This window comes from Mytilus trossulus, chromosome 2 (genome assembly GCF_036588685.1).
Source record: "Mytilus trossulus isolate FHL-02 chromosome 2, PNRI_Mtr1.1.1.hap1, whole genome shotgun sequence".
Taxonomy (NCBI): domain Eukaryota; kingdom Metazoa; phylum Mollusca; class Bivalvia; order Mytilida; family Mytilidae; genus Mytilus; species Mytilus trossulus.
In genome coordinates, this window is record NC_086374.1 from 78,041,830 (window position 1) to 78,186,008 (window position 144,179).

At 32.3% G+C, this 144,179-nt stretch overlaps 3 protein-coding genes across 7 annotated transcripts; 2 read left to right on the plus strand and 1 right to left on the minus strand.

Annotated features, from left to right (window-relative positions):
• Window positions 1-17,658: 17,658 nt before the first annotated feature.
• Window positions 17,659-89,549, plus strand: LOC134708045 (condensin-2 complex subunit G2-like). Of its 2 annotated transcripts, none has more exons than XM_063568305.1 (29): window positions 17,659-17,715; window positions 26,254-26,342; window positions 27,828-27,977; window positions 29,747-29,864; window positions 32,245-32,399; window positions 34,779-34,913; window positions 35,676-35,770; window positions 35,986-36,055; window positions 41,116-41,196; window positions 41,625-41,717; window positions 45,350-45,475; window positions 51,077-51,256; window positions 53,688-53,840; window positions 54,604-54,826; window positions 55,722-55,843; window positions 59,031-59,138; window positions 61,764-61,841; window positions 64,127-64,197; window positions 65,093-65,270; window positions 65,975-66,148; window positions 68,527-68,646; window positions 70,199-70,489; window positions 74,563-74,662; window positions 77,544-77,728; window positions 78,274-78,417; window positions 80,022-80,116; window positions 85,379-85,479; window positions 86,493-86,598; window positions 89,379-89,549. In XM_063568305.1, exons 2-29 carry the CDS (start codon window positions 26,265-26,267, stop codon window positions 89,440-89,442), a joined length of 3,594 nt encoding a protein of 1,197 aa, XP_063424375.1. In that variant the 5' UTR covers window positions 17,659-17,715; window positions 26,254-26,264; the 3' UTR covers window positions 89,443-89,549. The 2 variants fall into 2 exon arrangements, with proteins under 2 accessions (XP_063424375.1, XP_063424374.1); XM_063568304.1 differs by having other exon boundaries at window positions 17,660-17,802.
• Window positions 89,550-95,115: 5,566 nt separating this feature from the next.
• On the minus strand, window positions 95,116-120,947 carry LOC134708051 (early growth response factor homolog 1-like). 4 transcript variants are annotated; one of them, XM_063568325.1, is made up of 4 exons: window positions 120,858-120,947; window positions 106,028-106,256; window positions 103,702-105,180; window positions 95,116-98,381 (listed from the first exon to the last, which is right to left on the minus strand). In XM_063568325.1, exons 2-4 carry the CDS (start codon window positions 106,164-106,166, stop codon window positions 98,011-98,013), a joined length of 1,989 nt encoding a protein of 662 aa, XP_063424395.1. In that variant the 5' UTR covers window positions 106,167-106,256; window positions 120,858-120,947; the 3' UTR covers window positions 95,116-98,010. The 4 variants fall into 4 exon arrangements, with proteins under 4 accessions (XP_063424395.1, XP_063424396.1, XP_063424394.1 ...); XM_063568326.1 differs by lacking the exon at window positions 120,858-120,947 and adding an exon at window positions 119,374-119,398; XM_063568324.1 differs by lacking the exon at window positions 120,858-120,947 and adding an exon at window positions 115,326-115,451.
• On the plus strand, window positions 119,199-125,840 carry LOC134708052 (heme transporter hrg1-B-like). The gene is made up of 3 exons (XM_063568327.1): window positions 119,199-119,346; window positions 121,098-121,265; window positions 125,491-125,840. The coding sequence occupies exons 1-3, from the start codon at window positions 119,199-119,201 to the stop codon at window positions 125,631-125,633; spliced, it is 459 nt and encodes a 152-aa protein (XP_063424397.1). The 3' UTR covers window positions 125,634-125,840.
• Window positions 125,841-144,179: the final 18,339 nt, after the last annotated feature.

Genomic DNA, 144,179 nt, shown 5'->3' on the forward strand with positions numbered 1-144,179 from the left:
AAAGGTATTGACCCAGGCTATTCCCCACTTAAATATTTTTCTGGGATCCGGGCCCGTCTAGCCACCACAGAGGTTCAAAGTTGCCCATTTACGTATTTTCCATACCAAACACACACTCGGTACATTTCGGCATATCCCTACGGCAAAGTTCCGAACCGGACCTAGTTCATTTTAAAGGTATTGAACCAGGCTATTCCCCACTTAAATATTTTTCTGGGATCCGGGCCCGTCTAGCCACCACAGAGGTTCAAAGTTGTCCATTTACGTATTTTTCATATCACCTACACATTCGGTACTCTTCGGCATATCCCTACGGCAAAGTTCCGAACCGGACCTTGCTCATTTTAAAGGTATTAACCCAAGCTATTTCCCACTGAAATATTTTTCTGGGATCCGGGCCCGTCTAGCCAGCACAGAGGTTCAAAGTTGCCCATTTACGTATTTTCCATACCAAACACACATTCGGTACTTTTCGGCATATACCTACGGCAAAGTTCCGAACCGGACCTAGCTCATTTTAAAGGTATTGACCCAGGCTATTCCCCACTTAAATATTTTTCTGGGATCCGGGCCCGTCTAGCCACCACAGAGGTTCAAAGTTGCCCATTTACGTATTTTCCATACCAAACACACACTCGGTACATTTCGGCATATCCCTACGGCAAAGTTCCGAACCGGACCTAGTTCATTTTAAAGGTATTGAACCAGGCTATTCCCCACTTAAATATTTTTCTGGGATCCGGGCCCGTCTAGCCACCACAGAGGTTCAAAGTTGTCCATTTACGTATTTTTCATATCACCTACACATTCGGTACTCTTCGGCATATCCCTACGGCAAAGTTCCGAACCGGACCTTGCTCATTTTAAAGGTATTAACCCAAGCTATTTCCCACTGAAATATTTTTCTGGGATCCGGGCCCGTCTAGCCAGCACAGAGGTTCAAAGTTGCCCATTTACGTATTTTCCATACCAAACACACATTCGGTACTTTTCGGCATATACCTACGGCAAAGTTCCGAACCGGACCTAGCTCATTTTAAAGGTATTGACCCAGGCTATTCCCCACTTAAATATTTTTCTGGGATCCGGGCCCGTCTAGCCACCACAGAGGTTCAAAGTTGCCCATTTACGTATTTTCCATACCAAACACACACTCGGTACATTTCGGCATATCCCTACGGCAAAGTTCCGAACCGGACCTAGTTCATTTTAAAGGTATTGAACCAGGCTATTCCCCACTTAAATATTTTTCTGGGATCCGGGCCCGTCTAGCCACCACAGAGGTTCAAAGTTGTCCATTTACGTATTTTTCATATCACCTACACATTCGGTACTCTTCGGCATATCCCTACGGCAAAGTTCCGAACCGGACCTTGCTCATTTTAAAGGTATTAACCCAAGCTATTTCCCACTGAAATATTTTTCTGGGATCCGGGCCCGTCTAGCCAGCACAGAGGTTCAAAGTTGCCCATTTACGTATTTTCCATACCAAACACACATTCGGTACTTTTCGGCATATACCTACGGCAAAGTTCCGAACCGGACCTAGCTCATTTTAAAGGTATTGACCCAGGCTATTCCCCACTTAAATATTTTTCTGGGATCCGGGCCCGTCTAGCCACCACAGAGGTTCAAAGTTGCCCATTTACGTATTTTCCATACCAAACACACACTCGGTACATTTCGGCATATCCCTACGGCAAAGTTCCGAACCGGACCTAGTTCATTTTAAAGGTATTGAACCAGGCTATTCCCCACTTAAATATTTTTCTGGGATCCGGGCCCGTCTAGCCACCACAGAGATTCAAAATCGCCCGGGTTTAACCTCATTTAAGCATTCCTCGGTACAATGTAGGTTTTCACTATACATTTCTGTTTTTGTATTTTTGGCTTTCCATACATATTTTATTTTTTTCATTTTTAAATATTTCTGGAGTGATGGTTTTTGTTTTTGTTTGTTATATAATATATCAAATTACATCATTGGTGTCGATTTATTAGTAAAAATCTATATAAAATAAAGACAAATATGAAACTTATATAATGGTTTATATTCGAGGACAACGAAAATTTACGACAGCTTGAAGGGGTCATAAAACGATTTCCGGCGTAGACTTTCCTCATGCTTTTTAATGATTTTCAACTAGCAGCCGGTTGGATATTGAATGCCAATGATCGAACAACAAATAACGAACAGACCGCTAGCTTCACATACATATTTTAAACGTAATGAAATGCTTTTAGAACCAGTACAAGCCGTGAAATTGTCGATTTCCGGTGTTAGATTGCATTTAACTATTTTTTAGCGATTTTTGGAACGTTTGAGTCTCATTCAGTTTTTTGGTTTTTAGACATATCACCAAAATTGGCTGCTGGAAAAAAGTGGCTGCTATCTTGATTGGCCGATAAAAGTGGCTGCCAGCTTGAGTCTAGTTGCAATGTAGGTATTTCGAACTATTGTGAGTTAAAATTAGCGAGAAATTAAAGATTCTAGCAGAAACCGCCCAAGTCCCCTCTGTCAACAATCTACAATCACTAGTGACTGACTAACGGATGGACGGACAGATGTAAACAATATATATGTATATATATTAATGTTCCTGTTCCGCGTAGAACTTCAAGTTATGATGACAAGGTATCCTACAAATTAGAAAAATCTACAACAATCTTCTCACACCCCTTACTTACGCACTAAGATATTCATATTGCATACTATGAGTTTATAAAGCTACAGTTATTAAGCTGGAGTCCTAAAAACAGAATCTGAATACCATGCGAGCATTTTATTTTGATTCTGTGTTCCTATGCAAACCAATCTACAATCAAGACGAGTGCCTGCGAAAGTTTTAATGAGACTGATAACTTGTCTAGTTGATAAAATAAAAATCAAATCAAACACACCTCAAAACCAAACCAACCCTACAATGATATTCACTTTTCCCGTTAAATTCAACAAAAACTAATAAACAACGAAACCAAACAACAAAGTTAATCACAAGGCTTTGAAAAGTACAAAATGAACAATAAATATGCTTGAAAACGACTTCAATCTCAAAAAATTGCTGGAAAAAAAAGTTAGAATACTTATATTTGAATACTTGATAAAAAAAAATCCTGGTAAAAACATTTTTTATTTTGAATTTTGAGTGTAACACGGATCGTTCGAATGCATTTAATATGACATCATATATTGAAAGTGTTTAAATTCAAATTAAGGAATAACAGTACTGTAGTTGAAGAGTTGCCACCGTCAATTGTAGATTTGACGGTCGCAAATGCAGTTTTACTGGCGACGCGTAGCGGAGACAGTAAAACGGAGATTTGCGACCGTCAAATCAAAATTGACGGTGGCAACTCTTCAACTACAGTACTGTTATTCCGATTCTAATGCATTTCAAACAGAAAAAATACGATAAAACTTGAAAATAGACTTAATTTGTCAAATAAAAAAAAAATCCGCGAAACTTTATGAATGATTTTGGCACAAAGACGTCATGGCTAAACGTGACGTCATACAAATGAAAACTTACAAACTGGAGGTTATTACGTTACCTGTACGCTTCAAATTCGGATAAAATTACATTAAAACGGCAAATTCGAGGTAGGTGTTGTTTTATTTTCGATTATATAGTAGTAATCGAACATTTGTTGATTCATCAATTCAAAATGGCGGGTCTCTCCTTAGTTACGCCTGGTCAACTGTAGATTTGACGGCAACTTTTAGCCAATGAAAAAAATGGTTACATCCAAATTGCATTAGAATTATAATTTGATTTCAAATCGGGCACTTGCTGACCAAAATCCTCCTCTGTTACGTAACATGATTGTTCTGTTGATTTACGACATTAGCAACTGCGAGAAACTTACAACAGTACTACGACAACGTTGGAGAATACAAATTACGACATATCGTATGCATGTCGTATATTTACGATAAATAATTACGACACGACATGTTGTATCGTATCTTTAGTGAATACGGGGCCAGTGTCGTAATTTTGTATGTAGTATATCTTCCATCCTGTTTTCAATGAAATAATATTTAGGTACCAAAAATGAAATATCGTTTCTCCGGATGGTGTTTTTGAATTTGGAGATGATTGTATGGATCTAATATCTAATGGTAATAAATTCCATGAACGAACTGAAGAAGGGAAAAGATTTAGAAAATATGTCCAATCTACGTCTCGGTACTCTATAGTGAAAACGGTTTCTAGAATTATAATAGTTATCATCTGTATAATTCGAGATACAATCCATAAAATGTTCTAAAACATTATTGCTGTGTATTTTATGAAATAAACATAATTTACGTCTAATTCTTCTAGAACTCAAAATTTCCCATCAGGTTTCAAAAAGTAGGGATTCTATACTTGCAAATTGCGGAAGCCCAGTAATAATGATGGCTGCCTCAAACTGCAAGCGCTCATTTTTTTCAGAATCTCTAACACAACATCCATCCCATAGCTCGCATGCATATTCTAAAAGTGGAAGTATATATGCAAGATCTATCTTATTAAGATTGTTTCTGTTAAGAATATATTTCAATTTTCGCAAATGGGGCGCATAAACTTATAGTGCGATAGTTTTGTGCATAAGTCATCCGGTTAGTAAAAATTAGAATTTGCCAAAGGGTTATAATCGGAAAAAATATGTTCATTCCAAAGTAATAAATAAAATAGTCGAGCTATGAAATAATTATTCAAATAGAAGCTGTAGATATATACTTTCAACTGGCTTCTTTTATTCACAGTCAGTTATTTCAATTTAAAAGCAAACACAAATTCAGCAACAATCTTTAAATTTGATGACCCGGCAGTCAGCGGTCTAAGGTTCATGTATTGCTTTTCTTTTTTTAAAGAAAGCAACTTGTTTGTTCTTCCATCGCCGGGATTCGAACCCATGCTACTGAGATATCGTGACACCAAATCGCCTGTACTGTAGCCGTCCCGCTAGACCACACGACCACCTGGGCTTCACAAAAATAAAGCCTCGGTGGCCGTGTGTTACCTTTCCTCGTCAGTTTTAATCTAGCGGCGTACTACAGTACATGATATATAAGGCATGGAGATGTTATTGTTACCAATCAGCTCAATTATCTAAAGTAAAGGATCCTATATATATCCTATTTTGACACTTTTAAAATTCAAGAGCAGTCGATCTAAAATTGAGGTACATTAAATGGCCTTCCAGATACTTTTCGATCCCTAACATCACTGAAGAGACATTAATTGTCGAAATTCGAATATGGTGTAAAAAATATCGCACCTCATGTTGTGGTTTACCATCTTTGCCGCAAGTTAATTGTTTTCTACTTGTTATCAAATTTATATAAAGATTATTTTGTCTTGTGATCAAATTATTTGGCATTCGTCAATGGCAGTCAGCCGGTTTAGGGTTTAAGAACATTAGTTGTCCGTCCTGTTAGTCAAATGCGTTTTGTTAATATATATTTTTTCACTCTTTCGGTCTTTTGGAAAATGTAGTTTTTGTCCATTCGTTTGGTGTGTTTTGTCATTGGATTTTGCCTTTTAATAAGGGACTTTTTGTTTTGAATTTGCTTCGGAGTTCAGTATTTTCGTGATTTTTGTATTGTATGCAAATAAGCAGTTTTAGACAATTGCTTAAATTCAAATTATTTTTGGTAGCATCTTTCAAATTTGTTTTGGAAGCAAAACTAATCAAATAAAAGTTTTATAAACAATGGTAACTTCCGGTTTATTCAAGGTCACTTCCGGTTGACATATTCAAGGTCATAGGTCAATTAACAGTTTGCAAAAGCTATGGCTTTAGCATGTAGCAAGCGGGAGTAATAATCAATTGTCCGCAAATTAAATCATTTCAGCTACTCCTATAAAATTTCATTGGATTGTTTAAGACCAAACGATCTTATCTTAATCATATTAAATAAAATTGAGAATGAAAATGGCGAATGTATCAAAGAGGCAACAACCCGATCATACAAAAAACAACAGCAAAAGGTCACCAAAAGGTCTTCAATGTCTTCAATGTAACGAGAAATTCCCGCACCCGGAGACATCCTTCACCTGGCACCTAAACAAATATATACTAGTTCAGTGATAATGAACGCCATACTAATTTCCAAGTTGTACACAAGAAACTAAAATTAAAATAATGCAAGACTAACAAAGACCAGAGGCTCCTGACTTGGGACAGGCGCACAAATGCGGCGGGGTTAAACATGTTTATGAGATCTCAACCCTCCCCCTATACCTCTAGCCAATGTAGAAAAGTAAACGCATGAAAATACGTACATTTAAAATTCAATTCAAGAGAAGTCCGAGTCCGATGTCAAAAGATGTAACAAAAGAAAATAAATAAAATGACAATAATACATAAATAACAACAGACTACTAGCAGTTAACTGACATGCCAGCTCCAGACCTCAATTAAACTGATTGAAAGATGATGTCTTCATCATATGAAGCTTACTGTTTGTGTCATATATGGGCATATGTATGTAATCTGAATCTTCCATAGATTTTATATCCAGTATATAAAATGGTAAAATATAATTTCTTTTGTGTGTATCCATGGCAACAATCTGCATTTAATTGTTATAAAATATGTAACCAAAGAAAATAAACAAAATGACAATTATACATAAATAAACGCAGACTACTAGCAGTTAACTGACTCCAGCTCCAATTAAACGGATTGAAAGATTATGATTTCATCATATGAATATGAGGCACAATCCTTCCCGTTAGGGGTTTAGTATCATACCATCATAACATATATGAGAAGAACATCACCCGTGTCATGCCAACAACTGTTTTTTTTAATAAATGTGTTTAGTTCCGATGCAAAGACCCTATAAGTGAATCAATATTAACGCCAATATATGCAATCTTTAATGACCTGACAAAGCAAACATTTTGCACTCATTCTTTCAGATGTATCTTTAAAAGTGACAGAGGAAATCATGGAACAAGGAAAAGTCAAACTTAAGAATATGACCTTGACCTTTGACCTTGGTCTTAATTTCATTCAAATGAACCAAAGACATCAAATCAATATATCTTTAATAGGTCTATTTCACATTCAGGCTTTACATTTTATATATATTTCTTATGTCAAATTCAGAAAGGGAAATAACTGTCATATATGGAGTTAACGTATCGCTTCCGTCAAAATTGGACAAAAAATCATGAGAATATAGCGAGCAATTTGATGAAATAAATTTGTTGGTTTTTTGCAGTTACGGAGGAGATCTCAGAACAAAGAAAACAGTGTTTAGGGAGATAACTCTAACAATAAAAGTCTTCGACTAAGCAGTGTCAAAAGCGCAATAACTGTTCGATATCATATACAAAAAATGTAAGCGACATCTTGCGAAACGACAAAACATGTTTAAAAATTTGGCAGAAGAAAAAAAATTAATCAGAACAATTACAATAGGTCTTTTCACAGAAAAGTGGAAAAACCTAATTAGTGTGGTAGTCTCAGGCCATCCAGAAAGTGTAATGACGATTTGTTGATTAGTAACTTTATAAATAAACGATGTTCTCTCTCTTCATTGCGTTATGTTTAACGTACATTGATGTAATATGTATAATATCGTATACCATGACATCACCATCATACAACTTAACAAACAAAATCTAGAGACATACGCCGATTGCACATTTACTATAGAGGCTCAAATGGGTTGAAAGTTTTCAACTGACTGATTTTTATAGTTTTTATGTGGTGCTGTTGTACCACTTTTTTTGTGTTTTTGTTTTTAGGGGGGAGGGGCGCTTGTAAACACGTTCAACCCTGCCATTATGTGTTTGCCAGTACCGAATCGTGGAGCTTGTTAATCGGTAGTTGTATTTTGTTGCTTTGTATCATATTTGTTTTTCGTTTTTCATTTTAGACATAAATCAGGTCGTTAATATAGTTTTTTTATATTTTCACTTCGGGGCCTTGTTCAGCTTGTTATAACGTATGTGGCGTTTCTCATTGTTGTATGCCATACGGTGACCCATTTTTTTTAATTTTCGCGGTATTTGGTCTCAGTTGAAGGACAGTTATCTTATTGTCATTTTTGCGGGTTAAATTGAATAGGTTGTTCTAAATAAGACGAAGATATTGGGACGTTATGATGTTGCAAATCAACTTTTATTTATCAAAGTACCGAGTGACTATTTGTCCGACTGGCATTGCAATGTGCATGCCATTTTATGTTCCGCGGAACCAAGTGGCTCGCCTACTTTTACTGTTAGTGGCAGGCTCAACAAGAAAGGGGGGTATAAGAAATTTATCTAGATACTATAAACTATATATTTGGTTGTAAGAAGATTCTGTCTAAGTTGTTAAAATTCAGGATGGTTAATTAATCTAATAATTTTATAAAAAGCTTTAACTGCATACTGACAGAAAAACTAAGTACATTAGAAAGTAATATACGGAAAAACAGGAAATCTTTTTCTACAAAATTTCCTCCTAGATTCAAGCTTTTGATCGTAAATAAGCTTCTGTCCAAGTTTGATAGAAAATCAAGATTACCGAATAATACAAAACCACTTTTAAGGATAAACAAAAGAATAACACACAGTACGTGTAACACAAATATGTCGTTTAAGTTTTAAGTTGAATAGGCGCTAATTGAAATGACTAAAGGAATTAATTATTCTTTACGTAAGAAAACTAAGAATTATGCTAAGCTGTGACTTTATCTATTATTTACAAAAAGAATTATCTTGAAATTTCCGATTAGATTGATTTTAACCTTATTTCACCATCGAAATTTCTTTTCTGGTCTAATTCATTAATTTTGCAGTTATTGTTGCTATATCGGCGTATAGTACATTTTTAATATAAAAAAATGTATATTTAGCATATTCATAATTCTTACATTTCCAAACATAAGGCCTCCGTGTTGAAGGCCGTACTTTAACCTATAATGGTTTAATTTTTTAATTGTTATTTGGATGGAGAGTTGTCTCATTGGCACTCACACCACATCTTCCTATATCTATATAAGATATACTAGCTTACAATAGATATCATTAATGTGACATAACACGTTGGTAAAACATGACTTCATTATTATTTATTTAATTTAACTATTTATTAATTATTAATTTGCATTGAGTATGTATATCAATATGAACGAGAGTGATTTTCTACATATAAGAGTTTAGAATATGTTGTCGACCTTATCCCTCGTAAACCTAGTAACATATTGACCATTATTTGAGTGATTTGTAGTTTCAACTAGTTACTGAAATGCAATGTGGCTGGATCGAGTCTGAGCAAGTATGGCATACATAACCTTATCCATCATATAAATATTTACAGATAACTGTTTAAGTGAATTGTGTTGTTGAAATATTTTACATCCATGTATATTTATCCTTCATTCAATTTCTATAGAAAATAATCAGACCACATTTTTAGCTGATCTCTAACTGAAAAAATTACAAAATTAATATTACACACAAGAAAGGCAACATAATTTTCAATATAACAAATGAATTTTATGAACTGTTATGATCATTGATTTCAGAATTTCCCACTTAAAACATTGTAAACTTTCCTCGCTAAATCGTCAAAAGAGTTTTTAGAAGACTTTGTCCACTTTCTTCCGTATTTACTCCATGAGTTGCCGGTGACCACACCTTTGACTGGCCTTATATCCGCCTGATTAGAACATCGCACACCACTTATGTTAGACAGCCTATCAACAAGTGACTGGATATCTTTGGATTTCATTTTTTTGTCTCCAGTGAATTTTGCTTTAGCTGGCATCAAACTTTGTTCTTTGCAAACATGATCATGTGCAGTCGGACCTCTGATTGTATACCCGGTTTCTACTTCTGGTTTAGAGAGTCTGTCACACGATTCCATTATCTCAAAATGAGACATTGTTTTCGATGAGTGACGTGTTCTGTTTTTGTACCCTACCTTAACATGTTTTCGGTGTTCCTGTTCTCCTTTCTCGGAAAAGGTATTCGAATGTGTTAGTCCTGTTTCCATGTTCTGCATTTGACATAAATAATTTCTATAAACAATTATGTTCTTCTGTGTTAATTGCCTAAATATCAACAGACAAATTTCAGCTATATATTATTGTAAATCTATTTCTAATAAATGAATATACAATTCTTTTTAAAGTCTATTGTTTGTGCATAACTATGATCGCTAAAATCGATTTAAAATGAATATTTGACAATGATACTACATACAGAGTATTTATGAAATATTTATGCTTGAATTTAATTGGATTATTAAACAATAATCAATTGCTAGCAGGCAATGCCTTTAAAATAATATGTGTATTTCTGTTTACATTAAAGATATTAAATGACAAATATTGATATGGTTTTTTGAAAGAATGACACAAAATGTCAGAATTATTAAAGAAGTCAAATGGTAGATCATCTTTAAAAAGATAAACTGTCACGAGTTATGATATGTATACCGAGATTAACAAGCAATATACCTTGTCTTTACGACAAAACCAAATCAGCTTGATTTGTTTTTGTTTTAAGATGACATTCACAGAAATTATTCCCTCTGTAATAAAATCAACGGTACCAATTTTGTTGCACCAGATGCGCATTTCGACAATACATGTCTCTTCAGTGATGCTCGTGGCCAAAATATTTGAAATCCAAAGCATATATAAAAGATGAAGAGCTATAATCCAAAAGGTTCAAAAAGTATAACCAAATTCGTGAAAGGAATCAGAGCTTTGCATGAGGGAGATACATTCCTTAATTTATAATAATTTCTAATATTTTGTAACAGCAAATTTTAATAACACAAAAACATCCGTATTTTCATGCCAGTACCGAAGTACTGGATACTGGGCTGGTGATACCCTCGGGGACTAATAGTCCACCAGCAGAGGCATCGACCCAGTGGTAGTAATAAAATCAACGGTACCAATTTTGTTGCACCAGATGCGCATTTCGACAATACATGTCTCTTCAGTGATGCTCGTGGCCATAATTTTCACCTGAATGCTTGTAATGTTATTTTTTTTAAAACTTAAATGTTTCATTGGCCTCCTGCAAATTTACTAGGAATTAATTTTGTAATGCTATTGACTAGATGTCCCAAACTTATGCATAATATATACATAATCCGTAATATATGTGTAATTCAGGTCTCAGACAGGGTATATACTGTGACATTCCCGGCTTAGGGCTTATATATAAATCCCCTTCGCCTTCGGCTCAGGGGACATAAACTCTAAGCCAGGAATGTCACGGTATATACCCTGTCTGAGACCAGAATAACATATCATCTTTAAAAAGATAAACTGTCACGAATAACATATCATATATATCATATATATCTCAAATATATATATATAATAATGGCCGAAACGTATGGGAATTTGTTTTATAGTTTTAATTATATATATATATATATATATATATAAACGAGTCTAAATTGAAAACTACGTTCAAACCTATGACTGCGTTGGATAAAAACCGCAATTTTTATACGTGTGCATGTCAAACAAATTTCGTTGTAGAAGGGTCTAAAAACAGCACAAACAACATTTTCCAAAAGACCAAAAGAGTGAAAAAGTATATTTAAACAAAACGCATTTGACTAACAGGTCGAACAACTGATGTTCTTTAACCCTGATGACTGCCATTGGCGATTGCCAAATAAAATTGATCACAGGTTGTAACAAAATGGATCTTATTATAAATTTAATACGTCACAGAAAATTTTTTTTTTTTTTGTTAACTTGTGGACAGGATGTTGTGCCACAAACATTCGGTGTTATATATATATATATATCACTGCTGATGATCAGATGGATAAATCTGTTGTAGAGTTGTCATTGGTTCAGACGTACTTATAAATATAATTATTTCTGTGACTGTATCTTACATTAATTTGTAGGATCCTTTACTATAGATAATTTAGCTGATCTGTAAAAAATACCATCTTTATGCCTTATATGTCATGTACTGTAGTACGACGATAGATTAAAACTGACGTGGAAAGGTAACACCCGGTCACCAAAAGCTTCATTTTAATGAAGCCCAGGTGGTCGTATGGTCTACCGCGCAGGCGATTTGGTGTCACGATTTCTCAGTAGCATTGGTTCGAATCCCGGCGAAGGAAGAATATATATATGTCTAAGCGTCAATAACTTCCGATTAAGTGAAAGTAGGCATATGAGGCTTAAAAATCCTACACAGGCAAATTTAATTCACACCAATTTCACTTGAATTTAAATTCCTGTGAATCTCACGTGAAATTCGATTAGTTTATTTGAGTTTTACATGAATCTCATGTGATACTCATGTGAATTTCATGAAATTCGCATGAATTTTGTTCACGTGAACTTCACATATATTTTTAAACTAAATTAATTCAAACAACATCTAAATTTTCAAATTTAATTATAATCATGAAAAATACCATCTTTTTGCTGAAATTTGCTGAAATTTAAATGTTTTGGGAGCAAAAATGATAGATGCTAGCGTTGTTTAATCGAGACACGTGAAGTTCTCTCTGCAGAGGCGGATTAAGGCCCCCCTTTTTGGGGAAAAAATGGTTGCTTATATAGGGAATCACTGAAGCGTGACTGGAGTGGGCCCCCTCATAGGCAGTCAGTGGGACCCCACTTATGAAAATTTCTGGATCCGCCACTGCTCTGTCACTAAGAAGTAGAACCCCATCCATTGCGACTACCTCATCCATGGTTATACCCTTCTTCGTGTTGACCAAGGAAAATTTTAGGCCTTAATACATCAAAACTTGTCTTGGGAAACCCACACCGATGAGATGATGTCACCAGGAAGGCAAACAACACCCTGACTTTCCTAAGAAACATCAGACATTGCCCATCAAAATAAGTTTCATGTATAAGCTCATTTGAGGGAATATCTTTTTCACGTGATTTTCATGTGAGATTCATGTGAAATTCACGTGAGCAAATGTTACCCGTGTGTAGACAAGAGGCTAACGCGTTTGGATTAAGCTTATTGCCTGAAATTTGTTGAAGATTATTTAACACTTTTATATACCAAATACATGTATATTGATGGAAAAAAATTTAGTATAGGGGCATTCATTCACAAAATCTTCAATTTTTCGTATTCAAAGCAGAAATTACTCGTATTTCTCTTTAGTATTGCAAAATCAAATAAGTCATTGTTTCTATTGGAAAAGGGGGAATTGAAGATTCTATCTGAATTTAAAGTTACGTTAAGAAAATTCTCTCTTCACTAATCGAGCCAGTTTGAGCTGGTCACAAATAGACGTTGTAGAAATGACTTTCTTTTGCCAGTCAGATTGTTCTTTCCATCAGTTTTATCGAATATATGAATTTTTTTTAAATACCCATCTATAAAATGTTTTGAGCACCTTAACCTTATGAAATAAATCGATTTCAGGTTAAAAATTAAGTGTCATGCAAGACAATACTTTAAAATTATTTTTTAAACTATCATATTGGGTGAGGTATGAAACCAAAGCAATAGAACTCTACAGTCAAATATGACTTCAAATTGAATTTGCGGATACTTCAGTTTTTTTATAGACTACTCATTGCTTTTGTTTTTTTTCACAATTATTTATACTGCTTCCATAGTATTATCTATTGTTACATGTAATTTACTCTGGTTAATATCTATTACATTGTAGTTTTTGTACCTATAATCCCCCTTTTTGCCCTTGCAACGTACCACAAACTTCAAAAGTATTCCATATGAGAAAAAGAAGATGTGATATGATTGCAAATGAGACAACTCTTCAAATGAGACATAAATTAACAATTATAGGTCCCATACGGGCTTCAAAAATGAGTAAAAGTTATACTGCATAATCTTCAATTTCCGAAATGAATAATGTAAAACAACGAAAATTCTAACGGCCTGATTAATGTTCAAAATAAATAAGAAACAAACAAATATAATATATAGAAACAAACGACAAACACTGCATTACCTTCTCGTGACTTGAAACAGACACATACAGAATGTGGCGGGGTTTACCTTTTTTACGGGCGCGCCAACACTCCCCTAACCTGGGGGCTGGGACCGTGTGTACCAGTGCAACAAGCTACCAAATCAACCTTTATATCCATCTTCTTCATTGTCATCAGCCGTCACAAGACATTTTTTAATATTTCTATACATTTTACTCATGACCACAGGTCTGCACTTGAAAGTTTCTGCTCAAAGCAAACACGTTATTTTGAGTTTTTTTTTACAAGTGCAGACAAGGTATTGTAGGAAGTACGAAGACATGTGTTCCTAAAAAAACACCAGCTTCAAACCATTCCTATCAATTCATCCAAGATTTAACAAATATCTAAAAGGGGGGTTTATGAAGGTGTGATGACAACCATATGCTTGTCTGCAAATTAAAGATGCTGGGGAAACATTATAAAAGACATACACACTATCTTGAATTCGCTCAATTTCATGGTTGGCAACACATTAGATAACGTCGCACTTCACTTTAAGAAGCATAAAATCCATTGGCATTCAAAATTTGAACAGGGTGTTTTGAACTAAACGCATGGTACATTTGTGAAGCCAATTCTAAATGAAAAGGAGCAAAAAGAAAATGGCCACACAAACGATTGACTCAACAATTGATTAGCATTTATGCAATTTCTCTGGTGCCATTTCCTGAGAAAAGTCTTGGCTGTATGCAGTTTTATCGAGTAACCATAAAATGAATTGCAATAAATACGAAGGCATTGACTGAATGGAAGAAGGAAGAAACAATTCATCCGAAGTTGGGTATTCTTCTGTAGAGTCTCGATGTCTTTTCTTAAGTAAATATACTTGCAGCGGAATGAAATATCTGTCCGTTATTTGTATCTATTACAGTTGACGTTGCGATTTTGAGGTCAGTTTTCAATTGACTAGCAGCTGATATGGCATCTCAAACAGTTATTTTGCTACTGAATATTATATGTTATATTTGCCTTGAACTTGTTGAAGTTGTTTGACAGCTATATTTCTATAGAAATCAATGAGTTTCGACTGCATTTTATAAGTAGAATACTTTATATAAGAATCAGCCGGAAGGAAAGATCTATGATATTTATCAAGTAACGGTATCATAAGGAATGACCATTAAATCATTATCAATAGCCAAAATAAAATTAGTAAAAATCGTGATCTGAGATATCTGCTTCCACGGGTTTGGATTTTACTTTCTTTTTTCTTTTTTAGCAAATTATTTGCAATGCAAACAACATGACAGAGTGCTTGAAGTTTAAAAGATGGACGGGAAACTATTTCAACTTTAACTTTGTCTGACACGGATAAAACATTCTTAACACGCTCATCTGATTCAAACTTAAGTAGTTTTTGATCTTTTGAAAATGTTTTGTTCCAACAAAATAAAAGCGCTCCAGTTGAACGACTGCAAATACCCGAAATTAAGGGACAACAGATAATTGTATGTCGTCATTGAATATCAAAGATAAGAAGCTTCTTTGCTCTAAAAAGGGGAACACATATGTTTACTAGTGTAACTTTTGTAGCACGAACGATGATAATCTGCCTTCACGGAGTTCTTCAAATTAACATGTTCACCTCATCCAATCTTTTATCCAATGCAGATACAAAAATCGACTTCCCTATACTGGTAAAGTAACTAAAAATTTCAGTCGATTTTTTTTTTTTTGGGGGGGGGGGGGGCATATTATTTAAGCACTACATAAAATTTAACGACTTATTGTCTTTTCTTTGGACTTAATGGAGCAAGTTGCAACGGACTTGACGTATCACGGAATATTTACTGAAATTATCCGTCAATTATTTTATTTTTACAATAACACTTTTTTTAATGTTTTATAAGAAAAAAATCATAGAATATAAACATATACAAACAACGTATGTGGCATATATCAGTGCACTTTGATAAAGATGTGTGTATATAATAGCGAAAAAGGTAGTAATTTCATATATCAGTTGAGAGCAAATTATTGACTAATACACAAAATGTGACGGACGGCAAGTGATTGAATTCCGTGTTGAAATTAAAGTACTCATTCTTTTTCCATTGATTTCTAAAGTTTTTTTTCATATTTTGTTTCCGAAATTTTGATCACTTATTATTTTTATGAAATACTATATGCTTAAAATATAATGGGATAATCTTTATTACTACTATGAAGAAGAAACTAAAGTTTGTGTCCAAATTTGCAATTAAAATTACCACAATTTTAAACAGTCAAACTTCGCAAATTTTATAGATTAGAAGAAAATAAAGTACTGAATAGAATATTTTGACATATAAATATAGCTTCAGGAAAAACTATTTCAATTAAATGTCGACAAACAGACACAATTTTACATTTTGAAAAAGGGGGGTTGAAACTCTCCAATATACTACTATAGTCATTAAAACGACTTTTTAGAAAAATGTGGCCGTACGAAATTCTGACGACAGGGCAAAAACGAAAGAAGACATATTTGTCTTTAAGTTAAGACCATTTTTAGCCGTGTGTTATTTTGGGAGATTAAACTCGCGATCTAGACGACTTTTTACACTTCTGTCACCGCACTAATCTAGTCTTTTTCAATTCTTAACCTGAATTTAAGTGACTAATTTTTTTTTTTTTATAAAATATTGATACGATTGTTTACCAGTCATAAACGAAAGTCAAATCTCTTTGGCATTATACATCGGAAGCCCTCACAGTCATCGCAATGTAAAAATCAGGTGAAAATTAATTCTCACTGATGGGTATAAATAGAAATAGGCCTCAGAACTTATATAGAACTTCTATCAAATTAAAGGATAGTGAACGTGAACATATGTTTGTCAATAATGTTTAGAAACGCGTGCGGTCTCATTTAATTTCTATAGTATTCATAGTGCAATGCGATATGGAATTTACTCTTCAATGGTATTCAACACATATCATTGATCAGACTTCAACAAATGTTTCACAAAATTACAAACGAAAATATTGCCATTCCTTCACAAAATTAAATTTATTACAGAAGAGTCAGTACGTCACAAGATCCACCAACAAAGATGCTTACAGACAAATCCAATGTAACAGCTACAAATTGTCTTTCTTTTGTCAAACAAGTAAAGACTGGAACAAATTGTCCTCAGTCATAACAAAAAACACCACCACAGAAACCTTCAAGGATGCACTCACGCACGATGTGCTCCTTGATACATATCCACACCTGAAGTAATCAGGCAATCATATGTTTTATCTTAAATTAAAAATAAAAAATAAAAAATGTAATATTTAAAAAAAAATCTAAATAAAAACAAAGAAAAATCTAAAAACAAAGAAAAATTGTAAAAATTAATAATATAACAAATATATATACAAAAATATGGAATACATATATGTTAAACTATATTTATAAATACATAAATTTGAAAAATTATACCAGGCATGCGCCGGAAAGTAAACATCAGTATGAAACTAAGAAGAAGAAAAAGAAGAAGAACTTGACAAATAATCAGTTTTGAAGACAATCTACATGATCTAGTAGATAATTTGCAAAATGCTGACTTTTACAATTAAAAATTAAAAGTATTACCTTATACATTTTCACGCCGCATGGAAAAATATTGGGTACAAGTTGGTTGAGTACTAGAGGCCGAAGCTTCGAGGTACGAGTTAACATGTATCCGATTTTGTCCCTATTTGAGACTGAATTTGGTAATTGGTGAAACCCTACGAGACTGGAAACGAGAGGCGCGTTGTACAAGTTTCTAATTTGTCAACATTGGAAAAAAGTAAACAAAAAAATCTTGTTTTTGTTCTGTGATCTGAATATCTGTCACTGCTCCAAGAATAAAAGTCGTTTATAAATGATCATACAGGTAACTGAGAGTGCATCATAAATCATTTATAATTTAATTTCCATGGCAGTCATAGAGCACAGTATCTTTCTGGGACGCAGGAAGGCTAGCTGCGGAACCGTAGCTCATAGGTCCTTATGTTATTTTTTGACTATTTGCGGACCAGCTGCGGAACCGTAGCTCATAGGTCTTTGACTATTTGCGGACCATCTATGGTCCGCAAATAGTCCAAAATAACATAAGGACCTACATATACAATGTATGAGCTACGGTTCCGCAGCTACAGGAAGGCATCCCAGAAAATAAATAAAATAGACTTGCCAGACGTCATAATTATTTGGACTAAGAGCACAGGTACTTTTTTCTATCCATGGGCATGGGCATGGGAAGACCCACTATCAACTGATCAATGTAAATATACGTTGATAGTGGGTCTTCCCATGGATAGTGACAAGGAATGTAGGACAGAAAGTCACAGGACAAAAAGTCACGGACAAAAAGTCACGGACAAAAAGTCACAGGACAAAAAGTCACAATTTAGTTTTTAGAATATTTTTCTTTAAGCAAGAAAAAATAATTTAAAAAATAAAAGTTTTGTTTTTTTCTTGAAGTGTTAAACTTAAAGCAACTTTGTAATTAAAAAGTATTCAATAAATATCAATAATGATCAAATAATTGTTATGAAAACAAGATGTCATCATGACATGGTACTTAAATGGCTTCATGGTGCCAAGAAATATCATTTTTGAATGATTAAAATTTACTATTTTTTTATTTAACAAAGCTTATGAACAATGTCCTACACTTCAAAATGAATAGATGTAATATAAAGATAATATTTCAAGATCTTTCTTTTATATATTCAAACAATTGTCGAAGGATTAATTGTGACTTTTTGTCCTGTGACTTTTTGTCCTATCTAATTTGTGACTTTATGTCCTGTGACTTTTTGTCCTGTGACTTTCTGTCCGTTTACCGTGACAAGTGCCTGTGTAGGATTAAATAGTGTCCCCCATGAAATTATGTCCCATGAACAAAATTTCACAGACATAATCTATGAAATTTGGTCCAGGACATAATTTTATTATAAAATGTTGTCCACCTCTATGTAAAAGTGTCCCTTCACAGGAGATTTTATTGTGACCTTCCTTCGTTGGACATTTTTTCATAGTGAAATCATGTCCATATTGCTTAAAAGTCTTGTCTAATACCGAAAAATTTATTTAACAAAAAATAATAAGACTAAATTGACATTTGTATATAAATAAGCAATAGGAATCTATGAATTGTTTTAACATCTTTGAATTATCTTTTTTAACAAGATCAATAATATCAGGAATAATATTCATAAATGTTTGATGGCAATTATGATTAAATTACAAGTTGTAATGTTTGCTTTTGTGGTTTTTTTTGTGTCAATATGTATATAATATATTTCATTGTTTTTAATTTGAAACTGCTTTGCCTTCTTTCTAAATGATCTCCTATCCTTATTTTTTAATTCTGGAGGGTATTGACCATCAGACACATAATTATACAGCTGTTTATATTCATCACTTTCCATTTTTGTTCACATCTGTGTTGTCTTTATTTAAATTTCAACTATATATGATTTAACAAATTGATTAAAACATTTCAATGATTTATAAATTATTTCCCTTCTATAGGGACAGAAAAAAATAGCTACACTATGAAATATTGTCCTTTGTGGCATATTTTCATAAACATCCATGAAATTATGTGCAAGTACTAGGGACAATTTTTCACTAAGGGAAACACTATTTTATGGTTTACAAATGTGATATTTTCTCCCATGAAAAAAATGTCACGACTAAACTGTGAAATAATGTTCTAGAGGACACAATTTCATGGGACACTTTTTTGGCTTACACCTGTGGCAAAGAGTCTGTTCGCCCTTGGTTGTTAGCTAGGGTTATGATCACAGATCCCGCTTACTGTTTTGTCACATTTCCGTATCCAGCTCACACTATGTATGTACATGTAAGCATAAAGCAATTATCATTTTTTTTGGTAATTTCCTGTGTCCTGTTGGACTTCATTTCCCCTTTTTTACGGCGCAATAATTTGACTTTCTTGTGTCACGCCTACAGCAATCGGGCTTAGACCCCAATGTTACCCACTGGGTTAATTCTCCCTACTTTTATTTAAAATATTAGTACACAATGTATTGGGTTATTTTAAAAAGTTTAATAAACTAATATTGAATGCTTTTATTTATACAAATTTTTATTAAAAATATTTTCATTATTCTGCAATCCAAAGTATGGAATAATTAAACACTCAAAATAAAAAAAATGTCCTAATGTGGAATTATTCAAGAAACATTGTTATAATAATTTTCTTGAAAATTATGTGCAAGTCAAATAATTTGTTTTCCTTTAACAAAACTTTTTCAAATATTGCCATTTAAATTATTACCATTTGTATATTTGAATAATTGAATTGTGTATATACTAGCATGACTAGTAATATACAGTCTGCACGGTTAGCCACTAGTCCGATGCCCCAGACTAGTAAAATTTCATTCGGACTAGTAATTTTTTGAAAAATTTTGTTTGGCCCAATAAGAAAAATGTCAGAATATTGGTCTTCAGACTTGTAGTTGAAAAAGTTTTTGGTTCAGACTGAATATATATGGACCATAATTTGCTATAGTATTGGGCTCGTTTCCTATAACGATAGAAAATTGATTAAATTGTGTATTACTGTAAGAAAAGTTGTAACTACATCTAAAAATGCCTTTATTTTTATCAACATACAAGTGTATGCTACTCTTCCCTAGAAAAAAAATTGAAATTAACAAATTTCGAAGATTATACAACCGTATTTTTGTGTCGTTTCTAGCGTTACTTTTCGCTTCCGAAGTGCATGAGGCAGATTTTACAATAAGAATGAATTATTGTTTATGTGTATCCATCAAAAAAGCAATTGCTGAAACTGTGAAACAGACTGTGTAATGGAGTAATGCATTATGTTATTGAATAAAATGTGTCTTTCTGAGTAAATAAAAATAAAAATTACTCTGTGTTTGTGTTTTTTGTTGGAATTAGAGGGTTTTCAATTTCAAAATATTGGACATGGAATAGACATCATGACCTACTTTACTGACATCCAGCTTATTTGGAGTGGAATTTTTAAGTATTATTTATAAGTGGAGCCTAATAACATGGACTTATATTTTAATAAAAAGTCTTCTTTTGTGTTTTACTCATAACTTTAAGGCAGATTTTTATTGGTAAAGGCTAAAAAAGGTAATTTAATAATATTGTTGCTAACGTCACGTCTTTTCCGTCCATTGTGGTATGTCACAATCGCAATTTTCTTGTTGGTTCTCAGACAGCCAATTGTAGTTATTTTTATCCCGGGTTTTATAAATAATTGAAAATAACAATCATATTAAATTTGGATGACGTAAGGGGGTCAAAGGACTTGAGGAATCAATATCATTGGCTGTTTTATTTTTTGCAAACGTTACTGCTCTAGGTTTCCGTCCAAATCAGTGTCACGTGAGCAACATATATTTAGATCTGTAACTCTCCTGTATAGGAGTTACGATATCGCCCTTTGCAGAAATAGATTCGGAGTCAGTTCCTTCACATGATGGGGAAGCAAAGAAGGCAAGTTGTATGTAATATCGTTACAAGAGGACCTTAAATGTATTCCGTCCATCAAAAAGACATTCGCAACAAAACGTAATATCATGATAGTAGATGTTGCTAATGTTACTATTACGAATTGGGTTCTTGTGTATTCATTTGATATAAAGTACACCTGCATATGACATTCTGTATATTTAGAAATTCTAAACCAGATTGTACAATTTTATTACTCCAGGCACATATTAAACATCACTGTTTGCATACATTTTAACTTTTAAAGATGTTGTTGCTCATGTGACATGTCCAAATGTCGCTAACGTTACTATTTTTTTGGTTTCTTGTGTATTCATTTGATATAAAGTACACCTGCAAATGACATTCTGTATATTTAGAAATTCTAAACCAGACTGTACAATTTTATTACTCCAGGCACATATTAAACATCACTGTGTGCATACATTTTAACTTTTAAAGATGTTGTTGCTCATGTGACATGTCCAAATGTCGCTAACGTTACTCATTTTTGTCTCCGTCACGTTAGCAACATGAAAGTAGGAGACAGAACACAATACTGTAAAATCTGCCATAACGCTGACTGATTTATAGATACTGGCAAATTCGTAACTTCTGCTTTCAAATAATAATATTTAAATTGTTTTTTGTTGTAAAGTTCTAATCATTTCATGTGACTAACATGTGATCACGCCATGGAAAAATAATTGATGGTTTCCCCTAACCCGACCGGGTCATTTTTTAACCGCCGAGTCATTTAATTTTATTGCAAAAAAAAATAAATATAAAAAAATATAATTTTTTTTTTTTTTTTTTTTTTTTTGGCAGAGACATTCTTAAGTGTTGAAACTATGCAAGTTTATAGTTCCACTATAGAAACAAAACATATAGATATAAAATTATGCATGGTAACAAAAAAAAACAAAAAAAAAAAAAAAAAAACTGCCTGCCGGGTCTTTCAAATTTCCCCATGTTAGGGGAAACCAACAATTAATTTTCCATGGCCTCACACCCTTACCGTATGGAATACTAGGTCTAACATTGTTTATGTTTCCAACGGGATGTTAGCAAACATAATCTGTAGACTTGTTTAGTCTTGTTTAAAAAAGGAAAATACAATTTTTTAAAGAGATCGTGTCGGGGGTTCTAATACTTTTCCTATGTGCATAATGTTACATACGATCTTGAGTGAAAATAAATGCCCAATGACTTGACAAAATCGATTTCAGATTTGACAGACGTTATAGCACACTTTGTGTCCGGATAACGATGTAAAGGATCCTTGGAAAATTCAATGGACATTACGTCTCTTATCATTGTGCTGATGCTCGTTGGATTGATTTTGCTTCAGCAGTAAATATTACTGGATATTTTAGGTGAATAAAGATAATTTAATAAAAAATACATGTTAATATACATGTACAAAGTTGGTATCTTTGTCACAATTTAAAATAATTTTTTTTTTAATCATGTTCTGCAAACACTTTTCAGAAATGCAATACATTTGTCAAATTAGAAGTAAACTTTTACCATTCATGATTTGAAAGGAAGTACTTTATTGATTTTAGCCCACTAAAGTAGGTTAAAATGTGGAAACCATGTACAGGTCACAAATATCACATGGTGCCTATTTTAAAGATTTTAATTCCAAGTTAGAAGTTTTTTTCTTTACTAGATTTAAAGAATTTTACATTGCCAATGATTTGGAATAAATTGTATATAACTGGAATTTCAAAACCAAATATAAATACATTTTTTTGGCTAAAACATCAAGATACAAAGATTATGGTATCCTGTATCAATGAAGAAAATATGGAAATTTCTGAATAAATTGTACTAAATTGTTTTCAAAACAAGCACATATTTAGGAGTTTTTTTTATACTGTTACATTTAAGATGGATTTTAAGAAAAAGTATACTGTTCAGATTATTTTAAGCAGATTTTGCAATAAAATAAAGCTAAAAAAATGCTTTTAGTTTCTTATGGTTTCCTATCGCATTTAAAAAACGTTTTTTAATTTAACATTGAAAATAGATTTTAAATATTAACATGAAGCAAGTAACACTAGCAGGGATCGAATTTAAGCTTTTTAGTGTACTGGCCAGCCGGACCAGTGGACTTAAAATTTACTGGTCCTGCAGATAACCACTAAAAAATATGACAGATGTTTAGTTTTATTTTCCTCAGCTGCTTCCCTCTTCTTTATTCCAGTAGATTTTTGTGCTGTTCTGTTTGTTCATGAGCAAGTACAAAATCTTGCTTAAAATTTGAAGCTCCCTTTATAAAATACATTTCTCCTCTAGGTCTGTCAATGCAAATTGTTCACATGCTTAACAATGCATTACATTACGATCGACTTTACAATTTAACCATCTTTTTCCAAGGTTATTTTATATTTACGTTTCCTTTTGTCAGTTTGAAAAATCTTCCTTTTGAATGTCGCTTAATTAATTTGCTTTTTTTGCCCATCGTTTTAACTCCATCTAAACATTTCCACATTTTGTGTTGTTGTTTAGTGCGCTCACCTGAGATATTAATTAAATACTTTTAAAATAGTACCCTAAATATAATTTCTCAGGTTTATTTTTTTTGTAAACAAACCAAGATAGAGATGTAATCAGTGATTTTAACGAAAAATTTCTACTGCTCCCTGGACCACAAACTGACAACATATACTGGTCCGACACCAATTCTACTGGTCTCGGACCACCGAACCAGCGCCAATTTCGACCCCTGACTAGTAATGGTGTTCATTTATGTCTTTCAAAACCTACATGTATTGTGCAAAATAAAGAAAATAAAGTTTGGTTTCCTGTCACGTAAACGGTGAATCAAAATGTATTAATTTTTTCCTCGAAAAACTCAATTGTTCCATTAATACTATTCTAACACCAACACAACCCACAGAATAAAAGTTAAAGTTTTAGAACTTATAAAAAAGGATGCAAAAAGAAACCAAAGGCCGAATACCAAATTATGGTCCATATTGTAAATTAATATATATTGTTTTTTAATGTATGAATGAATGTTAACTGTATGTATGTATTTTGTTTGAGGGCCTCAATGAAAACTAGACTAGTTCTAATTGAGTTACCCTCTTTAAAATAAGAATTTATTATAACTATTATTATATTCATTGGGTTGTAAAACTTTGACCAAATATTAAAAAAACAAAGTTCAGTTTGTATGAAGCGCGGAAGCACTTCATTCTAAAAATGTATGCACGGTCAAAGCTTTTACATCCCTATGAAATTACTTAAAGAAGCATTCAATGGTATTTGGAATGCAGCTGTATTACCATTGGCACATCTCATTTCTATGGAGATTGATTAGCCTTCAGTCATGGTCCATTGACTTTAATGTTCATCATACATTGTAACAAATTAACAAATATATATGCTGGCCATATTTTCACCTTACAAACTACTCTGTGAACAGACTAAACTGTGTAGTTTGAAAATTTTTTAAGGCCTGACATCCGCTAGATATAAAGTTAAATGTACTTTGTATATCAAAAAGATGAGATCTTTTTTGGAATTAATGTGCATTTTTGTCGAGCCTTCGACTTTAGTCGAAAAAGCGAGACTAAGCGATCCTACTTTGCGTCAGCGTCGTCGTCGGCGGCGTCCACAAATATTCACTCTGCGGTTAAAGTTTTTGAAATTTTAATAACTTTCTTAAACTATAATGGATTTCTATCAAACTTGGTCAGAAGCTTGTTTATGATCATAAGATAGTATCCAGAAGTAAATTTTGTAAAAATAAAATTCTATTTTTTCTGTATTTTACTTATAAATGGACTTAGTTTTTTCTGCGGGGAAACATTACATTCACTCTGAGGTTAAAGTTTTTAGAATTTTAATAACTTTCTTAAACTATCCTTGGTTTGTTCCAAACTTGGACAGAAACTTGCTTATGATCATAAGATAGTATCCAGAAGTAAATTTTGTAAACAAATGAATCCATTTTTTCTGTATTTTACTTTTAAATGGACTTAGTTTTTCTACGGGGAAACATAACATTCACTCTGTGGTAAAAGTTTTTAAAATTTTAATAACTTTCTTAAACTATCCTGGGTTTGTACTAAACTTGGACAAAAGCTTATTTATGATCATTAGATAGTATCCAGAAGTAAATTTTGTAAAAAGACAACTCCATTTTTTCTGTTTTTTTACTTTTAAATGGACTTAGATTTTCTTCCAGTGAACATTACATACAGTCTGCAGTTAAAGTTTTCAAAACATTTATTAGATTCATTAATTATTCTAGATTTTTACCAAACTTGGACAGAAGCTTCTTACAATCATAAGATAGTATCAAGAGGAATATTTTTATTGATTTTTTTCCTCATTTTTGTTTAGCCTGTGATTTACAGCAAAAGTAGGCGAGACACTGGGTTCCGCGGAACCCTTACACATTTTTTCCTAAAGTGTTGCTTGCCTATTGCAGTTTCAACATTTGCATTATCGAAATTACAAGACGTATCTCTGAGATAACAGTTTATTACATGTACATGACATGATCATGATGTATTAACAATTTTCTTTTTCACCTTTCATGATTTATTGTCCATGGTGGATTAATATTGGACCATAGAATATAGCAAAATTCACAAAATCCAGTTCACTGTCAATTTGGCATCTCATTCCTTTTTGTCTGTTATCATGAGAAAGAGAAACTCAAAACAGCAAAAATTATCAGTAACATTTGTTGTAATTAGTAAGACTAGATCAACTTTTTTGCCAACATGGCTGAAATAGTCAGTCATAAAGATTCTGAAAAGTTGTAGGCATGGTCTTTACAAATGCACTTAACTTTATTATCAAATTTTATTTATAGAACTTTTAAACATGCAGAAGGCACGAGAAGAATTGATAAGTGTTGCAGAAAGGGGAGAACTTGATCAGTTTGTCTCTTTCTTGAAATTGGTAAGTACAATGTAAGTGGAATCTGTAATTTAAAGCTGATTCATTATTATATGTTTGAAACTGTCTTTGTTAGTGTTGGTTTATCATGAATTTAAGTAATCAGCACTTTTTGGCTTTTATGCAGAATTTGCAAAACATGAATTTAATATAAATATCCACAATTAAAAATATGATTTTACCTAACAATCCATGAAAATTGGTAATAAAACAAAATGAATTCACATAGATTAAAAGTTGGGTCATTTTCAACATGTTCAAAAACATACTGAGCTAAAAGCTTAAGATAGACACAATATGTCGTTAATTCAAGGATGGACCATAACATTCAAGAATCAGAATCAAAATTAATCATTATTTAAAAAAAAAACAGATATAAAAAAAATTGTGTTAACAAGTGTGGAAGAATATCTCAAGAACATGTTGCGAGAAAATATGAATGAATGCCTACTCAAATCCATACAATGTATTCTATTAGAAAAATTTATTTATTCAGATGAGTATCCACTATAAACTTCTACTGCACTATAATTAAAGTAGTATAGTAAAAAGACATACAAATGCATGAAAATAATATATACATGTAACTGTTATAACGTGACGGTACCCAAATTGCACCTATTTTGACAGTTTTTTCACCTACGTTTTTTTATGATCAAGAAATAAATGTCCTTAATGTGTTTATTTTGTAGCCCTATCCTTCTTTAATGAATCGGTACACCAATTTAATTTTTAATCCATATTGAGTCATACAAAAAATGGGTTTGAATCAACCTCCAAACTACCCATGATCCTGTAATGAGGAGTACCCAAATTGCATCCATGCTTAAATTCACATCGTCAAACGTCTAATAACCGAGCTTTTGTTTAATTTTTTCAAATATTTTGAACAATTGGATATTAGTCCATGCTTACTCTTCATATTTTACGAAATGGATACTTATACAATATTGTATTTGCTAATTTTAAAAAGATGACGTTTTGATGACGTCGCATGATGACGTTTTCGTACATTTTGCTTTTTTCAGTAAACAGTCCATCTGTTGATAAATACTGTGAACGTTTTGTATATATCTAAATATGTTTACCTATGTTGAAAGACGTGCATAGTATCAAATCATAAAAATACAAAATGTTTAGTCTCTAGGAAATCTTGTAAGATTTCTGTTGCTATTTTTTTCTAAATAGGTGCAATTTGGGTACTCGGTGCAATTTGGGTACCCATACGTTATATACAAATATTATTATAATATATAGCAACAAACCAAAGTATACTGATTTGTATCACTACAATATAAAATTTATTATGGTGAGGCTGATTTCCTTGTCATTTATTCATCATTCACGCACGAACTTGTAGCAGAAATAAATATATATCTGAACATGAATAGAGATGTGATTTTTTTTCTGAGACAAGTACTTGTGACAATCAACAATAACTTGCTGTCATCCGATGTTCAGTATGTCAGTACTTTGATTTTTCTTTAGTGCAAAACAGATGGGCATGATTTACAAGAGGTGTTGAGTGGCTGTAGCAAGCCTCAACTGGATAAATTATGGGACAGTATACAACAGAAATGTGCCACTACATTTATGAGTTTAGAGGTTGCAGAAGAGAATGAAGATCAAATGCAAGAGGTACATATTGTTAATATAGTCAAAAAGGTCAACTCTATTTGTCTAGTCCCATTTTTTTAGACCCATTTTTGTAGAAATGCCTAAACTGGTAGATCACCCCTGTTGTAAAGTTAATTTTCCTATTCTGTTATAATGAAACTTATGTAAATGGTTATAAATGTAGGTTTGACTGAATTCACAAGACTTATTTCATCAATTGCTGTTTTTAAAAGCCAGTCTAATTATGGTTTACATTTGTCCATTCATCCACTGACTGTCAGTCTGTATAACATGTTAAAACTTAGAACAATTACTCAAGTTTCCTTTTTACCTTCTCTGATGTTATTTTAACACAACAGAAGCAATTGTTTACATATTGTGCATTACATGTACATGTACATATACATGCATACATTTTGTAGAATCTATTTTTCTATGATGATTTACAAATGTAGATATAAGTTCTTAACATAACAGAATCATGTTAAACATTGTTAAATGTGAAATAAATTTGTATGGTTTATGCAGTCAGGGATATAACTCTATAGGGTTATTACAGGAAAATAACATACATTTGTTATTGTGGACTAAAAAATAGTTATCAAGACTATGCATTTAGTTTCTGCGCAAAGTCTCAAGAGTTCCCAAGAGCCCACTATAAATGAAGTAATTTTACAAATAACAAGCATATGTTATTACAGATTTAGAAAATTTAAGGTGAAAGTATCTGTAATAACACACACAAGTTATTTCCTGGAATAACCCTATAGAGTTATATCTCTGACTGATATGTGAAGATGACCACCAAAGCAAGGCCAAACTTTGACCACCCACCCAGTAACCTATATTTACTCTACCATGTGATAGTCACTCATCCCCCTAAAAAAAACTTTCATGATGAGAGTTCAGATGCACACCGAAGTACATCTCATTCTTGTCAAATTCACTGTTTCATGTTTTAGGAATATTTTCAACCAGTGATTATCAACTGATTGATTGAACTTGCTTTTTTGTACTATATCACCATAGAACCACATTTTCCTTCCCAACACTAAATGAACAAGGATTTTACCCAGTACTTCCCAAGGTATTTTAAACTTTACCAGACATTTGGTCGAGTTAATGTGGGGACTGAACTGGACTGAAAACCAATTTTTAGGGTCATTTTGTTTGTTTCTTGTTTCATATATATATATGGTTCCTCTTTTAGCTAGTTCCCTTTATCATATGTTTTATCGACGAAAACATGTCATCTAGAAATTATGTATGTTTTGTTATTTATTTATTTTTTAATTTACAAAATACATTTTAAATGTATTAAAGCTGTCCTTTTATGTATGTATTAGATGTTTGTTTTAATGATAGTGTCTCATAAGTCATTTTCGGCTGGCACCCTTTTACATAAATGTTGGGTTCTTATGACTTTATGTGTATATATATATATTGATATTGTAATGGATGGTGACACTTTAATAAAATAAATCTTATCTTATCTTATCTTATAAAAAATGGATTATTTACTGGACACTTTGTCAAGTTGAGTAACAGCTTTTAAAGTTTTAAATTGGATTAAACCCATTTTCTTCAGTCATTTGCCAATATCTGATAGACCTTCTGAATGACAGATTTCAAATTAAATATTGTTTTGTCTGGTTTTATTGTCTCATCAGGTTTTAAAGAGGAGAATTGCATGGTTTATCCACTGCAGATGTTTGCATGTCATGTATTAAGTAGATTATTAAGTAAATACCATATATATCTTACTTTAAGTATGCTTTTCTGATTTACAGGAATTAGAGAAATTGCTAGAAGTTTTGGAAGGAGTTGTAAACCTAGCATCAGCAGCTATAAATCAGCAAGAAATATATGTTCCTGTCTCCTTATATTCCACTTCAGTTGTCCTAAATGGTACTTTTTATTATTTACATGAAACAGTTTAAAAAATGCCCTTGTGTCCTAAAAAGGAGGAGGGGTTGCTGTACAGTATATAATTTCTTTTAAAACTAAAATCTTAATTGGGTTGAAAGAGCCACATGTAATACTGTGCTTGATAATTTCATCTTTCTTTTTAAGGTTTTATCTTGTTTTAAACTGTTTATTGGATTATCTAGGTACTCATACCTTTAAGTAAACTTGATTGCCGTAGAGTGGGGTGCTCATTTTCGCCACATCTTTTCATGTTTTCTACAGTTTATGTGCAGGTCTAAATGTTTTTGAAAGTATACTGATGTTTATATATGAAGATAATTTCAAATGCAAAATATTCTTAAGCTTGAAAACGTGTTTGTTTGAATATAATCATCTGAAAAATTAGATTAAAGGGTGTTTGAAATTTCCTGATTTTTTTTTTTGTCAATGGGGGTCACATATTCACAGTTTTTACACATCTATATAAAACCAAATAACCGCAGCTTTAAACAACATTGATCAAATCGATTATAGATGAATAGCAGACATTTCAAAGGTGTTAAGAACTAAAATTTAGGGCATTCAGTCAAAGAATTACTTAGAAATACTTCTTTGAATATGTGTTTTTTCTTCAGGAAATTGGCTGAAAATCGTTGTCCGTTTTTCTGTGATTTTCAGTAAGTGCTGCAATTTTGTCTCAGTTTTAAAAAATAATCATATTTGTTTTATAATATCATTTACCGGTATATGTCTTCCATTTCAGTCATCCTTTGATGTTTTTACACCTCAAAATCATAAAACGGCGAAATTGTGTCCCCGGCGAATATGGGTGCCCCACTCTACATACATCATCAAAATCAGGAGATTCACCTTGTACACAGATTTTTTTCTCTAATGCATATTCTTGAACATGTTGATAAAACAAACTAATTAGGCCATAGATTTTTCCACTAAAAAATTGGGGAGAGCAAGCAATTTAAAAATTTTGATAAAAAAAAATTATTTGCAAATTTTTGAGACGAAGCTTGAAAATTAAGGTGAGCAATTTTTTTATTTTTTGTAAACATAAAATCATAGGTACTGACATTATAGATCAAAACAAGATGGTATAAAATTTGATTTACCACTTGCCTTTTGACATTTCTATACTTTTAGCAACTGCTGAAGTTTTCACAGTTCACAGAGACATGTTATGCTTACTTTTAAATGCATCATATATATGAATTCTTGTATTAGGGAGAAACCATTTAACTTCAAAAGGGGAGGGGAATGGTGTTTTGTATGAGTCAGAATTTTTTCATGCAAAATGTTATTAATTTTATTTAGTTTTTCAACACTTTCAATCAAATTTTATTTTTTTAATATCTAACACTGTAAGGTATGTGGAAAATCTGGATTCAGAATATTTTTTTTTTTTGTCATTTGCTTGACCAGAATATTTTTTTCAATCAAATCGGTGATCACATTTTTTTTCTCTAGAAAAACCATAACCCCCCTTAAAGTCAAACAGTGGTTGCCTTACTGTTAGTTTCTGAGGACATCAGATCATGAAATGAATTATTGAATAAATATTTCAACTGCTTACAATGATCTTCTTTGAATTACCATAAATGGCTTTCCTCCTGCACAGGACATGACTTATAACTAGCAACACAGCTGTGTCTTGCAAGAAACAAGAACTGCTCATTCTTTCAGGACACTAGGTTTTTTGGATTATCTAGAGCTGTTCTTTGATGTGTGTACATTTTAGCTTTTTAGCTCACCTGGCATCTTCACATATTTAGTCTGAAGTATTTGAGTCTTCTATGATGAGTTCAAGATCAAGTTTATGTTGCTCAAATTACTGTTTTTTGGATTTTGAAAATTTCAAGAAAACAACAGTTATACAGACTATTTTCTAAACACCTTCTATAAATGGCTTCAAGCTTTTTTGTGAATAGGATCACTTCTGTCATTTCTAACACATCAAATTAAATAAACATATTAGTTAAAATAAGAACAAATATGCACTTTTAAAAGTACACCTATTAAAAGATCACTCGACTTATTTCGCTCAACACAATGGTTTTTGGGGATTGTTAAGAACTTTCTGTAAACAGTTAAGGCTAGCACAACATAAAAAACAACTGAATAATGTTTAAAATGTTACATGTGTATAATTAAAATCTATGTTATAAAGCAAAGCCAGCAGATTATCTGTAAAAGTTTTAGATTGATTTGCCACAAAATTCCATTTGGCACATGTACAAAATGACACATCTTTTATTCAGTATTTTTGCTGTTTTGAAATTGATGCACTTTTAAATATTTCACAATGCTCAAGCCTACAGTAGGGATCATAAACTTTAGAGACAAGATAAATGTATTTGTATTATTTCAGGATTGCTTTTGCCTTTGCCAGAGAAAGCAGAAAAATTGAAAAATGCAATGTCACATTTATTTGAAGTTTGGTGGCAGAAAGAGATACAGGGGGCAGAAGAATTAATGTCTAACACATTTATCTATCTTTTGCAAAGGAGTCTGCAAACTCAAACAGTAAGTAATCACAGACAAATGAAAAAAATAAAAGCCAAAACTGATTATTTGTAAGAATTTATTTTTAAACAGCCAAGACAAAGCTGAAGTATGTTTCAAGAGAATGTTCCTTGGATTTTGGCTTTAAATTTTGTTAACAATATGAAATGCTTAAAATGCCTTCCCAATAAGTAGAGAATTTATTGGTATTTTCAATAGATGTTTAAAATTAGGGGAATTGTCTGAACTTAAATGGTGCTCAGCCAAAAAACTTAATTAAAATGACTTTAACTTAGGGTAGGCATGGACAAATATAGGATAGGTGGGAGAAAGGGAAAAAAATACTTGATTGTATTGATTTCAACACAACTTTAGTTTATTGTTGTCAACTATCTTCTTAAAAGCTTAATATTTAAGAAGGTGTATGCTTCATACTTTGTATACAGATTCCTTATGTTACAAAGTTTTTGTTTGTCACATTTCCATTGTTCTTGACCTTATTTTCATGGTTCAGTGACTACTTGAAAAAAAGTAGATTGTTTGTAATGTTAATTTCTTTCCTATCATTAGTAATATGTTAATTATATTAAGTATGTGCCTTCCTTGCAAGGTCCTCATGCCTGTCACACAGTTTTAATATGACCTGGACCTCCTTTCATGTATCAGTAAACAAGGATAAGTTTTGGTGGTCAATTCCATATATCAGATACTATAAGCAATAGGTCTAATATATTTGGTGTATGGAATGATTGTAAGGTGTACATGTCCAACTGGCAGGTTTCATTTGACCTTGACATTATTTTCATGGTTCAGTGGTCGAAGTGAAGTTTTTTAAGTTTTGGTCTTCTTTTCTAATACTATATGCAATATGTCAACTATATTTGGTGTATGGAGATATTTTATGATGTCACTTTCGCAGGTTTTATCTGACCATGACCTCATTTTCATTGATCATTGTTCAGTTTTTGTGCTTTAGCCAGGTTTTTATACAAAAAAATCTTTTTTTGGTTCCTATAATGCTATGATGTCTGTGTTGTCATTGGTTTTCTGGACAATAACTTAACTCTATGAAAATTTTACAAGAAGGTTCAATTCCACAAAAGGAAGGTTGGGATTGATTTAAGGGGTTTTGGTTCCAACTCTGTAGAAATTAGGGGCAAAAAAAAAAGCATTTATAGTTTCCGGGCAATAACTTGTGTTTAGGTGTATGGAACTCTCTAAAATTGTTCTACAAGGTCCAATACTTCAAAAGGAAGGCTGTGTGCACAGTCTTGTTTATATTCTGGTTTGTTGTTCAACAGTTATAAGACTTTTATAGTCAGATTAAACATGTTAAAGTTAATTTTTACATGTTGTACAAAAAAGTTTGTTTGTATTGAATGGACATGAAGCTTTACAGAACGGGTGATAACAGATCAAATGACAAAAAATATTGTATAATAACGGAAATAGATTGATTACCAAAATAAATAAAAATAAGTATGCCAACCTGAGTCTCGTAACATTGCATTGCTTTTGTCCATTGACCCGGGATCGTTGATAGGTTTTATCCATCATTCACCTTCTTTAGATTTTGAATCAATATTCAGATTGATAAATACTTAATAAAACACCGGACAAGGAAGACAAAAAGAGTAATGAGTCGAGTAGAAAACTTAAATGCAAATGGAGGACAAGCAGTATTAAAAAAAAAAAAAACGGAACCGAGAATTTCAGACATCATCGATATCAGATTGGCCCTGGCTATCTAGGATAGGAAATAAATAAATGTTTTGTCTTATTTAAAGATGAAAGGTCATTATTTGTTGTCAAAGTGGTAAATAGAAGGACGATGTTATTGACCATCAAGACAATTATCAAGAAAAAACCTAGTGTGTCAGTTGAAAGAAACCCCAAAAAAAACAATAGTTTATCTATTAATTGGTTTCCATTTCTTTACTCACTGTCATCAAAATTAGTATATGTTCATGTACCTCCTGGCTAAAAGTTTTATTCAAAAACTGCTACAAAATTGTCCTTTACATGTCATTTCATTGGTTGGTTTGGTGTTAGGTTTCTGCCCCATTGATGTTAACCCATTTCCTACTTTCCTAAATTTTTACACATATAATCAAATGAATTTCATTTGTTTGTGATGCAAAACAGTGCTAAGAATTATATATATTAGGCTTAGCTAACAATGGAATACTTCAATATTTATTGGGACCATCAGGGCAAGAAACTTATTTTCTGGGCAAGTAAAATTTACAATTTTACTTGCCCAGGGACAAGTGTTCACAACAAATATTTGCACACCCCTGTAAAGGGTGATGAAGTTTGTGCCTATAATTTTATCTGATTGTGTTTTGTTTGAAGATTTTACCAAATTTATAATTTCTATAAAAAATATTTTTTCTACAGATAGTGGATGTAAAGAGAGTGTGGACAGTACACGAAGCTTTAATTCAAGTTGATTTAACAAATGAAAGCAGTAAAAGCTTGAAAAACCTGTTGAAACAATGTACATACAATATTGCATACCTTAGATGCTCTGAGGTTAGTGGTTTTATAAATTGCATATATAATGTACATACTGTTAAACAGAAATTAAAAAAAGCAACATTTAACAGGCTATTATTTCAACTTGGAATTATTTTTAATTATGGAATTTGTATCATTTCTTGTGCTTGAATTAAGAAAAAAAATCCATGTTTATTCTGTGCGGCACATAAAAACACAACACTGTAGGGTTAAATTTTCATATATATATATGAATCTGTAAATATTTATCTTTATATGTATACAGGAAAATATATAAGGCTGAAAAGCACCAAATATTTATATTAAATATGAATATTCACATTTTGTCTATTACATCATCAAATTGTTCAAAAGTGTTTTCCATATTATCCTCCATAGTTTCCTGCTGGTTTCACTGTTTAACAGATCATCAAGGAAAATTAAACAGTGAAAATGGTAGGATACTATGGAAAACATTTTTGAACAATCTGATGCTGTAATAGACAAAATGTGAATATTCATATTGAATATAAATATTAGGTGCATTTTCAGCATTTTTTTTCTCCTATTTGTGCACAGTGTGGACTTAATTTAAATTTTTTTAATATATATGTATATATAAAGTGCCTAGAAAATCAACCTAACGATGTTAGAGTAGATTTGATTTGTAACTTCCTCCCCGTCGCCGGGGCTGGAACCTGTACTTTTTATTTCTAACTTCTACGACAACACCGCCTAGCATTGTGCAGAGGCCTTATCCCCTCCTCTAACTCTAGCTTATATATACATGTTTTTCAGGGATGCAGGTTTCTGGCTTATATTTTAAGCCAAGAAGTAGACCTTACAAAGATTCTGCACAATACAATAAAAAATCATTTATCTACTACAGCCAGGTATTTATGTTTACCTTAAGCATGTTAAGTATCTCTTATATTAAGTCTTTTCAATTTTTGAAGGATCCAAAAATGACCTGTTGCAAGGGTTAATAGCTGTCCTTACCCAAAAGTGATGCTTAAAAGTTGCAATTAAACAAAGAAATTCAAAATTAAATCAAACTATATCTTGTTTAATTCTATCAATGAAGAAATATTTATTTCTTTCCTTTCAGGTCATGGTTAGTTAAGTATGGAGAGATTTACTTTAGAGCATGGCAAAGAGCTACAGGACCAGTTAAAGAGGTACAAATGTTGGATAACAGCACTAATGGAAACCTTCAAATTTACATTTTGAGCTCACCTGGCCCGAAGGGCCTAGTGAGCTTTTCCCATCACTTTGCGTCTGTCGTCCGTTGTAGTCAGCGTCCTTCGTCTTTAACTTTTACAAATATCTTCTCTTCTGAAACTACTTGGCCAAATTAAATCAAACTTGGCCACAATCATCATTGGGGTATCTAGTTTAAAAAATATGTCCGGTGACCCGGCCAACCAACCAACCAAGATGGCCACCATGGCTAAAAATAGAACATAGGGCTAAAATGCAGTATTTGGCTTAGGCTTAAATTAAAATATTGTTTGTTTGCCCTTTACCGACCGACCCTATTAATTCGTTCCGCCTGAAAATATTTTATTTGTATTTACCAGCAAGATTTTATTTTATTTTATTTTTTCGTTCCTACCAAAAATCTTATATTTGTATTTCCCGCTCAAAACTTTTTTACCGGAATCCTCGGGTTTTATCTTTAACGTATAAGGTCCAGTCCGTTTGGTATCACCTGAGCGTTTGACATGAACACTTGCATATAATTTGAAGTTTCAAAGCATTTGTTTGAAATCGATTTTGAACGCTTCCTGAAATCATGATATGACGTACGTTACTCTGTACCTTTATACTTTAAGTGCAGGATTCATTTACAAAAAAATTTCGTTTGATACAAAATTATTAACGTGTGTACAAACTAATTTGTAAACGGACGTTGTATTCTATGTAGGGATGGCCTTTTGTGATCCTCAGATCAGGATGATTATGCTAACGATGTCGCTATATTATTTATATCTGACATGAACCAAAAGTGACAAAAACCTGTAAAGTGGAGAATATCTGGCAGTAAAATCGCCAATTTTTACATACAGATCATTTATTTTAAAATGCGATGTAAAATAAGTGACAATTGAGTTTTAAGTCTTGTAACATTTTTATTGGAAACTATTAAAGGCATGCACAATTTTTTTTACACTCTACGGACTTTGTCTACTAGTAATGTATGTCTGCCTGGACATATCTTACCAGTACAAAATTATCTCTTACAGAAAACCTTTAGGCAAGCGTACAAGGTACGTACAGAAGTACAGAATATAAGTGTAAGTTCAAACTCTTCAAAGTTCCAGGCATATAAATGTTGAAGATATGCGGCACAGCTCTATATTTTGATAATTGAAAACAAAATAGTAGTGCATAAGAATTAGCTTCAAGTTCTACATGATATTTTTTTTTCAAAACTAATAGTCCCAGAAAACTTATTTGTAAAAACAAAACAGACAAAAAAGACGTTATGCAGATTTTGTATCTACATGATCTATAAAATAAAATATTTTACCTACCTGCCTACCCATGACAAATAATATACCGAGCCAATTTATTTTTTTGGGGGAAAAAATAAAATAATTTACCTACCTACCTACCCTGTTTCAAAACATAGGGTCGGAAAAGGGCAAACAAACAATATTTTAATTTAGGCCTTATAACTCAAAAACCAAAGCATTTAGAGCAAATCTGACATGGGGTAAAAGTGTTTATCAGGTCAAGATCTATCTGCCCTGAAATTTTCAGATGAATTGGACAATCTGTTGTTTGGTTGCTGCCCCTAAGTTGGGTAATATTAAGAAAATTTTAGAGTTTTTGATTATTATCTTGAATATCATTATAGATAGAGATAAACTGTAGACAGCAATAAAGTTCAGGAAAGTAAGATTTACAAATAAGTCAACATGACCGAAATGGTCAGTTTATCCGTTTAGGAGTTATTGCCCTTTATAATCTATTTATAACCATTTTTATTAAATCTTAGTAATCTCTTACAAAAATCTTCTCCTCTGAAACTACTGTGCCAAATTAATCCAAACTTGGCTACAATCATCTTTTGGGTATCTAGTTTTCAAAATGTGTCCAGTGACCCGGCCATCTTACCAAGGTTAGAACATAGGCGTAAAATGCAGTTTTAGGCTTATAACTCAAAAACCAAAGCATTTAGAGCAAATCTGACATGGGGTAAAATTGTTTATCAGGTCAAGATCTCTCTTCCTGAAATTTCAGACGAATCAGACAACCTATTTTTGGGTTGCTGCCCCTAAATTGGTAATTTAAGGAAATTTTACTGTTTTGGGTTATTATCTTGAATATTATTATAGATGGAGATAAACTGTTAACAGCAATAATGTTCAGCAAAGTAAAATTTACAAATAAGTCAACAGGACCAAAATGGTCAGTTGACCTCTTTAGGAGTTATTGCCCTTTATAGTCCCAATTTTTAACCATTTTTCGTAACTCTCCGTGATCTTTTACAAAAATCTTCTCCTCTGAAACTCCTGGGTCAAATTAATCCAAACTTGGCCACAATCATCATTGATGTATCTAGTTTAAAAATTGTGTTTTTGACCCGACCAACCAACCAAGATGGCCGCAACGGCTAAAAATAGAACATGGAGGTTAATTGCAGTTTTTGGTTATTACTCAAAAACCAAAGCATTTAGAGCAAATCTGACATGGGGTAAACTTGATAATCTGGTCAAGATCTATCTGCCCTGAAATTTTAAGATGAATGGGACAACCTGTTGTTGGGTTGCTGCCCCTAAATTGGTAATTTTAAGGAAATTTTGCTGTTTTTGGATATTATCTTGAATATTATTATGCATAGAGATAAACTGTAAACAGCAAAAATGTTCAGCAAAGTAAGATTTACAAATAAGTCAATGGACCAAAATGGTCAGTTGACCCCTTTAGGAGTTATTGCCCTTTATAGTCAATTTTTAACCATTTTTCTTAAATCTTAGTTAACTTTTACAAAAATCTTCTCCTCTGAAACTACTTTGCCAAATTTTACCAAACATAGCCAGAACCATTATTAGGCTATCTAGTTTCAAAATTGTGTTTTGTGACCGGGCAAACCAACCAAGATGTCCACTACGGCTAAAAATAGAACAGAGGGGTAAAATACAGTTTTTGGCTTATAACTCAAAAAACCAAAGCATTTAGAGCAAATCTGATAAGAGGTAAAATTGTTTATCAGGTAAAGATCTATCTGCCCTGAAATTTTCAGATGAATCGGACATTCCCTTGTTGGGTTGCTGCCCCTAATTTGGTAATTTTAAGGAAAATTTGCTGTTTTTAGTTTTTATCTTGAATATTATTATAGATAGAGATAAACTGTAAACAGCAATAATGTTCAGCAAAGTAAGATCTACAAATAAGTCAACATGACCGAGATGGGCAGTTGACCCCTTTAGGAGTTATTGCCCTTTTTGGTCAATTTTTAACCATTTTTCGTAAATCTTAGTTATCTTTTACAAAAATCTTCTCCTCTGATAATACTTGGCCAAATTAAACTAAACTTGGCCACAATCATCTTTGGGGTACTAGTTTAAAAATTGTGTCTGATGACCTGCTAAACTAACTGAGATGTCCATTATGGCTAAAAATAGAACATGGGGGTAAAATGTATATTTTGGCTTATAACTCTGAAACCAAAGCATTTAGAGCAAATATGACATGGGGGTAAAATTGTTAATCAAGTGAAGATCTATTTGCCCTGAAATTTTCAGATGAATCAAACAACCTTTTGTTGGGTTGCTGCCCCTAAGTTGGGTAATATTAAGAAAATTTTAGTTTTTGGTTATTATCTTGAATATTATTATAGATAGAGATAAACTGTAAACAGCATTAATGTTCAGCAAAGTTAGATTTACAAATAAGTCACATGACCCCTTAAGGAGTTATTGTCCTTTATAGTCAATTTTTAACAATTTTCTTAAAATTTGTAAATTTTTAATAATGTTTTCCACTGAAACTACTTGGCCAAGTTCATTATAGATAAAGATAATTGTGAGCAACAAGAATGTTCGGTAAAGTAAAATGTACAAACACATCTCCATCACCAAAACACAATTTTGTTATGAATCCATCTGCTTCCTTTGTTTAATATTCACATAGAACAAGGTGAGCGACACAGGCTCTTTAGAGCCTCTACTTTTACATGGATAATGATTATGCAGTGAAATAGTTGTTACAGGTTCATTTATGCAGCAATTCCTGCATATTGATTTAAAAAAAAAAGGAATCCAACTTTGCTTGAACAGGAATGTCACTGAAAATAAATGGAAGTGAAATTGTGAACTAGATTTCCAAAACATTATTATTATCTTCATATTTAAAGTCATAAGAAACGAGTGACCGGTGAAAAATAATGTTCTTCCAATTCTTGAACCAATGCATACAAACATCATAAACTTAGTCTTCTGTGCTCGAATTTATCATTTATTTCGTATAATTGTCAATTTTTTTTTCAATCGGTCAGTGTTGTTGTGAAAATATGACAGGTAATTAAAGTTCGTGTTTTGAAGCCGAAGTTTAACGATTGTCACCTGTTTGTCAACAATTGACGAAAAATAAACAAAAAAGCATGGAAATTGAGCACGTGTTTAACATGTAAATTCAGATAATAGTTTATTTTAAGGACATCCATGCGTATTGTGGTCACCGGATTTTTACGAGGTGGGTCACACTGAGGTCACCTTGCATATGGAAAATATGTCGGGGGAATTGCTTGCTGGAAGGAAGCTATTCAAATAAAGTAAACTTCTTCTAAATATGAATAAATTAAAGAATTTTCTTCAGAAAAAAGTATATGTACATAAGTTTTATAATGAAAACTATCCATTGAGTTATAAAAATCATATGCATTATTTTCTTTGATTTGAGGTTTCTTATGACTTTAAGCAGCACATATATCAGATAATGCAATAACTGCTTAAGATGACTTAGTCCTTCAAAGATGTCTAGCTAGCAATACATATTTTAGGTTCCTTGTTGTTGCCCAAAATAAGGTTGATTTTTATCTCACTCAATTGACTAAAGCCCTCAAAATCCTAGCTGAAACCATGAAAAGGGGGGTGGGGTAGGAATGATAGACCTGCTTTATTAAGAGCTTGTTTTATTTAATTTATTCTCTTTTAAAAGAATAGATCTACCTATAACTGTTTTCAGTGCTGTAAAATGTCTATAGTTTTTTTATTTTTGTTTATTCCAGAAATTAGAAACTAGTTGTATTCAAGATCTAATGTATTATGCTGTACATGCAAGAAAACCACTCTGCCAAAGTCTTAGAAGGGTAGGCATTAATAATTTTTTGCATGCACCTGTAAGGACACACATATATAAATGTTCTATGTAAATAAATGATCACAACTGTTAACACAATATAACAAGAAATCATATTTCTCAGATTGCACAAAGGAGACAAGAACATTTATTTCAGCAGCTCTAGTAAAACTTTTCATCTTTAGTTATGTCTCCTTGTTCAAGTGCAATCTATTGTTTATGTTATCATATTTATGCCTGACTGTATGTAGAAATAGCATTTTACCTGGCTCATCTACCGGTTTATGATATTTTCAAATTGCATCAGTAAAATGTTGTGTGGGTTAAGCTTAAAATAAAATACAGTTATCCATGAAATCATATTTTTAATTCAGTTTTTGAGGATTGGTGATAAAATGATATTAAACTTGTTCTTTTCACACATATTGTTTATTACAGATTCTGTGTTATATACATAATCAAAAGAAACAGAAAGGAGTAGAAGATATGTTACTGAAATTGTATGACCCTATTTTATGGAGGTCTCTAAAGGTACTAGAATATTGTTTAATTAGTTTTTAAAATACAGTTTATTTATATTCAAGATTCTTTATTTCTTATAAAACCAAGTAAATGGTACAAAGAAAGATATTTTTACATACAATAACATACAGATTTTGCGCATGACAAGTTTGCACAAAAACGAGCAACAAGAATGAGAATTTGTTGATCAACCTGGAGAACATACTTCTATATTGATAATTCTAATTAATTTACACAAATTTTTCAATACACGAATATTTTTTGAAATAAATAAACTGCCGAATTTCAAAACATTTACTCAGCTTATATAGTAAGGTTTAAGAAAAGCTCTTCTACTTTCTGTTAGAGCTGTACAGTTTAAAATATAGTGAAATTCATCACCTATTTCATGAGAATTACAAAGTACACAGTACCTTTCCTGTCTAATAATTCTACGCCATCTACCGGTTTCTATAGGTAACCGGTGATTTCCTGTTCTAAACCTACATAGCGTTATTTTATCTTTATGAGGTAATAAATCTAAATACTCTTCAAATTCAAAGTTTTCTTTAAATTGTTTGTAACATAATGCTTTTGGAGAATTCTCCATTTCTGATTTCCAAGTCTGCTGAAATTGGTCAAAAATTCTTTGTTTAATGCTTAACTTTAACCATTTTGGATTAAAACTATAGTTACCCTGTTTAACCAAATATTTGAAAATCCATATTTATTTAAGATATTTTTTATACAAATCAACCATTTGAAAGTAAATCCACCATCTACGTTAAGTTTATAAATATATCTATATAGAATATTTGTCATTTTACTATCAGAACTGTTTACAATATAAGACCAAAAAGATACCATACGGTGTTCCACATATACTGACATAGGATAAGCACCTAGCTCTCCATATACCATAAAGCTTGGGGTTGATTTTTTCAAGTTTAACAAAAGTTTACAAAACTTCAAATGCACTCTTTCTTTTTCATCAGTATTACTAAATCCCCAAATTTCACAACCATATAGCAATATAGGCCTTACAATTTTTTCAAAAAGATCGTACTGACATTTTACTGTCAGGTTTATAAGCGGCCTTTTTTTAGAACTTCATACATAGCTTTAGTGGCTTTACTAATGAGTTGATTTTTAGCACTTTTAAAACTACCCGTTTTGGAAAAAATAATGCCTAAATATGAAATATCCTTGACAATTTCTAAATCATTACCAGCAAGAGTAAAATTTAATTTGCTTGTCAATCTACCATTACCAAAAATAACAATTTTTGTTTTGGTTGGATTAACTTTCAGTTTCCATATATCACAGTATTCATAAAATGTATTTAGCTGTTGTTGAAGATCTTGTGCAGTTTCAGAAAATAAAACAGTATCATCTGCATAAAGTAATACATAAAGTTTCAAGTAAATATTAAGTTGTTCTTCTATTTCATGTGTCACTGTGTTTAGACCTATTACATCATTTCTATGAAAAAAATCTTCCAAGTCATTCAGATATAAAGAAAAAAGAAAAGGAGATAAATTTTCTCCTTGTCTAACACCTATATTACATGGAAAGTATTCGGTAGTATCACCATTAAATGAAATACGAGATTTAATACTACTATACATATTAAAAATTACATTATACAGTTTACCATTTATATCATTTAATAGTAATTTTTGCCACAGGCCATTTCTCCAAACGGTATCAAAAGCTTTAGCAAAATCGATAAAAGCACAAAAAAGTTTCCTTTTTTTGTTTTTCATCGTCTGAATGAGAGAATATAAAATAAATAAATTATCAATAGTGGAGTATCCTTTCCGGAAGCCTCCTTGGTTTTCGCATATTAAGCTATATTCTTTCGAATATTTATTTAATCTGTTATTTAATACAGATGTGAAAAGTTTCCCAAAGCAGGTTATTATGGTGATAGGTCTAAAATTCTTTGGATCAAAGATATATATATATATATAAACAGGATAAAATAAATGCTGGTTTTTATGCCTCTTTCATAAACAATGGGGGCATGAATTGTTACCCTTGACTATCCATTCTTACCTCCTTAAAAAAATAAGTCTAAAAGTACATTTAAATGCTAAGTTTAAACTTAATGTAATTTGATAAGTCTCTAAATACTTAATGTTTATAGAACAATTAATCTGTTTATTATATTATATTATGTAACCTATGCTAAAAAAAATTGATACAATTACTGCAATCTGATATTGTTTCCTGAATGCAACTAAATTAAACTTAACTTCAAGAACTGTCATTAAAACAGTTGTTTTATAAATCCTGTCATTCTGTTTTTCCAAGGACAGTAATTTGATCTGTTTGAATGAAGATTCATAGAAGAAAATGTAAATTTCAAAATCTTGGCATATGTTACCTGTTACGTAAAAGGAGATGGAAGGTGATTTGTGGAAGTGGAACAAATACACTGCTAATAAAGTACATATAATGAATTAAGTGTGTTGAGTGTGCAAAATTTTGGATAAAAATCAACTGACTGTGACCTCAATTTCATGGGGTGATATCTTTTTGTTCCAAAAATTAACTCATTTGGGCCAATGCCTCTTCTGCGCCACTTTATTTTTAAAACTATTGCACCAATTAAATTATCATCTACGTACGCCTGCTTTATGGTTTCTTATATATATTAACTAATTGTTTGACCTCCCTTTCCTTATCTGGGCTAGGGACATGCAGATTACTGACTGGTGGAGTTTTAATACAAAAGATATGCTGAATTAAAACATTCACTTATATATATAAACAGTTTAAGTTTTTGGTCAAGGTAGTTTTTGATGAAGTTGAAGTCACATCAACTTGAAACTTAGTACACATGTTCCCTATGATATGATATTTCTAATTTTAATTCCAAATTAAAGTTTTTACCCCAATATCACGGTCCACTGAACATGGAAAATGATAGTGGAGTGTGGCATCCGTGTACTAGGGACACATTCTTGTTTTTATGAGTGTTTAGTTTCATTTCAAGACGAAATGTTAATTATAGTACATGTTACATGTATGACATAGGTATAAAAAAAAAATTACAGGTAAATGTGGCGCAATTTGATACCATCAGAAAAATACCTTTCAAAACTGTAATTTGAGCAAATTGATTCTGCCCATTTCATGTGTCAGTGAAAGGTATAAGTTTTTTTTATAACTTTAATTATATTTTGCATTGAACACATAATAAAGTAATGTCAGTGAATTATTTTTTTAGTGTTTAGAAAATCATTGCCAATGACGATGTCTAACTTAGTGTGTGCTTACAGTTTTTGTCTCATGCTATTGTAGTTCGGAGACATAAGTATACCTTTTATGTTTACAATTAGTTAAATTTAGTTATGCAATTAGGTTAGTTTAAGGATGATATTTGATATGCAGTTGTATTAGCATTTGCATAGTTCATGCTAAATATATTATTTAGCCCAACAGTTAAGATTTCATTGACTTTGAATTTTTTTTTCAAATTAATTTTTGATGGTAAAGTGTTGCCATTTTTATTTAAACATTGCAATCTACTATCAAAATTACTCAAAGCTGAGACATATCTGTGATAACAGTTATATTTCCTGGCTAAATGGTGTTTTCCTTATTTATTATTTCAATACCCATATGTTTAAGAAAATATTTTGTTACATCTACAGGTAGCGAATCCTCAGGTGAGAGTCAATGCCACAGCAATATTGATGGATGTTTTTCCACTACAAGATCCAGATTCTAAAATTGAAGAGACAAACAAACTAATGCAAAAACAATTTGATACTATTATGGTATGAGTTTATCTGTTTATATCTTATTTTGACTAATGATGGGTAGACAGTATCAAAAAAATGAATCCTAATGATAGCCATATTGCTTCTATGTTTATAGTTTAACAGTCTGCTAGGCTTTAAAAATGAAATGATTATACTGTAAATTCAGAAATTATTGGAAAGTTTTTATTAATGTGAATTTTGCAACTCCTAGTGTATTGCAATAATAAGAACTTGTGATCTGATATCTGGTTGATATTATCTATGTAAAGATTTTCATAAATTGCAACAATTAATCTGGTATTTTTGTTCATTCTTCCTAAATCTCAATTATAATTCTGAATGTACAGTAGTTTGCCTTCTTTTGAGCTTGATAATCAAAGCAGAATTGGCAGTACCCAATAACATTGACTTGGAATAAAGAGTTATGGTGACTTGAAAAACACCGGTATCACTCAGATTACAATTCTACCTTGACAGGTAAGTTTGTATCTAGCCTATAAAATACTTATTTAGCCTTGAGAATTGAAAGGTCACTTTATCCCATTCACTCAAAAGAAGTTGGTAAAATTGGCTTCATGCCATTTACCTTGTCCAAAATTAAGGTCACTTTATTGTTATTGTGATATTGTTAAAGTACAAAAGAACCCTATATTCTGACCAATGCTTAAACTTTGTGCATCTTGATTCAATTGTTCAAAATATGTTAATGTTGAATTTTAGGGGTTACTTTCGGCCTTTTTTTTACGTGTTAGTTTTCTTTTCAGATATAAAAAAAAATATCGGCGTGACTTTATAGAAATACAGGGATCTCCATGGATGAAGATTGAACCATGGAGGAACTTTCACCATCATAAACCGTATCTAAGCCGTACAGTGTAGCGCGATCAAAAGTATTTCATTCCTCCACATGAGGATAGGTGAACATGCACATTCATTGCTTATTTAAATTATATCTAAATTTTCATTATAAATACTATATAGAAATATATATATTTTCAATAATTGCCGTTTGTAACTCTTCAAAGGACAAGCCCTAATGCCCCTCCCTTTCCCTTAGTCGAGAATGACCAATAGCTATCACGAAGGACACCATGTAGTTCTCTTGCTATTTTTTGGCAATTGTTATGGGGGTTAAAAATCACAGAGCTTATTTTTCACAGACACTGTCAAATTCAGAAGTCATGAAACCATTACTTGCAGCAACGACAAAACGAGTCGTACGGGTTGTGTAAAAGGTTAAAAAAAGATTTGTAAAGCAAACGCTGTCAAATGAAAAGTTTTTTAATGACTTTATTTAGCAAATCAATGCTATGCAACATGCACCTTTCGAGTCTGAATAGAAACCGGAAACGCGGATGTATCAATTTCATTGTAAACTACGAAATGAATTCGGAATTACGATACGATATTTATTGACAGGAAATATTAAAAGAATACCTCTAACTTTTGAAGTAATTCTTTATTATCGTTATACAATACAGCAGTACTCGAGTTATTTGCGATGAAATAATAATTACTGTTTTACGTGTTATTTTGTACTTCTTAAAAAGGGGGATGCTGATTGCGTAAGTCAAAATAAACGCACATGTTCGACTTGTTAAAACTTTGAAGCTGGATTATTTATTTATTTATTTAATCTGAATTATCATAAGCATTTGCGGAAACTTTGTTAAATAATTCGACAAATGAATTGTCTATCTTCGGATAATATTCTCCTGTCTGGTTTGTTGATCTACCTGTACAAGCTCAGGTACAAGTGATTAGCGATCTTAATCAGGATATCCCTCAGGCATTAGAACTGAATTGGATTATACTATAAGAAAAGCCTGAGGGTTATGCAATTACATACATTTGATTATAATTGCTACAAAAATGGCGTCACGCTATAAAACAACCACAGTTTTTAACGATGGCGGAAGACAATTGAACGATGGCGCAAGACAATTGAACGATGGCGCAAATCATTTGACGATGGCGCAAGACATTTGAACGATGGCGGGGCGCCATCGTTAAACAGGCCATGGAGATCCCTGAAATAGACTATGCTTGCAGGTTCTCTTGTTTTTTGTTTACACCAAATTCTAACTGATTATTAAATTTAGTTGCAGAATATTTTAAGGTTCATGTGGACCCTATGGCTAAAATGGCCGTATTTTCACCCCAAAATTTACAGCGTACAGGCAAACCTGCGCATCTGTAAAAAATTTCAGGCATAGCATGCCCTAGATAAATGAATTTTATATATGTTTTATGTTTTAGAAAAATAAAAACTTAACAGGATTTTGCCGTGCACTTTTTTTTCATTCCTCCAGAAGGTGCCAAAATAAACTAAGTTGGGAAACAGGTTTGAGAACTTCCCCACAGGTAAAAATCAAAGTGAGCATTTTTAATTGACATGGACATTAGATGGACAATAGATACCTGACAATAATTGGTTATTTAAACTGTGTATCTGAGTGGACCATATCAAGGTACACTCAACTGTTTGTTAATTTTATCATCTTCTGCAGAGACGAAAAAAAGTGAACGGCAAAATCCAGTTAAGTTATGAATCTTCTAAATCATACAATGCATTTGAATTCTATTTATCTAGGGCATGTTATGCCTTAAAACTTTTCCTGATGCACAAGTTTGCCTGTACTCAGAGAAAATTTTGAGGTGAAAATACGGCCATTTTAGCCATAGGGTCCACATGAACCTTAAACAAGAGCTGAATTTTTTTTTATCTTTTAATGTGAATTGAAGGTTAAATAACTATAATGTGAATTAGAATGAAGAAAACTTCTTGGTCCCAAAAAAAATCATCAATCAGGATATAAAATTCCAAATATTAATTTATTATACTAAAATTAGTTCATATAGAATAAACTTTTAAGATTTTATTGATTCCTTTTAAAATGAAATCTTAAGCCACTGTTTTGCATGTTTAGGTCATGTCCCAACACAAAATCAATAAATATGACAGTACAATGTACTCTAAGCACAAACACATAAGGTCACTGTGAAATAGACATTTAGGGCAGGAGCAAACTGTCAGTTATACCAAACCAGTTTGACTAGATCTCTAGTTTAAAACCAGTTTAACTAGATGTCTAGATTATTCTTGGAATAACAATGGTGTGGCCTATATTTTGACAATGTAAATAACATGAGGACCTGGATGGTTTTTTTTAATATCTGTATTCTTTAAAGTTTTAGGGCATTTTCTTTTAATAGCCTTGAAATAACTATCATTCTGTAAAATTCTCATGAAGATGATTTTACTATTTAGTCTTTCTGTTACAAGATTATTTATCAATTATGTACATTGATCATGATTATATTATCAGTATTGCATTACAGTTACCTAAGTTACCTTTTTATTTTGCACAGTTATTCTTTATACTTTTGCAGTGCAGTAAATTATTCTCTATTCTTTATTTTGATGTTCATTTTCTCTATTCTCTATTATTTTTTGTTGCTATTACATGTATTCTCTATTCTGTAAACCCCATTCTGACCCTCATAGGTAAACTTCTTTTGTATGCATGGGATAAACTGACCTTTCAATTCTAAATAAGTATTTTATAGACTAGATACAAACTTACCTGTCAAGGTAGAATTGTAATCTGAGTGGTACCGGTGTTTTTCAAGTCACCATAAAATAGCAAAATTAAAGACAATATCATGATATATATACTATAGTCTATTTGTCTAATACACAGCTGTCCATTTCGAAAAAAAAAGAAAGAAAGATTATGCATTGGGCAGATATCATGAAATCTGAATCAATGAGAATGATTGAAGAAAGCTCTCTTTTACTCTTTGGAAAATTTTCAATTAGTTGTTCCGTATTTTTTCAAATAAAGCCAAAAAAATTTCACAAATCACACATAAACTCAAGTACAATGTACATGGCTGTCATTTGCTTAATCTATAAAAATTATGTGAAAGAATAAGTATAGATGATCCGATACTGCAAACTGATATATTCCTGAATGTTGTTTTTTCTTGCATTTGTTGTTGTGTACTGGATATAAGTAGATATGGGAAACTGTGGTGTGAGTGCCAATGAGACAACTCTCCATCCAAATAACAATTTAAAAAGTAAACCATTATAGGTTAAAGTACGGCCTTCAACACGGAGCCTTGGCTTACACCGAACAACAAGCTATAAAGGGCCCCAAAATTACTAGTGTAAAACCATTATCTGCAAAATCCAAGTCTTCTAGTTGTTGCCTCATTGTCCATTGGATTCCATTTCTTTTCCCTTCAGTTGCTTCTTTCATGATGTAGTCCATTGCTAAGAGGAAAAGAAAAGGTGATAGCAGACAGTCTTGTTTTACTCCAGTTTTAACATCAAAACTCTCACTGAGCTTGCCTTCATGTATAACTCTGTATTTCATGTTGTTATAGGACTTTCTGATGATGTTTATGAAAGGTTGTGGTATTCTATAGGGAGCCATGATGTTCCAAAGGGTTTCTCTGTCCAAGCTATCGAATGCCTTTTCAAAGTCAACGAAGTTAATCAGTAAGGAGGTGTTCCACTCTAAGGACTGTTTAATTATCATGCATAGTGTGGCTATCTGGTCTATGCATGATCGGTCTTTCCTAAATCCTGCTTGCTGTTTACGGAGTTTTTTGTCTATAGCCTTAAGAAGTTGTATAAGGAGAATTCTATTCAGTACCTTTTGCTGCCACTGATAATAATGCAATTCCTCAGTAATTTTTTAATTCTTTGAGGTTGCCTTTCTTTGGTAGTTTTATTTTGTGGCCCCCATTCCATTCTTGAGGTATTTCTTCTTGCTGCCATATATCACGGAATAGTTTATGTAAGAGGTAAGCTGTTAGGTCTGAGCTGGCCTTAAGGGCTTCTGGTGGAATGTTGTCCGGACCTGCTGCCTTTCCTGACTTCAACTTTTTTACAGCTTGTTTAATATCTACTTTTGTTGTTAGGTTAAGATTTATTTGAAGCTCTTCATCTGCTTTGTTGATGACTGGTGTATTAGCTGGTGGTTGTCTATTCATAAGTTCTTTGAAGTATTCGGCCCATCTAGCAATCTGTTCCTCAATAGTGGTTAGGACCTTCCCATTTTTGTCTTTAACTTGTTGACCGGTTTGTTTAAATTTGCCAGCAAGGTTTTTGGTGGTATCATACAGATCTTTCATGTTTCTCATGTTTGCAGCTTCCTCAGCTTGTGAGGCAAGATTTTCAATGTATGCTCTTTTATCTTTTCTTACACACTGTCTAACTTTCTTGTGGGTTTTGTTGTAGTCAGTTTGAGCATTAGCTTTTGATTTTCTAGTTTTCCTTCTATTCAATTTGTCTTTTTTCTGTTTTTCTGAAAGGTATCAAGATTATTTAATTCTTGATAAGAAATAAAAAAAAAACTAAACTAATTGTTAAAGTTGCAGTTTGTCAGATACTTATTATAACCAGAATTTTATAACTGTGATGTGATTCATTTCTTGGATTTTAAAAATTACTTTTCAATATGACATCAACAGGAGGTAAGCTTTTGGCAGCAACATAGTAATCATATATTCATGCCTGTATGATTGCACTCTAATAAGATTTGTTTGATTGAAGAAATTTGTAATTAGATTTCCAAGAATTTTTACTATATTTGACTTCAGATCTTATTGGATGACCCTGTTCCTGTTGTGAGAAGTACTGCTGTAGCTGGAGTGTTTAAGATCATGTCAGTTTACTGGGAGATGATCCCTGCAGAAATAATACAAAGTCTGATATCTAAAATTATCCTAGAGCTGATGTGGGATGCTTCTTCAGCTGATGTCAGGGAGAATGTCATCAAGGTATTCACCGTATTCATTCATCAACTAATTAAGGGCATACAATACAGTTTATATCCCAAAATGATTTTTTTTACGAAAATTTGCATACAAACTATTTCACACCTAAGCAATTCAAATATATTATATAAAAAATAAACAATGTACTTTCATGTGCTGCTTTAAGAGACAAAAGGGATCCAAATTTTTGACATTTCTATCCTTTGTATAGACACACCCAACTTTATTTGTTTCAACAAATTTTCTTAAAAACATTATGAAAATCTTATTTACATAAATATACTCTTGATATGTACAACATTTCTTTGGAAATAATTAAGCTTGAGGATATACTGAGTTGAAATTAAAAAAATCAAGAATTAAAAATTGATATTATAAGTCGGAAGAGCATTAGTAAAGGAACAAAATAAGCTGAAAATGTTGACAGGTTATAGAGCTCCTTTTTGAGATATTTCATTATTTTCTTTTTAAATGGTGGTAAAAGGCTGGCTCATCCTTTTACCTTATATTTGCAATGTTATTTGGGTCTCAAATTGAAAGAAAAGAAATCCAGAATCTGCTTAAATGTTGGTAAATTACCAAGTCTTGTATGTCAAGATAAAAGGGTGTTACAAGACAAAATATTTAACCTTGTATCGTAGGTAAAAATCAAGGAGTCAGAACATATGACACAAATTCCTTAACCCAACCTTAAATAAAGTTTCAGGATTTTAGGAAAAAAATCATTTTCCCTGTATATTTATCAAATTAGAAAAAATCAGTGTTTAATTTCTCATTAAAATTGGTTCAAATAACCTTCATGCATAATCAAACCTAATGTATCAGAAAACAAAAGGGGTCCATGTTCAGTTTTTCAAGTTAAATCAGTTGTAAAATACATTTTTTCCTGATATGTCACAGTTTGATGATGTGATAATAACATCTTACATTGGCAACCTCATTACCTCCCCTGAAATTTTATTGTATTCCCTTAATACAGATAACTGTGCAATAATGAACTACCATGTAAAGGACGGACACAAATCATTTGTTTCTAATTTAGCTCAACTGGCCCAAAGGGTCAAGTGAGATTTTCCCATTACTTTGCGTCCGGCGTCCGGCATCGGTCGTCGTTAACTTTTACAAAAATCTTCTCCTCTGAAACTACTGGGCTAAATTAAACCAAACTTGGCCACAATCATCATTGGGGTATCTAGTTTAAAGAATGTGTCAGATCACCTGGCCAACCAACCAAGATTGCCGCCATGGATAAAAATAGAACATAGGGGTAAAATGCAGTTTTTGGCTTAAAACTCAAAAACCAAAGCATTTAGAGCAAATTAGACGGGATAAAATTGTTTATCAGATCAAGATCTACGGGCCTAGAAATTTTCAGATGATTCGGACAACCCGTTATTGGGTTGCTGCCCCTGAATTGGTAATTTTAAGGAAATTTTGCTGTTTTTGGTTATTATCTTGAATATTATTATAGATAGAGATAATCTTGTTACAGTTATAATGTTCAGCAAAGTAAGATCTACAAATAAGTCAACATGACCGAAATGGTCAGTTGACCTGTATAGGAGTTATTGCCCTGAATTGGTAATTTTAAGGAAATTTTGCTGTTTTTGGTTATGATCTTGAATATTATTATAGATAGAGATAAACTGTAAAAAGCAATAGATGTTGGAAAAGTAAGATCTACTAATAAGTCAACATGACCGAAATGGTCAGTTGTCCCCTTTGGGAGTAATTGCCCTTTATAGTCAATTTTTAACCATTTTTCGTAAATCTTAGTAATCTTTTACAAAAATCTTCTCCTCTGAAACTACTGGGCCAAGTTCATTATAGATAAAGATAATTGTAAGCAGCAAGAATGTTAAGTAAAGTAAGATGTACAAACACATCACCATCACCAAAACACAATTTTGTCATGAATCCATCTGCGTCCTTTGTTTAGTATTCACATAGAACAAGGTGAGCGACACAGGCTCTTTAGAGCCTCTAGTTTCATCTCATCAATACATTTGCTCCCATTTTATGTCCATGTAAAACATGTCAATCAAAACTGATCAACAGCATGACAGGAAATCTCAGTCAAGCCTCATGATATTTAAAGGAACAGAAGGCATACTGCACAGTTATTTTAGCACACATTTCACATTTATTTTGTATAACTTTGACTTTTATAATAGATTATGTCAGTGGACCTCAGTAACACTCTGAATTGCACCACCAATAGAAATTGATTTCAAAGGTCTCTAAAAGTAAAATTATACAAACACCAACAAATTAACCAAATAATGCTAGTTCCAATACTCCTCCTTTTTGGTCTTGTACATTATATTGTTTTAGATTGCTCAAAATTTATATGATGCATGCACTATAGTAAAGACATGAAAAAAGGCTTTAAATTGTTACACATTATAATTTATGTCTTATTATATTTTATTAGGGTCTTATAGTCCTCCTGGATAATCCTTTATGCCATTCAGTTTTGAAACCAATTCTTCCTGAGTTGAAGAACTTTGTCCATGATTCCTCAGAAAAGGTCAGGGTAGCCATGTTAGATATGTTGCTGAAAGTCAAAGGTCTTAGAGCAATTAGGGTAGGTAACTTAGATTAATTTTTGTGTTTAAGAAATCTTTAAAATGGTAGATTTTAGTTTAATTAATTATGCAAAAATTATTGACATTTATAATTCAGGAAAAAATCATTTTTGTTACACTTTGACAATAGGTATCCAGGTGTTGATGTAGAATATATGTAATTGTATTTTCCCTCAAATCCCATCTTTACATACGGTAAATACACAATTTTTTTTACAATTTTATATTATTTATAAGTTGATATGTCAGTTCATGTCACATGATTTTATTATGTTGACAGTCATTGACTGGGTCTTACTAAAAAGATATTTGTTGAATGTCTCAACTACACTTCAATAAAATGATGAATGCATTTAGTTTATGTTTTATATATCAATACATTTATGATGTACATTTCAAAATGTGAGCAAACTAGTATAAATATATAGAATAAATAAACATATAAACACAGCTGGCAACCGTAAAACACAAAAATGCCCTTATCCTATAAATGTACACATCAGTTTTTAACATAACCTGCTACCCTGGAAAAAACACAAAAACTTAACTAAAGAAAATCTATATGGAAATCTTTGTTTTGTCGAGATATTATCATCATAAATCATATGGACTGCAGGATTAGTCATGATCACTTAGTGGAGAATATTCCCTATTACAGGAAATATTCTCCTTGGAAATAGAAATATATTGATTAAACATTATTATTAATTTTCCTCAAAATTGATGATAGATAAAATTTTCACTGTGCTTTGTTTTTTTCAGTTTTGGAGCATTGTCCCTGTTGAGCATCTTCTTGCCAGACTAGAGATAGACACACCTCCTATTGCTAGGCGTATAATGAAGTTGATCTTCTCTAGCTTTATGCCAGCAGATAAACCTGCTGATGTTCAGATAGGTAGATGTGTAACCCTAATACAGACCAACATTGGGGCAGCCAGACAGTTTTATAACAAAGCACATAACCATATGAGTATACAGGATACAGGTATGTTATTTATAACTGGTAATTAGATGACCATTGGTAATGATATATTTATATTGACACCAATAGTCTAACCAATCACATTGTGAACACATGTAAAAGTAAAAATAACTCAGATAAGATATAGTGATTTTTATGTGGTTTTCATAAGTGGATGAATTTGCATGAATGAAACATTTACTGAATTGGAAGTATATTTGGACCATATGGAGCCCAAATGTACTTATGCCTAAATATGCATTTCAAACTGTGACATATATTATACTAAATATAGAATTTCTTAAAAAATAAAGTGCTATTTTAGAAGTATATTCCTTTTACATCACATCAAGACTTTAAACATTGGTCATCATACCGCATCTTCTAATTTTTATATGAAGACCAAAAAGAATTTGATTTACTTTTTCCAGAAAAATTGAGAGAAAAAAATTTAGTCAACTGAATGTCATCTGAAAATCAACAAATTGAAATATCCCTCTCTGTATGATGTATAATAATTGCAAGAGATATGCTTCATTATCGCTATTTTGTGCATTTTTCCTTTGATCCTTTTTTGTGATAATTTACATATCATGCTACTCACCTGAGATGAAAAATTATTGCTAGAAACTAAGCATGCACGTGGCGTTGCTAATGAAATTGACATGAAATTGACAACATCGTCATAGGTAAAATAGCGATAAAAAGATTATCATTGTTCATCTCAACTCGATTGCCTTTCTTGCTTTCGCCGTCCCAGCTCAAGCGAGAAAATCAATCTCGTTGAGATGATCACCGATAATCTATAATTATAGGTGACAGCTAAAATGAAACTTATATGATTTGCCTACAAATGGAAAGAGCATTTACAACCTGCCATGTATTCTATTGTAACAAAAGTATAATTGTGTTATTCCAGTGAATTATATCACACTGTTGTGTAGATGCATACTACAATGTATGAAGGCAGAAGCAATAAAGAACAGATTAAATGACAGTGCTTCTGGTGACGGTGGTAAAAATGATCAAGATGACTCTCAGGTTTGTTAACTGCCCTTTTATCAATCCTTTGACTTTGAACAATACATTTCATCAGTACAATCATGGTTTGAAAGTAAGTTTAGCATAGTTTCCCCAGCTGTGCATGTCAAGGGTAAAATATGATCATATTTGCCAGACATGACCAATTTGGTGTTTAGGTTGATAAGAAAAAAAGTACAGTACATTCCGGTTATTTGCATAGCCTATTTGTCAGACGAAATTATGCAATAAAGCGGAGTATGCTTATATCCGAAATGACAAATTACGGAGTCAAATAACATCGATAGTGCAGATCAGCAAAGAAGAAAGATGTACGTCCATAGTCCACTTACAACATAATGAATGCTTATTTATTCTAATAAAAGTTATTTGTCTACTGTCATACATTTTATTTCATTGTGTATTCTTTCAATAAAGTTTCTAAACACATTTTGTTTTAGTTTATTTATGTACCGACTTTTCCTTTACCTGAGATACGAAAATAAAATTGTTCTAAAAATAGATTTGTTTCTATGACCCGGATGTACAAATTAAATTGTTACGCTTTGTATAAAATAAACTGTTTAACAATACTACACAGTTTATAATCATTGTAAACAATAATTGTGCAATGAACTGCCTTTGATATGCAGTATTTACCAATTACACAGTTTCGTTTATGCAAAGCAGTTAACAGGTGACGGGGCCATGCACGGGTTATTTGCTGGACACGAGTGTTGAAAGTGAGAAAATATAATAATCAGAAGTTAATTTTCTTTTAGAAAAATATTATAAAGGAAAGATCGATGTATAAAATTCTTCAACCATATATAAATGCCCTGTAATATTTAACATAAATGTAGATCACCCAAGCTGAATTACGAAATTACACATTGGATAATGATCGATAATTAGCAGGCGTTAATGTTTTAAAAATTCACCAAAATATAATCTATGAACAATGTTTGAAATCCAATCAATAATTAACACCTTTTGAGATAGAAGATCATAGAATGGTTGTGTTTTTACAACAATCAGCTGATTGACATTTTTATGACCTCAAGGCTTAAAATAGAACATGGGAAACTTTACCTGTGCACACATCGAGGCCTTTTCTATAATCATATAAACACGAAAGATACTGTTTTAAAACTTTATTTGAATAACACACAAGTAAATGTGAAATAATAATGAAAATTATGATGCATTCACATTCATGTCAAGAAAAATATACTTACCAAATTGCCGTTTCCGGTCAAAAATCTCGTCAGTTTTAACTGAGCATATCTAGCTGGCGATTATTTTCTATGCAATAAACCGAAATGCCACTTGTAAGGCTATGCATATAACCGGACAATTTAACATAAGGTGAATGGGAAATGGTTTTGTGCAGGAGAAAAGTATGCAATTAATCGAATTATGCTATTAAGCGGTATGCAATTAAGTGGAATCGACTGTAATTAAAAAAATTAAAATTAATTTTGGTGAATTCATTGAAATTTGGGTTTTTAATCACCATTTTGCACCAATTTTTGTTGGCATTGCATTTCCACAATAGAATTATTTCTAGATATTTCTTGATAATCAAAAGAGCCAACTAAACCTCAAATCAATAATCTTTTTAGCTCACCTGGCCCAAAGGCTAAAAATAGAACATAGGGGTAAAATGCAGTTTTTGGCTTATAACTCAAAAACCAAAGCATTTAGACCAAATCTGACAAGGGGTAATGTAGTTTATCTGGTGAAGATCTATCTGCCCTGAAATTTTTCAAATGAATTGGACAAACAAACCGTTGTGGGGTTGCTGCCCCTAAATTGGTAATTTTAAGGAAATTTTGCTGTTTTTGGTTATTATCTTGAATATTATTATAGATAGAGATAAACTGTAAACAGCAATAATGTTCAGCAAAGTAAGATTTACAAATAAGTCAACATGACTGAAATGGTCAGTTGACCCCTTTAGGAGTTATTGCCCTTTATAGTCAATTTTTAACCATTTTTCGTAAATCTTAGTAATCTTTTACAAAAATCTTCTCCTCTGAAACAGCTGGGCCAAATTAATCCAAGTTTGGTCACAATCATCTTTGGGGTATCTAGTTTAAAAAATGTGTGGCGTGACCCGGCCAACCAACCATGATGGCCGCTTTGGCTAAAAATAGAACATAGGGGTTATGCAGTTTTTGGCTTATAACTCAAAAACCAAAGCATTAAGAGCAAATCTGACAAGGGGTAATGTTGTTCATACGGTCAAGATCTATCTGCCCTGAAATTTTCAGATGAATTGTTCCAGTCTGTTGTTGGGTTGCTGCCCATTGAATTGGTAATTTTAAGGAAATTTTGCTGTTTTTGGATATTATCTTGAATATTATTATAGATAGAGATAAACTGTAAACAGCAATAATGTTCAGCAAAGTAAGATTTACAAATTAGTCAACATGACTGAAATGGTCAGTTGACCCCTTAGGAATTATTGCCCTTTATTGTCAATTTTTCACCATTTATTGTAAATATAGTATTCTTTTACAAAAATCTTCCCCTCTGAAACTACTGGGCCAAATTAATCCAAACTTGGCCAAAATCATCTTTGGGGTATTTAGTTTGAAAAATGTGTCTGATGACCCGGCCAGCAAACCAAGATGGCCACCACAGCTAAAAATAGAACATAGGGGTAAAATGCAGTTTTTGGCTTATAACCTGAAAACCAAGGCATTCAGAGCAAATCTGACAGGGACGAAATTGTCTATCTGCCCTGAAATTTTCAGATGAATCGGACAACCCGTTGTTAGGTTGCTGCCCCTGAATTGGTAATTTTAAGGAAATTTTGCCGTTTATTTTGAATATTATGATAGGTAGAGATAAACTATAACAGCAATAATGTACAGCAATGTAAACCTTAAAATAAGTCAACATGACCAAAATGGTCAAGGAGATATTGTCCTTTATAGTTAATTTTAAACAATTTTCATAAAATTTGTAAATTTTTATTAACATTTTCCACTGAAACTACTGGCCCAATTAAGTTCTTTATAGATAGAGATAATTGTAAGCAGCAAGAATGTTCAGTAAAGTAAGATGTACAAACACATCACCATCACCAAAACACAATTTTGTCATGAATCCATCTGCGTCCTTTGTTTAATATTCACATAGACCAAGGTGAGCGACACAGTTTCTTTAGAGCCTCTAGTTTGCATATAACATGTTTCAGATTGATGTATCAGAAGATGAACTTTCAGTACACAACATCAAACTAATGTCTGGAATTCTTGAAGCTATAGTGTTGTTGTGGAACTCAGTTTCTGTGGAGTTAGACAAGGTAAATATGCATTACTACATTGAAAGATTTTGCTACCTAATTTTGAAACTAATTATGAGCATGTTGCACTATTTAAGTAAACAATAGGGTCCAATTCTAATTGAATGCAAAGTGCTATGTAATATTTTTATTATGCCTCTTTATGTTTTTCTGCATCGTGCATGAGTGCACCCTTGAAGTTTCCTGTAGTAGTGTTTTAAGTACTTTCAGAGGATAGTTTGTTCCAGTCTTTGATGGTTTGACAGAAAAAAGAAAAATTATAGCTGTCTTTATTGCATTGAATTTGTCTGTAGGATTGATTAGAAGGCCTATAAAATTTTGTCATTGAATGTTGATTTGGTAGCAAACATGGTGGGGATTAGTGACACATAATGCCAAAAGACATCCTATTGAAAATCACAATTTTTTCATTGAAATTGTTTTGTGCAAATAGAACATACTTTTTTTATGTGACAAGGTGTAATACTGTGAAATAGGGATTGATGCATGAAAGGTAAAAAGTGCTGATTAAACATCAATGGGGGCAGATATACAACAGAGTTGTTGATACACAGTTCCAATTAAACCCTAAGGTAAATCACATTTTCCATTTAATTCTATTCTATCCATCTTAAGGAATGGTATATCTGGTTTAATTCCAATGACAAATGTAGCACAAATATCAATATGAGAGCTGTGTTGTAGTGGTTAGACTACAAACACAATGGTTCCTGGTTCGATCCTCGTTTTTGGGAGAAAATTTCAGGGACTGAACTTTTTCGGCTCTCCCTAGTCTGAAAAGCTTGTCTTAAGTGTTGCAAATTTACTAATAGCGGTAAGATCACTACTTAACAATCAAAGTTTAGTGAATTATGAAATAATTCTGGTGGAATATTGCATGGTTTTTAAAGTCATAAGAAACAAGTGACCAGTGAAAAATAATGTTCTGCCAATTCTAAAACCAATGCATACAAACATCATAAACTTAGTCTTCTGTGCACAAATTTATCATTTTTTTCGTATAATCGTCATTTTTTTTTCAATCGGTCAGTGTTGTTGTGAAAATATGGCAGGTAATTAAAGTTTGTGTTTTGAAGCTGAAGTTTAAAGATTGTCACCTGTTTGTCAATAATCAACAAAAAATCAACAAAAATGCATAGAAATTGAGCATGTGTTTACATGTCAATTCAGATAATAGTTTATTTTAAGGACATCCATGCGTATTGTGATCACTGGAATTTTACAAGATGGGTCACACTGAGGTCACTTTGCATACGGATAATATGTCAGAGGAATTGCTTACTGGAAGGAAGCAATTAAAATCGGGTAAACTTCTTCTAAATATGAATATATTAAAGAATTTTCTTCAGAAAAAAGTATATGTATCCTCGTGTATTGTATTTTCGACCTACCTATTGTATCGGAAATATATTTTGATCTTTCATTTATTTTTTTATTTGAGTTCATTAGATCGATGGCACCTTTGTTGACAAAAACAAGCGTCTGGTGTTTTCGACCTATCTAAAAAACGGGTCAAAAGTCGGAAACGACATGTCGTACAAATCCGAAATTGGTTATAAATATGATACCAAAGTTTATATCAAAGTGTTAGAGGCCATCAAACTTATGACTTAAAGAATTAAATGGTCAAATATACAACTCTAAGATATAAAATATTATTTTGATGTCTTTTTTGGACAAGTTGTACACATTTCAGAATGAGGCACTTTTGAAGCCTTGTATGGTCTTGTATACATTCATGTTTTTGTTAATTACTTTGGTTAATCCATTGTGAAGTGAGGTTGGTGAGTATTGTCTGTAATTTCCACTGACAATGTTTTTTTATGTAAATAAAATCTAACTGTTATTTTATTTTTTCTGTAAAAAGCTGTAAGGAGCATGCGTATTTCCGTATTCAAATTAACTTTAAGTATTACAACTAACCACCTGTCAGTCATGTGACTTAATGACCTTGAAGTTAACTTTGCATGCAAAAAGACCTCTGCCATAAGTTTAGAAAATTCGTTTATTTTAGACCGATTCTTTTGGAAGGTAAAACTAGTATTAGTGAAAAGGGTACAAAAATGTGATATCAAATAAAAAAACGTAAATACTCAATATAATAACTTTATTTGAAAAATCTTCACCACACGTGGTATCATTTGCTATTGTTACTTAGTATAGCAGCCGAATATGACGTCATGCGGGCATGCGCAGCATACGGGAAGTGAAAGTAGAATTAGGTCGAAAACGTCAGACGGTCGAAAACACAATACGAGACGATACATAAGTTTTATGATAAAAACTATCCATTGAGTTATAAAAAAACACATGCATTTTTTTTTTTAATTTGAGGTTTCTTATGACTTTAAGCATACCTACATACATACTTAATAATGATTGATATTTCATCCAAAGCCAGTCTGAAGAAACATTGCTGTTACAGCAGTGTGTAAAAAGAAGACCCACAAAGTGATATAATCCCCTTCCCCAATTGCCATTACTATTAAAAGAAAATCCTTGAAATTTTCCCTTTAAATGCTATTCTTTGGTTCTTTATTAATGTCAAATTTGTTTTCCAGATTGTATATGCCTCAAGTTTTGAATGTATTTAAATGACTGCTTATATGGTATTTTATTTTACAGACATGTAACAAAGAGATTTTAGTTGGATTACAGAATAAGTTCATGGTTGCTTTACCAGAAATGTTTAAAGCCTTCAGTGTAAGATATTATCAAACACCTCTATTGTAATTAAACCCATGTTTATTATCAAAACATGCATTGTTCAATCAATGTAAATAATCAGATCAAACTTTTGCACGGACGAGTACATGCAATGAGCTGGCACATATCATATGGTAATTAGAGAAAGGTTGTATCATATATATATACTAATAAGTAGTATGACCAAAGTTGTAAATTGGCTCATAACAGGATTTATTGACAATTTTTTACACTTTTTACTGATTTTACTTATAGTATTAACAATACTGATATTTAAACTATATATAGACAATAACTGTCTAGTGTCTTTAGATATCAGCTGTATTTGTACGAGGGTGAGAAACAGGTGTAATGCAAGGTTTAGTGAGCTATTACTCCTGTTTCAAGCCGAGTACAAATACAGCTGATTTTTAAAGACACTTTAAAACTGTTATTGTTTTTACCCTGCAATTAATTCTGTATATTGTTTGTGCTTTAAAAGACAGAAAAACTCACATTTATTGCATTTATTTTCGATTTAAGAACCCTTGAGGCCTGCATAGTAATATTAAAATCACATATTTTGTTGAAAACAGGTTCTCAGAAAAGAATCAGGAATGGTAAATAATAATTCATTGCTCAAAGTAAATAATTATCTATTCTAACATAATTAATTTCAACAGTAAAAATGAACGATAAAACATTCTCCATGTATGAGTTGTCCTATGCTTCAGATTTTTGAACTGAACTAGACATTCACTTAACATGCTGAAATTGACATTGTTGCATGGTTGATTTCGTGTACACATGTACACATTTAAGTTTTGAACTTGAATATTTGTGCCATAGAAAATGGAGTTAATCCTGCTGTTCATGTTTTTTCTGTAAGAAGAAAATGGTTGGAATTCTCAATGCTCTAAAGAAATGCTTGAAACAAAACCTGAACTAATCTGTAGTTCACATAAGGTCAAGCAATACGTCATTGGAATGCAACTGCAATACACATTCTGAGGTCACGTAGGCTCATACAACTCATCAACAGCAATACACAAATGTAGTCTAGCTTTGGGTGGAGTTTTTAAGGGATATCTGTTGGGCTGTATTATATGTAAAATAAGATACCCAATTATTGCAGGATAAATACAAGCAATATAATACTATTCACTTATTGACTGGGTGTGAGGGTAATAGCAAGTTTGTTGTCCCTGAAATACCTACTATAGCTTGAGGCAAAGCTGAGAGCAAGAGTTGGTTTGCGAAGGGATAACAAACTTGCTATTACCCGCACAACCAGTTATTAGGTGTTTTATTATACTAAACATCACAGTCATTTAGTTATACCAAATTAACTAATTTAAGTACATATATCATCTGAAAGAAAAGAAAAAAATGTCACATAACTTGACATGCACTCGATGAACTATATGTTTTTTTTTATAGTTCTTCTTGTACTTGTAAATATTTCATTAATTGCAATCAAGACTATAAATACTTGTGTTAAATTTTCCGTGCATATGATTAATTTAAGCTTAAGTACACCAAATGCAAATTCACTTTTACAATATGACGACCAAACCCATATTATGAATAGGATACTATATTTTATATCTTTAAAAAAAAGCGTGCGAATATTTTCTTTCTTTTATAATTGCTCATGTAAGTGAAATTACATTCAACACAAACAGATTATATCGTTTACAATATTAGAGTTTGACATTGCCAAGCAAAATAGTCAATGACATCATTATAGTCCAATGAAAAATAAGCATGAAAATTACGGGAAAGGTGATTATGAAACTATTAACCAGGGTAATAGTCTTTGAAACTATTGACTGGCAAATAGTCTATGGAATGAAATAGCACAACTATTTCATTTTTTTATATAGTAAAAAAATTCTGAGGTATAATAATAAACTTATACATGTACAACTGTACCAGTTATATAGAATTACATCTTTGAATAGCAGAAATTATCAGTCATAATGATCTACAAACAAGTCAAGATGATTGAAATTGTCACTTGACTGTTTTAGGAATTTTTTCCCCTCAACACAAATTTAACCCAAACCACACAGTTTTAATTCATTGTTATATTTTCTGATCTCTGTCTTATGGGAAAATTCCATCTGAGTTCATTAAATATTTAAAAAAATTGTAACAATTTTGCATCATGAATTGCATTTCTTAAAAGAGTATATATATATAATATATATCTTATAAACACATCACCTCCATGACCTCTGAACTTAATTGGTATTATTTTACATTTGATATAATTGTTCATACAAACTTTTTTATTTAAGGATTCACAGATATTGACGTCACTGATTATGATAGCTGGTAACCTGCCCTCTAAATCTGTACCTAGTGTCAGGTAACTCTAGTTTAATATCATTGAAAGGTATCAGTTATCCTGGATATCAGCAATCTGTAGGGGTTTTCAATGGAAGGTATCATAAATCAGTGAAATATATATGAATTTGCCTGTGTTTTGAAGGAAGGCAATTAATAATCTTTAAAAATATAAAAAAAAATACATAAAAGCAAAGGCTATGTAAAGAAGTGAGGCTAACTCACAGATTTTTTGGGAGATTACTCTGACATCTAGAGGGCGCTGGCTTGGTCGCTTTTGAAAGCATTTGACCTCCAAGTGCATCATGTGCATATATATCTTGGAAATAGTTTCATTATGAGGATTTTATAATCTTGTGCATTTTGAAGACAGGTCTTTCCAAAAAAATATTTTAGTCATATTTTATTAATCATTAATAAATGGAATTACTTTTAACAGGCAACATAACACTTAAAAATACAAATCTGCCATTGAAGGTGAGACACAGGGTTTCAAGAATTTTATCATGAAGCAGTTTCAGTTAAAAAATCATTTGTAATAAACTTTTTCATTGTTCAGTATCATTTTTCATTTACATATTGCAAGTAAAGATTGAAAACACAAAAATACTGCTTCAGAGGAAAATTCAAAATGGAAAGTCCCTTAACAAATGACAAATCAAAAGCCCAGACACATCAAATAAATGGATAACAACTGTCATATCCCTGACTTGGTACAGGCATTTTCTTCTGTAGAAAATGTTGGATTAAACCTGTGTTTTATAGCTAGTAAAACTTCATTTGTATGACAGTCACATAAAATTCCATTATATTGACAACAATGTGTGAACAAAACAAACAGACAGAATAGGTAAAAATGTCAAAAATTGGGGTACTTGCAATGATTTTGAAAATATACAGAAATGTTCTATTTATAGTCGAAGTTGTCTGTCCAAATTGAGGAAAATGGAAGAAAATGAGACTGAAGACTATGGATGCTTTTTAGAGGTCATGTGCAACTGGGGGAAAATTGAGGATGTTTTTGAAATGATAGATGAATGGATAAAAGCATCAATGCCTAAAGCAGTGAAGAACATTTTGGCATCTTATGCTACAGTAATATATTTTAGTTTGTATCTGTAATTTTCAAGTATTTCCATTCGCAATAAAGAGATATTGCCATCATTAACATGATTAAGCATTCCCTCATCCTTTATTTTTGTGTCACTTATATCCTAATTGAAAAAAGGAAGACTTGGTTATGGGAAAACTGTTTCCAGCAGCAGTGGTGATGTCAACAATGAATTAGTTTGTGATTAGATCAGTTTATTGGGAGCATCTAGATGTTTGTCAATTATATTTGATATGCAGTTGCATAAGTATTGGCATGTCTCATTTCAAAGGAGATTATAGTTTTTCCATTTGTCCCCTGTCTACTTAAGGATTGTGACTAGCTACATCTCCTAAACCACTTTACAGAATATTGTAAGACTTTAATAGAATTTTACATGTTTTTCTTCAGCACCTTTTAATTCTTTTTTGTATAATGTATTATCCAAATGTGCATTTACAATGGAATCTACTCACTATAAGCAAGTCTTTATCAGATTCTCCATAACCCAAAATAAGAATTAAATGAACCTTTGTCAGAATCTTCATCATATACTCTTATTGTTGACCTTCTATTTCATTTTTGGTATCCAAATAATTTGAGATTTTCCTTATTCCTTCATAGGCTTAAATAAAGATGAATTCAAAGATGCCATTTTGTATGAAGAAAGCTCTCCTTTTGGTTTAATATATGTGATATTTGTTTTCAGACTGTAAAAAGAACAAGGAAGAGTGTTGGTTTTGTAGAACCTAGTGCACCACGGCCACAGCTGGGACTAGAGTATATATCCTACCTGATAAAGCATCCAACTTGTCAAGCTATTATTCTGTCAAAATATAGAGACAATGTAGTAGAACTAATAGCAACATTACAAGATGTCAGGGTGAGTCATTTAAACAACCTTTCACTATAAGTACAGTTGTACTCAAGATTAAGTTAACAAAATTGCTTATAGTTAATGGTTTTAGGTCCCATTTTTAGCTCACCTGACCTGAAAGGTCAAGTGAGCTTTTCTCATCACTTGGCGTCCGTCGTCCGTAAACTTTTACAAAAATCTTCTCCTCTGAAACTACTAGGCCATATTCTACCAAACTTGGCCACAATCATCCTTGGGGTATTTAGTTTAAAAAATGTGTCCGGTGACCCGTCAAACTAACTAAGATGGCCGCCATGGCTAAAAATAGAACATCTGACAGGCATAAAATTGTTGATCAGGTCAAGATCTATCTGCCCTGAAATTTTCAGATGAATCGGACAATCTGTTGTTGGGTTGCTGCCCTAAAATTGGTGATTTTAAGGAAATTTTGCAGTTTTTGGTTATTATCTTGAATACTATTATAGATAGAGATAAACTGTAAACAGCAATAATGTTCAGCAAAATAAGATCTACAAATAAGTCAGCATGATCAAAACTGTTAGAGGACCCCTTAAGGAGTTATTGCCCTTTATAGTCAATATTGAACAACTTTTCGTCATTTTTGTAACTTGTATAAAAATCTTTTCTAAAACTACTTGGCCAAATTTAACCAAACTTGGCCACAATCATAAAACTAGGGTATCTATTTTAAAAAAAAGTGTCTAATGACCCCGCCTACCAACAAAGATGGCCGACATCAGTAAACACATTAACAGGTGAGCGACACAGCCTCTAGTTGTTATTTGTTTGAAGAGATATTTTGTAAATATATATACTTTTTTGGTGTGTAAAGTATCCATTATGAAATAGTTTTTATGCCTACGATAGTAGAGGGGCATTATGTTTTCTGGTCTGTGCCTTCGTTTGTTCGTTCATGCGTCCGTTCGTCCCGCTTCAGGTTAAAGTTTCCGGTCAAGGTAGTTTTTGATGAAGTTGAAGTCCAATCCACTTGAAACTCAGTACACATGTTCTTCATGATATAATCTTTCTAGTTTGAGTGCTAAATTAAAGTTTTGACCCCTATTTCACGGTCCACTGAACATGTAAAATGATAGTGTGAGTGGGGCATCCTTGTACTATGGACACACTCTTGTTTATTTTTGCCTGTGCAAATATCTCAAGAATGCTAGACACAGGCTTTACACTCTGGTTGTGGCAGTCACATAAACTGATTGAATAAAGCTTTAAAAATCTGAAAGTAGGAGACCTGGATGTTTAAAACCTTGTATCTGATGTCCGTCAGACAGTTTTCACTTGACCTCGACCTCATTTCATGGATCAGTGAACAAGGTTAAGTTTTGGTGGTCAAGTCCATATCTCAGATACTATAAGCAATAGGGCTAGTATATTCGGTGTATGGAAGGACTGTAAGGTGTACATGTCCAACTGGCAGATGTCATCTGTCCTTGACCTCATTTTCCTGGTTCAGTGGTTATAGTTAAGTTTTTGTGTTTTGGTGTGTTTTTCACATACTTTATGCAATAGATCTACTATATTTGTTGTATGAAATGATTGTAAGGTGTACATGTCTAGTGGGCAGATGTCATCTGACTTTGACCACATTTTCAAGGTTCAGTGGTCAAAGTTAAGTTTTTGAGTTTTGGTCTTTTTATCTAATACTTTATGCCATAGGTCAACTATATTTGGTTTATGCAAATATTTTATGATCTACATGTCAGAGGCGCAGGTTTTATTTGACCTCCACCTCATTTTCACGGTTCATTGCTCAGTGTTAAGTTTTTGTGTTTTGGTCTATTTTTCTGAAACTATAAGTAATAGGTCAACTATATTTGTTGTATTGAAGCATTGTTATCTGTACATGTCTGCCTGGCATGGTTCATCTGACCTTGACCTAATTTTCATGGTTCATTGGTCTTTGTTTAGTTATCTTGGTTAATGTTAAGTTTATGTGACAGTTTTTAATAAGGCTTTATACTTAGGGCTATCAACATAATATCAATGATTAGTAAAGAAGGCGAGACATTTCAGCTTGTGCACTCTTGTTAGAAGTTGAATTACATTTTATTTGGCATATATAGGTTCCTTGTGAGTTCTACATGTCCGTCAGTCAGGCTTACTGACCTCAACCTCATTTCATCTGAACTTGACAATGATTTCATTAATCATTGATACCGTAATGTGATTCTTGAAGTAACAGCTTTGTATTACACATGTTACAGACTCAACATCAGTCATGTTAAGTATAACAGGCTTGACATTTCAGTGTTTGCATCATTGGAATCAAATAGGCACTATAAGTTCTATTAAAGGTACATATAGTTGGTAAGGACAGTTTCTTGCTAATTGATTCTTTTTATATTTTAACTATTTTATTATTGTTACAGAAATGTATTGAGGGAAGAATGACCAACAGAATACCCACAGAAGGCGACGACTTTACAGATGATTTGTTGGTGGAATGTTTTACAGTGTACCTAAAGTTACTTGTACTGCTGCATGATGATGTTAGTATATTGAAAAGAATGAGTTTTAACAAACATTTTAAAAAAAAGCAGCATGTAGAAGGGTAAACCTGTGTTATTAGTGACCCTTTTTTTTTAAGCTACCTGTTTTTCATGTTTAAATGATACTTGAGAACAGCAATAAGATGTGATAATATTGGGGTCAGTATTGGTAATTGGACCATTTGACTTATATTAATGTCAGAGGTCACCTATTATCTTGAACTTTGGCCTTAAACATTGTACGTTGTCCTCAAACTTGCACAAAACTTAAAGGACAAAAAAAAGAATTTTTGGAGGAGTTCTATATCACAAGACAAATCAAATGAAATCCCCAGGGATCTTCCCTAGCCTCTTCTTTTTGACATTATTTTAATATCTTGAATATGGTTGAGATTCCCATTTGAAATCATGTTTTTATGCCCCTGTCGCTAGATGTCGTGGTAATTAACACTTTCACTGAAAGATTCCTCAACAGAAGCTACTCTAAGACGATGTCTTTCCTGGCTACTGTTACTCAATTGGGAGATCTTCTTAATAAATATCAATAAAAACTTGTCTGAAGTTATTTGTGTCTTTATTTCATTCACTAACTCCATGTACAGAGTTTTGTTCATGTTTTTATAATTTTGCCTTCATAATTTTTTTTAATTTTCAGCATTATTTAGGGGAAATTCTCAAAATTCAACTTTTGGACCCAAAAACGACAAAAAGTTTGAAAAATTGAATGTGGCTGCACAAATTCCTTGCACTGAACAATGTCCATTCAAACGGCATTTTGTGTAAAATAGTATACTATAAGTCTGGCTTCAATTCATCCATATCCTTAAAAAAAAATGTTCCCATGTTTCAAATTCTCGTAAATTCCATAAATTTTAACTGATTTTGACACGATTTTTAACAAACAGAAGCGCCATATTTACACTTTCATCAGGGTATTCAACAAAGGAAAATAACTTGTTTTTGTAATGTTTTGAGTGGGAATCATAAAAGAGGTATTCTGATCCTTGTAAAACAAATAAAAAGGAGCTTTAAAATCAAAAATGATCAGGAGGACAATATCTACAAATACATCAACATAGCTGAAACTGTCAGTCAATTCTTTACAGAGTTTTCTTTTTAAGTAAACACTGGTAGATAAAGAAAAACTAAATGACATAAATGATCTATAAGCTGAAATTGTTTGTCAATTTCTTTTAGGAGATATTTCCCATGTATGACAATTATAAGTCTTTTTTAGGGGGGGGGGGGGGGGGGGGGGGACAGAATGGCTAGGACAGAATGGTAAAGATCTACCATTAACATAAAAACTGTCAGACAACTTAAAGGAGTTAAAGCCTTTAAATGCTATTTTTGTTTTTCATTTTGTCAATTATTTTGAAAATACAAAGAATACTTTTGTGGAAAAATGATAAGTAAGACAAGATCTACAAACAGTCAACAAAGGCTGAAATCATCAGGCTTAGTGGAATTTTTGCTTTTTAATGACGATTTTGTCAATTGTTTTGAATTTTTGTGTATACATGATGTTCATAATTTATTGTAATTTTTTCAGGGTGATAATAGTGCAATACTAAAGCTTGGTCAAGTTATTAGCTGGAGTGATTCTCACCTGCTACCTGTATTAGAATCACAGGATCAGTCAAGGTCAAATAATTCTACAAGTCTGTCTTCTGAATCAGATAACAACACTCATTCAAATACACAAGATTTTACTCAAGGTGTATTTAGCCGTACTTTATATAATGTAGATGCTACTGTGTTATTATCTGGAGGTAGATCCAGAAAACGCTCTATTGGAAAGGCAAAACCACATGCAATTGACCTTGCATCAAATGTAATACAGGTGAGGAAAAAAACCCATAAAAAGCTGTATTATTGTATATTATTGTCGAGCCTTCGACTTTAGTCAAAAAAGCGAGACTAAGCGATCCTACTTTCCGTCGGCGTCGTCGTCGGCGGCGTCCACAAATATTCACTCTGTGGTTAAAGTTTTTGAAATTTTAATAACTTTCTTAAACTATACTGGATTTCTACCAAACTTGGTCAGAAGCTTGTTTATGATCATAAGATAGTATCCAGAAGTAAATTTTGTAAACAAATAAATCCATTTTTTCTGTATTTTACTTTTAAATGGACTTAGTTTTTCTGTGGGAAACATAACATTCACTCTGTGGTAAAAGTTTTTAAAATTTTAATAACTTTCTTAAACTATCCTGGGTTTGTACTAAACTTGGACAAAAGCTTATTTATGATCATTAGATAGTATCCAGAAGTAAATTTTGTAAAAAGACAACTCCATTTTTTCTGTATTTTACTTTTAAATGGACTTAGATTTTCTTCCAGTGAACATTACATACAGTCTGCCATGTCTGCAGTTAAAGTTTTCAAAACATTTATTAGATTCATTAATTATTCTAGATTTTTACCAAACTTGGACAGAAGCTTTTTACAATCATAAGATAGTATCAAGAGGAATATTTTTATTGATTTTTTTCCTCATTTTTGTTTAGCCTGTGATTTACAGCAAAAGTAGGCGAGACACTGGGTTCCGCGGAACCCTTACAAATTTTAAATAACATAATTAAAAGCTGGAATATATGCAGAATAATAATGACACCAAAAAGAATAGAAGATATGAGGAATGATTCGGCATGGCCTTATTAACCTTTTGTGATGCTATTTTACCAACGTTACTTTACTGTGCTTGTCCTTTCAGCTTGAAAACAATAATAGATGGATAATAAGTATTAACAAAAAAATGTCCCAAATTATAAAATGTGTTAGCCATGAACTCCTTATAGGACTTTATTTATGCGATATTAGACAACGGAAGATTATAGTTTTATACAGAGTAATGTCCTGAAATCTTAGATTACTGGAGCAAGATTTAGGGTTTCATTCATTGAAATTTAAGGGCATACAATACAGTTTTGATCCTGTATTTACAAGTTCTTGAAAATTTGCATATAGGCTATTTTTTACCTGATTAAATCAATATGTAATAAAAAATATACCTTCATGTGCTACTTTTTGAGTTAAATGAGGTCGAAATTTTGTATATTTGCTCAAAATTCAGATTTGTGGCCGTAATTTTTTTTCCGCAAGACAGACATAATTTTTTTGTTATGAAAGATAAACACAAATTTTTGTTTGTTAAATAATCGGTAATTTCTGTATTTTATAAGTATCCAAAACAATTATGCATTTTTTATTTAGAAATAACTCATATTCATCAAATGTTCATGAATTGAGGAAAATACGCCTTTTTGCTGCATGTTTATCAAAATTAAAAAAAAATCCTCTATTTACAGTTTTATAAAATTTGGGTCACATAATCTCCCTGCAAAATGAAACAAACTGCTGTTTTGAAAAATGGGGGTCCATGAACTCGTTTTCAAATTAAATCAGTTTGAATGATAAAAATCAGTCGAAAAATGCATCTTTTCCCGATATGTCACAGTTTGACGTCGCGAAAATAACATTTTACGTTAGCAACATCATTACCTCCCCTGTAACTGTATCGTATGCCCTTAAGGGTAGGTTGATTGTTGTATGTTTCTGCTGTTGAGGTATAATGTTTCCTAGTCTGTGTGTCAGCCCAGTATTTATTCCGTATATCCTGTATCAATAGTTCAACATTTTTGGGGAAAGACGGCTTCAAGCCGTCAAGCCCCTATGGGGTTGACCAGAGTGACATTCCCTCACATCATTCATTTTGTTTTTATAGTGTGGAAAACCCCCCAACAAATCTTACTGAGATTGATCAGATTGGGAGACACAAATGAATAGATTGACTTTAAACACTTTTTTACTCATTTCCCTTCTGTTTCTCTCATTATTATCGTATATTGAGCTCTCCTTTACATTATTTATGTTTCTTTTACAAACCGTTAAAATCAGTATGACGAGATATTCTAAATATATCCAACCTACATTATATTTATAGTGACGTCATTGTTGGAATGCCACACTACGCAGAAGGAGGGATATCCTTCACTGGTTATTTAAAAAATTCTTAAAGATTGTGCACTAATTAAAAAATGGTATTTGTTAAATTTAAACATAATTATGTTTGCTGTAGATGATTCAAACATCAAGGGCATGCAATACTTTATTTTCTAGGTCAACAACTTTCAAAGTAAACAAAGTCCGAGGGGCTACATATGATTAGGGAGAGAAACAATTTTTTTCTGTAAAACTCTGTTTTGAGAATCTTTCTCCAAATCAGGAGCACCTCAAATTATGAGTGATTATCCAATAAAATAAACACTTAAAATGTGACATTTAGTATATGATAAGTAGTCTTCCATTAAAACTAAATTTTGTGTACAAACATAATCGTTGTAATGGTAACAAACAAACAAAAGTTACAAATGTTGCATTTTGTAGTTTAAACCTATTTATTCATGAAATTTTACAAATATTTCAAAATGTAGGATTTGGAAACAAACTTCACACAGTTTACATCAATCATATTGTTTTTTTTTATTAAAACGTGTATCCCTGTGATGAGAGTTGTAACTGGGAATTTTATCAATGGAAATTTAAAACTGAATAGATTTTTTCAGTCCTAACTTTCTGAAGAAAAAAATTAAAATTCTTAAGAGTACTGTCAGAAAAAATGGAAAATGGCCCTAGCCTGCAGTTCAGTCGTACACTATAAAGATTGTAGTTGTTGTTAAATGACAGAATTCAACTAGTTGAATTTTAGATAATTAACTATCAACTTTAAATGAATGTTTAGATTTAGAAGATGCAGATCTCTTCCATTGGTCTAAATTGAATGTTAAACTAAAGAAACGAAATTACATTAAACAGCAATTGATTTCAATATTGTCAACCTTTCTACATGTTCTAGCTGTTCTTTTTTTCATTCTTTATATGAAGACTATCAAAAGATACCCCCCCCCCAAAAAAAAAAAAAATGAAATAGAAACAAGGGCTGTCTTTCCCCTCAGAGCTATTCAGCTCTTTGATTAGGTACAGATATTTACCAGGAAGTTGAGAGGAAATTTAATAGTACACTTACTCATGTTCGTGAGAGGAAACTTAATAGTACACTTACTCATGTTCATGAGAGGAATCTTAATAGTACTCTTACTCATGTTTATCATCAATGTCATAATAAACTTTTAATAGTACACTTACTCATGTTCATGAGATGAAACTTAATAGTACACTTACTCATGTTCATGAGATGAAACTTAATAGTACACTTACTCATGATCATCATAAATATCATATAAACTTTTAATAGTACACTTATGCATGTTCATGAGAGGAATCTTAATAGTACCCCTACTCATGTTTATCATCAATGTCATAATAAATATTTAAGATTGTATGCTAGTTTAGATTTCACCCCAATTATTCATTTAAAGTGATAATGTGAAACACTTACATTCTCCATTTAAAGTTTTTACCATGAAGTTGTGGTAATATCAGTTTATTATGCTGTTAGCTTTTCAAGTAACATTAATACATAATCCTTAATCACTATTCATAAAATGTATGTTTTCATTGAGCCATATTATTGATTATGCAAGACATATCTCTATGTTAACAGTTTATTGAACTTCGTTTAATTCTTGAACTCTGGCCCATAAAATTGTTCTCGGGTGTACATGTCTGTCTTATATTGACCTTTTTTCAGGGCTCAATGATCAATATTTAGTTTACACTCTCAAGTAAGTTTCTTATTTAATATTATAAATATGTCAATTAGGTAAATGGTATTATTTGGGTGTATAGTGTACTTGCCTTTCTGACAGGAGTTACCTGACCTTGACCATATATATAGCTCCAGAAGCGAGTGGAGTACTACCCTTTCCTTCAATCCACCTCTGATCCATGTGTTCATCTCGTAAAATGATCTTATTAATGGCAAAATTAATCCTTTTTATTTTTATATTTCAGGGTTTATTAAGTGTTTGCAGTAATATGTTTTTGATTGGGATAGCTGATGAAGATTTTTCAGTTCAAATTGCCAATTTTTGTTCAGACTGCTTACAAGCAGGTAAGTAAGCAATATTTTTCTAAGTTTGACATTGACATTCACCAAAAAAATAAAAGTTTATTTTTTGTCAACAGACAAATTTCGAGTTCGATGCATTTCCGTCAAAAACTCTGGTTTTAGTGAACGTCATTTGTGCGTTTAGGGGCATCGTCACTTCCATTCCAATGTTGAGCGAGTGGTTGGAAAACTATAATTCTATATTGTACGAATTATTCAGCAAGTTGAATTCTCAAAATTGACAATCAGCATTGCTGTCATTAGGGAATTGTCATTAAGTACCTACAGAACAATTATTATTTCTAGTTTATCATGCACAATGATGATCACTAAGACACTTGATGAACGTTAATAGTGCAGGGATACAGGTGACCCCCTCTTTCTGGTAAATGACGACATAAAGGATTGTATAATTGATGAGTTTCTTCCGGTAATGGATGAACTTGAAAGTGGTCTATTGGTGAAACATCAATTACATTCAAGTTGTGTATGATCTTTTTCTTAATTCCCTCAACAAATCTCATATCCTTTTTAGAAGAAAGTTAAAAATGTCATTAAAAGAGGGCCAAAAGATACCAGAGAATGCCATGGTAAAAATTTAAAAAAAAAGACAGACAAATAATAGTTCACAAGACACAACATTGAAAACTTATTGTGTCAACAACAAAAATAAAAAAAATTAACACTTATTAACCAGGGACTAAACTTAACTCTTTTTTGGTTATTAGAATGACCTGACTGGTTACCGGAAATGGGCCGTTCTATTTTTCCTCTTTAATTAGACAATTGGGTTTTCATTTGGGAACAGTTTTTATTCGCCCATTTTTAGCTCACCTGGCCCATAGGGCCAAGTGAGCTTTTCTCACCACTTGGCGTCCGTTGTCGTCGTCGTTAACTTTTTACATTTTGAACTTCTTCTAGAGAACCACTGAATGGAATAAAACCAAACATGGCATGAATGTTCCTTATGAGGTGCTGACCAAGTGTTGTTACTTTGTAGTCGATCCATCATCCAAGATGGCCGCCAGCAGGGGACTTAGTTCAACATAGGACCCTATGGGAAATGCATACATATGACTTCTTTTAGAGAACCACTGAATGGAATGAAACCAAACATGGCATGAATGTACCTTATGAGGTGCTGACCAAGTGTTGTTACTCTGTAGCTGATCCATCATCAAAGATGGCCGCCAGCGGGGGACATAGTTTAACATAGGACCCTATGGGAAATGCATACAAATGAATTCTTTTAGAGAACCACTGAATTGAATGAAACCAAACATGGCATGAATGTTCCTTATGAGGTGCTGACCAAGTGTTGTTACTTTGTAGCTGATCCATCATCCAAGATGGCCGACAGCGGGGGACTTAGTTTAACATATGACCCTATGGGAAATGCATACAAATGACTTCTTTTAGAGAGAACCACTGAATGGAATGAAACCAAACATGGCATGAATGTTCCTTATGAGGTCCTGACCCAGTATTGTTACTTTGTAGCCATCCATCATCCAAGATGGACACCAGCAGGGGACTTAGTTTAACATAGGACCCTATGGGAAATGCATTCAAATGACTTCTTTTAGAGAACCACTGAATGGAATAAAACAAAACATGGCATGAATGTTCCTTATGAGGTGCTGACCAAGTGTTGTTACTTTGTAGCCGATCCATCATCCAAGATGGCTGCCAGTGGGGGACTTTTGAATGAAATCAAACATAGCATGAATGTTCCTTTCCTTATGAGGTTGTGTTGTTACTTTTAGCCAAATTTTATATTTTTTTATATGATTTCAAAAACCCAAGTAGAATCAGGTGAGCGATACAGGCTTTTGAGAGCCTCTAGTTTTGTTTATTATATCATGAGGGAAAGGATAAACATGGAATTTAATGCAAAATATTATTTGTCGCCAGCTGGGCGATCAGGAAGACAAATATATTCGCCCAGCTGAAAATCTAGCCGCATTGGGCGACTGGGCGATCGTTAAGTTTTGTCCCTGTTAACCTAAAATTGAAAATCTATTTAGTCAGATTAAGGTGCGCATAAATCATGTAATTATAAATGATGCCTATCAATACTTCTTAAATTTAAAAGAGGTCTGTAATTATAAAAGGCCTCAGACCACAATTATTCTCCCCGTTGGTTACAATGCATTTCTTTGTAAAAGTCAAATTGAATTAAAAATTAAAAATTTTGCTCTACATCAAACATGAAATAAATTTAGCTGCTTATAGACCATTAATCAAACATTGCTTTTTTCTTTTGAGAGCCATGTTAACATGCCAATGGTAGAATTTGAATCTTGAATAAATCTTGAGGGCTAATTTCTACTCTTCTATCATTTCACTTTCAACAATAAATTTTTCTCACATATTTTACTTATTTCAATATAAATGCAACTGATAGGACCACTTTAGTAGTAAACATTTTAAAGAAAACAGTAGTCAGAATACTCAGGTAAAAATATTGGAATATTCCTAGACAATGAACAAAGGGACTTTATTGTGGTCTGAAGCCATAATACAGCTTTATGTTCACCTTAAATGTCATGTTTACTTTGCATATACTTCAAAAAAAGGGCAAACAAATTTGTCAACTTTTAAGCAAAAACAAAACGAAAAACAAACATTTTTATGCCCTACCTAGGGGCATCATTTTTTCGGTTTGTAAGTCCATTAGAGACAGACAAAGAAGGAATGGTGATTGATTGTACATACAGTTTGTGTTTGTACATCAGTTTCCTCATGGAGATTGGATATGTTGTACTGTCAAAATGTAATCTATGGTTTCTTGTTATTTATTATTTTTAATGATATTGTTTAAATTTAAAGATGTTTATTCATTATATCCTATTAATCATAAAGAATGTTTTGTTTTTTTCAGATTCTGCATTGATCTTACTGCCACAGATAATAACATGTTTTTATCAGGTGACTGAGTTTATTTTGCTAAGTCACCATGACAACAATAGTAACAGCCACCATGGTAACCTCATATCAGACTTTTTTGGCAAGACATTTGTTTCCTTGGCAGTTCACATAAGCAAAAACAAAGAACATGAAATAAAGGTATTTTATTTGTATTCATATCTGACAGAACTAACTTGAAGGCCAAGTGGTCTAAGTATTTCATTTTATCATATCTTCAATACATTTCAAGGCATATTATTGGTTAAAAGCAATTTCATATAAGATTAGTAGGCCAGGTTTATTTCAATACTCAGTTAGTAGAGGTGTTACATCCCTTCATAAAAACAACATGGTGTTGAGGAAAAATTTGAAAGGTTTGGACAGCCAAAGAAATTGATGAATGATTGAAATAAATTCATGAAACACTAACACTAACAAGTTGTTATTGTTGTCATTTGTTTTTGTGTAGACCAATGGAAGTAGGTTCTTAATGATCACTTTGATAGGCCACATGTTAAGATAGTTGGTAAGATAAATTCCTTGCACAGTGTAATAGTGACCTTATACAATATATATAGGATCAGTAAATTCCATATGAGGAATAAAGCTTAGCTCTTAGAATATGTAGTCATTCTGCTCTGTAGTTGAGAAATGTATGACAAAAAGTTTATTTTCTAATGATCCTGATTGCTATCTTTATTCAGGTATTGAACTCAGTGAAAGGACTTGTAACAGAAATATTGATGTCTGTATATAAAAGTAATGTTTTGGAATCAACTGTTATCAGAGACCTCAGTGCTACAATGGTGGCTGCTGTCTTGGCTGAAATGTCTAATGCTAGTAGAAATGTAAGTAATGAAGCTATTTTTATCTTTTTGTTCTTTTGTCAGGACTATTCAAAAACCCAATGATAGTATTTCAGCCATTATGTTTCTTGTCTGTGCAAATAAGGAATATATTGTAAATGCAGGAATGCAAAACTGAAAGTCAGCAAGATATTGAAATGTTAAAAAATCTGAATAAAAAAATGTTGACATCCTTTTATCCTAATCGACAAGTTAAATAATTACTAATACCAAATATATGCCTTCACTAACAGTGCTCAATTCAAAATAAGTACTGTGTTTGTCATATTAGAAAAGAAAAAGAAATAATTCAGGGGTGGGGCGTGGGGGGGGGGGATGAATTTATATTGATTTTACCACATAATGCATAATGGCTCTTTATACCATATTTTACCTCTCTCTGTCACTTATGGTTTATAACTATTTAGAATAAAGGCCAACCAGTGGTAAATTCTTAATGAATTTAAGCCCCATGCATTATTTCTTAATTAATTAAATGATAGTTAATTCAGTAAAATGCCAATATCAAGCAAAATTTTGACAATTTGACTGTTATATACTTAGAATTAATATAGAGCATTACCTATGGCCCAAAATAATATTCATAGCCAGTAAACATATTTTTTCAATGGGACAGTGTTGTCTTAAGTAGTCCAACAACTGTCTCACTTGTCTGTTCAAATCCTGCTCATAGACTTCAATCTTAATTGTCTCAGATTTTCAGTTTTGCTTCTGAAGGTCAATAGTTATTTCAGGCACTATGGCTTCCTCCATCAATAAAAACTGACTGCCATAAATCATCTAATTATGCTGAAAGTGGTGTAAAGTCAACTGATATTTTATAGTATGTCTTTCTATGTGGTGATGTTACACTTTTGTTTCAGGTAGGGGTGAAGATTGGTACTTATTAAAATGTTTAAACTTGCTGCATTTGTTTGCACCTGTCTTAAGTTAGGAACCTGATGTTCTGTGATTGTCATTTGTTGATGTGGTTCATAAGTGTGTTTTTATATAAAATAGATGGTTGGTTTTCCTGCTTTAATGTTTTTACATTAGTCATTTTTATGAACTTTTATAGCTTGCTGGTTGGCATGAGCCAAGCCTTGTGTTGAAGACTGTTCTTTGACCTATAATGGTTTACTTTTAATAATTCTGACTTGGATGGAGAGTTGTCTCACTGGCACTCATACCACATCTTGTATCTATAAAGCACCACTTGATAAATGTCAATAAAATATTTTGAGTGTCACTTGTGCTCTAAATTATTTAATATATAATATATTTTAACAATGTCTAAATATTCTCCAAATTTGCCTATTTTTGCTAAACGTCTACAAAATCTGACTTATTACATCTAATAGTGTTGTCAAGGCCTGGCTAACATTAACATTTTCAAAAAGCCTTCCTACTAATGCTTAAAAAAATTACCAACATTTTATTTTTGGTGAATTTAAGTTCCAAATTACCAATAGCCGCAGAATGTACCTACCACTATTACCAGGTGATGAAACTTGCTTCAGGAAAATGTTTTAAAACCTTAACTGCATATATATATATGTGCGCCAGTAGAATTTGAATAATCAAAACATTGATTTTCTTATTTACAGTTTGATCTTGATGAACTTTGTGAAAGTTTTACTTCATTACCACTGTTGTCAGCATGGCTGTGTGAAATTGTTTGCAGGAAATCTTTTATTGCAAGGTTAGTGATACATATAAGCTCAAAGAGAGATGAAAGATACCAAAGTTATATTCAAATCATTAAGGGTCTTAAAAATTACTTATGTTTTTGAAAAATAAGTTATGTTTATGTACCTTTAAACAAAAATTGGGGAGCATAATTATATAGTTGTTGCTATGTCAATATGCCGAAGTCTGAAACAATGGAACTTATATGATTTGAAGATGGGAATAAGCCTATCAACTTTTTAGTGAATAGTAGAAAGGCCAAAGAAAAACTTTCAATAGAATCAATATTTGTTGCAACTTTGCCACACACATTTGTTACCATGGAAATTAATCTTTCCTCTGCAAATTTGCAAAAAAAATTCACAAATATAAGCATGGTATACATCAATGTCATGTTATCTATACAAATTACTCTGGAATTTCTGAAAAAAATATCATCTTTTGGAAAATCATATTACTAAATATTTATCAAGATACAATAAATTGGGAAAAAGTGGTATTTTCCTCCCATAGACGTGTTTTATTTTGGTATGTGTAATTTTGGTAATTTGTCCAATTGATGTGTTTAATATTGACACAATAGTAGTGAGCGAGCTCATTCATATTTGCCTTTATTTACCTATTAATTGACAACATATTTCAGTTCTGTGGTAACTTTCAATAACCTACACAAACTAGTAAACACTATGAAGTTATATAAATGAAGGAATCAGATATGGATGTTATTACAAATAATGCCATACAGATATTGGGGTTCAAACCTGAAAGAAAATGTGAAATTTAAATGCACTTTTTATTGGCAGTTGAATCTAAAACATTAAAATCACAAAACAAATGATGGTCATTGAATAAATTCTAATCAGTATCACCCCGTATTAACCTGATACAAATGAATCCAGACATTGACGTGTTCGAAGGGATAATCAGGAACAACAATTTGGAATGCCTCTCTAGAACTTATTTGAGTATATATAAATATGTCAATGTGCATATAAGTTTATTTATTCAATTATACAGTTATTGTAAGTATTAAATATTGCATAGAACGTTTGATAAAACTGCTAGATGCAAAACGCACAGACATGGTGCAATTTCATACGTTTTATGAGATAAACAATGCTGAATATCTTTTCGTGCATACACATTTGCATATTAATATCTTAAGCAATAATAAATGACTACCCGGTATATGTTGAATTACATGTCCCCTAGAACTTAAAATAAACGTAGTATCATACTAAATAAGTTTTCTCTTACTGTATTGTTCGTTCCACCAAATGTGACGCGTTCATTGTGCTTTTCAAATTATCACTGTACAGTTCATTGACAAAAACTGTCACAAATCACTTTCTTGTCAAGGTATTCGAGATGGTGTCGGCGACTCTTTTTCTGTATTTTATTGTTAATGGTTTATCTGCTAACTTAGTCAAATTAGTTGAACTTAAAATATCAGTCATACAAAGCCAAAATTTTTAATGTTTAACCAGTGTACATCAGATAGGAATGTTTCTATTGAAAATTGGGACTTTCAACGGTATTCAGGATGAAATGAACAGTTATACTGTTTTAAATATATTCCGGAGGAAATAAAGTTTCAAAAAGTATAGTACAGTCAATAAAACTTTAAAGACTTACTTTTCACAATTTAAGGCTCTTCCAAATGCTGATGTTGGTCCAAATTTGCCTAGAGGAAAGCAGGCTCCTTGAACTTAGTTTGCCGAATGACTTACATGGCATTCCAATTGCTTTATTTTAGTTATGTTTTTTTTCATACATATAAAGCTTTGTAGATGTAGTGTGATGACCAGTTAGACAACCTAATACCTAAGTTTAAATAAAGTGGGTGTATTTATAAAACATTTATTATAGTCCAATGTACAACATTTCACAATGAAGAAAACTTATACCGTATAGTCTGCTAAAAAAAGGCCCTGATATAAAAAAAAAAATGTGAATTAATTAAAACGAGGAAACGAACGATTATATATTGATAACTAAAAAAATATGTATTAATGAATAAAAAAAATATGACAGAGCTATGTAACCCATGTACTACAGCCTCCTGATGTTGGACCAACACAAACAAAAATGTGGCGGGATTAAACAAGTGAGTCCCCAACCCTCTCCTCAACATGGGACACACGCGTAACAGCACAACATAATAAAAAAACCTGTACAGTTGCAATTAGATCAACTCAAAATGTCTGTACAAGGCACAAAGACTGTCGTACAAAGTGAGAGGTTTAGCACCATAAAACCAGGTTTAATCCACTATTTTTTACATTTGAAAATGCCTGTACCAAGACAGGAATGTGACAGTTGTTGTCAATTCGTTTTTGATGTGTTTTGTCATTTGATTTTGCCATGTGATTAGGGACTTTCCGATTTGATTTTCCTCTTGAGTTCAATAATTTTGTGATTTTACTTTTTACTACCAATTTACACTTTCGTATACATAAGGATGTTTTTACATGTACAAAATACCTCTAAGTGTTCCAACAATACAACGGATATTTTAGGTTGCTGTATGTAATGTTAGTAAATTATGTTTTTCTAACATGCATATTGGTTATAAACATATCAAAGCGTAATTAAATACATTTACATGCAAAATTCATTGACAAACGCAATATTGTGTCGAAGCGTACAGTTTAAAAAGGGGTAATGACAACGTACACAACATAAAAAAATAAAGACACTTTAAAACGTGTATTTTTTCTGTTTCTAGACACATCATAAAAATATGATCTTAATAAGTTTGTTAATTTTTAACTATGAAATTTTCAGAAATGTATGTTTAAAAGCTATGAGGTACGAGAAACATTAATTTTTGAATATCTAAAAATACTAAGCACATTTTATCATTGATATCAGCGAGCGTTTTTTAATGTTTGTATATAAAAATGTCACATATTGGAAAAACCTTTCAGTAAATAACATGACTAATGAGTATTATGGCAAAGAATATATTGGAGCAAAATATGCAAGAATAGATATTGGATTTTCTTTCAAAGTAATAATTTTTTACTGTCTGAACTCAGTGTTACACGGTGTCACGTGTCTGGATTCATCTGTATCAGGGTGATTATGTCTCTTGCTGTATGTGTTTATCTATTGCTGAACAAGGATTTAAACTTAAATCCTCATGCCTTCAGGAGTACATGTTAATTTATTGAAGATCAAGAATTACAAGGACTGTTGATTTTCTAAAGACCAATAACTGCATCTATCAGCTATGTCAATAGTCTGGCATTTTAATGACATGTTTAAATAGCAATTCATATGATTTTTAGCTCACCTGGCCCAAAGGGCCAAGTGAGCTTTTCTCACCACTTGGCGTCCGTCGTCATCGTCGTCGTTAACATTTTACATTTTGAACTTCTTCTAGAGAACCACTGAATGGAATAAAAACAAACATAGCATGAATGAGATGTTGACCAAATATTGTTACTTTGTCGCCAATACACCTTCCTAGATGGTCGCCAGTGGGGGGACTTAGTTTACCATAGGACCCTATGGGAAATACATACAAATTTAAATGAAACCAAACATAGCATAAATGTTCCTTTCCTAATGAGGTTCTGGCCAAGTGTTGTTACTTTGTAGCCAAATTTTATCTTTTTTTTATATGAATTCAAAAACCCAGGTTGTTTCAGGTGAGCGAAACAGGCTCTTGAGAGCCTCTAGTTATTAACAATTTTAGAAAATCTACAATTTTGTTAGAAATATATGGTGTTGTCAAATTATACCTATTATTTGATTGCAAATTTTGCTAGTATGTATAAAATTGTTGGAAATAAACGGAAGACATAAAAGCATTAAAATATTTGCCTGTAATTTCCTTTTTACCACATATACATTATTTTCAACATTTAACATTATCATGATTATGATATTGTCATAACTTGTACGATTCGCTCGTGTATGTCATAATGTTTTAGATTTTAAGGAGAGAAATTTTTGTATTACTGAAAAATTATTACACCAGGGTTTTCGATATCACAAACTAGTCAAAACATTTACTAAATTTTATCATCGGTATAAAGACATAATTTGTAAATATAGCTGAACATGGAGACTTCTAATACGTTCAGGTATTTCACATCCAATTTTTTATGGAAATATTCTTTATAAAGCACAAAGGTGTCAGTATTCACCTCAGAAACTTAAAAAACCTTTGAATAGACTTATTAAGAAGGGATATAATTACGATACTGTTGTCAAGTCATTAAAGATTGCATATTTTGGGCCATAATAAAAATTAGGTTTGTTTGCCCAAACGCTACCTACCCAGAAAAAAGCTGCCTACTCAAATTCTTTTATTTTCCTAATTTGAAGAAGTTTTTTTTTAATCAAAAAGGCATCTGATACTACAATTTCTTTTTTTGAAAAAAAAAAAAAGAAAATGCCTACCTACCTACCCACTGTCTCAACCTTTGGGTAGGGTTTGGACAAACCAATTTTTTTTTAAATGTGGCCTTGGCGTTAATATTGAGTCACTAATAAGGTCTTTGCATCGGAACTAAACACATTTATTCTAAAAACAGTTGTTGGCATGACACGAGTTATGTTCTTCTCATATATGTTATGATGGTATGATACTAAACCCCTAATGGGAAGGATTGTGTCTGATGTTCATATGATGAAAACATAATCTTTCAGTCAGTTTAATTGAAGTCTGGAGCTGGCATGTCAGTTAACTGCTAGTAGTCTGTTGTTATTTATGTATTATTGTCATTTTGTTTATTTTCTTTGGTTACATCTTCTGACATCAGACTCTGACTTCTCTTGAACTGAATTTTAATGTGCGTATTGTTATGCGTTTACTTTTCTACATTGGTTAGAAGTATAGGGGGAGGGTTGAGATCTCACAAACATGTTTAACCCTGCCGCATTTTTGCGCCTGTCCCAAGTCAGGAGCCTCTGGCCTTTGTTAGTCTTGTATTATTTTAATTTTAGTTTCTTGTGTACAATTTGGAAATTAGTATGGCGTTCATTATCACTGGACTAGTATATATTTGTTTAGGGGCCAGCTGAAGGATGCCTCCGGGTGCGGGAATTTCTCGCTACATTGAAGACCTGTTGGATACCTTCTGCTGTTGTTTTCTATTTGGTTGGTTTGTTGTCTCTTTGACACATTCCCCATTTCCATTCTCAATTTTATTACACAACTTTGGTGTTAAATTATCAAAGCTACAGCAATCTTATTGCAAACATGATTGGGTTTGGGAAGTTGCAGCAATTGAAGTCTTTGATATATTTTTTTCTCTTTTAGGAATTTTCTCACTGAATTGTCAGTATGTATTGATTCAGGTGCTGTAACAGACCTACACAACCTTCATGGTGCATCACATTTATTAGGGACTATTGTTAACGGTAAGCCAATATTTTTTTGCTCCTAACAGTATATGGTAGAGTCTTTTTTTATGGTAAATTAATCAATGACGGATAGATTTCTCTTAGAAGAAATTTAAAGATCCCAGTGAATAAACTACACAGATAACAATACCTATTGTATTTATTTGATGCAAAAAGGAACTTGCAATAGTTTTAGACGACAGGTAACTTTCAAGGGAATCTGTGGGAAAGTTTCATTGGGTTTGCAATAATAACCATACTATTTCAAATGTCTTACAGTTTAAACTTTGGACATACTGTGGATTCATTTATTTTCAATGGATTGAAGGAAAAAAAATGTCTTTTGTGTGTATTTGAATTCATGGTATTGCCAAATTTCTACATATAAGCTTATATAATGTATGTATCTCATTAAACATTTAAAATCATAACCTATACCAACAAAACTAGCCCCAAAAATCTTTGAATAATAATTAATCAATGGCTTATTTACGAAAAAAAAACCAGCAATCCACAATAACTACTGAATTACAGGATCATCACTTCCGGCATGTTGGGGCAGTAAACATTTATGTTAGTGCTTAACCCTCCCGAAACATTAAACAATGATTTAAAAATTCTTAATAGAAACTAACTGTAAAAATCAGATGGAAATGGCTTTTCTAATGAGATTGGCACAAGAAACAACTAACGTAAAGAAATAAGTACTCACAGTTAAAACTGAAAGCCATTTCAAATCCAATTACAACAAACAAATAAATGATGTTATCCCAGACTGAAGTTTTAAACAGTACACATTCAATGGATTAATGTACATGTACATCTATATGGATAAGGTAAGCTTCCCATCACTCAGGTAAACTTTATTGTAAACTTTATTGTGATCGTCTTATATTGATCCATCTTTTAAATTCAAATGAAATTATACCTTAAACAGTCAGCTAAAAAAAGAATCAACTTGTGCAATGCAAAGATATAAGATCACTTGCATGATTTAGTTAATATTTATGATATAGATAATCTATTTAAAGGTAAGATAGCTTTCCCAGGAACCAAGGACTGTTGGGAATCGATACACAGGGAATTAGAGAAACTGAAAAGAAAAGACCTGGAACTGCTTGATGGATGTGCTGAACAGTTAGTATAATATAATGATAGTATTTCTTAGACACAATTTCACATTGTTTGTTTTACATGCAAATGAAAACTTATCAATTGTCCTATCAATTGGCATCCATCATTTGTTGGAAGATCTTCACCACTGATAAGCAATAAGATCTTATAAAGCTATCAGCACAGAATTTTTTACCATCTCAATCTCTGTCTCTTAGACTAATTACACTACATTAAGTGTCCGACGCTGAAGGTTTAAGTGTCTCTCAGACTTCAGCTTAGACACTAACTGACAAGACAATGAAGGTGCAAAAGTACTACTGGCACTATAATGTCCTGTTCAGTAGTCAAAACTGTCAAACTACTTGGACTACAGCTATAGCTATAGCTATTGAAAGACAAAGATTGTCACAGCAACCACTGCCAATAAGTCAGTAGCCATCATTAAAAGCACCAATGGATTGTCATATTGACTAGAATATAATATTGGAATACATTATTGTCTCATTTTAATGAAAAACTTATGCTTTTATTGGAATATGATCTGTCTACACTGAATCTGTCATAGTTGTACCAATAAACATTTAGTATAAGAAAACAGGGTTTATTCACTAGAGGAAATTTCGCTTTGAACTAGCTTACAGTCAAGGCTACCACTATTAGAAAAGTATGTGTGGATTTTGGCTTTGTTTTTATGCCCTATTTATAGACATTAAGTTTTCTGGTCTGTGCGTCCGTCTGTCCGTTGTACCGTCCATCCTTCCCACTTCAGGTTAAAGGTTTTGGTCAAGGAAGTTTTTGATGAAGTTGAAGTCCAATCATCTTCAAACTTAGTACAAATGTTCCCAATGATATGATCTTTCCACTGAACATAAATTGATAGTGCATATTCGGCATCCGTGTACTGGGGACACATTCTCCTTGTAACCTATCTTTTGGGATGAGCAATTTCCAATTGAATTTTACAGTTTGTTCTTATTGTATTGTGATATCTCAAAGAGGTATAGAGGCTTGATCTGTAACAAACAAGTTGAACCAAGCCACATCCTTTATGTGCCTGTCCCTAGGCAGGTACAGGTTATTTTGTGTTTGGTTGCTGTCTGCCATATATGTTTTTCATATTGTTGTATTATAAAGCAGTCTTTGGTTTTCTAATTTGACAAGATTCCCATTTTGTCATGCCTTTTATAGCTTACTATATTAGGTATAATACCACCATTAGTCTTTGTTTAATTTACACTTTTCAAAAAATTGTACAGAATTCATCTTCGTTTCAAATAAAAAAAATACTTGGCATGAGTAAAGTTTTATCTTGTCTAGTACTATCATGACTATAGATAAAGTTATAGCCTTTTAATGATGAAATTTGTATTTATTTTCTTTTAATTGCTTGCAATCAGGGTTAACATACATGCCAACCTCTGACAATGAGAAATCATGTCATGACATGACATGTCAAAAAGCGTGTGAAAAGGTGTGATGTAGATGCAGACTTTTTCATATGAATTTAATAAACAATAGTCTGCCACCAACTTTTATTGAATTCAACTGTTGTTTTTGAAGCAACATCACTAGGCACATATATATTCAAAACCACTGCCAGTATAATTACATTTATTTGATAACAAGTTACAACTGTCAAGTTCTGATCAGAATTCAGTGTAAATTTGTTTACAATTGAAAGTACTCTGCCACAGTCAGAATTGGCATTTGGCTGAACTAAGATACCAAGCTTTGATCAAAAGTCATAACAATGTCATCTTTAATCTCTGCCTTTGCTTCCAAAAAACTATATACATGTATTGTGCTATTGCCTGGTCAAGACTGGGTAGTTCATCAGATGACAGCTGGTACTATCAGAACTGATCCAAAAGGTACAGTTCAGTGATACTTCCATCTCCTATGACCTGTTGAAATCTGTTGGCCAGATTTGGAACTGAAAAAGAAAAATATTTTATAATTTGATTAAAAGATTACCAAAATTATGAGTCCATTAAACATGCTAGACAGCTACATTGTTGTTCTCCTCTCACATGTATTGTTATAAATGCATAAATTATGTGTTAATTGTCCCTTGTTAATCATCATTTAAACTCGAACTCCTAAATATAATTTATAAATCTTGAAAAATTACCTTGAGTACACATCGTTTTCGATTAGCAATTGTATATAAAGACAATAGTACAGGCCCTGAATGCGACCTCTTTCTGTGGACATTTCCCGTTAGTTGATTTGAAAGAAAGATGGTCCCAGAATCGTAAAAACTAATCACAAATTACTTACCTTTAAGGGGTTTTGCTGTTCGCCCATCATGATAGAATTCAAAACAATGGCGCCCAAACAATTACTTCAGATTTCTCGGTATTTATCATCTAACAAGGGGAAAACCAAGGAAACGTGATATCGCTAACACAGTCTTCAAAACGAACTTTTGAATCTACAGGCCCAGAGTTCAATTTTTGAAAATATTTAGTTAGATTCTGTTGGCCTGTAGATATGATTTTTACAGGGCTGAGAGCAATTTTACTAGCTTGGGCTGACGCTCAGCGTGAAGACTAAAGGACCAAAACATCACAACTGAAGAAAAAGAATGTAATTGCGTGTAAAGTGGTCAAAAGGGTGTACATGCCATGTGACAAAATCCTCACATGTAAACTGTTGAAAACCATGTATTGCACGCAAATATCTGTCACTTGGCATGTATGCCGGTTAAATGACATGCTCTCCAAAGCTTGAAATTATTTATTAAAATTTGTAATATATTGTAATCTTTTGAAAATAATGTATTTCTTTTTCTTTTACAGAGAAAGCAAGAGATTAATGGATCAGAAATTGGCTTTGATATCCAGTGGAATGACCAAACAGTGACAAACAAGTTTATGTGTGAAAGCCTAGAGAAAAATCTATTATTGTCAATTTACCTATTTTATATCAAAAATGTCATATTTAAAAACATAAATATTCATTGCAGCGAACATGTCGAAGTTTTCAATCATAGTTGATAGATTATACTTTATTGCCATAACTGCAAAAACAAGTTGTCAAATGTTGGACACCATTTGAAGTCAGCTTTCCAGGCATTGTTGAACTTTGTCAAATATTTGTATATTCAGTGTATGGAAGGACTAAGGTGTACATGTCCAACTGGCAGGTGTCATCTGACCTTGACCTCATTTTCATGGTTCAGTGGTTATAGTTTAGTTTTTGTGTTTTGGTCTGTTTTTCTTATACTTTATGCAATAGGTCTACTATATATGGTGTATGGAATGATTGTAAGGTGTACATGTCTAACTGACAGGTGTCATCTGACCTTAGTTAGATATAGGAAGATGGGGTGTGAATGCCAATGAGACAACTCTCCATCCAAATAACCTCATTTTCATGGTTCAATTGTCAAAGTTAAGTTTTTGAGTTTTGGTCTATTTTTCTAATACTTTATGCATTAGTTCAACTATATTTGGTGTATGGAAATATTTTATGATCTATATGTCTGTTAAGCAGGTTTTATTTGACCTTGACCTCATTTTCACAGTCCATTGCTAAGTGTTTGTGTTTTGGTCTGTTTTAATTAATTTATAAGCAATAAGTCAACTATATTTGTTGTATTGAAGAATTGTTAGCTGTACATGTTTGCCTGGCATGGTTCATCTGACCTTGACCTCATTTCCATGGTTCATTGATCAATATTTAGTTTTCTTGGTTAATGTAGAGTTTATGTGACTGTTGTAATAAAGCTTTATATTTAGGTCTATCAACATAATATCAATGATTAGTAAAAAAGGCGAGACATTTCAGCTTGTGCACTCTTGTTTAATCTATCATAAGCTTTAGAAGGTATAATGTTCTAATAATCATCAAGGATGAAAAAAACGGGGGGTCGATTTACCATAGCGTTATTTTGACCTCGTGGTCAATATACCATGGGGTTCAAAATACCCTATGACACCGTGCAACCAACTAAGATGGCCGCCATGGCTAAAAATAGAACATAGGGGTAAAATGTAGATTTTGGCTTACAACTCTGAAACCAAAGCATCTAAAGAAATCTAACATATTGTTTATCATGTCGATTTTCATGTAAATCCGACAAATGGTGTTTCCAGTCGTGTGCTCGTGTCCGTGCATGTATGCATGAACTGTCCCACCAAAGCTTTTCAAATTTTTATATGTTGTTGCTGATGACAAAATGGAGATCAAGTTCAATAATGACGATTTTGACTTTTACCGTTCAGGAGTTATGGTACTTGAAAGATTGAAAAATGGTGCTTCCAGTCGTGTCCGTGCATTTACTTGTGAACTGTTCCACCAAAGGGTTTTAAATTTAAATATGTTGTTTATGATGACAAAATGGAGGTCAAGTTCAATAATGTTGATTTTGACTTTACCTTTCAGGAGTTATGGGTCTTGAAAGATAGAAAAATGGCATTTCCATTCATGTTGTTGCATTTACTCATGTACCATTCAACCTAAGCTTTTCAAGTTTTAACATTGGTACTGATGGCAAAATGGAGGTCAAATTTGATATTAACGATTTTCACTTTCACCGTTCATCAGTTATGGTTTTTGTGATATTGCCAGGACACAAATAAATGTTAATAAATCCGTTTTGCTGTCGTTGTGACAGCCACTTGTTGGTTATTATCTTGAATATTATTATAGATAGAGATAATCTGTAAACAGCAATAATAGACAGCAAAGTAAGATCAACAAATAAGTTTACATGACCAAAATGGTCAGTTGACCCCTAAGAAGTGATTGCCCATATATTCCTTTTTTTACCACTTTTCGTAAATTTTTGTAATCTTTTACAAAAATTTTCTCCTCTGAAACTACTTGGCCAAATTTAACAAAACTTAGCCACAATCATTATAATGGTATCTAGTTTAAAAATTGTTTGCTGTGACTCAGCCAACCAATCAAGAAGGCAGTCATGGTTATAAATAGAACATAGGGGTAAATGTAGATTTTGGCCTATCTATCTGAAAGAAAAGCATCAAGAGCAGATCTGACAGGGTTTAATTGTTTATCAGGTTAATTTGTAACTGCCCTGAAATTTTCAGATGAATTGGACAACTGGTTGTTGGTTTGCTGCCCCCAATTGGTAACTTTTAAAGAAATTTTGCCGTTTTTATACGACAGCAAAAAAAAATTTGGGGTCATATAATGGTATAATGTCGTCTGCGTCGTCCGAAGACACATTGGTTTCTGGACAATAACTTTAGTTTAAGTGAAAAGATCTTTATGAAATTTTTTCAGAAAGTTCAATACCACAAAAGGAAGATTGGGATTGATTTTGGGGATGATGGTCACAACCATGAATTAGGGGCCCAAAAACAAGCATTTTTATAGTTTCAGGATAATAACTTGTGTATAAGTATTTCTATTGCTCTGAAATTGTACCACACTGTTTATAACCACAAGAAGACGGTTTGGATTCATTTAAGGGGTTATGGGGCCAAAGTAAATTAGGAATTAGGGGCCAAAAACAAGCCTTTTTCTAGTTTCTAGACAATAACTTGTGTGTAATTGTATGGATCTCTCTGAAATTGTACCACAATGTTCCATATAACAAAGGAAAGGATGGGATTGAGTATAAGGGTCATTGATCTAAGGGGGTTTTCAATGTAAAACTAGAGGCTCTAAAGAGCCTGTGTCGCTCACCTTGGTATAGATGTGTATTAAACAAAGGAAGCAGACAGTTCATGACAAAATTGTGTTTAGGTGATTGTGATGTGTTTGTACATTTTTGTACATCTTACTTTACTGAAAATTCTTGCTGCTTACAATTATCTCTATCTATAATGAACTTGTCTGTGTAGTTTCAGTGGAAAATGTTAGTAAAAATTTACAAATTTTATGAAAATTGTTAAAAATTGATTATAAAGGACAATAACTTCTTAGGGGGTCAATTGAACATTTTGGTCATTTTGACTTATTTTTGAGTCTTTGATTGCTGTACATTATTGCTGTTTACAGTTTATCTCTATCTATAATAATATTCAAGATAATAACCCAAAACAGCAAAATTTCCTTAAAATTACCAATTTAGGGGCAGCACTCTAACAACGAGTTGTCCCATTCATCTTAAAATTTCAGGGCCGATAGATCTTGACCAGATAAACAATTTTACCCCTTGTCAGATTTCCTCTAAATGCTTTGGTTTTTGAGTAATAATAAAAAACTGCATTAAACCTCCATGTACTATATTTAGCTGTGGCGGCCATCTTGGTTGGTTGGCCGGGTCAAAAAACACAAACTTTAAACTAGATACATAAATGATGATTGTGGCCAAGTTTGAATTAATTTGGCCTGGTAGTTTCAGAGAAGATTTTTGTAAAAGATCATGGATATTTACGAAAAATGGTTAAAATTGACTATAAAGGGCAATAACTCCTAAAGGGGTCAACTGACCATTTTGGTCATGTTGACTTATTTGTAAATCTTACTTTGTTGAACATTATTGCTGTTTACAGTTTATCTCCATCTATAATAATATTCAAGGTAATAACCAAAAACAGTAAAATTTCCTTAAAATTACCAATTTAGGGGCAGCAACCCAACAATGGGTTGTCTGATTCATCTGAAAATTGCAGGGCAGATAGATCTTGACCTGAAAAACAATTTTACCCCGTGTCAGATTTCCCCTAAATGCTTTGGTTTTTGAGTTATAAGCCAAAAACTGCATTTTACCCCTATGTTCTATTTTTAGCCATGGTGGCCATCTTGGATGGTTGGCCGGGTAAAAAAACACAAACTTTAAACTAGATATTGTAGCCAAGTTTGGTTTAATTTGGCCCAGTAGTTTCAGAGGAGAAGATTTTTGTAAAAGTTAACGCCAGACGACGACGGACGCCAAGTGATGAGAAAAGCTCACTTGGCCCTTCGGGCCCGGTGAGCTCAAAAATGGGTGGCGGGGGATTTTTTGTTTACAATTTTTATAAGGGATTTATTTTTTATTTCAAAATTTCTCAAATCTCGAATTTTGTAAAGTTTCAAGAAGAAATCTTCAAATTGCAAATCATTGTGCAGTAGATTTGTTAAATCTTTGACCACATTTATTTTGTGACAAAAACCTATATTATGTCAAAAATTTGATCACAATCCAATTTCAGATAGTATCAAGCTTGAATATTGTGACCAAATTTGCCCAAATTGCTCAGGGTTTGACCTCTACAGTCGCATAAAGCTGCGCCCTGCCGAGCACTTGGTTGGTTATTATCTTGAATACTATTATAGATAGAGATAAACTGTAAACAGCAATAATGTTCAGTAAAGTAAGATCTACAAACACATCACCATCACAAAATATTTTTTTTGTCATGAATCCATCTGTGTCCTTTGTCTAATATGCACATCGACCAAGGTGAGCTTCACAGGCTCTTTAGAGCCTCTAGCTATATTGTTGAAAAATACAAAAGGCTGTTTAATCAGAAAAAGGTTAGCAATCATTAGAGCAAACATACAATTTTACTGTGAAAAAAATTATTGTGAAAAATATTTCATTTCTCCATTTATACTGTATACCTTACAACTAATTAGTTTTCATTTACCTGTGTACATTCTATTTGGCACCATTTTGTCCAAGGTTATGGTTGTTTTTCTGAAATTGTTTAACACCTATTTGATTGATTTTGTATTTACATTGTGTCAAAAATCAAATTTATACATTCAATAAAATTGAGAATGTGTTAAAGAGACAACAACCCGACCAAATAAAAAACAACAGCAGGTCACCAACAGGTCTTCAATGTAGCGAGAAATTCCCGCACCCGGAGGCATCCTTCAGCTGGCCCCTAAACAATGCATGTTCACTTGTGTTATGTCTTTTGATTTAGTTAAGTCATTTCAATTGATATCTTATAGTATGTCTTACTATATTGTGATGTTACACTAGAACTATTGTTTCAGATAAGGGAGAAGGTTGGTACCTTTTAAGATTAGACAGTTGGCTTTCCCCGTTTGAATGGTTTTACACTAGTAATTTTGGGGCCCTTTATAGCTTGTTGTTCAGTGTGAGGCAAGTCTCCATGTGGTAAGCCTTACTTTGACCTATAATGGTTTCCTTTTACAAATTGTGACTTGGATGGAGTTGTTTCATTCATCTTGCAATTCTGTAAATATAGACGATGCAATATCCCATAACTGAACTTCTAAGAGTTTAAACTGATACTAAATTTCTATACTACACCTACCTCCACTCCTAAGAATTAAATTTTTTAAGCTACCATGTTTTTCTATACTGGTAACATGCCAAAGTTATGTCTCTTACTCTATAAGATGAAACACAGAGATCATATCTGGGAACCAGTACATTAACAAATTAGTATATCTATGAATATTATATAAGAAGTGTGGCTTGTGAAACTGTTGTATATATAAAGTGCCTCCTATATACATACTCTGTCAGAGCTGTGACATGTCCAGTATTTTCACATTTCTTGGGTCACTCACTCCTGTATTGGATGAAGGAACTAATTATAATACTTGAAGTGCATAGCTTGACTCTTATTTCTAATGTGTTTAAGGATTTGAGGCCTTGGAGTCTATGTCCTAGCATGTTTCTAAGACCAGGAAGCAGATATTTAATGAATATACATGTAAATGGCACAACACTGGCTTTACAATAAAGTTTTCAGAAACTACAAATGCAATTGGTCAAATTTTATTCAGGTTTGATAACTTTGATTCATTTATTGATTGTTGATTTCCTAACATAAAGTGATAAGTATTGCATGCAGATATAAAAAAAAAAGAACAATTTAACAATAATCTTACAGAGAGGTTCAGTGTGTTGACCAGAATGAAAACAGGAATTTCAACTGCAATTGGGTAAATAGCATAGTAAGGGCAGAGTTTCTTGCAACAGGTCCTCTATTGACTTTAGTTGTTTATGTAACATAACATTGCTTTATTCCTACAACAGATTGATGTAGTATTCCCATTCCAACTCGACATGGTTGCATATTAAAAAATTTGTAAGGGTTCCGCGGAACCCAGTGTCTCGCCTACTTTTGCTGTAAATCGCAGGCTCAACAAATTTGAGGAAAAAAATCAATAAAAATATTCCTCTTGATACTATCTTTTGATTGTAAGAAGCTTCTGTCCCTGTTTGGTAAAAATCTAGGATAGTTAATGAATCTACTAAATGTTTTGGAAACTTTTAACTGCAGACTGTATGTAATGTTAACTGGAAGAAAAACTAAGTCCATTTAAAAGTAAAATACAGAAAAAATGGAGTTATCTTTTTACAATATTTACTTCTGGATACTATCTTATGGTCATAAATAAGCTTCTGTCCAAGTTTGGTACAAACCCAGGATAGTTTAAGAGAGTTATTAAAATTTTAAAAACTTTAACCACAGAGTGAATGTAATGTTTCCCCGCAGAAAAACTAAGTCCATTTAAAAATAAAATACAGAAAAAATGGATTTATTTTTTTACAAAATTTACTTCTGGATACTATCTTATGATCATAAATAAGCTTCTGCCTAAGTTTGGTACAAACCCAGGATAGTTTGAGAAAGTTATTAAAATTTTAAAAACTTAAACCACAGACTGAATATAATGTTTCCCCGCAGAAAAAACTAAGTCCATTTATAAGTAAAATACGGAAAAAATGGAATTTTATTTTCACAAAATTTACTTCTGGATACTATCTTATAATCATAAACAAGCTTCTGTCCAAGTTTGGTAGAAATCCAGTACAGTTTAAGAAAGTTATTAAAATTTCAAAAACTTTAACCACAGAGTGAATATTTGTGGACGCCGCCGACGACAACGCCGACGCTGACGGAAAGTAGGATCGCTTAGTCTCGCTTTTTCGACTAAAGTCGAAGGCTCAACAAAAAACAACAGATGTCACTTTTAAGCATAGGTTTCATTTTTGGTATAGAGTACTTTTCTTTTCTTAATAAGTATTAATTGTTTTGATGAATAACAAATATTTCCAAATATTAAATAACATGAGGGTAGCAACCTAAGACCCCGTTCACACAAGCATTTTTTTTATCGATCTACTCTGAATCGATCTAAATAAAAGCAGTTAGCGTTCACATTATCTTTAATCATAACGATCTCTATTGGTCTAATCTGAACCACTGCGTTCACACTACAATTAAAAACGCAATCGATCTAACCTTTTTGCCCGTAAAACTGTATGTAAACTGTGTATAAATAGAAATGATTTATCAAATTCATGTGTTGATACACTGATACACAAACTTGGGAAAAAAATTGGATAAAGTTATTGTTTCTCTTGAATCACAAGTTAAAACTTTGATACTGGTGTTATTACAGTTTTCCGTTTAATATTGAAAAAAAACTGTAGCAACGAAGTTACAACACGAAGACAGAAATACTGCGGTTCCTACAAAGAAAAAAAATCAACAGAAGAAAAGAAGACACAGATTTTGCAAATATATGCTACGACGAAGACAACATGTTTTCAGTTTGTTTTAAAGGTCTTTTAACAGAGAAATATGGGTTAAACAACGAACCTCTGAGATAGTTTTGCCGCTATAGACACATGCGCATACATTATTTTCGATTCAATCGTACTAGTTTAAACTGATCTATGCGTTCACATCTAAAGTAAGATCGGTTTACTTTAGATCGATTGAAACTAAACTACCTCTTTTGGTGTTTTAGTTTAGACCGATTGAAGATCGATTCAATGCGTTCATATTAGCCCTTAAACCGATCTAAAGAGAACCGGTCTAGTTTAAATCGATAAAAATGTCCTAGTGTGAACAGGGTCTTACACTACAATCTATCTTAATTTTAAAGAAATGAATTTTAAGGAAAAGGCCTTGCTCAAACTGAAGTAATGTTGTGGACACATTTGCAAACTTCATGAATGCACATTTTTTAATTTTTAGTATTTGGTATGTAGTTTTGAATGCAGAATTCTATAAATAGTAGATTATTCTAATATTTGTGGCAAGTCAAATGTTATTTCTTTTTTTAAATGGTGATCTAACTTGGGGATTGCCTCCACATTGAATTATGCAAATGAGTATTTCAAGGATCCATATTCCATGTTAATATAACATGTGTTTAAAGAAAACAATATCCACAGAAAACCTAAACAGTGACTCGTAAAATACATGAATAATACAAACATTTAAACAACCTGATGGAAACACTTGAGACAAGTGTAAATATAATTTGGCAGGAAATCTGTATAGTAATTTAAGTTAATTTTTTTTTCTGCATACAATTCTATTAATAACTTGCAGAAATAGAGTAAATGAAATAGCACTAATATAAGAGGAATTATCTTATATATCAACACAAAATAGCTGTAAAAATATACTATATACCATATATTGCACGGGTACTATCTAGTCAAATAAAATATATCTAGAGGACAAAATGCAGTCTAAAATATAGACTGAAAGTATACTTTTACAAGATTTTGTAAGTTTTATTACAAATTCAGGATTTTGAATCTTTTACATGGTGACTGTGGCTAACTTGAAAGTGAGCTGTTGCTTCATCCAGACTGTGGGATTCGAAACTACACTTGCAGCACTTTAATGGGAAAGATTTAGTATGTCTATGAATATGTGATTGAAGGTGTTCTTTCCTATGAAAGGCTTTATCACACAGAAAACAACGGAATTTTTTTTCTCCATGGATTCTCTTGTGTCTGAAGTAGGATGATCTGTTTGTAAATGTTCCACCACAGAGTTCACAAACAAATTTTCCTGATGAAGGGTCTCTAGGGACTTGATTTGACAAACAGTGTAACTGTCTTTTCTTGTTACTTCTTGGCCTCATTATCTTACTTTCATGTTGGTCCATTCCTATAATAAGAGAAATTTCACATTCAAAAATATTTTTGGATTCTCTTTGTGAAAATTGTTTGCTTTTCAGTCAATTTCAATTGAGTTTCATTAATGTAATTTGCCAACATGGTGAAAGTAAATCAACTACTTTATCAATAGCCTGGTGTGTTAGACATGTGAATCTTAATTAATTATAAGACAAGTCAGTTTTCAAGCCAAAGGTCTGTTACTGAGTTTTCTCTGGACAATCTGCCTTCCACCACCAATAAAAACTGGCTGAGGCAAAACACCAGCAGTCATTATATACTATGTACTATATACTATAGACTATAGTATCTGCATAAACCGACCAAAACACAAAAACATAACATTGCCCAATAAACCATGAGAATAACATTAAGGTCAGATGACCTCTGCCAGTTGGACATTTACACCTTACAAACATTTCATACCGGGTGGGCAAAATTTCTAGCTTGTTCACTCTGCCCACCCATAGGAGTGGGCGTGCAATTTCTTTGTTGAATCAAAAGAGTTGCAAGTATAATCAATTAAAAAAAACATATACATAAGCATTTGTAATCAATAACAAAAAAAGAATTTATAGCTAGAGTGGGGACAGGTGGGCTGGTGGAAAAAGCAAAATCCACATGGACTGTTGTGTACATACACCAAATATAGTTAACAACTGCTTGTAGTTCTTTAAAACAGACCAAAACACAAAAACGTAAAAGTGACCAATGAACCATGAAATTAAGGTCAAGGCTAGATGAACCTAACAGTTGGTCATGTACAAGCAATAATTAAAACTCGCATTTTGAAATATTCTATATGAATTTAACAGAATTAAAATCGGATTTAAGTCTAAAATGACAAAATCGGAATAATAAAAAGAAAAATCACCAAAAATACCAATTTCGGAGGAAAATCCAATTGGAAAGTCCATAATCAAATGGCAAAATCAAATGACAAAACACATCAAAAATGAATGGACAAGATCTGTCATATTCCTTACTTGTAATGCACACAATAATTTCTGAATTTACAGTACTTAAATAAGACAGAAATTAACATGATTTTTGTTTCAAGTATTCTCTGAACCATGATAATGAGGTCAAAGGCAATGGACATGGCCATGGATCACTTTCCCTGTCTTCCTTTTCTTTGACAGAATTCCGAGGCAAGACAAACATCAGGATCAAAATACATTAATAACAAAATCTTCCCAATATATCCCAATAATTTCATGCATGGTTATCAAGTGTTAGAATATAGTAGTATTCATATATTCATTGTTGAAGGCAGTACGATGACCTATAATTGTAAATTTCTGTGTCATTTTGGTCTCTTGTGGAGAGTTGTCTCATTGGCAATCATACCACACATGCCACATCTTCTTTTCTTATATATAATAATAAAATCATCAAATCCTACATGTCCTAGGATTCTGATAATTTGGCCATGTTAACTTTTTCAACTTCTTGATTTTATTTAGCTCTCTAATTAATATTGTCTTGTTTTTGACAAAAAAGCATTAAAAAAACACCAGTGGAGGCAATGACTTCTATAAGGCATCTTTTTACTTGTTTGGCCATGTTGACTCTATTGTGGATAATATTGTGCTGAATATTTTAGCATCTTCTATCATTGACTATTAACCCTCTCTATCTTTTATAGTTACAGAAAAGCATGGCCTTCAATAATGAGCAAAACCAATACTCCATAGTCAGCTATAAAAGGCCCCGAAATGACTATGTAAAACAATTCAAACGAGGAAAAAATAGATTATTTAAAAACAAGAATGTGTCCTAAGTACACAGATGCCCCCATCCCCACTATCGTTTTTTTTTTATGTTTAATGGACTGTGAAAATATGGGAAAATCTATTATTTGGCATTAAAATTAGATATAGGGAACATGTGTACTAAGTTTACAGTTGATTGGACTTCTACTTCATCAAAAACTACCTTGACCAAAAACTTTTAACCTGTAAAGCTGGATGGACGGACTCACGCACACCAATAAATGCGGCATATTAAAGGGTTTTTCAAGATCTTTCGAGTGTGATTACTCCTACATGTATATGGAGTCAATTTTTTCAAGATAAATGCCAAAATCTTCTACATATGGAAAGAAAAGTTACATCAAGGGGAGGTATATATATCTCAAATAGGTTTTCCCCTTTCCTTAAAGATTCATTGAAGATAGACCTTCACCAGTTGTTCATTTTTACCCATGACACTTTTGCTCTAACTGCATATTTTAGGTATAAGCTATAAATGAAAGCTGTGAAATTTTCCCCCAGTTTTTTTTTAAAGGCTAAAATGATTACACTGGAATTAAAATTTAAAGTCTTAGAGAAAATGGCAATACAACAAGTTTAACACAAAATTATTATTGTAAACGTTCAATGCTAATGATGTCTTATGTATAAACCCTCCCCAGTAAAAAGCTTGTAAGTCAGTAGTTGTTGATGGTTGCTGTCTAATGTAAATGTTTTTTTTGGTTTATTGTTTTGTCAGGTAAGGCTGTTGGTATTTTCATTTTTTATTTGAATTATTACACGTCATGTAATTGTCTCTTATATATAGCTGACTACAAGTTATAATAATAATACAGCATGGGTTTTGACATTTGTTGAAGGTGGTATAGTGACGTATAGTTCTTGCTTTCAAATAGCTTTATTTGAATTCTATTGGATAATCTTTTTAATGGTAATCCTACGGTATCTCCTTATTTTATATATTTAAAATCTACAGGAACCTTTTCTTTCAATGTCACTTGAAAAACAAAAGTCTTGTTTCCTTTGATTTTGAATTCCATTTTTCAACTGATTTACATTCTAACTGAATATTCCATACAAGTTGCCTTCTATAGTTTTTGGAAACATGTGAACAAACCATAGGACAAACTAATAGACAATCAAGAAGTATAACATTATAATTAAAGTATAAGGTATGACGGTATATAAAACTAGAGGCTCTAAAGAGCCTGTGTCGCTCACCTTGGTCTATGGCGCATATTAAACAAAGGACACAAATGGATTCATGACAAAATTGTATTTTGGTGATGGTGATGTGTTTGAAGTTCTTACTTTACTGAACGATTTTGCTTCTTACAATTATATCTATCATGAACTTTGCCCATTAGTAACAGAGAACTATATTTGGTAAAAATTTACATAAATTTACCAAATTAATGAAAATTGTTAAAAATTGACTATAAAGGGCAATAACTCCTTAAGGGGTCAATTGACCATTTAGGTCATGTTGACTTATTTGTAGATCTTACTTTGCTGAACATTATTGCTGTTTACAGTTTATCGCTATCTATAATAGTATTCAAGATAACCAAAAACGGCAAAATTTCCTTAAAAATTACCAATTGGAGGGCAGCAACCCAACAACCAGTTGTCCAATTCATCTGAAAAATTCAGGGCAGATAGATATTGACTTGATTAACAATTTAACTTCTTGTCAGATTTGCTCTAGATGCTTTGGTTTCATAGTTATAAGCAAAAAACTGCATTTTACCCCTATGTTCTATTTTTAGCCGTGGCGGCCAGCTTGGTTGAATGGCCAGGTCATCGGACACATTTTTCAAACTAGATACCCCAAAGATGATTGTGGCCTAGTAGTTTCAGTGGAGATTTTGTAAAAGATTACTTAGATTTATGAAAAATGGTTAAAGATTGACTATAAAGGGCAATAACTCCTAAAGGGGTCAACTGACCATTTTGGTCATGTTGACTTATTTGTAGATCTTACTTTGCTGAACATTATTGCTGTTTACAATTTATCTCTATCTATAATAATATTCAAGATAATAACCAAAAACAGCAAAATTTCCTCAAAATTACCAATTCAGGGGCAGCAACCCAACAACCGATTGACCGATTCATCTGAAAATTTCAGGACAGATAGTTCTTGACCTGATAAACATTTTTATCCCATGTCAGATTTCCTCAAAATGCTTTGGTTTTTGAGTTATAAGCCAAAAACTGCATTTTACCCCTATGTTCTATTTTTAGCGGTGGCGGCCATCTTGGTTGGTTGACCAGGTCACGCCACACATTTTTTAAACTAGATACCCCAAAGATGATTGTCGCCAAGTTTGGATTAATTTGGCCAAGTAGTTTCAGAGAAGAAGATTTTTGTAAAAGATTACTTTAATTTACGAAAAATGGTTAAAAATTGACTATAAAGGGCATTACTCCTAAACGGGTCAACTGACCATTTTGGTCATGTTGACTTATTTGTAGATCTTACTTTGCTGAACATTATTGCTGTTTACAGTTTATCTCTATCTATAATAATATTCAAGATAATAACCAAAAACAGCAAAATTTCCTCAAAATTACCAATTCAGGGGCAGCAACCCAACAACCGATTGACCGATTCATCTGAAAATTTTAGGGCAGATAGATCTTGACCTGATAAACATTTTTATCCCATGTCAGATTTCCTCAAAATGCTTTGTTTTTTGAGTTTTAAGCCAAAAACTGCATTTTACCCCTTTGTTCTATTTTTATCTGTGGCGGCCATCTTGGTTGGTTGACCAGGTCACGCCACACAATTTTTAAACTAGATACCCCAAAGATGATTGTGGCCAAGTTTGGATTAATTTGGCCAAGTAGTTTCAGAGGAGAAGATTTTTGTAAAAGATTACTTTAATTAACGAAAAATGGTTAAAAATTGACTATAAAGGGCAATAACTCCTAAACGGGTCAACTGACCATTTTGGTCATGTTGACTTATTTGTAGATCTTACTTTGCTGAACATTATTGCTGTTTACAGTTTATCTCTAACTATAATAATATTCAAGATAATAACCAAAAACAGCAAAATTTCTTCAAAATTACCAATTCAGGGGCAGCAACCCAACAACCGATTGACCGATTCATCTGAAAATTTCAGGGCAGATAGATCTTGACCTGATAAACATTTTTACCCCATGTCAGATTTGCTCTAAATGCTTTGGTTTTTGAGTTATAAGCCAAAAACTGCATTTTACCCCTATGTTCTATTTTTAGCCGTGGCGGCCATCTTGGTTGGTTGACCGGGTCACGCCACACATTTTTTAAACTAGATACCCCAATGATGATTGTGGCCAAGTTTGGTTTGATTTGGCCCAGTAGTTTCAGAGGAGAAGATTTTTGTAAAAGTTAACGACGACGGACGACGACGACGGACGACGACGGACGCCAAGTGATGAGAAAAGCTCACTTGGCCCTTCGGGCCAGGTGAGCTAACAAGGAATTAATACAAACTTTAAGAAGCAACACAAGACACTTACAATATCAAATATTTTCATAAATGTATAATATATGTGACACCATACCTGCAATCCCCTGTAGCAAATCAATATTATCCTCTCCATATATCTCAGAATTACTTAGCATGTAAGAATCTTCTGTGGTATCATCTCCATTGTATTCATAATGTGTTGAAATATCATGGTTACTGGAAGTGTCCCCTTCTGAACTGAAACTGTGATTGTCATAATTTCCTGTTGTAGAAGGACAACAATATTCGTCATCATTGTTTGGCTCTGACTTAACAACAAATGCTTCCCTATTTTGATGAGCAATAACTCCATCATCAGATGTAGACATACTGCTATGATTATGTCTATCAAAAATCTGACGAGGAATTAAACTTTCATCTTGTCTTGACAATTTCTCTCCTATAATTTCATGATTTCTTGGACTTTTATTTTCATTTCTGAATGATGGCACAACTTCCTGTTTTACTGTTATATCCTGATGATTTTGCTCCGATAGATTATTCCTCATTAGGTCGTCTTTCTCGTCATTATTTTTTGCTGTCACTCTGCAGACATTTTGTTTAGCTCTTCTTACAGCAAATTGTTCATCTAGTTGGTTTTGAGAAAAATAAAAATCAGCAAGGCTTTGAGATTTTGGTTCTTCGTCATAAGTTTGTGAAATGTCATTATCTTTGGTAGAAATCAAGGGATAAGTAATTTCATCATTTGATGACCTTCGTCTTCTTCCTCGTGACCTTGAAAGGGAAATTAATGAACTAAACTGTTGGCTCTTATATAAAGGTGTATTATCCTCATCAAATACAGCTGATTCTTGAGAAGCAGAAATTTCGGTTTTAGTTCTTGTCCCAGCTGGTATAATCATATCATCTTGTAAATCTTCAGTTTGTAATTTCTGTTTTATTTTTGGTAGGCTTGTTATCTCTTGGCTGTTCTGAACGATGATACCATTGTTTTCACTTTTTTCTTTGGAAATACCTACATCTTTTGTTTTATCTAAATGATATCTAGTATGGGCAAAGTCAGGTTGAATTTCTCTCTCAGGTAATTCATTCTCCATGTTCTTTATTTGGCATACATTTGGTCCTGAGTATCCCACAAGTGGATTCTTAATGCAGCTCTGCTTTAAATTATTGACAATACTGTGTAAGAAATTGCCTGGCTTTCGCTGTTTTCTTTGGTTCTGAATTCCTTTTTCATTTGATTTATTTTGACAGCTCTCTTGACGTCCAGAAACTGATAATTGTCTATCAATCTCTACATTCTGACTTTTTAGCTTAACACATTTCAATGCAATGTTTGTTCTTTCAGATACAAAAACCCCAGGTGTATTGAGACTCTCTTGTTTATTCGAAGGGTCTATAAAATGTTCAGTATCATCATTAGTTGATGATCCGTTCTGTTTGATACATTTCTCCTGTGTTGGTATGATATACATATGTTCACTTGAAGAAGCTGAAGCTGGAGATGAAGTATTGGTTCTACTTGTTTGATTGTACAATGTTGCAGGATTTTTATCATAAATTGATCTCTTATCTGAAATTATCAATTCAATAACATATTACACTGGTAAATAACATTAATTTCACATAAATAGTTTAATAATTAAAAATCATTTTTTGTTTAAGTCTACATTTCTTTCATTTAACTGACTGAAGTTTCCTTAAATTAAGAAAAGAACGACCCAAGAATCTAATGTTGACTCGAAATATAAAAGGAAAACTTGATCAACTTGTATTGAGACTTATTTCATTTGAGTTCTGACAAACATCTTTAAATCCACCACAATTTTCTAAACGTCTTGTTATCTAAGGCCATTCATAATGCTACATGGTACATGTATGTTTAATTCAATAATAAGAAGATGTGGTATAAAAAGTTAGTTTACTATTATGCAATAACTGATGACAACAGATATGTTACAATTGTCAACCTACAATCCTGTCCCTTTTTTTCCTGAATGTGACCTACCATCTAAGGTCCATCTTAGACTTATCACCAGATTTGTACAAAATCATTAGTGCCACATGTAGAGCAGGACCTGCTTACCCTTCTGGGAGTTTTTGGTGGGGTTTCATATTGCTCAGGATTTGTATTTCTGTGTTGTGTTTTGATGTGTAACAGTTTATTTTCAACTTATGAGTTTCAATGTCCCTTTTGTATCTTTCACCTTCTTTTAAATTAATCATTAAGGGCAATAACTCCAATTAGGAGTTGTCTGACAACTTTTACCATATTAAATTATTTGAGAATATTGTCTTGTTGCTGATCATATTGCTTTTTTAGAATTTCCACTCTATCTATTTTAGTTTCAGAATAAGCATTTTTACCAGAAAAATTTCACAAAAGGCAAATTTGAAATCTGTTAAAATTGAAAACTTACCAAGAACCATATAGCCTAACACTTTGTATTCTGCTATTTTAAGGTCTAACCACATGATGAAATGAGAGAGAATCCATGGTTGTACTCTCTTCATCATGTTTGAAAACAACTGTTTGACATCCACCAAGTCTGCCTCCATTATGTCTGGCTATTCTCAGTTTAAAATTGACACAAATATTGGTGATGCACTTTAAAGTATTTACTCTATCATATGGCATTCATTTTCTTTCTGAAATATAAAAATATTCTTTTGTACATCAATATGTTCAAGACCATATAGGCAAAATGAACAAAATTGGTAAAATTCATCATTTTTAAAAAAAAAGAGCAATAACACCTATCAGAAGTCCTCTGACAGTTTTGATGTTAATGAACAATAGGGTTTTCTCATCATTTGAAAATTTCTGACTGTCATATTTTCTTGATTGATAGCAGTTTTCAAGTTATTAAGAAAAAACTTTTATTTACTCCTATCTTCTATTTTTAGCCATGTAGGCCATGTTGGTTGACAGACAGGATCAGCATATTGTTTACAAATCAGATACCCTAGTAATGATTGTGGTCAAGTTTGATTAAAATTGGCCTAGTAATAATATGTAATTTTAGAGAGAACAATGGACAACAGATGAAAAGATCACTATGGGTCAGGTGAGCTTAAAAAGTGTACATTGAAGAGAATCAATAACAAAATCAAACATAGAAATGTGCTATGAGTATACATGTATATAAAATAAATGGGGAATGTGTCCATGGGACATAGATGATGCCCCCGCATGCATATCATATAAAGTTATAAAGAAATATATCTTAAGAACGGTAAAAGTGAACTTTATCTGAATTTTGTGGTAATAAGTATTGTGTGTAAGTTTCATAACTCATAACATTTGGTCGAGGCAAACTTAAGTTAGAGAAGGAAAACGCAAAATTCAGCAATTTTTCCATTTGTAAAGGGGCATAGCTCTTGAACAGTAAAAGTCAGGCCACCAAAATTATACCTTGATCTGTGTTTTGTGGTAATAAGCATTGTGTGTAAGTTTGAGGCAAACTAAAGTTAAGAGAAGGGAAACCAATTTTGGGACTTACAAGACGTACGTACATACAGACGGACAAGGCTAAAACTCTACTTCAACAAGGGCATACATAATTTTTTAGATGAAAATTTTGACTTCAAACAACAAATTAGACACAGAGTTTGAATTGATTAAACTTTGTAAGATTATCAACTCAGGTCTTTGTGCTTCTGGCTAAAATTTTACTTCATGTATTGTATAAGCAATTTTTTTCTGTTTCATTTTACATATTGTATATAAATGTCTTCTCAACACCTATATATGTATATGGTTTATTGAAAATAAAGACATGTGGAGACAATATGAATCTTAATCCTATAAGACAGCTTTGATGCTGAGATAAATGCTACAAAATTTTAAAAGCTGATAAGCATGATTAGGTTAAGCTAATTCAATTTCACTTCATAACTTTAAAACAAAGACAGACCAACCACATTATGCTGCATCAAACCTAGGACCCATAGATAGGACAATGATACCTCGCTTTATATGTCTACTCATTTTCTTATAAACTTCAATATTTTCAAGTTGCTAAATTTATATAACTTTTCAGCAAGTTTGCTTATTTTCTAATAATTATAGAATAACTAATCGAAGAATTCAAATAGAGAAAAATATTCAATAAGTGACCGAACAACACATTAATTCACTAATGTGTGCAGCGCATTAGGTAATTATCAGTGTTGTTCGGTCATGACTTGAATATTTTTCGATATTTGAATTCCTTGATAAGTTATTCTTTTTATTAAATTTGCAAATGGCTTTTTTTATGAAATTAAAGTAGAAATTGTAAGGAACTATATATTTTTCTACGCTTTCACAGTTTGTTTTGATCCAACATTATTGACGTCTTCACAACGCCTGTTGTTGTATTCGTCAGAGAAACAAAATAACCACGTTTATTTCACATGTGAAATTATTGGTTTTTATTTCACTGGGAAATCAATGTAATTCATTGCAACAGATGTAATAATACACATTTAATTTAAAACTAAGTATGCAACTTGAATTCTTGATTTATATATATATGGAATGAACTGATTTTTATGATATATTCTCATTTAAAAATAAGGCTTAGTCCAGTAACTTTGATAATTTTATTCTCTCATGAGTATGATACTATATGTATTACTGAGACTACTAGTATTTCATGGCGCTAGTAAATTCATACTTGCCAACGGTCACTATTTGCATGGGAATTTCCTCCATGGAAGCTCCCAAATAGAAATTTGGAAGAGCAATTTTGTCCATAATTTTAAACCAAACAATGAATTTTACAATGGCTACAGGCATGATAGGCTTGTAAAAGTATGAAGAAGCCAAAAAAACAACATTAAAATGTATTTGAAGGTTTTGTAGGACTATAAGAGCCATCTTGCATGTAAATCCCTACAGGCATTTTGAAAAGTTGGCAGGTATGTAATTTTTTTTATATATATATTGTTTATTATTTTAAAAAGAAGATGTGGTATGATACAAATGTACCAATGAGACAACTCTTCACAAGAGACCAAATGACACAAAAATTAACAACTATAGGTCACTGTCTGGTCTTTAACAATGAGAAATTCCAATACCATATAGTCAACTATAAAAGTCCCCAAATGAAAAATGTAAAACAATTCAAACAAGAAAACAAAGGGCCTGCATGATTAATGTACAAAAAAATGAACTAAAACCAAGTATGTAACACAACAACAAAGGAAAACCACTGAATTAAAGGCTCCTCAGACTTAAAGGCATATGATACATTTACAGGGGAGGTTGTGACGTTGCTAATGTAAATTGCTATTTTCGCAACATCAAACTATGACTTATCAGGAAAAGATTCAGTTTTCGACTGGTTTTTATCATTCAAACTTATTCAACTTGAAAACGAGTTCATGGACCCCTTTTTTTTAAATGCCATTTAGTTTGATTACGTATGAAGATTATGTGTGCAAATTTTCATGAAAACGTCAGCAGTGCATTTTTTTCTTTAAAATTGATAAATATACAGCAAAAATTGATGTTTTTTCTTCATTCATGAACATGTAATTTGATAAATATGAGTTATTTCTGAATAAAAATGTATAAATTTTTAGAATACTTATAAAAAACAGAAATTACAAATTATTCAACAAAAAAACAATTTGTGTTTATCTTATAAAACAAACTAGAGGCTCTTAAGAGCCTGTGTTGTTCACCTTGGTCTATGTGCATATTCAACAAAAGACACAGATGGATTAATGACAAAATTGTGTTTTGGTGATGGTGATGTGTTTGTAGATCTTACTTTACTGAACATTCTTGCTACTTACAATTATCTCCATCTTAAATGAACTTGGTCCATTAGTTACAGAGGAAAATATTTTGTTAAAAAACAAAAATTTACAAAATTTATGAATATTGGTAAAAACTGACTGTAAAGGGCTGCAACTCCTTAAAAGGTCAACTGACCATTTTTGTCTTGTTGACTTATTTGTAGATCTTACTTTGCTGAAAATTATTGCTGTTTACAGTTTATCTCTATCTACAATAATATTTAAGATATAACCAAAAACGGCAAAATTTCCTTAAAAATTACCAATTCAGGGACAGCAACCCAACAACCTATTGTCCAATTTGTCTGAAAATTTCAGGGAAGCTATATCTTGACTTCATAAACAATTTAACCCCATGTCAGATTTGCTCTAAATGCTTCGGTTTAAAATATAAGCCAAAATCTACATTTGACCCCCTATGTTCTATTTTTAGCCATAGTAGACATTTTGGTTGGTTGGCCGGGTCACGACACACATTTTTTAAACAAGATACCCCAATGATGATTGTGTCCAAGTATTGTTAAATTTGGCCCAGTAAGGAGAAGATTTTTGTAAAAGATAACAAAAATTTACGAAAAATTGTTAAAAAATGACTATAACGGGCCATGACTCCTTAAGGGGTCAAATGACCATTTGGTCATGTTTGACTCATTTGTAGATCTTACTTTGCTGATCATTATTGCTGTTTACAGTTTATCCTTATCTATAATAATATTCAAGATATTAACCAAAACTGCAAAATTTCCTTTACATTGCCAATTCAGGGACAGCAACCTGACAACCTATTGTTCAATTTGTCTGAAAATTTCAGGGTAGCTAGATCTTGAATTGATAAACAATTTTACCCCATGTCAGATTTGCTCTTAATGCTTCTGTTTCAGAGTTATAAGTTTATCCCTATGTTCTATTTTTAGCCATGGTGGCCATCTTGGTTGGTAGGCCGGACACATTTTTTAAACTAGATACCCCAATGGTGATTGTGGCCAAGTTTGGTTAAATTTGGCCTAGTTCTTTCAGAGAAGAAGATTTTTGTAAAAGTTAACGACGATAGACGATGATGTCAACACCGGACGCCAAGTGGTGAGAAAAGCTCACTTGGCGTTTTAGGCCAGGTGAGCTAAAAAGGTTATGTCTTTCATTGAAAAGGAAAATATGGCCACAAATCTGAATTTTGAGCAAAATATATATACAAAATTTTGACCTCATTTTACTCAAAAAGTAGCACATGAAGGTATATTTTTTATTGCCCTGCAACGAAGTTGTCTGTGCTATATGTAGTTTTACCTTTGTCCAAAATTCCGTCATTCTGAAATACTGTAATTCCGCAACAGACCATTATATGTTTATGAGTTTTTTTCATAATGCCTTCAGATATTGGGCTGATTTTTGGTATTTGAGTTAACCATCATGACCATGATGAGTTACAGATCAAGTTTGAGTTTTGTTCTGCTCCACTAATTTTTGCCGAAATTACAGGCTTTGGACTTTGAGAAATTGTTGAAAATCACAGTTATACAGACTTTTTTCTAAACACCTTCAGATATTGGGCTGATTTTTGGTATGTAAGTTAACCATGATGTGTTACAGATCAAGTTTAAGATTCTTTCCGCTCCACTAGTTTTGGCCGAAATTACAGGCTTTGGACTTTGAGAAATTGTTAAAAATCACAGTTATACATACTTTTTTTCTAAATGCCTTCAGATATGGGGCTGATTTTAGGTATGTGAGTTAACTATGATGTGTTACAGATCAATTTTAAGTTTCATTCTGCTTCACTAATTTTTGCCGAATTTATGGGCTTTAGACTTTGAGAAATTGTTAAAAATCACAGTTATACGGACTTTTTATGATAAACGCTTTCAGATATTGGGCTGATTTTTTGGTATGTGAGTTAACCATGATGAGTTACAGATCAAAGTTAAGTTTTGTTCTGCTCCACTTATTTTTGCCAAAATAACGGGCTTTGGACTTTTTTTCTTAACACCTTCAGATATTGGGCTGATTTTTGGTATGTGAGTTAACCATGATGAGTTGCAGATCAACTTTAAGTTTCATTCCGCTTCACTAATTTTTGCCAAAATTACGGGCTTTGGACTTTGAGAAATTGTTGAAAATCACAGTTATATGGACTTTTTACCTAAACACCTTCAGATATTGGGCTGATTTTTGGTATGTGAGTTAACCATGATGAGTTATAGGTCAAGCTAAACTTTCGTTCCGCTCCGCTAATTTGCGCTGAAATTACAGGCTTTGGACTTTGATAAATTATTGAAAATCACAATTATATGGATTTTTTCTCTATTCCCCTCCAGATTTTGAGCTGATTTTTGATATGTCAGACTACCATAATGTTTGTGTCCACATGTGTTTATATTGAAATTGCAGATTTTTCAAATTTTTGGGACGGGCCATTCGTGTCGCTTTTACACATCTAGTTATTACATATTTGATTTAATCTGGTAAAAAATAGTCTATATGGAAATTTTTATCAAAACTGTATTGTATGCCTTTAAAACAGGAACATACATACAGATTTGTCATGGTTTAACATGTTAGTGGGATTCCAACTGGAACCCTTCCCCTTACCTTGGACATTGATGCATTGGCCATTTGGTGTACATGTAAATGTACAACATTACAGAACACTATAAAAATCAGTTGAAAAAGGCTTTACTCATCAGATGGATACACATAGAAAAACAGCTCACATCATTTGAAAATGTTTATATATTGGATTCACTCAATAAAAAAAACTAATAGTCATGTCTGTCTAGCATAATTTTGACCATAACCCGAAAGTAATTACAACAGAAGATTTTTAAGTTTTAATCTTTAGCATTATACCCCAAATATACACAGAAAAAGTCCCATAAAATCTAACTTGAGGAAGACTTAAAAAAATCACCATTTAAAATTCCTATGGAGATTTGCATTGAAAAGGGAGATAACTCTTGCAAAAAAGGCAGAAATATCAATAAAAATTGATACAAAATTATAACTTTACCGCTTCTATTCATCAGAATGTATTGATTCTTGATTTTTTAGCGGTCTTTAGAGTATGACTAACAACTCTAAAGATGTTTACATATCTTTAATCAAGCTATAATCTAGATTTCGTAATTCATTAGTTGACCATTTATTGAATTTTTCAACATGTCAAGGTAAAGAATCACAAATTTAATAAATAATTAAGCATGTATTCTTCTTTTTGTGGTTTAAAGTTTCTTTAGATAAGTAAGTTGCTGAAAAAATATAATATACAGATATTAACAATACCAAATGTTCACATTATTTTTTCAAAATGGTCACAAAGCTTCAAATTTGCAATTTCTTAAATGAAAAAATGCATGAAAAAAATAAAACTACACATAACATTTTGGTTTTGTACATTTCCTGAGCAGAAGATTGTATAGTTTAGTCAAATATAAACTTATAACCCCATCAAAGTATCATACCTTACATAAATTTCAAGAAAAACAACAAAAAACTGACCAAAAAAGACTCATGTTTGCAAGAATTATCTCCCCTTCTAATGTTAATTTCCAAAGGAAATTAAAATGCTGGTTTTGAGTTTTCCTCAAGTTAGATTTTATGGGACTTTTTTCTGTGTATATAAAGGGCATAATGCTCTAGATTAGAACTAAAACATTTTCTGTTGTAATTACTTTGAGGTTAAATCTTAGTTTGACTGGACTATAAGTGGAAATAAAACACAATAATGTTGAATAAACAGCTGGGCCATAAGTGCATGATACGCCCGTCCCATTTTCAAAAAAATAAAGTTCAATAACTTATCGATGTCAATTTTTTTATCAGAAATTTTTGAAAATCTAAAACCTCGGTCACACCTTACTGGATAGCTCGAACGGACGCCTAACAGATAAAAAAAAAGTTATCCGTTGACAAATTTTTTAACTGTTGGGAGTCCGTTGGTGTACAAACGGACATGTAACAAATGCCTAACGGACACACAACGGACATTGAACGTACGTGAAATGGATACGTTCCGGACAGAACGGACTTCGAACGTACATCCAACGGACGAGTACCGGATAAAACGGACACCTAACGGAAGCGTAAGGGATAAAACGGATGAACAAATAATCTGATTATTAAAGGCAATAAACCATCCAAAAATTAAAGGCAATAAACCGTTAATGTCCGTTTCACATTCGTTTTATACGTTAGGCGTCCATTAGGCGTCCGGTAAACGTCTGTTGGTGAATTGGTCTACCCGATATCCAAGGGATGCATAAAGGACACGTACAAAACGGACGAGTACCATACAAAACGGACGCCTAACTGGACGTTCAACGGACATTTTATTTGTTGGACGTCCGTTCAAAGTTTTGACCATGCTCAAAATTTTCCACCGGACAGAACGGACGCCAACGGATAAAACTGACGCTTAACAGACATGCAACGGATATGGACGGACGACTAACGGATAAGAATGGACGTGTAACGGACATGAACGGATTGAAAAAAAGTTATCCGTTAGGCGTCCGTTCGAGCTATCCGGTAAGGTGTGACCGAGGCTTAAAGGGAGGTTATCTTAATAGATATAAATCAGCCATTAAAGTTTAATAAAAACTTCCCAAAGCCCTTGAAAGTTATTGTTCAATAACTTGAAAATTACCCCTTTATCATGAATAAAATTCCCTAGGCTAACTCAGAAAAATAAAATCGAAAATTTATAAAAAAAAAAACAAAGGGAACAAAACACAATAGATATAACCAATAAAGTTTCACGAGAACTGTGGAAAGCATTTTTAGGTTATTGTCCGAAAATGAAGAAAACCTCAGAACTCAGAAACATCATATCTAAACCTTATAGAAATCAAGGGAGATTCTGTTAATGAATATAAACATTCACCAGAATTTCTTGCAAATTAATGAAAGTGTTATTTAATTTGTACAAAATCTGGAAAATCACCCTTTTTTATGAAGAAAACCTGAAAACTCGGAAATGTAAAATCTCAAATAAAAAAAAAAGAAATAGAGCTCATTTCAATAGATATAAACAATGAACCAAAGTTTCATCTAAATTGGTTTTTAAGCGTTTTGGAGTTAATATCTGACATGTCTGACATGTCCATGACGGACAGACAGATGGACGGAAAGACATAATATGTCCTGTAAACAGGCTTCTAAAAAGGAATGAAGAATAAAATAGACAGAACTGAATGTTGTTCACCTGCATCTTCAGCAATGGCCACTTTTTGATTTATAGGAGAATAACTTCAATAAGGAATCCAGGATATTATGAGACAGCATGACGTGAACCAAAATAAGAACTGGCGCTTCCTTCACTCTTAAGGTCAACCATATTAAATGCATGTATGGCATCATATTATTGCTGGGTGTGCAAATATCAACTGATAATCGAAAAAATGTAAAAATCTGAGATGAAAATAATTATTATAAAGCATTTCAAACATTAATATTTTGTTTGATCACAAATTTATTTTCCATCTGTAATTTATGCCACTGAAGCATTTATATACATTTCTAGTAACATTAAGTTGTTAACCCAGGGGCAACAGATTTACAATAAGGTACAATTCTGACACATGAATCTCTTAAGATACTATTTTGACATATATATAGGGTAATTATGCATGAGCGGGTTTCCTTGAAAGTACAAAGAACTTATTTCTTATAATTTACTGTTTCTTGAATATGTTTCTTGAAATGTTTGGCTTTTATATAACTGATATAATTAGAAATAACATCTTTAATAATAGTAATATTAATATTATTATGCACATTTTAACATGCACAAATGTGATAATGAAACTTGTATTCATATATACATTTTATTAAAATGAAACAATGTCAACTGGTATTAAAGTAATACAGTATAACTATCTATTTTCAGTAAACAAAAAAGTATTTCCCCATTATAACTTAAGATTTACTTACAGTTTTACATTACAATCCTATTACTAAATCAACCCAGAAATTTATATCAGTAATATCCCACAATACTCAAAAGTATTACTAAGTGCCCTTAGAGGACTACATCTGTTCAGTAAAATGACAAGTAAAAACACCTAACTTCCCATAGCTAATACAAAATTTGTCCTCAGGGAAAATGTCGTGACAATAACCCTTGTGAACCCCTGGGCTTAAGCAATCTCACAATTTATGATTAATGGATGAAGGCTTGATGACTTATTATACACAATTTAATTGAAAGTAGATGCCCTATAGATATACAGTGGCCTTATTTTTACCAACATTTTTTGTCTCTAGCTTGGGGTAAAGTGCATTAAAAATTTGTTTGTTTTGTCTGAAAATAAAGGTTTAAGGTTTTACACGACTAAAAATAAAAATGTTATTTGTGTTGAGTTGGGTATCATTGATACAGTATAAGTTCAAAGGAAATCATATATAATCTACTTTGTCACTTATTAGTCGGTTTTACTAATGACATAAAGCGAACATGAAGGCCTTTTATTGCTGACTATGCAGTATTGGGCTTTGCTTTATTGTTGAAGGCTGTACCATGACCTATAGTTTTTAATTTCTGTGTCATTTTGTCTCTTGTAGAGAGATGTCTCATTGGAAATCATACTGCATCTTCTTACTTTTAATAATAATTATCATGAAAGAGTCATTTCCATTCAAAACCCTTCATATTGACAATGTATTTGTATAAAAGACTTATTAAATGATTGTGGCAAAGTCTGTCATGCTCCCTTGGTCATAGACTCTCCTGAATAATTTGTCACTAGTATAGAATAACTTAGCTTCATTGGTAAAGGATACATGTAGGACAGAATTTGCATATTATTTTGTTTCACTTTTCTTATATTGTTTACTGGGGTTTCCAAAAGAAAAAAAACCAGATACAATATTTGTGAAGTACAGTGGGCTGCTACTGCAAAGAGTTTCAGTTCAATAACTTACAAAACATTCGTCCAAGGATTTTCAAATTTTGTTGATACTAGTTATAATATGGACACCAATTGAATATTGACATTTAATATGCACTTGTACTGTTCAGGATTTATGTTCCTTGATACATTCAATATTGATGTTTTTTCATTTTTACCATTACATATATAACATGATTAAGGATTTATGGTTCTGGTCAGATTGAAAAATGGCCCTTTATGGTGTTTCCATGCAATTTATACTTATATATGCACTGTTTAACAAATATGCTTAAAATTTTAAAATGGTGTAAACTGATGACAAAATGGTTATTAAGTTTGATATTGATGATTTATTTTTTTTTTGCAGTTCAGGAGTTATGGTCCTGATGGAAAATAGGCATATTTAGTGGATAGTTGTCTCATTGGCAATCATACTCCATCCCTTTGTTTTTATAAAATATGGCAGGTAAAAAAAGCCTTACAGTTTTTTCAAAATACAGCAAATCAACTTTGCTGTCATTTTGACAACTCATTCCTTGTTTTTAGTATGTTTTGATTTGGAAAAGTATGAGCACATTGAAAAATAACTTTAGTCCTGAAATGACATGCTCCTTTTACTTTGTAAGCAACACAGTACACATTGCAAAATATTTGATATACATTGTATATATTATATAGAGATTAATACATGGCCTTTTCCATATCAGCCTGGGTATCATCCCGAGACCCCCATATCAGCCCGAGACGGAGTCGAGGCGCTGATATTGGTCGAGGGATGATACCCAGGCTGATATGGAAAAGGCCATGTATTAATCTCTTTATCATATCAGTCTGCACCAAAAACTTTTTCAACTACTAGTCCGAAGACCAATATTCTAACATTTTTCTTATTTGGCCAAACAAAATTTTGCAAAAAATTACTAGTCCGAATGGAATTTTACTAGTCTGGGGCATCGGACTAGTGGCTAACCGTGCAGACTGTCATATACTTCCGACAATAGTTTTATGTAAGGCCAAATATATGTAACAACTAAAACAGTCAAAAACTTTATAAAGAAGTTAAGTTATGAATAATATATTTTATAATTGTCCAACAACAGCATCACTACCTCCACATATATGTATGGTAACATTTCCTTTTTTGAAACATTGAAAATTTGGAAGAGTTTTATGATCATTATTACTCCATGTTTGTTGTACTATAAAATGATTCACAATTGCCAATGTCATTTGTGAGCAAGTACTTAACTATCCCCACAAAAGTTCACGTAAACTTTGACGTCGTCATAAAAAATATCTGACGTCACAATGGAAAAGTAAACAACCAATACCGGAAACACCGGAAGTAACTTGCATGAGAAGCACTGTTATGGGTTTTTGCACGAGACGCCCCTGATATGGGTTATCAGACCGGGCTGATATGGGTTATCAGCCTGGGTGGGAAATAATGGCTTGTGTACTTCCGTTCGTTACACATATGCAAAAGCTATGATATTAATGCTAAGTATATGATAAATATATATATCTATACTTAGCCCCGATTCTGAGTCTGTACATAATAACGAAAGTTAAAATATACCTCCCTAGTTAATGTATTGTGACTTGTGTGCAAAAGCTATGCCAATTTTGCTGTGTTAAAAATTGCAACTGAAAAAAATCTACATACCATAAAGAATTAATGCATTAATAATTAATTAATAGAGCTCAGAAAAATGTACAAAATCAAAATAAAATTAAATTCCCCATTGCACAGGGTAAGTTAAAACTTCAGATGTGTCATGTACAAGGTTAGTCGACTCAGGACATGCTGTGCATTATAGGGTAAGCTAAACTTAGAATCTGCCATGTAGAGGGTTTGTTGACTCAGGTTATCTGTGAATAGGCATGTTATTAGACCGTTTGAATGCATGGTTTTACACTAGTATTTTTTGGGGCCCTTGATAGCTTGCTGTTTGGTGTGAGCTAAAGCTCTCTGTTGAAGGCCGTACCTTGACCTACTTGGTTTAATTTTATAAATTGTTACTTGGATGGAGAGTGGTCTCATTGGCACTCATACCACATCTTCCTATATGTACATGTATGATAGGGAAATTAAAGTTAAACTCAAGATGTGCCATGCACATGCATGGTTGAGTTGACTCAGGTTGTGCTATGCACTGCACAGGGTTAATTTAATTTAGGATGTGCCATGGAGAAGGTTAGTTGACTCTAAGGCAGTGTAGTGCACAAGTTTAACAGGGTACGTTAAACTTAATTAAGTCAGGATGTGTCATGGAGAAGGTTAGTCGACTCTAAGGCAGTGTCCAGCACAAGTTTAACAGGGTAAGTTAAACTTAATTTAGTCAGGATGTGTCATGTGCCAATAAGATGAATCAGGCTGTCCTGTGCCTTATACACTGTATACAATAGTATGCCTAATTATATAAACATATCACAAATGTTTCATAAATACGTCAATTGAGGTATAATTCAGCACATTAATGGTTATGAGTATTACTGCCCTGTTCTGTTGACTGTTGTGAGGCTTGTGACAGTGAACTTCAACTTGTGTGTTTTTAGTGATATTTTTTTCTGTGGGGAGGGGGTATTTCAGTTCATTTGTCAAATAACGTTCCGTTTTTTTTTTTATAATAATCATGTCTAGGATAGTTTAGGTGTAGTACATACATTTTTGTTGATGCGATGCAACTGATGCTGGTGGTTCCATAATGGGATGGGAATATCTAAATATTAATCAAGTTCGAACACTATTTCCGGAAATTCTTTTTTATAAACTTTTGGATAATGCTGTACATAGAAAAATTAGTACTGTTTAAGTTAATGCATTATGAACGTCCCATTTTAATTAGAACGCTTGGAGCAAAAATCAATAAGGCCCGGGTTTTCTTGCGTGTCAGTCCCTTACATAAAAAAAATGGCAGAAGAATGTACATGTCCAGCTTGTGGGCTAAAAGTAAGACTTGTGTACAGCTTTACTGGATTTATCATCGGACTTTCGGTTTTCATTGTTTTTGGAATAAAATACGGAAATTGGAATGCTGCTTTGTGGGGACTAATTTCAGGTAAATATATAGAATGTAAAAACAAACTGTCAAAAATCAAGGTGTTGTACGTGAATCCTTGTTCTAATTATTGACCTTTCCCAAACCTGACATGTTATTATACCCTAAGAAGATAAATTGTTTTGAAAATGAATACCATTGTAATAATCATGACTTCTGATCCAGTCATGCTCATAATATATAATAGATGCGGATCCAGGATTTTGGGGAAAAAGGGGGATGGGTGTTAAAGATCTCATTAATAGAGTCCTTTCATACTCTGCATTCTTTACTTTAGGAGTAGAACCGGTAAAAAGCATACATTAACCGTACATTAAATGTAGTTCCACATGGAGAGCAACTCTCCCTGCCCTCCTAAATCTGTCTTTTTATATAACTTAAGGTTCCACTAAAGTCAAAATATAGGACGGTGAATATAATGTTTTATCAAAGAGGTTTTCTAATGCTACATGTATTAGCCTATAATGAGAATGCAGAATTGCAGTCAATTATTATGATTATTCTTATTCTTATATTATTATGTTTAAAAAGTTTTAAGTATTAATTGTTTTAAATTTTTTAAGTTTAATAGTTACTAGTACAGTTTAGATGCAAAAAAATATATTTTTCAAATGAATCATGACAGTCATTGAAAGTTTATATACCTTTAAACAAAAAATATTGAAGAGTGGAATTGTAAAGTCTGCACATATGATGTGCATATTGTAGACGAAACGCGCGTCTGATGTACTAAATTATAATCCTGGTACCTTTGATAACTATATATATATTGCTGCATCACTCATTTGAGTGGTTTCACCAAATATGAAACTAACTGAAACTTGCTCCCAAAACAACTTACTGGATATGTAGAAACTGCCATTAGATAAAACAAAAATGCAATATTAATGTTGATCTCAAATAAAAGTTTTCAAATTTATTTTTTATATACATATAACTTAAGTCCCAGTACACATTGAGGTGTATTACTCCTAGGACTATCTGAAATAACTGATTTTAAAAAATTTGCAATTTTGTCACAAATTGTGACTTTTTTGTTTTACCAAAATTTTAAACATATAGGTAAAGATTATATCTAATTATTAGTAAAATTTAAAAAAAAACCAACACTTTCTTCTTTTGAATAGCAAGGTTTATGCCTTTGGTGCATTCATTTAGCTGTAATTTTTTTTTTGTTGAAAAAAATGCCACATATCATAAATGTTCAGTGGTTGTCGTATGTTTATGTGGTTCATAAGTGTTTCTCGTTTCTCGTTTTTATATAGATTAGAATGTTGGTTTTCCCTGTTTGAATGGTTTTACACCAGTAATTTTTGGGACCATTAATCATAGCTTGCTGTTCAGTGTGAGCCAAGGCTCCATGTTGTGTTAAAGCCATACCTTGACCTATAATGGTTTACTTTTATAAATTGTGACTTGGATGGAGAGGTGTCTCATTGGCAATTTGGCATACAACATCTTCCTATATCTATTTACATAATAAACTGGTACTTTCTTAACAGAATTTTTACCAGCAGGACAGGTTTGGTTTTGGTTTGTCTGACAATCATTATCTAGTGATCTACATTGAATCTGGCTTGAACAATTTGTTCACTGTTTTGTTCATTCAATGAAATGTAGTTAATCCACATTCAATATCATTTTTTTCTACTGATCTGTAGTGAATTATGCTCTCATAACATAGTACTAAGTTTATTGTTTAATTCATCTATATGTTTTTAAAGCCATAGACAGTTTTTTTTAATTTTCAGGTTTGGCTGCATTAGGAACATTTTTTCTCCATTTATGGTATATGAAAAAGAAAAGTCAGGATCGTCTGCCAAATCTCAAGTTATTGATGTTGACTGGTTGCTTTATACAGTTAGCTGGAGTAGTAGGATTTGCTGTTTATTTAGCACTTGCTGTTACACAGAATCAAGGTAATATTTTGTCTTTATCATTGTTTTGTCTCCTTTTGAGATAGTAAAAAAGGCTAGTTTAGGTATGATGTTTTTTGGTGAGGCATCAATAATTTGTGGTAAGGTCAGTTTATTGGGAATGGTAAACCTTAGATATTTGGGCACCACCTCCTCAGTCATGGCCTATTGCAATTGACTTTAAAACTTTTGCATTGTTTACTTGTTAAATTTTTTGATTAGGTATTTTTATATGTATAAAAAAAAACAAAGGAGGAAAACATTGACATAAAGCTAAGTGTTATATGGTCAAACTAAGTTGAGTTAACTTCAATACATGTACTTCTTGATCATGCATGGGTTTAAAATTTAAAGCTCTGACATGAAAAGATAAATCAAAAGTATTCATGTGTTTAGTCATTTATATTAGTTATACTTAAATGACTGTAGCCATGGTAACATTAGCAAGATACATGTTAGATAGATAGATACTTTATTCTCTGAAAACTAGATACAAGTTTACAGAGAAACATACAATATAAATACAGACAAGACACAATAGTTAAGGTAAACAAATACAGTTATTATGATGACATACATGTTTAGTAACATGTAGAATTAATGATATTAGAAAGAAAAATGATCGGTAAGATGCTTAGGGGACGACCATTTGATATTCTGGGGGGGGGGGGGGGGGGGGGGGGGGGGGGGCAGGAGGATTTGTTTTTGATCGGTTATTTATTTTTGTAAACTGAGAGGACAGATTATTCATTTTCTGCACTATTGAAGCAAGATTTTTCATTTTCATTAAAGCAAGGGACTGATTATTCATTTTCACAACTATATTAATGATATTCGAAAAACATACAATTTTTTAAATATTTGTTAATTATGAATAATATAGGCAAGTCATTATGTACCATTCAATCAGAAAAATCATTATCCCCTGCAGAAATTTTAAGATCATTCAAGATTTCATTCATAACCTCAGTCACATACTTTTGTAAAAGAGGACAATATAATATACAAACATTTTTAAGATAATACATAGCGATACATGTACAGAACAAACGAAACACAAATACATAGTGATAAGTATATTATAAAAGACAATTGGAATACTAGTAATTAGATTAAGTATTTCATAATTTTCTTCACGAAATGAATCATTTATATTTCAAAGTAATATACATATATTGCATACATACATAGTATTTAAGTTAATTTAGTTTTGTTTGACCAAACCTAGCCTCTTTCAAAAGTATTGTCAAACATATTTCTCCGAGCAGAGCGAGGCAAAAAAATTTTTGAAGGGTTTTTGAATGCTGAAGGCCCAAGAAGCTATAGACCTGCTGAGTTATTTATTTTCAATACATTGCAAGTCAGGTCATTTATTTTCAAACTACCACAGAACAAACCATTTATTTTTGTGATTATCAAGGCTGAGTTATTTATTTTCAAAATCCTCCTGGCCCACCCCAGAATATCAAATGGTCGTCCCCTTATGCGATTACATTTACATGGAGGGACAAACTTTTTTATTAATACACGTAATACACAGTTAGAACTGTAAATCTGCATTAATTATCACATGATATATACTAGCTTTCCAAAGAATTAAAATTATAATAATTTGATCAAAGCTATTAAATGGTTGTTATGATGTTCTAGTTTTTAGCTTGTTATTGCTACTCTGTTAAAGATATAATAAAAATAATTAAGGTAATTATGAAGTGTTTTGTACAAGAAGACAAACATTTTTAAATCTGGTTTGAATAAATCTGATAACTTCCTATGCATTAGGTCCTGGAGTTATTTCCCCTGCAATGTTTAAGATAACAATTAATTTATAATACTGAACAGTTGAAGATCTTTTCACAACTGAATTTTCATAAGGTTGATGAGAAGCCAATTTTGGTTTCTTCTGGCATCAATTTATACTTTTTTATTCTAATTCCTGAAGTATAAAATTGAGAATGGAAATGGGGAATGTGTCAAAGAGACAACAACCCGACCAAATAAAAAAACAACAGCAGAAGGTCACCAACAGGTCTTCAATGTAGCGAGAAATTCCCGCACCCGGGGCGTCCTTCAACTGCATGGCCCCTAAACAAATATATACTAGTTCAGTGATAATGAAGGCCATACTAATTTCCAAATTGTACACCAGAAACTAAAATTAAAATAATACAAGACTAACAAAGGCCAGAGGCTCCTGACTTGGGACAGGCGCAAAAATGCGGCGGAGTTAAACATGTTTGTGAGATCTCAACCCTCTCCCTATACCTCTAGCCAATGTAGAAAAGTAAACGCATAACAATACGCACATTAAAATTCAGTTCAAGAGAAGTCCGAGTCTGATGTCAGAAGATGTATATATGGTTTCTATTTACTTTGCCTGAAATAAGGGAGACAATTAACTACTTTTGATTTTTCTAAAATATCACTTCCAGACTGAAAGCTTTCTTCACACCGATTCCAAAATCATTTGTTTTTTTATGGTCTTTTCTTTTAATTAAGAAGATAATATGCTTCTTCTGGTTTAAAACATATTAATACTTCCTGTCACATCAATATGATAGATGTTCAAAAAATTAATATATGGTTTAACTGTACTAAAATATATGCCTAAATGTGAAATATGTGCAAGTACATGTGCAAGAACTAGTTCTTGATTATAAAACACCTATTTAAAAGACATAGATCATCCAACCCTTTTGGAAGACCCAATGGCTTTTATTACTTTATTATTTACCAGTTAATGTCATTTGATACTTCAAATTTAACAAAAAATTTAAATATGCTTTATATACTTGAATGGCTTGAAATTTTAATTACTACCAAACATGTATACATACACTTTCATATCCTTTATCTTATCCAAATCTTTGAAAATGTATTGCGATCAAATTGTTGTCTCCCTGTACTCCTAGCTGCTTTTCGGTATGTAGTGACCTTAACCACAGGGTTTAGGCTAGGACTTTGATTGATTTTAGTCACTTTTGAATGATAAGCAAATCCACCTTTCCTAGATAGCAGCTTAACACTAGTACTACTAAAGTAGTTTTTGCATAGGGTTTATTACATGAACAAAATTATGACTATTGTTGTTTTTCGGTATTTCAGTAGGACGTCCATTTTCACTGAACTAGTATACCTTTTTGTTTAGGGCCCAGCTGAAGAATGCCTCAAAGTGTGAGAGTTTCACGCTGCATTGAAGACCCATTGGTGGCCTTCGGCTGTTGTCTGCTCTTTGGTCCAGTTGTTGTCCCTTTCACCCATTCCCCATTTCCATTCTCTATTTTATGTACTAATAAAACTAAAACTAAAAAGAGGTATTTCTTCAAGAGATACATATTGAATGTCTCAAAACAAAAACAAAAATGATATAATGAATCAATTGGTCAATGGTCCTGTATTTATTATTTTCTTAGTGTCTGCATATCTATGCTACAGAATAGAGAAATTGTTTAAATAATTAAAGTAAAGAATAGAGAGTTATGTGTGCTTAAATATACTCATTTATGCCTAAAAAAAAACATAAAAAATATCATTATCACTGAACTAATATATATTTGTTTAGGGGATAGCTGAAGGACGCCTCCGGGTGCGGGAATTTCTCACTACATTGAAGACCTGTTGGTGACCTTCTGCTGTTGTTTTTTTTTTTTATTTTGGTCGGGTTGTTGTCTCTTTGACACATTCCCCATTTCCATTCTCAATTTTATCAATTGATAATAATGGGCAAAACAAAAGTGCACAAAACAATTTAACATAAATACCTGGCTGTAAAAAGGATAATGCATAAAACCAGGAGAGGACAAAAAGCTTGACCATATCAACCAAAGAAATGAGGGGTAAACAACAGTACTAAATCTTTTTAAAACTCAAAGATTTGCACCAGTTCTTTTATAAAGGTATATATTTTCAGAGAAGATCCCATCTATGGATAATTAAGAAATGTGACAATGTGACAGTTACCAGGAAAAAAATAATGAGTACATTTAGAGTGCAACATACAGGTTTTGACAGTATACACAAGTGTCTATAGTACTCTATACAATATGTAAGACCCTAAACCATTCCTGGTCTATAAACTTTGGGGATAAATTAAACAGAAACAATCATATCATTAAAAGGAAGAAAAAGACATTTTTCTTGAAATATAATTGGTATCATGATCATGGAGGGATTATGTTTGTAAAAACATTCGATTTGAAATAATATTTTTATTTTTGTGTATTTACAGATCTAGTTATTCAGGGACAAGGATATTACTTAACAACAGTGTGGTGTTTCATGACTTGGAAATGGGGATTTTCCTTTTTTTTCTTTTCAAGGATGTATCGAAGACAGACATTAAATTCTTATGAAGAAATTAATGAAGTTTAAAATCTTATGCACAAATTGTACTATTATATATCATTTGTTAAAGGTATATTTTGTTGTTATGTTAACCGGGACATTATTTATTGACAGTATAAAAGTCCCATGTTGTAAGAGCTACAGTAAGTTGTTAGAGCCTTCTTGACTTAATTTTATATTTATTGTTGTTTGTACATATGTGCCAATTCTAAATATATTTTTTGTTTTTTCTTACTTATTGTTTTAATGAGGAAAACAGGTACTGGCTACAATTACCAGCAAAAAGTATCAAAAATTTCAGCAAATATACTCACAAGTAACTATTAGTTATTTCTTACTGTTACTTTTTGTGGGTAATCATCATAGCCAGTGTCTTTTAATAAATCTCGAAAAGGTATGACAATAAATTATATTGATGTTTTGGGAGGCGACTTTCCTGCTATGGAACTTGCGCCCTATGACAATAAATTCTGACTGAAGGTTGTTTTATTCAGAATACCAGACATAAGGATGCTAGTCTGGCGGCAGTGGTGTAAACTATATGTTTGACCCAGTATATGTGGTGTTAACTATGATTTTAAAGCAGTACATGGTGTAAACTATATGTTTAACCCAGTATATGTGATGTAAACTATGTTTTAACGCAGTACGTGGTGTAAACTATATGTTTAACCCAGTATATGTGGTGTAAACTATGTTTTTAACGCAGTACGTGGTGTAAACTATATGTTTAAAGCTTTATAGATCAGAATGTAGAAGATCTGGATACTTCTTTGTCTTGTATGTAGTCATTATAGATACCTTATGCCTTTCAGATGAAAATCCTCATTGAGGTCATTTTCATTGTTGAGGGACTGCTTGATAAAGTATGTGTAGTTTCTTTATATTAAGAGAATGTCTAACTTATTGTTTGTAAAGAGAATAACTGTTTGGTAAATATGATCCTTGCAAGGTCTTAATCACTTCATCTGAATTTGCCAGTTTTTATATCTCACCAATCTAATAGTAAGCTATTTGCACTATTGCAAAATTTTGTAATGAGTTAACTTTTAAACTACTGCAAAATCATTGCTGTCATATTATGTTATCACTATGTGTTGTCCTCATGGTTCAAAGACATTTGGTTTCAATATAATAACTTGAGTATAAGTAGATGATTTCTATGAACTTGTGCCACAATGTTCCTTAGTTTCTACTTTAAGAAAGTTGGGATTGCTTTTTGGGGTTATTGTTTTAACTGTTTATGAATTAGGGGCCATAAACAAGCATTGTTCTTGTTTTAGAACAGTGAATTGTGTGTAAGATTTCTATGAATTATACCACAAGGTTCCATACCTCAATTGGAAGGTTGGGATTGATTTTGGGGGTTATGGGTCCAAAGTGTTTTGGAATGAGGGACCAAAAAGGGGCCAGAAAACAATGATTTTCTGGTTAACAGAAAATTACTTGACTATAAACATATGGATTTCCATGAAATTGTACCACAAGGTCTATTTCAAAAAAGAAAGATATGGATTGAGTTTGGGGTCTATGGCCTTAACTGTTAAGGAATTAGGGGCCAAATAAAACTAGATTTCATTGAGATGGGAGCCATCTCTTTGGGCCCCGCTGTCAATAATGTGGGGTAAATAAGTTGTATGGATAATCTGATATGAAGCATTATTTGGAAGTTATTACATAGTCTCACATGTGATTTTAATCTAAGATTTTAAGTTAAAACTGATAAATATTCTCAACTTACTTTCATAGTATAATAGTGATATGACTGCATGATGTGAACTCATTGTTGACTACTCTAAGGTGACTTCTGGATATATGGATTGATGTTTGAACAATGTTTAAAGATGCTGCCCAATTGATATTTGTCACATATTTTTAGAATTATGCCTTCAATATATTATGACCCACCAAGTATAAAGTATGAAATATTAACGGTTCTCGAGAGGTAAAGCGGACACAATTTGTTAAGAACAACGAACGGATGGACAGACCAACGGACTGACCTTTGACCTAGGATGCATACATTATGACACATTTAATATATATGTTAAGTTGAAAATGTTTGTCAGGTATAAAGTATGAAATAATAACAGCTGTCCTCTCAAAATATAGTGTGGATCAAATTTGTTAGCGATGGACAGACCAACAGACAGACAGACCTTTGACCTAGGAAGTGGTACATACATCATGACACACCCTCTGGTGTTGGTTAAAATGGATGTCAAGTATAATATTTGAAATCATAATGGTTCTCAAGATATAGAGCGGACACAATCTTCACAACAGAACACAGGGTTGTCAACTGAAACCAAAGTTTTTTTGACGTTGACCTTTGACCTAGGAAGTTGTACATACATCATGACACGCCCTCTGGTGGTGGTTAAAATGGATGACAAGTATAAACTTTGAAATCATAACGGTTATCTAGATATGGAGCGGACACGATCTTCACCACAGGACACGGGGTTGTCAACTGAAACCAAAGGTTTTGACCTTGACCTTTGACCTAGGAAGTTGTACATACATCATGACACACCCTTGGGTGTTGGTTAATAATCATGTTAAGTATTAAGTATAAAATCATAACGGTTATCTAGATATGGAGCGGACACGATCTTCACCAAAGAACACAGGGTTGTCAACTGAAACCAAAGTTTTTGACCTTGACCTTTGACCTAGGAAGTTGTACATACATCATGACACACCCTCTGGTGGTGGTTAATATACATGTAAAGTATAAAGTATGAAATCATTATGGTTCTCTAGATATGGAGCGGACACGAAAGTGTTACGGACGGACGGACAGACGGACGGACAGACGGACGGACGGACAGACTGATCACTATAGGGCGACCCGCCTTTTCGGCGGGGCCCTAATTAAGAATGGAAATGAGGAATATGTCAAATATGTCGAAGAGACAACAACTGGACCAAAGATCCGAAAACAGCCTTTTAATACATGGACCTTGTATTAACTGCTTATTTCATGACCAATTTCAATGGGGTTTAATTCAAAGTCTTCAGTGATCTACAGTTTCTGACGGACTTCAATATTTGATAGCTAATGGTGTATTTAGACTTTTTATACGACCGCAAATTTTGAAAAAAATTTCGTCGTATATTGCTATCACGTTGGCGTCGTCGTCGTCGTCGTCGTCGTCGTCGTCGTCGTCGTCCGAATACTTTTAGTTTTCGCACTCTAACTTTAGTAAAAGTGAATAGAAATCTATGAAATTTTAACACAAGGTTTATGACCACAAAAGGAAGGTTGGTATTGATTTTGGGAGTTTTGGTCCCAACATTTTAGGAATTAGGGGCCAAAAAGGGCCCAAATAAGCATTTTCTTGGTTTTCGCGCTATAACTTTAGTTTAAGTTAATAGAAATCTATGAAATTTTTACACAAGGTTTATGACCACAAAAGAAAGGTTGGGATTGATTTTGGGAGTTTTGGTTGCAACAGTTTAGGAATAAGGGGACAAAAAAGGGCCCAAATAAGCATTATTCTTGGTTTTCGCACAATAACTTTAGTTTAAGTTAATAGGAATCAATGAAATTTATACACAATGTTTATGACCACAAAAGGAAGGTTGGTATTGATTTTGGGAGTTTAGGTCCCAACAGTTTAGAAATTAGGGGCCAAAAAGGGACCCAAATAAGCATTTTTCTTGGTTTTCGCACCATAACTTTAGTACAAGTAAATAGAAATCTATGAAATTTATACACAAGGTTTATGACCATAAAAGGAAGGTTGGTATTGATTTTGGGAGTTTTGGTCCTAACAGTTTAGGAAAAAGGGGCCCAAAGGGTCCAAAATTAAACTTTGTTTGATTTCATCAAGAATTGAATAATTGGGGTTCTTTGATATGCGGAATCTAACTGTGTATGTAGATTCTTAATTTTTGGTCCATTTTCAAATTGGTCTAAATTAAGGTCCAAGGGTCCAAAATTAAACTTAGTTTGATTTTGACAAAAAATTAATCGGTTGGGTTCTTTGATATGCTGAATCTAAAAATGTATTTAGATTCTTGATTATTGGCCCAGTTTTCAAGTTGGTCCAAGTCGAGGTCCAAAATTAAACTTTGTTTGATTTCATTAAAAATTGAATAAATGGGGTTCTTTGATATGCCAAATGTAACTGTGTATGTAGATTCTTCATTTTTGGTCCTGTTTTCAAATTGGTCTACATTAAAGTCCAAAGGGTCCAAAATTAAACTTAGTTTGATTTTAACAAAAATTGAAATCTTGGGGTTCTTTGATATGCTGAATCCAAACATGTACTTAGATTTTTGATTATGGGCCCAGTTTTCAAGTTGGTCCAAATCAGGATCTAAAATATTATATTAAGTATTGTGCAATAGCAAGTCTTTTCAATTGCACAGTATTGCACAATGGCAAGAAATATCTAATTGCACAATATTGTGAAATAGCAATATTTTTTTTTAATTAGAGTTATCTTTCTTTGTCCAGAATAGTAAGCAAGAAATATCTAATTGCACAATATTGTGAAATAGCAATATTTTTTTTTAATTGGAGTTATCTTTCTTTGTCCAGAATCAACTCAAATCTTTGTTATATACAATGTATATTCACTTTTTACTACCAACTGATAAATTAAAATAATCTTTACCATTCAGTGATAACAAGCAGTTTTTTTTACATCTTAATATTTTATGATGTATTTAAATGAGTAGTTATTGTTGCAAACTTCATTAGAAATTTAATTGAGATTTATTTGGAATAAGGGAAAGGGGGATGTGATTAAAAAAATGGGTTCAATTTTCTCATTTGAAATGAAATTTCATAAATAAAATGAAAATTTCTTCAAACATTTTTTTGAGAGGATTAATATTCAACAGCATAGTGAATTTCTCTAAGAGAAAACAAAAATTTTAAGGTCATTAGAACACATTCATTCTGTGTCAGAAACCTATGCTGTGTCAACTATTTAATCACAATCCAAATTTATAGCTGAATCCAGCTTGAATGTTGTGTCCATACTAGCCCCAACCGTTCAGGGTTCAACCTCTGGGGTCGTATAAAGCTACGCCCTGCGGAGCATCTGGTTTAATTTTGGTCCCCGCTTTTAATTGATCCACATTGAGGTTCAAAGGATCCAAAAATAAAATTTGTTTGAGTTCATCAAATATGCAAAATTTAAGAGAATATTTGGATATAAAAAAGAAGATATGGTTTGATTGTCAATGAGACAACTCTCTATAAGAGAGTAACTGACACAGAAATTAAAAAAACTATAGGTCACAGCCTTCAACAATGAGCAAAGCACATTCCCATAGTTAGCTATAAGATGTTTATTTTGAGGCACCTTTTTCAAATTGGTCCTCATTCCAATTTCATGGTCCATTTAACATAGAAAATGATAGTGGGAGTGGGGCATCAGTGTACTATGGACACATTCTTGTTTTAAATTATTTTTGACCCGGTTTTAATTTGGTTCACATTAAGGTTGAAAGTGTTAAAAATGGAACTAAGTTTTTGAACAAAAATTGAATTCTTGGTTTTTGTTCTTTGATATGCTGAATCTAAACATGCTTTTTTTTTTGTAATGTGTTTATTGGCAAAGAACTTCATATATGTAATATAATTATAGTAAATAAGTTCATAGTACATCAGCAAAATCGAGACAAGTACATAAAGTTGATATTTTGAATCCTTCTATAAACGTATATTAATATTATTAATAATTTTAAAAAAGAATAGAAAATCTAAATCTAAGGTAGCATGGATTGGGTAGATATTTTTATTACGTGAGAGTTAGCTTATAAAATCATTCTATTAGTAATGAGCCAGGGCAGGTGTACGCTCTTTGCAATGGTTTATTTTTATAAAATATTATTTTTTCAATGAACAAATTTATATTAATAAAAATATTAACAAATTTTAAGGCTACACTATTTACTTGTCCACATTGCATTTTTGTTTTGTATATATAATATTTGGTTAATAGTATTATGAGATTTCTTATGTAGTTTTTTTCTGTTTTTTCTAATATCCCAAATAAGACAATATCTAAATTAAGTGGTAGTTCAATTTGGACTTTTGCAAATATCCATTTATTAAGTTCTTCCCAAACATCAAAAACTTTAGGACATGTCCAGAATATATGTTCAATAGTTTCTATTGAGCCTGAACAGAAAGTGCATTTATTGTTTTGTCTGACTTTAATTTTGTAGAGAAATTTATTAGTTCCCAAAATTCTGTGATTAATCCTGTATTGGAGCTACTGTAATTTTGAGTTTTTAGTAATGCAAAATGGAAGTCTGTATATTTTATTCCAAATAATATTATGTCTATTTAGGATTAATGACCACTTTTCCTGTGATGTGATATTGGTTATTTTTTCATTTAAAACATTATACATGTCTTTTGATCCTTTTGTAGATTTCATAAATATAGAAATAGTAGTTGGTTTAATTGGCCCATAAGGCTTCATAAGCTGATTATTTTTAATATTAAGACTTTTCATGAATAAACAGCTGACATTACTCCTTGAAATATAAGAAAGTTGGTATCAACATCATATGTTTTTTTTAAATTCCTGCCAATTCATTAAATGTCCATCATTATCAATTAAATCATTTATTAGCCAGACGCCCTTTTCAGTCCATTTTTTATACAGAGGGGTTTGGTTACCAATTTTAATTTCTTTATAATTCCAAAGATTAGATGGATAAAATCATATTCGTTCTTAATAGCTACTTTGGTTTGTAGTTCAGTCCAAGCATTAAAAACCTCCAGCCAAAAAGGATTTCTTACTTGTGTTCTTGGACCTACCAAGAATAATTCATTTAATTCAATTTTTTCAGTACAAACTAGTAACTTACAATAGTTATTAGTTTGTTTGATTATTCTTCTTATCCAAGTTAGTTTTAATCCTTTGATGTATTGTTTTAGATTTAACATGTTAAGTCCACCCAGTTCATATATTTGAGCAATTGTTTCCCTTTTAATTTTGTCTGGTTTACCATCCCAAATAAAATCAAATATTTTTTTTATGAATTGATTTAGTAATCCATTATTAAGATTTGGTAAAGTTAAAAATAGTTGATTGAGCTTTGAAATTATAAGACTTTTAATTATTGTAACATAAATTAGATTTTTTCCTTTGATGTTTTTATGAAATAATTTGCTTAAAAAGTGTGGTGAGGGAAAACCATGGTATATTATATGCAAATTAATGTTGTACCATACTTTGCTAATTAAATATGCAACTCAACTACAATTCAAAGGAAAAAAGGCGGAGCTTCAGCCATGGTATAACATATTCATGTTCATGTTATTCCATGGTTGAAGCTCCACCTTTTCAGTTTTAAATGTATCCGGCTCTTAAATATTTAGAAAACTGTTAAACGTACTAAAAGGTCAAGATCTTCATTTGTTTTCATTTCATAACAAAAAGCAAAAAATAATGTGAACCCAAATCTTAGAGACCTTTTTCAAACTATATAGGATTGTTACGAATTCCCCTAATTTTGGAAACAATTACTAAATGTTTCTTCTTAAAGTTGTGAAAAAAATGAAATGTGAAACTATTATTTCCTGAGCGAAGATCCAATTAAATTTCGATTTAAAAAAGGGGGTACCTATAGAAAAAGGAATAAATATCGGCTACAAATATCTGTGAAAAACATGATTTTTTTGCGATCAATTAGGGGAACGTACACTATCTACGATCCCTGGATCCGCTACTGTTAAAAATACAGTGTTTTATCATTAAAATTGTGTTTTAATAAAATTAATAATCTAATAATCGAATTAATAAAATAACAGAAGAAAGCAGTTTGTACGAAAACTAAAAATGTACAAATATGCATTTTTCAATGAGATGAAAATTCTGTAAAATATGATTAATTTGTATGATACTTGAAAACAAAAAAAACAATTCTTACCACCATTAGACAGCAACCATTTGATTTTCGGGGGGGGGGGGGGGGGGGGCTATGGTTTTTTTTGGGAAAAAAAGTTTGTTTCCAGTTTTTGGGGAAAAAAATAATTTGTTTTGAATTCTGAAAAAAAAATTGTTTGTTACCCCCTCAGCTGCCACTATATGTAATGCTAAAATTGAAAGACAAAAAATGTTCACGACTAGTCGCGAAAAAAATAGATTGTTTTTCGCCGCAGGTGAAAAAAAAAGTTTGTACAGAAAAAAAATTCTGAAAAAAAATTTGTTTGTTACCCCCTCAGCTGCCACTATATGTAATGCTAAAATTGAAAGACAAAAAATGTTCACGACTAGTCGCGAAAAAAATAGATTGTTTTTCGCCGCAGGTGAAAAAAAAAGTTTGTAAAGAAAAAAAATTCTGAAAAAAAAATTGTTTGTTACCCCCTCAGCTGCCACTATATGTAATGCTAAAATTGAAAGACAAAAAATGTTCACGACTAGTCGCGAAAAAAATAGATTGTTTTTCGCCGCAGGTGAAAAAAAAAGTTTGTACAGAAAAAAAAACGGCACCGGATGACCACCCCCTGGATCCGCCTCTGCATACCTATTGCTTCAGGTAGTGAGTTCCAGTCCGAAATAGTGCGAGGATAAAATGAAAATTTATAGAAATCTTTATTTGTGGATATTTGCCTAAATTTATGTTTCCCCCTAGTGTTTCTATCAGAAATTGTTAAGTTGTCCTTAGGAACTTCAACTAACCCCCAATTTATTTTATACAGCATAGTTAATCTAGCATTTTTCCTTCTTAATTCTAAATTTTCCCATTCCAATGATTTTATTAAATTTGAAACTGCTCCAGGTGATCTGTCTTTATAATCATTGAAGACAAACCTGGCTGCCTTACGCTGTACCTGCTCAACCTGAGTGATGTGTTGTTTTTTGTACGGATCCCAGACAGGGGAAGAGTATTCGACGACCGGAAGGACAAGTGATGTGTACGTAAGGTTTTTAACCTTACGTGTGCAGTTTTTTAAGTTCCTACGAAGAAAACCTAAGGTTTTATTTGCCTTACAAGTAATATTGTTAATATGCGTTCCCAAATCAAGATCATGGCTTATAGTTACGCCTAAATATTTACTGTCTTTTACTGCTTCTAAAATAAAATTATGTAATATATAATCAAAAGTGGAAGGTTTACTTTTTTTAGAAATATGAATTACATAACACTTCTCAGGATTAAAATTCATTTGCCAATCCGCTTCCCATTTTACTAAACTAGACAAATCTTTTTGAAGTAATTGTGCATCAGAACTATAATTATTTACATTTCTATATAATAAACAGTCATCTGCAAAAAGTCTTGCATTGCAAGTTACATGTTCGGGTAGGTCATTTATAAAGAGTAAAAATAATGTTGGGCCTAAAACTGTTCCCTAAGGGACACCAGAATCAACTGCTAATTTTGAAGATTTTACACCGTTTAGTAGTACTTGCTGTTGCCTGTCAGCTAAAAAGTCATTTATCCAATTTAAATTTTGATTTCTAATACCATAAAATTCTAATTTCTGGGCTAATCTTTTATGGGGGACTTTATCGAAAGCTTTGGAAAAATCTTAAAGTATGACATCTATTTGGTTACCATATCCCAATGATTTAGCAAGATCTTGTATGCTGATGATAAGTTGGGTCTCACAAGACCTTTTGCTTCTAAACCCATGCTGAATATCATTTAATATGTTATTAATTGTAAGGTGTTTCCTTATGTTGCTTGTTAAAATATGTTCTAAAATTTTGCAACATATTGCAGTTAATGAAACTGGTCTATAACTAATAGCGTTATGCTTGTCACCTTTTTTAAATATAGGTACAACATTAGCCTGCTTCCAATCATTTGGGATTTTACCAGTATCAATAGATTTTTGGAAAAAGAATGTCAAAAACTTGCGCAAACAACCATACACGGGGCGCAAAACTAAATAAAAATTGGGAAAATCTGACATTTCCTTTCCTTTTTGCAAATTCAGGGGTTCTATTACATGAAATACACAAAAGATCATACACGAGGCGCAAACGTGACTTGCGCGAGCTTCTATTTCATTGGATAAAACTGTAACGTGATCAATTTCCAATATAAGTTGAAGGTCTTGAAGCTGTCAATCATTTTATTTATATTACAAATTTTATATACCATGTGTCTTACTCATTAACATATTTAAACAAACTCATCCTTCGGATTCGTTTGTTTAAATATGTTAACTCCTAAAAACCATGGTATATATAGTACTTGTAATTTTTCCAATTGGGGATAAGTATTTGTTAGACCAGCTTTTCATTGTTCTTTCTAACTCTTTAAATTTGGGTTCAAAATTTAGTGTTTCCATTTCTTGTAAGTCTACTGAATATTTAATACCCAAGAGCGTAAATCTGTTGGAACCCCACTCCAATCCCCACTTTACACACATTGTATCTTGGCTATATTTCTTTTTCCCAATCCAAACTACCTTTGTTTTCTCTAAATTCATCCTGAGACCAGACCATTCAGCATATAGTTCTAAAACACAAAAAAATCATCTAAGGATTCTGGTGAACCATCTAAAATAAGTGTGGTGTTCATCATTCTGAGTCTTCAATAGTAATACCTTTTATGTATTCGTTTTTGTCGAGCCTGCAACTTTTGTTGCAGAAAGCTCGACATAGGGATAGTGTTCCGGCGGCGGCGGTGTTAGCTCACTTCTTAAAAGGTTTATATTTTAGAAGGTGAAAGACCTGGATACTTCATACTTTGTATATATATGCCTCATGTTACGAAGTTTCCGTCAGTCACATGTCCAATGTCCTTGACCTCATTTTCATGGTTCAGTGACCACTTGAAAAAAAAGTTCAGAATTTTTGTAATGTTGAATTCTCTCTTATTATAAGTAGTAGGATAACTATATTTGGTATGTGCGTACCTTGCAAGGTCCCCATGCCCGTCAGACAGTTTTCACTTGACCTCGACCTCATTTCATGAATCAGTGAACAAGGTTAAGTTTTGGTGGTCAAGTCCATATCTCAGATACTATAAGCAATAGGGCTAGGATATTTGGTGTATGGAAGGACTGTAAGGTGTACATGTCCAACTGGCAGGTGTCACCTGACCTTGACCTCATTTTCATGGTTCAGTGGTTATAGTTAAGTTTTTGTGTTTTGGTCTGTTTTTCTCATTCTTTATGCAATAGGTCTACTGTATTTGTTGTATGGAATGATTGTAAGGTGTACATGTCTAGCGGGTAGATGTCATCTGACCTTGACCTCATTTTCATGGTTCAGTGGTCAAAAGTTATTATTTTAAGTTTTGGTCTTTTTATTTAAACCTATATGCCAAAGGTCAACTATATTTGGTATACTGAAATATATTATGATCTTAATGTCAATCCCGCAGGTTTTATTTGACCATGACCTCAATTTCACGGTTTATTGCACAGTGTTAAGTTTTTGTGTTTTGGTCTATTTTTCTTAAACTTTAAGTAATAGGTCAACTATATTTGTTGCATGGAAGCATTGATAGCTGTTCATGTCTGCCTGGCATGGTTCATCTGACCTTGACCTCATTTGCATGGTTCATTGGTCTTTGTTTAGCTATCTTGGTTAATGTTAAGTTTATGTGACAGTTGTAATAAAGTTTTATATTTAGGACTATCAACATAATATCAATGATTAGTAAAGAAGGCGAGACATTTCAGTGTGTGCAATCTTGTTTTTTAAGGAATATTCCTAAAATTTCTGCACATAACAAGAAAATGTAAGGGGATAAAGGATCCCCTTGTCTGCAACCTCTTCCAATTGTAAAAAAATCGGATAGAAAATTATTCTGCGTTATTGCTGATTCAATATTTGTAAAAAAAGTTTGAACCCAATGTTTTATGGAATTTCCAAAGTTGAAAAAGTCAAGAACTTGTTCTATGAAAATCCAGGGTATTGTATCAAAAGCTTTTTCGAAGTCAATGAGAAGGAGAATGCCTGGGATATCATTTTCTTCAGTGTAGTGTAGTAAATCATATATTAATCTGGTGTTTTCACCAATAAATCTACCAGGTATAAATCCGGTCTTGTCATTATTAATTAAAATTGTTAAAACTGACTTTATCCTTTCTGCAATGCAACTTGATGCCAATTTATATATATTAACGTTGTGCACGATGTTCCTACAACAAGACGTTACACCACCACGACGTCAAAGAGAGTTTTCTGAAACTTTTGAGGCACGTTTATTCAATTTGCAAGTTTCATTTGCTTTTTTCGTGTAGTTGGTTGATTCTAAATCTGTAATTTGTGATGTCTATTTACCATGAATTTATTTATATCAAGTTGTGGAAATCGATTAAATATTTTTTACCCATAATTAACCTTAAAATGTTGTATTGTCGTAAGTAATGAACTTGAAGGAAGGGAAAATGGGACAGAAGTATACGGTTTTCAATAAATGAATTATAACAAAACTTCACTCGCAGACTGCTAAGATTGCATGGTGAATATCATCTGTCATTGTAAATTTTTCATATCTTGATTCAACCCTTATACAAATATATATATATATATATCCGACACTCTGCAAGTAAATACAAACATATTTACCCTTGATTAATTTGAATTGATCTGTATTAAAAAATTGCTTGACACATAATTTGTCGCAATACAACCATTAAATAAATTATCATAACCCGATCTTGAAAATATTTTTCCAGTCATTTGAAGTTGCCTTCTTTCAAAATGTACTAATCTTCTCCTGAATCGTCCGTATAATACGGGGTTGCATCAATTCAATGAAACTGTTTTTGTCGCTGTTTCCGAAAAGTCTTTCAGTTACCTCCGTTGCATGCACAACATGCACCGTGGGTTTTTTTCGACAACCAGCAATTTTTTTTTTAAATTTCACCAAACGGATTCGTTTAAAGTATCGGGAATATACAATGGAACAAATTTTGCACATGTAACGTCGAAAAAAGAAGCGTTTGTATGTTTTTTCGACGTTTTTCGACGTTGGGACAAAATGGCTACCGTTTTGTTATGTTTCGTAGCATTTTATTCCTGTAAGACCCAAACATGCAGTTAATAAAAAAAAGAATCTAGACTTTATGTTCTTTTTGTGTATCTAAATTTTGCTTTGGTAAATTATAAAATACTTATTGAAATATCAGGTAACAAACCCGCATTAATTGCTTGGACAAATGAAATATCAACTTGGACAAAATGGCTACCGCTTGAAAAACGACTGTGTGGAGATGGTTTTATAGAATCTACTATTTTTAAACTCACGAACAATGAGGCAAATGTTTGTTCTTTCGGTATATGTTATAATTATCTCACATTTGTTAGACATTTTTAGCTATGTCTACTTATAAAACTACCTTTTAGACGTTAAGTCTACGAAAAACGTCATTGGACATTTTTCACATTCCAGCTTAATATGGAGCCACCGAGTCAAACGAAATTCGACAAAAGAACGGCTTCAATTTAACCAAGAACTGACACACTTCGTTGCTTCTGCCAAGTTTTGGGAAGATCAGAGAATAAGAAATGGGATCACTATACATAAGAGATAAAACAGTTGTTCAAAAATGTAACGTTGGACATTCTTTTTTTTTCATATAGCTTTGTTGTTTTACTCCTCAAATATACTAGATATTACTAAGCATATGACCAAGAGCTATAAGAACATAAAGGAAAACATATACTGAATTAGTTTTTATAGTGGTTAGCGATAATTAACAATTTATTTTGTTTTGCGGAGGAAATTTCAAAGATTCTGTTTGAAAATCATAGGGGTTGTAGGAACATCGTGCGTGACGTTATTATTTAAATATTTAGATTTTTGATTTTGGTTAGAATTTATCAAAAATTGACATCTGGGTGTTCTTTGATATGTGAAAACTAAAAGATATAAGAAGATGTTGTATAAGTGCCAATGAGACAACTCTCTATCCAAGCCACAATTGTAAAAGTACACCATTATAGGTCAAAGGACGGTTTTCAACACAGAGCCTTCTCTCATACCAAACAGCTAGCTTTAAAGGGCCCTAAAAATTACTAGTGTACCATTCAAACGAAAAAAACAATGGTCTAATCTATACGAAAAAGGAGAAACGAGGAACACCAAGTCTTATGAACCACATGATCAACAAACGACAACTACCGAGCATTAGGTTCCTGACTTAGTACAGATGCAAACAAATGCACGGGTTTAAACGGTTTTATAGGTTTCAACCTCACCAGAACAATATTGTTACATCACAACACAAAAAGACACACTATAATCAAGGATTTGTATAGTAACTATACAAATCCTTGCTATTATATATCAATTGAAATTGCGTAACTCAATTGAAAGACCAATTAACATTAATTATAAGTGAACAAACAAATGTGATCTATGACACAACGTAAATGCAAAATCAATAAAATAAGGGGTGAGATGTTAAAAAATATCAGGAAAGAAAACCATGACCTTGAAAAAATGCAGCCAAAGAGAATAATGTACACAAGTAAATAAAAACAATTCTGTTGAATGGTATACAGTATAAATGGAGAACGGACATATTATACCAAAAAATAATATTGTTGTTTTTGGTACAAGAACAGGAGTGAAAATTTATAGTCATACCAAACACTTATCAAAGCTGGTATACATTGAAAATAGAGAGATGAGATGTCAAAAAAGCATTACAAATTGTATCAACAGGTCAAATTAATACGGATATACGATTTGAAAGTATTAGCAGTTGTTGAAATCTTTAAAAAAAAAAAAAAAAAACAATTAATAATAAAAAAAAATCATGCAACAGAGACTAAAACATAATTATCCTAGAGATTTAAAGTATGTTGACGTCATAGACGGCAAAGGCAAACTTTTTATGTCTTCAAATTGGTAATCTATATACCATGTTTTATAAAGGAAGCTGGCTTGTCATGTTTTGGGGTTTTTTTGTCAGATTTTCGGAAGCCTCTGGTTTTATCCATTTGAATGCCTTGAAAAAAATTGCCTGGTGACCCCCATTTTTCTGTTTGAAAATCTTTTACATGTACAATGATAAGCCATCTGTGAAAGTCTGATAAAATTTTAATTACTTTTAACAGTTTTTTATGATTTCAACTTGTCAATGATAAAGCTATGAAAAGTCAAGAGAGAATATTTTCCCGCCAAAACTTAAATGGCTAATATTTCGAAAACAAGCACGGTGACCTATATTTTTTTTTTTTGCTCTTTGGATTCCTTTATTAATCCCCTATCAATATAAACTAGTGTTTTGAAAAGTTAATTACTTTGAAACTGAGAAGCCAACTCCCGTTATGTTTTAATGATTTAACCATGTAGAATTTGACCATCTAGATAAAAGTCTAATTTCAATTTTTTAAGTTCTAAAACCACCGTCATTCTAGTACTCTCAAATGTACTTATTTGTAAATTTGACATGTTGATACTATTTGTAATGATTTTCGTCGAGGCTTTGACTTTTGTCGAAAAAGCGAGACGCAGCGATCCTACATTCCGTCGTCGGCCTCACAAATATTCAATATGTGGTTCAAGTTTTTAAAATTTTAATTACTTTCTTAAACTATTCTTGATTTCTACCAAACTTGGACAGCAGTTTGTTTATGATTATGAGATAGTATCCAGACTTAGCTTTCTGCCAGTTAACATGCCATTCACTCTGTGGTTAAAGTTTTTCAAATTTTAATATCTTTCTTAAACTATACTGGATTTCTACCAAACTTGGACAGAAGCTTGTTAAGGATCGAAACCTAGTATCTAGAAGGAAATTTTGTAAAAATATATTTCCTGTTTACTGTATGTTACCTGAGACTACTTTAACATATTTATAGTAGTCTCAGATGTTACTTAATTATGTACGTACTTTTTCTTCCAGTTAACATTACATAAAATATACAATCTGAAGTTAAAATTCCTAAAACATGTATAAGCTTTATAAAGTAGTCAAGACACTGGATTCTGCGGAACCCTTACATTTTTTTGGTTTCTTATTTAATGTTACCTTATTCCGGGTTTTATCTCGTCTATTTCAAGTGTTTGGTATAACTGTTAATTGCACTTGTTCGTACTATGCACAACCAAATTATTTATTTTGTAAAAATATTTCTTTTCTCCACTTAAACTGTATACCTTACAACACAATTGTTTTCATTTATCTGTGTATATTATTGTGGTAAACGGACAGAAAGTCACAGGACATAAAGTGACAAGTAATTTTTTGACAAATGTTTGAATATATTTTGAAATATTATCTTTTTATTACAAATATTCATTTTAAAGTTAAGGATATTGCTCATAAACTTTGATAAATGAAAAGTATTAAATGTTAATCATGCAAAGGATATGTTAATTGGCAAAATGTAGCCATTTAAGTACCAAGCCGCTTTGACATTTTGTTTTCATTAGAACTTATCTGATCATTACTGATATTTAATGAATAAATCTTAATTACAAAAGTGCTTCCTTTATAAAACTTCAAGAAAAATTTAAAAAAAATAATCTCAAAATAAGTGTTTTCTTGTTTAAGACAAATAAACTCAAAACTGAATTGTGACTTTTTTGTCTGTGACTTTTTGTCCGTGACTTTTTGTCCTGTGACTTTCTGTCCTACATTCTATTATTGTATATGGCGACTTTTTATTTAAGGGTTTTGATTTTTAACATCTCATATCGGTATACTACTGTTGCCTTTATTTATTCACTCCTTATTTTATTGATTTTGTATTTATATTGTATCATAGATCAAATTTATTCGTTCAGTGTATGTTCACTAATTTTAATAATTATGTCTTTTGATTGAGTTAAGCCATTTCAATTTATATTTCGTAGTATGTCTTTGTATGTTGCGATGTTACACTATTGTTTCAGATAAGGGTGAAGGTTGGTACCTATTAGAACGTACCATTCCCCATGTGAAATTGAAAAATCGCCTAAAAGAAATAATTCACAATGCCTTTCAACATAAAAATGGTAGCATACGCTATAGATTTATAACTTTGGGATATCATAAGGCTTTTTTTGTTAATAAGGAATTTCTTATTGACAAATTATTTGTTGAAGTTGCAGGTAGACATTTTCGACAAATTGTCGGCATTTTCTATGGGAACGAACTGTGCACCTTTCTTTAGTACACCAGATCCGGATTTCGACAATAAATGTCTCTTCAGTGATGTTAGGGATCGAAACGGTATTTGAAGGCCATATAAAAAGTACCCTCATTTTAGGATAAACTCTTGAATTTTAAGAGTCAGTATAGGATGAACGGATCATATAAACCGGAGGGAAAATATGATACAAGCTCAAACGAAAAAATATAAACGAATCTAAATTGAAAACTACGTTCAAACCTATGATTGCGTTGGATAAAAAACGTAATTTTTATACGTGTGCATGTAAAACAAATTTCGTTGTAGAAGGGTCTAAATACAGCACAAACAACATTTTCCAAAAGACCAAAAAATTGAAAAAGTATATTTAAACAATACGCATTTGACTAGGTTAACGGAAAAAAGTCTCGGAAAAAAAGTCACAAAATCCCTAGGAAAAAAAGTCACAGGAAAAAAAGTCACGGGAAAAAAAGTCACAGGAAAAAAAGTCACATGATGTTAAGGTAAAACTAATTATCAGAAGTCACTATGTACATGTATGCAATAAATAATTAAACTGCATGGTGATTTTTAATGCATAGACAAAAGTCATTTTATACTGTACTAGATTACTTATCTTAATGGTATTTTTTTTATTTTCAAAAATCATAAAGGAAATATATATAATCTTATAAAAGCGTATGTTCTTTTTTTCAAAATGGACTTTTTAACAAACGGAAAGCTGATTGTTTCCTTTTATATAATATTGAGCAATTACCTTGTATTTCATTGTCATGGCTTCCTATGAAGACAGGAAGTGAAAGGTCTACAAAAGGGGGAATGTGCCACAAGAAGCCACACATCAATATCAACAGTCCAAATAAAATACTAAAGCTATTTTTAATGGCAATAAGTTGTTTGTTTAGCACTAAATTGAAGGATACTTATCTTCAAAAATCAAAATTACTTCTAACTTGAATTGAAATTGAAGGAAATTGTTGCTGTTGAACTCACATCTCTTTCACATGAGATATAAAACAAAAATAATTACAACAAATCCACCAGCATGTACACATTTCATTTAAATGATTTGCGATTTATATCTAAATTTCCAAAGTTAGTCGTATCAAATGAATTAAAAAATGTCAATTTCGGCATACAAAATATCTATTGGGAATGTTTCCCAATACATTGTTCATATATACATTGTACGTGCGGAACTTATGACCATTTATTGGGAATGTTTATCCTATAAATACATGTTTGTGTAGACCATAGGACTATTTCATACAAACAATATATATTGTGACTTTTTTTCCTGTGATTTTTTTTCCTGTGACTTTTTTCCGTGACTTTTTTTCCGGTACGTCTAAACACCACCTAGGCCGCCTTGGTGCACTAAGCTCCAGGAAGTGCACTAAGCCCATGATGGGATGATCAAATAAGCACAAAGGTCATCTAGTACGATACAGATTTGAATAAAGAGCAAATATTTGAATTTTGGTGTAAATATATTCAGAAATAAAAGAGTTATTAACGTTTTATTTGGCACGCGCCG

What these genes read in the sequence shown, in the direction of transcription:
- LOC134708051 (XM_063568325.1), bottom strand. Translation starts at nt 106,166, where the DNA reads ATGGAGGCAGACTTGGTGGATGTCAAACAGTTGTTTTCAAACATGATG. An exon ending in GTTAGGCTATATGGTTCTTG is followed by an intron (nt 105,181 to 106,027) that starts GTAAGTTTTCAA and finishes TGATAATTTCAG; the next exon opens with ATAAGAGATCAATTTATGAT. An exon ending in TTTGCTACAGGGGATTGCAG is followed by an intron (nt 98,382 to 103,701) that starts GTATGGTGTCAC and finishes CTCTTATTATAG; the next exon opens with GAATGGACCAACATGAAAGT.
- LOC134708045 (XM_063568305.1), top strand. Translation starts at nt 26,265, where the DNA reads ATGCAGAAGGCACGAGAAGAATTGATAAGTGTTGCAGAAAGGGGAGAA. An exon ending in TCTGCCAAAGTCTTAGAAGG is followed by an intron (nt 41,197 to 41,624) that starts GTAGGCATTAAT and finishes TGTTTATTACAG; the next exon opens with ATTCTGTGTTATATACATAA. An exon ending in AAGGTCTTAGAGCAATTAGG is followed by an intron (nt 53,841 to 54,603) that starts GTAGGTAACTTA and finishes TGTTTTTTTCAG; the next exon opens with TTTTGGAGCATTGTCCCTGT.
- LOC134708052 (XM_063568327.1), top strand. Translation starts at nt 119,199, where the DNA reads ATGGCAGAAGAATGTACATGTCCAGCTTGTGGGCTAAAAGTAAGACTT. An exon ending in TTTGTGGGGACTAATTTCAG is followed by an intron (nt 119,347 to 121,097) that starts GTAAATATATAG and finishes TTTAATTTTCAG; the next exon opens with GTTTGGCTGCATTAGGAACA. An exon ending in TGCTGTTACACAGAATCAAG is followed by an intron (nt 121,266 to 125,490) that starts GTAATATTTTGT and finishes GTGTATTTACAG; the next exon opens with ATCTAGTTATTCAGGGACAA.